This window comes from Molothrus ater, chromosome 1, assembly GCF_012460135.2.
Source record: "Molothrus ater isolate BHLD 08-10-18 breed brown headed cowbird chromosome 1, BPBGC_Mater_1.1, whole genome shotgun sequence".
Lineage (NCBI taxonomy): Eukaryota > Metazoa > Chordata > Aves > Passeriformes > Icteridae > Molothrus > Molothrus ater.
Window position 1 is genome coordinate 4,581,118 of NC_050478.2, and position 129,433 is coordinate 4,710,550.

The 129,433-nt window shown below is 43.1% G+C and overlaps 1 protein-coding gene across 3 annotated transcripts; it reads left to right on the forward strand.

Moving 5' to 3' along the window:
• The first annotated feature begins 34,094 nt into the window (after positions 1-34,094).
• On the forward strand, positions 34,095-120,764 carry CTDSPL (CTD small phosphatase like). Of its 3 annotated transcripts, XM_036378970.2 has the most exons (9): positions 34,095-34,522; positions 83,076-83,230; positions 90,192-90,224; positions 93,745-93,798; positions 96,919-97,020; positions 101,846-101,902; positions 110,143-110,235; positions 111,842-112,027; positions 114,303-120,764. In XM_036378970.2, exons 1-9 carry the CDS (start codon positions 34,447-34,449, stop codon positions 114,426-114,428), a joined length of 882 nt encoding a protein of 293 aa, XP_036234863.1. In that variant the 5' UTR covers positions 34,095-34,446; the 3' UTR covers positions 114,429-120,764. The 3 variants fall into 3 exon arrangements, with proteins under 3 accessions (XP_036234863.1, XP_036234864.1, XP_036234865.1); XM_036378971.2 differs by lacking the exon at positions 93,745-93,798; XM_036378972.2 differs by lacking the exons at positions 90,192-90,224; positions 93,745-93,798.
• Positions 120,765-129,433: the final 8,669 nt, after the last annotated feature.

Below are 129,433 nucleotides of genomic sequence, written 5' to 3' on the forward strand. Positions count from 1 at the left end.
TGTACTAAATGCTTTACTGGCTGCAAAGTGACAGTCCTGACACAGCTAATGCCATGACCCTTTGGCCTCAAAGCAGTGTGAGCAGACCCCTTGGTCCCTTTCCTCTCCTCAGGATTTGCATTTCCTGAGATATACATCACTATCATTTTGTATTTTTCGTTTCAGCAGGATACTTCTTTTTCACATGTTGTAAGAATTTCAAGCTGTGCATGGATCATGTTTTCAAAATCTCTTCCATATTTACAAGGATCAGAAGCCCTTTTTTATGTCTACACTTAATTACTTCATCAAGCATCAGGGTTGGGAGTGGGGAACACAGCACTGGGTATTTCAGGTCTCAAAATAAAATCAGGTGAAAGAAGGTGCAAATCATTTGCAGGGCTGCAGCAAGGACAAGAGACAAAGGCCTTCTCATGCTGTTCTGTAGAGGAGAAAGAGCCCAGTGAGGGCAGGGGTTTGGGGCCCAGTCCTGACTGGACTGAGGGCTGAAAGAGCAAGATACCAGCTGGTCCCAGAAAATATTTAGTAGAATCAGATCTCCTAGTCCTGCCTGTACAGGCACCTTGTGCTGTCACACAGGGTGGTGTTTAATGTCTGGAGAAGCCACCAGAAAAAAACCAAACATTAATCTTAGCCCAGAAGGTGTCTAGTCCTATTCCTAAATCCATGGCACTGCCCAGCAAAGAGATTCTGTTTCCTTGAGCAACGGCAGCCGTTCTCCAAGTGGCACCTCTGGGATGTGACACCGCTGAAGCTCACCTGGCTGATGAACATTTGTGATTAATTAAACCCCCACTGCCCTCCTGTTTTCCCTACAGATGTCCCATTAGGATCCAAGCAGCAGCCACAGTCAAGAAGGCAAAGACAATTATGCACTGGAATTTAAAGAAACCATTAATTACCAAGATGCTCTGGCAGATGATGGCTCCAACAATGCTTATTACAAGAACCTTCATCAAGTTATCAGCTCTTTCATGTGAGCAGAGGTAACGATCCCCACTGAGATGGGAAAAATAATTAAAAACCATACAACAAGATGTTTTATTAATGACATGCACATCCCCATAGCTCTAAGAAAATTGGGCAATCTGTTCCTACACCACAGCTCTCCATCAAGGGTTTGGATTTACCATCACTTTAATAATGGCTTGCTAAAGTGCTATCTAGTTCCCTTGGGTTGGCTTAGAGGAGGAGAGGACAAGAGGAGGATTTATTTATGAGTGGCACCCATTGAAGAGCAGATCTGTGGCACAGAGTGGAATAGAAAAAAAGCCTTGCAAAGAGGGTCTCTGCTTAACTCATTCATTTTTAAAGAAGGGGTTCGGCAATGCAATAACAAAACTCAAAGTGCTTGAAAAAACTATCTTTAGGAAAAATACTTCCTCAAACAAAAAAACAAAAAACCCACCTTGGTTTCTCTCTACAGGTCTAGATCTGATCTCAGCTGATCTGGAGTCAAATGTTTGAATCCCATCGGGGAATTCACAAGGTTTGCTGAACCTGAGTTCAGTGACGGGCCAGCAGAGCACAGCCCTGGGACACGAAACTCCTTTCATTGCCCTTCATGGAAAGCATGAGGCTGCCATGCATGAAAATGGAAGCCCTGTCTTGGTGTCTGACCAAAGCCCCAACAGGACAAGCTTTTCCAGCCTGCTCTGCCAGCTCAGCCCTGCTGCCTGAGGACTGCAGCAGGAGCATCCATCCGCTCCTCCCGCCCTTGGGCTGGCACCAAGGACGTGACTCACCACGGGCCAAGCACCTTCCCTCTTCCCACTGAGCTCTCATTTACTTAATCACCACAGATTAAAGCCTGTCTAATTAAGGACAGGCGTTAGATCTGATGAGGACCCGGCTCTTTCCCTGTTCACACACTACCCAGCGTCCCTCACCTGGTTTCAGGCTTTCAAACGGAAATGTTTTGTTCCTTTCCCAATGGAAGTTCAAAGTGTAGGTTTCACCTAAAAGAAGAGGGTGTAGAAGAACCTATAAAAATACTTTAGATCCTGAAAGTATTTTAGAGGAAACTTTTTTTGTCTGTCACAGGTATTTACATGCATGGGCTGGGTTGCAGCAGGGATGCAGAAGCTTAGAGTGGGATGAAAAGAAATTGTTTTGAGGGCTACGAAATTGTTATGAGGGCTACAGAAGGAAACTCACTGGCCACAGGCTCGCTGCCCAGCATGACCACAGCTCTGCATGGAGACAAGACAGGATCAGGACCTTCTCTGCAAGGGTTGCTTTGCTCTGCTAACCTGATCTTCAGAGCAGGTACAGCCTCAAGGGTTGTGGCACTGAAATCAGTCCTGCCTCATCCACGTATTTCTGGGTAGCTGTGAGTCACTCAGCCTCACTCAGATGCACACTGCACAGCCAGGGGGGCATGGATACTCCTTTGTTCTCCATGGACGTCATTTGGCTGATGGAATTGTCAAGTCTCTGTGGTGGCATCCACTGGCTACAAGGTGTGGGCACATTTCTGACATTGGAATAAATAATAATGGCAGTATTTGGCTTTTCTAAGATACTCAGCATAAGTAGATCTTGAAGTGCCTTCTAAAAGGTGTACAATTTCATTTTTCTTGGTTGGTAAATAGGAACTTAGCCAAGGCAGGAGTTTCTAGAGACTGCCAAAGAGCCTTTCATTCATGTTATTCATGTTGTCTTTGAAATTCAGTCAGCAAGTGAGTTGCCTCACAGGATCACCCACTGGTGGCTCCTGACTCTCATTCATCAGGGCACACTCACAGACGTCTCCCTGACCTCCAGAAGAGCCATGTGCCTGCTTGGGTTACAAACAGCCTTCAGAAGGCATCTGCTGGGCTGTCTCACTGCAGAAGCTCAAGTTTCACTCCCCAAAATGATGAAACACTGAACACTTTTTTTTAGCTGGATGTAGCCATGAAGTTACTCAACTCCACCGAGGTTTCACTGTGAGAAAAGACCAAACAGTTGAGGACTAGGGCTTTTCTTTGATATTTAAATAATTCCAGCAGAAGAAGCGCTTGCCTAAGGCTGAGATGAACCAGGGCATGCCCAGGGGTGTGCAGCACAGTGAGCACCACAGCTGCCCACCCCAGCACTGTCAGCGTGTGGCCAGCACCACGCTGAAGACCTGCAAAGGGTCTCTTGTTGTAATAGACCACAACATGAGGTGCCAAGGGCTTCCCCACGGGTCTGGCAGCTCCCTCCCAGCACAGGTGGGGTTTGTAGGAGGCAGAGCAACCAGCATAGTCATCTTTCTGGTTGGAGAAGAGATGGCTGCAAGGTCAGGCTGGGAAAGAGGGTTCTGTGAGCGCTGTCTGTGCTGCCAATGCCGCGACGCCAAGCGAGGGAGGAACGCTCTGCCAGCCAGGGAGAACACCAGCCCAAGGCCAAGGGAAGGGATATCTGCCCAGGAAAAGCAGGAACTCTCTCCCCCAGCAGACCTTGCAGGCTCACAGGCCTAAGAGCTGGTGACGTGGGCAATGCAGACACCTGCTGCCAGCAGCGCCCTGAGCCGTGCATGCACAGAGGTCACTGCGGGTGCAGTGGGGTCATTTGGGCTCACCCCGGGTGCAGTGGGGACATTCAGACCTCCCCAAAGCCCATCATCCCACCTCCCCATCATGGAGAGGCCCTGGATCTGTGGGCGGGTGCCTCACTGGGATGTCAGGAGCTGCCAGGAGCAGAGATGGGAGCAGCAGGGAGCACACGTCTGCATGTGACCTGAGTGACATGAGGCTGCATGCACAAATTACACACTTTGCAAGTGACATTTGCTGTCATGGGGGGAGGTTAGAATGAGGCTGTTTAAAATTCAACTAAACTCTGTCCAGAAGCAGGGCAGTACGTGGTCCTCTTTTCTTTTCCACCCTCCAGGGTGACACTGTGATGTTTCCAGCAAGGAAGTCCCTCTCCTGCTCACAGATTTGGGAGTGGGTTTTGCCCCAGGGGTGGGATTCACATTGCATGGGAATGTCTGGCTGCTGTGCAAGCAGCAGGCCAGAATCCCTGTCAGTAAGTACCAGAGGAATTGATTTACACCATCAGAGGTCTGAGTTAGACTGGGTAGACCCCTAACAGCTGAGAAGATGCTCAGTAGCATCCTACAGCTCCACTGTGCAGGTGGAGAAACTGAGGCACAGCAGCTCTGTGTTCCATCAGGAGAACTCATAGTAGGATCAAGACCTCTGCAGAGCAATCCTGTTCTTTTTCTTCCTCTAGAAATGATGAAAAAGAACTGAAGGTTGTTTCTGAATTCACAGCTCAAATCCACTTTCCAGCTAACTCAAGGTGTGAAAGTAAAAGGAATTATTGCTCCCCTTCTCTCTTAGCAAATCCTAACAGCATTCCTGTGACTACATCCATTGGATATTCTCCCTCCATTTTTCTGGTCCTTCTGCCTCTCTTTGGACACACACACACACATTCATATATTCTCCCATCCATGAGTTGCTTGCACAAAGCTTTGCTCTGATCTGTCATAGATGGCTGTACCATGATGATGCCATTAGGGCAGTTATCTCATAACACAGAATTACTTAATAATTTGCTCCATTTGTCCTCATTGACGGAAACAATGTGCTCAACAATATCTTATCTCAGTTCTCAAGGATTTTAAGCACTCTGTCAAAGCCTTGAGCAGCTCCAGCTCTTCATTTTATCAATGGGAAGATCAGAATATGTGACTCACTGCAGTGCTGAAGGATCCTTCAATCTGCAGAAGAGAAACAGGACATAAACTGAGCTGGGCAAATTCAGATGAGACAATTACCAGTCACAGAGAATATCTATCAAAGGAATTGGTGGACTGTCTGTGTCCTGAAGGTGCAATTCTTCTGATTAATGCCTGTATCCACAGGGAAAAGCCAACAGTAACTCTGTCTTGATGTGCACATTTAGACCCTGGAGAGTTCTAGTCAATGTGCTCAGGAGAGCCAAGGGGTTGTTCTGATCTCTCTAGAGGTCACTTCTCACTGGGCAGATGAATTCTGCCCTTGGAGTGCACATTTCCTACCACCTATGGCAAAGGAGCTGGGATTGGCCACGTTAGATATGACTGTATTGTAAATGTCTGGTTTGGAGAGGTGAACTCCAATTTTGGTGCTCATCTCCGTTTCCAAACTGCCCAGTGCTCTTTGGATGTGTTGGGTATCTGCACACATCCCTGCTGGCTGACATGATAAAGGAGACCTTCATCTCTCTGGAATTTGGTGTCATGCAGACTTGGGTCTCCTTTAAGTCCTTTGTCATGTCTGCAGATGCCAGAGGAATCCATGGTATGTGCTGGCTGGGACAGGCTGGAGCATCTCACAAATGAAAAAATGCCAGTGCTCAGAAAGCTGAGTCCCTCCTACCACAGCCAACAGCACTGCTCTTCTGGCCAAAGGAATCACTCCCTGGGGTCTGTGGACAGGATGGACAGACTCCATCCTGCAGACACTGTAATTCAGCTGTGCCTCCATCTCTGAGCTCTACCCCTCACACCACGCAGGGAGCTCAGCCCTGCTGACAGCACATCACAATCTCACACCCCTGGAGGGCCTTGGGCCTATCTTGCCCAGCTTTCAGCAGCTGCTCCAAGAGGGAGGGAGCTTGTAGGCCTGCATCATTTCCTGCCAGATGCGTGTGGATGCCTCAGATTCTCACAGCATCCCAAAAAACCCCCGTACACCTCCATTCAGACACGTGAACAGTGCCCTGTGTGTTTTCCAGGAACACACACATTACTCAAGAATGCATTGCTGGATACATTGCACAAACACGGGGGTGAGTTCTTGTGGTGTGTGTACACAAATGCTCAGACTCAAAGACCTTGTCTCTGGCCATAAAATTTCCAAATGATCCTTACCTATCGTCCAGGATGTTTGCTTTGCTCAGTTCATTAGTGCAGGCAAGACACTTTTCCTGTGTTTTATCACAGGATCTCAAAGGGTAAACTATTTATATGAATACCAATGTTTATTCTATCATCAGGAACATTCAGTGAAGTTAAAATACAGTCAAACAAGATGCACTAGGACAGAAAACCACAAGCTATGTTTCATGCATGGCCATAAACAAGCTCAGCTTATCAGAAAAACAGGTCCAAATGTGTCAGGAGCCAGAGAAAGGTTTTGATTACACAGCATTGAGCCCGTGGCCAATGTGGCTGTTGGCCTCTTTTCAGAGGAGCAAGTTATAATCCATGTTGGCATGTGTGAAATAAGGAATTGGTGGCACTCATTAAGAAAGAAAAGGAACGGAAAAGCGTGAAAAGGAAAGTAGCTTTACCAGTATTTCCAGTGCTGAATCACTGGCATTCAGGGCTGTGGCCTGGCTAGGGCAAGAAGGCTTCTAATTTGGGTGCCCAACTCTGACAAATCCTGCTAGGGAAAAATGCTAACCCTCTTCCCCTGGAAGGAGAGAGGGAGGAGGGTTAGGGCTTTGCTGTTGCTGCAAGGGATTATTTTTCTCCACTCCCCCCAGGAAAGCCATCCCCCTTTCAGGCTCCTAACTCCACCCTGGCCAGATCCCAGCATTCTGTTCCCAGCCCCACAGGCTGTCTTCAGCCCTGTCTACAAAGATGTTCAACCCCTCCTTTCCCAACAGAGAGGGAAAGTCCTGGTTCCTTAAAAACCAATGTCAATATTCTCAGAGACTGCAGGGAAAAATCCAGAGGGCTTTAATGTTTTCATCCTCTTCCTGAGTCTGAGCTCTTGCTGGTGCAGACTGGGAGCAAACTCTGGTCCCTCTCACCAGCAGTGCTTTCCCTATAAAAATAGGAGTTTCCAACAGAACAAGTTTTCCCTAATTGTTCCTGGCAGGTGTTTCACTGTCAGCCTCTCCAGTGGCAAACCTGCTACTGGTCCCTCCACTAAAACCACAGCAAACAAGGTCTGGAGAACACAACTCAAGATGACAGGGAGATCCTTAAACACAAAGGAAGGAAGAACAAAACCTACAGCAGGCACATAATCAAGAGAAACCAAAGGGCTTGTCCAAGCCACCAACAGCTGTGTGACAAATCTGCCTGTCTGGCATGCAAGAACAGAGAAAGTGGCTCAGCAAACCATGCAGGGGCTGAAAGTCAGCACCCTGTGATGAGTCACTGGGGCCAGGACTTGAATTTTGGGTGTCTGGGAGTGAGGAGGACAGCCCAGGGCTGCCTGGAGCACTGAGTTCTCCAGGGAGAAGAAGGCTGTCTCCAGCTGGCCCAGCACTAGAGGGTAACAGTGAGTCAGGCTGTGGGCCAGCTGCTGGGATGGGTTGTGCTGGTGGTGATGGAGGGGTTGGAGGTGGTGATTCCAGGGAGGTCAAAACAGGCAAGAGCAAAAGAAGGGGCTGGTTGCACTGCCCTCATTGTCCTTGCTATGGGACCCCAAGGACAGAGCTGTGGGGTGCTGGGACGTAGGGGGATAGACCATAAGTAAATAAAGGTGGTATAGAAAATAATCTTACCCCCTAAAGAGTTGCAGCTGAGCCAATTATTAAGGATGAGGAGCAGGCCTGATGTTAACAGGCTACACCTGTAGCCAATAAGAAAAGTGTTATAAAAGAGTGGATTGGTGAAGTAAAAGAGTGGTTGAGGGGAACTGGGGTCAGTTGGCTGCTGTGGGGACAAGGAAGAGTCAGTGTCTGGAGGTGCTGCCTACAAGAGACATCAAGGAGGTACAAAACTCGAGCAAAATAGAAACTTTGCAATGTAATGACAATAGAACTCTTGCACTATGATGACAACACTGGAGGGGGTCTGTGTGCACTGGTGGAAGAAGAAATGAGGTGACATCAGAAATGGGCCACTGAGCATGGAGGGAGCACAGGCCATGGGGTGGGAGCCCAGGGAAGGGAATGAGGAGCCTGGTGGAAGGTGCTTTCTGCTTTCTTTTCTGTGCTCACAGGATGATTTTAAGCCAGGAGCCAACTCCCTGCTCTGCTCCTGCACCCACTGAACTCCATGTTTTACTCTCGAAGCCCTGGTTGCTCACGTTCAGCAGCTGGAGCACTCTTGAGCACATAACACAACCAAAGCCCAGCGTGAGGGGCAGACACACAGCTTGTGCTGCTGCAGTTCAGGACCTCATCTGCTGGACATGGACAAGCAGAGCCCTGGCAGCCACCTGAGCAGCCTGTGGTGTCAGGAGCCAGATCTGTGCCAGTGTCTGTTGGCATCCAGCCTGGGACCTCATGTGAATGCAGAGCATTGGGCAGAGCAGTGTCCTAAACAGTGTCTGTATTCCCAGGGGGCTCTGCCCAGTCACACATCACTTGGTAAAGTTGTAGTGAATTGTTTTTCCTTTAAAGCTTCAATTTTTTTTTTTTTTTTTGAATATTTAATCAAAACTGTAAAGCCTGAGAGCAGGTTGTCTAGCAATTGAAGTTAGGTATCTAGTGGTTAGGAAGCACCAGCAGTCAGGGCTCCTGGGTCCCATTTTCCAATCTCCCACTGACTCTTTGAGTGACCTTGAAGAAGTCAATTAATTTCTGTGTCATTTTCCAGACAGGTAAAAATGAGGAAATAATTCTTCCCTAGTTCACTGGGGGATTTTGAGTGTTAATTGTTTGCAGGGCACTTTTCTCTCCCCAGATGAGAAGTGAAGGCTGAAGGTTGGCATGGCAGGCCACGAACACTTCAGGACCCCAGTGCAGTGCTCAGAGAGCACATCTGTGTTTGCTGCAAGGAGAGGCAACTGCTTGACCCTCCATCCCATGCCCTGTGCACCTGGATAGAAACCTCCCAGCACTACCTGGGCTCCAGCTCTCCCCACAGCTGCCCCAGCCTCCCAGCAGCTCTGGAGGCTGATGTCTCCTTGCAGTCACTTTAAGGAGGCAGAGGCAGTGAGAAGGAGCCAGCTGTCTCCATCCAGAGCCTCTCACACACGTCCATCTCTCATCCCCCCAGGCTCCCAGCCTTGGCATGTTTGCTGATCCTCACCAATAACATTCTGATACCTCACCAATGGGGATGCATCACCAGCTGGCAGGCTCTCAGCAACCAACCACAGCTATGAATTCCCATCTGGGCTATCAGCTGCTTTGTAGACCCTACCAAAAAATCCCTTGAGGACTTGGCTTTGCTCTAAAATGGAATATTTTCACATCTACTATGAGGTGATCCTTTTTCTGGGGTGCTCTGGTGAGTGGAGCTGTGTCAGGCCACACCAGCCTGCCCTGGGGTGGGAATGACTCCTGTAGGGAAGGATCTCTGAGCTCATAAATGTGGAAGTTTATTTTTGCCTTGAAGGGAGGCTTGTCACTGCCCTGTGTGCAGAGCTGATCACTGCACAGGTTTCCCCAGGCAGGAGGGAGGATGAGGAGCTGCCACCCGGGAACCCCATCCAAATTAACCTACTTACCAGGCTGCTCCAGGAGAGGGCTGTTTGTTTGCTTTAGGCCATTTCTGTGCAAGCACTAACCAGAGATGAGCAAAATTCAGAAAATTTCCACTCCCATGGGAAATTTCAGCCTTTCAGAGGTGGTTTGCATCCCAAATCAGGCCACTTCAGCAAAATGAAATTCTGGTTCAACTCACTTGGAACAGTTGGATTCTCCCTGGTGAAAAAGTGCAATCTGGAGAAAGAAGGGAGGGGAGAAATGGGGGAGAATTTCTTTTACTTACAGGAAACTTCCCTTTATGAAAAATTGTATTTTTTTTTTCACTTGTTCCAGTCCCAAACTGCTCCAAAACTAATGCCAGGAATTCCCTCATCTATTTGTACTGTTTTGCTGTCTGGGTCTTATTGTACCTGGCATTTGCTGTGACATATGACTGTGCTGCAAATAATACCAGGAACATTTACCTTGTGGAAGTATCATGGAGGGAAGGCATCCAAAAGGGCCTTTTATCAACCTGCTGTCAAAAACCTGCAGGGATCACCCCAGGCCCCCCAGCCCTGCCAGCAAGGGTCCAAAGCCCTGTGGATTTTAGAGCACTGCAGCTGCAACAGTGTGGGCGTGTTTTGGGCAGGATAAATGCTTTTTCTGGTGAAAGAAAGCAGCAACACTGTGAATTTCTGTCAGTTTTGCCAAGTGAATTCATTTAGAGTTAAAAACCATAAGTTGCTTGAGATGGATTTCACTATGAAATGTGTCTTTGTTCAGAGATTTCCTTTCACTCTGTTTTTCTTCTTACCGTGAAAAATCCTTAAAGAGTGAACTGAAATGTTTTCTCTGGGATGGAGTGAAGCTTTTTTATTAGATCAGGAACAATATAGACATGTGCAATTATCTCCCAGCATCGCCAGCAAACCAAAACATCTCTTACTCACCTCGTTGTAATTGAAAGCATCGTGGGACACCCTGTTAAAACTGAAGCTGCTCACAATTGGCTTGAATCCAAACAAATAACTCTTAACTGAAACTCTTGTTTTTACAAAGGGAGCCATGAAAACATTACCATAATGAAGATCTGTCAGAGCTTACTTTGGGGGACAACTGCCAAGTGGTGGTTCTGTACCTAATCTCATCAACACTGCTGTAATTACAAGCAAAATCAGGCCCGTGGATTGCTGTTTTCTTGGTATTAAGTTAATGTCAGTGTGAGACAGACCAGATCTGGGATGGAGTTTGGCTGATTGCATGTAAATGTCTACATTTAAGCTCCCTTCACAGTCACAGGAGTCTAGTTATGACAGCCTGTGGTGTTTAGGGAGCAACTCACTGAAGTAGGTGTCTAAATCAGTTTGGCTAAACCCCACCTTGAAAGAGCTCGTGGCACTGCTGCAAGAACAGCCCAGCTCTGATGGAGATACAGGGTGTAGATGTGCAGGAAGGAAGCCAGCTGCCTAAACACAGGCATTTCAGGCCCTTTGGGATGCCCTGGTGTATCTCACCTGGCTTCTGGTTGCTTCTAGAAAAGGACACAGGTGACACAGCCTCATGTCCTGGCTGACATGGGGCATCCAAAGCAGCACTTGGTCACTGATTTAATTCTCCTGAAGCTGCATGAGGTGAAAATCATTCCCAAAGTGCCCAGGTCAGCAGGGCATGGAAATACCCCATTTGGAAGCTCTCCTGATGGGCCTCTGTTTCCAAAGATGGATCATGTAGCAGCAGCCTGCAGCCCAGAATTTCAGGAGGCTGCCCAGCTGAGCAAGTCAGTCTCTCATTACCTTGCATAAAACACACAGCCAGAGGAGGAATTGCTGTGGAGCCTGCATGGGGCTTTCTTGGAAAGCCCTGCATTCACTTCCAACCTTTTGTCACCTCCTGCAGAATGGCTTCCATGATTTTCCTGCTGACAAGTCACACCTCTTGCTTTGTGGGGGCAGGGCCGTGCCAAACTGCCCCCAGTCTTTGCAGAGGCAGAGTTTGTTTGCATCAGCTAGGAAGCAGGAGATTTACACCAGTGGGATTGCACAATCACCCCAGATAAGGGGAATGTAACGTGTCAGCAGTGTCCATGTCCTTATCTCTGTAGGAAAGACATACAGGAACACTCAGATCTCTGTGGCATTGATAGAAAAAATATCCTTCCCCTGCATTTCATCTGAACACGAGCACTGAAGAGTGAGCAGCACTGTTTCACCAACAGCCCCAGTGCTGCTTATCTGCTGCTAAACCAGAGCTGGCACTGCTTTAAATCACACATTTCCCTTTCCCTGTCATTTGTAATCAATAGAGATAGTTTATGTTTGTGCAGTTTCTTTCATCCCAAGGATCTCTCAGTGTGTTATGGGGCATGATCCAGATGTTGCCCTCCTGTTCTGTAAGTGCATTCACTCATGAGGACATCCCAGAATCATGAAATGGTTTGAGTTGGAAGGGACCTTAAAGAAAATCTCATTCCAATCCCCTACCTTATGTAGGGACACTTCCACAATCTCAGGTTGCTCAGAGCCCCATCCAACCTGGCCTTGGACACTTCCAGGGATGGGACATCCACAGCTTCTCTGGGAACCTGTGCAGGGCCTCCCCATCCTCACAGGGAAGAATTTCTTCCTGATACCTCATCTAAACTTGACCTCTGCCCATTTAGGCTCATCCCCTCTTGTCCTAACACTACATGCCCTGGTCAAAAGTCCCTCTTACAGGGTACCTTTAGGGACTGTGGAAGGTTTGTGGAAGTCCCTCTTACAGGGTACCTTTGGGGACTGTGGAAGGTTTGTGGAAGTCCCTCTTACAGGGTACCTTTAGGGACTGTGGAAGGTTTGTGGAAGTCCCTCTTACAGGGTACCTTTGGGGACTGTGGAAGGTTTGGGCTTTCTGCCCTGGTGGCTCCTCTGTTCATAGAGTACTGGTCAGTGGTGGTGTCCCAAGCAATGATGGAAAGAAGCACAACCATCCCATTTATATTCCTCTGTTAAAAGTACATCCTAGAGGATGGTTGGAAGGACAGGTATGCCCCAGTGCAAGAAACCTGTGAATGTATGACTTCTGCAAAGGGCCATAGGTGTAGATTTTAGGGACTGAGTTCACATTATATCTTCAAAAAAGGGGAAATCCATCTCCAAAGGTGACTTACTGAAGGGAAAATAGACTGAACAGAGCTTTGTTTTAAAATCTGAGACCCAGTAAAAACTAGGCTCTGAACCTGAGGCTCTCCAACCAAATGTGAACATTTCAGCTGTAGCTGTCTGTCCCTGAGCTGATTTGATAGACCCCACTGTGGGGGTCCCAGTTGTGGGTTTCTCTGGGTCTGGATTGAAGGCACTTGAGACAGTAGTTCATGTTCACACTCAGGTGTTTATTATTTCTTATCAGTAAAACAGCCTCACTACTGAGAGTTCAGCAGCTTTTCATTAGAAGGCACAAAATGGCCAACAATCTCTTGTTCCAAGGCCTTTTCAGACTAAACTGTCCAATTAAGAACTGACACCTGGATTATTTTCCCTTTGAACCCAATCACTGATCCCACAGAGCTGCAATGGGGACTTTTCTGCCCAATTACAAAATGCCACCCAAACCCATGGAGAAGGAGGAAGAAGAAGCATGGAGCAGAAACCCAGGATGACACCCTGTGCCCTCCATCTTGCTGCCATCCACAACACACTAAAAACCCCAAACCTCAATTTCTCACCAAATGACACACCTGCACTGCTCTCTAGAATCTATTTCACACTTTTGTGGGTTCCAGTCTATGTTGAAGCCTGGGGAACTTTCTCCATGAATGAGGGTCAGAGTCAGTGCTGCCCTGGGGGTCAGGGCACCCCAGAGCAGACAGAGAAACATTCCCAGTGCCCTGGGTTTCCACACCCCACTAGAGTCCAGGAAGACAAACAGGGGTTTTTAGAGCATAACCCAACAGGGCAAGTGTTGAAAATGTCTACTTCAGGATGAGGTACATTGCTGGACTGTAAAGGGAGTCCAGGATGACTATTCAGAAGTAAATGTCCACGCTGCAGATGTCTGAAGTTAGGAGAGATGAATCTTACCATGTAGCAGCACCTGTGAGCCCAAAACTAAACAAGGGATCTAACCAGAAAACAGGAATCCTTCTTTCATCTTGGCCAACACCTCTGTGTTCTCTGTCCTACACCTTCCAGAGAAATGGAGAAAAGGTGGCAAACAGCACTGGGCTCTTTGTTGTTTTGGATGCAGGTGAACAGGCAGTGAAACAGGCCTTACCAGAAAATCCTCTAAAAGTAGCCAAAAGCTTGCTTGGTTTAATTACCAAGGCCAGAAGGGGATATAGAAATCAGCAAGGGCAGAACCAGGATTTCACACCCAGAAATAACAACCTTGATATTTAGTCCACTGAAATAAACAGAGTGTGCTGGAGATGGGATGAGAAACAATAATCTTTGAAACACAACCCATTTTAATGTTTCTTTGGAGATCATAATGAGAACTGTGGAATTACAGGAGGAGATGAAAGTTTCCTATTTAGCAAATTAAAGAGAGGTTTTGAGGTTTTCCAAGAGCTTCAAAACAGAGTGGACCAAAACTAAGCATCACCCAGACTAACCACAGCTCTGGTCAGAAGAACAGATCCAAGAATATTCTCTCTGAGCACCTGAGTCACAGTTGATGGGAGTATTCCCACTGACTTCCCTGAGTTTTGGACACATGTGGAGTTTTTTCCTCTCAGACAGACAATCCTAGACCCCTGCCTAAAGCTGCTACCAGAGGCAGTGTTTGCCTGTCTACATTCCAGAGCTAAAGCACATTCCAGCCCCTGCCAGCAGGACTTTGCCTCACCTCGGATGCACAAGGTCACCTCACCTTTGATCCTCTGCCTCTGTGTCAGGCTGCCCGAGGAGGGCTGGGGAATGACTCAGCAGCTCCCAGCCCGCTCTGCTTCTCCCTTTAACCGGATTTCTTGCTCCAGTGGAGCTGCTCCCAGCCTGGCTGGAGCTCACATGCCCGATCTTGAAGCGCAATTACGCAGCAGGTGTAAAGGCAGCACAGCATGCCCCAGGCACCACGGGCTGGCAAATCCTGCCACGGGGAGAAGAGCATCAGGTAACAACACACTGTCACATGTCACCTTCACCTGCCCCACCAGGAGGAAGGGACAGTGAGCTGGGAATGCTGGGGATCTTTGGGACAAGTTTGGTGAGTTCTGTTTGAGTTGCTGAACCCCAGCAGTGACTGGTGTAGCCATGATATTTTCTGAAAAATCCTTTCCTTAGGATTTTTCCTCCTGAGAAGATGAGAGGCCTCAGGAACAAAATTATCTGCTGCTGTGGAATGCAACAGGTGGATCTGTGATTGGTCTCATGTGGTTGTTTCTAATTAATGGCCAATCACAGTCAGCTGGCTCGGACAGAGAGTCTGAGCCACAAGCCTTTGTTATCATTCTTCTTTTTCTATTCTTAGCTAGCCTTCTGATGAAATCCTATCTTCTATTCTTTTAGTATAGTTTTAATATAATATATATCATAAAATAACAAATCAAGCCTTCTGAAACATGGAGTCAGATCCTCGTCTCTTCCCTCATCCTCGGACCCCTGTGAACACGGCCACAGACTGGTTGTCCTGAGCTCATGGGAGATGTAGCAGAAATTTAGGATGGTCAAAAGCCATAAGATAAGTGACCAGTGGAATGACAGATTGAAGGTAGGGCTTGAGAAGTAGCACATAGAGCAGATTTGTCAACTGCTTCCCCTTGTGGGAAGGGGTCTGGCCATCTGTTTTAGAATCACAGAATGATTTGGGCTAGAAGGGATCTTTAAGACCATCTAATTCCAACATCCCTGACATGGGCAGGGACAGCTTCCATTAAGCCAGATTGCTCAAAGCCCCATCCAACCTGGCCTAAAACACTTCCTGGGATGGGGAATTCACAACTTCTCTGTGCCAGCATCTCACCACCCTCACAGTGAAGATTTTCTTCTGAACATCTTACTTAAATCTGTCCTGTTCCAATTTAAAACAGGTATGGGCCAACACACAAGGTGACAGCCCTAGGTGGTCCATGAGAGTGACTTCAGTAGGAATCTTGCCTGGATTCCTGCCTAGTTTTGCTTCACTCCATGTCACTGGCCTCCCACAATCACGACTCAAAAGTCCCACTGATCACTGCCCCACATCCCACCACACCACACAGCTCAATTTAAAGCCCTTCAGGACCTGGCTCTGAAGACACCACAAGTACCCCCAACACACCTGCTGCTGAAATTCTCCCTGAATTTCAGCCATCATTTATGTACACTAATTAGTACTGGTTGGAGCCCTTGAGAAAAGCATGGATAAATACTAAGAAACTACTTAATGCCCCAAAGCCTAGAACATCTTGGCTTTAGCTAGTTTATGCTGTACCATAGTACCCAACTTGCAGCACAGGGCACAAAAATAGCTTCCAATGATATTATCACTTTGTTCTAATGGGCTACATTCAGCCCTGAGGGGCTGTAAAAATTAACAGAGTTTGGCCCAACATGTAGTTAATGAGGATGGTCTATTTCAAACCCATAAGGTACCACATTCTGCCACTACAGATTGGCTGGGAATAACTCACCTCTTTAGAGACACTGTATTCACTTGCAGCCCTGGCTATGTTTGCTCTAAATAGAGGCAGCAAAAATAGACATCAAAAACAAAAACATTTCTTTCAGCCTCCAAATGCCTCTGGCTCTGATTTTGATCTTGCATGCAGTAGAAGCTCAAGTGAGTGGAGAGGTTTATTTCTCATTTGTGTCAGTAAAAATGAAATGGGCCCACTATGTTTAACACTGCTTTAGGATGCAGAACATTTAAGACAGTATCTAACAACTCAGAAATTGTTAATCTTGGTTCAACAAGGCTAACCTGTACCTCTTCCAATCTCTACCTATGGATAATCTCCTGGCATCTTTTGGTTTCTGTACCCACTTAGTTTCTAACTTCCCCTGCCCATACAGCCAGACTCTCCTTGGCAGAAGTCCCTTCTCAGGAGCTTCAGAATCAAACTCATCCAGCATCAGATTTCTAGCTCTGCACAGCCCTCTCTTCATCTCTACAGAGCTTGTTCATCTAGCCAGACCAATATGTGTTTACCTGTTAGAAGAGGTGCATAAGCATGGAGTTTTCTTGGAGTCTGCCCTGCTGCTCCCTCCTTTTGCATCTCAGTCTTAGCCCCCAGCTTGAACTTGACCTTTAAGCCTTTGCTGCTGTCTGTTTGTTCTGAAACAGGGCACAACCACAGAGGCTCAAAATGTACCCTCAGTTCCTGTACCCCAACTCTCCATCATGCCTTGTATTTTCCACAAACACTCTAATAAAAGCAGAATGATCCAGAAAGTACTAAATTTCAAATCAAGTGGTGCCAGATCTTCCAAACAGTCTTGTAATTTTTCATGTGGATGATTTGTGTTAGAAATTTCCCACCTTCCCTCTCCCTCTTACATCTTATCCCAGCTGTTCTTAGAGAGTAAGCTGAGGAAGGATCTCACCTGAATGTCTCTTTTGGCTTCTTGGAGTGGACTAAATTCAACCAGGGGACATTTTATGGTCCAGAAGCCAACTGCCACAGTCCAGCTGTGTCAGAGTCCTCCAGCCCCCAGAAAAGGGTGACTCCATCCAGACTGCTTATGGGGAAAGATCCCTCAGCCATGCAAACCTCCAAACACCAGCTGGAAACTGTTTGGGACAGGTCCAGGTGGTCTGGGCCAAAAGTTGTGCCAGGGATAATTCTACCAGTAGAAAGAAAATTCTAGGGGCTCAAAACTATTTCACTATTGTAGATGTATACTTTAAAATCTTCCCATCAGTATATCATGGAAAACCATACTGGATCTCTTTTCTTTCCTGGATTACTTACTTTTATCTTAAGAGTTGTTCTCCTTTTCCCAGAAAGAAAGAGAAGTGTTTACTGCTGATGCAGGCTGAGCTGAAGAGGAGCACATCCACCTCTTTCCTTTGGAATAAGCTTCAGATTTAATTCTTACGGCTCATAAACTGAACTTCCCAAACTTGCTGACTTTCAGCACGACAGACAAGGGGGGGACTTGGGACTGTGAGTGTGGGCTCACACAGACTGCAGCTTTGGAGATGAGGACTTTCCAAGCAGGAGAAAGAGCCCACCTCCCTCCCAATCCAATGGTTCTTCCCTGATACAGACAGCACCTCCCAACACCACTCCACGTTCCAGTCAAGATGAATGGGCTGATAACCAGTTTATTATATTTGATCTTTTACCACATCCAAACACAGTCCATTCATTACTTGGATCACAGAAAATAAAGAGCTGATTTGAGATTCTCATCCACTTAGTCATTTGTTAACTTCTGATAAAACTGAGCTTTGTCTTCTTATCTCTCTTTGCCAAACAAAGAGGCCAAGGCCAGCAAGTGAACCTCATCTTTCACACTACCCTCCTGATTCAATCAGTCACATATTGTAGTTGATCATTAAATTTTTTAGATAACTACTTGCCCTCTATTCTAGGATGTAAGAAACATTTGGTGCACTAACCAGCTAATAGGAAGGAGGAGGAAATGCAAAGCTCCACTGATATCACATCTTTGTTATCAATTTATTTGGTGTAAAACTGGCAGTAATTTCACAATTTATTTGGTCCCTAACCAGATGGAATAGCTTATCTGTGTGGAATGAAAAGAGTCTTTATCCTCAATGTACATCCATTATACCTCATTCCCCAGGGACCATTCTAATACAAGTTTCTCAGCAAACAAATGTCACCATCTTATCTTTTATCATTATAAAAAAGCTGCTCTTTCTTCAGGGAGTTGTGACACCACTTACTACATCTCACAACTGAGGTTTAAGGCCTAGCCCTTACTCTGTGAGTATCCAAACTTTCTCTCAAATACCAACATCACCAGGTCCATTCTTCTGGCTAATGTTCACATCTGTCAGGCCTCTCATTTGGAGGATACGGGGACTTTTTTTGGGAACAAGATGACATCTCTAGCCTACACTCTTTGAAGTCACATTCCTAATTTGTCACCACATCTAAGGGAAAATGGAAATCTTGAACATTTTGAAAACCAACTTTAGAAACTTCACAATCAATTCTGAAAATCTCAGTGTTGGGCTGACGCCCTAATGGCTGAAAAGCCTGACTTCATTTGGTGGCAGTTGATAAAATTTTGCTCTCATTTTGAACAGCATAATTTTGCAGCAGATTTAATTATTCCCTGCAAACATTTCCTTTGGCTAAGGGTAGATTTACATGTGTGTAACAGATCATGACCTTTCTGCCACCCACCCCAAAGCTCTGGCACCACGTGTGTTCATGGCATGGTGCACACATCACCCTGCAAGACAGGAAGGCAGCTCTGGAGGGTGAGTTGTTGCCAACAGCAAAGAAGTGGTTGGTTAAAAGGGTGGTTAATGTTCTGACATACTGAGTGGTTAACAACACGTCAAGTGGCTGTGGAGAGAACGCTCATATTTACTCAGAGGTCAATTATTCACTCATAAATTTATTGGTTTAATTTCCTTGTAGTCTATTTCCTCTATTACATATTCATAATCATCTTCTCATAAGTTCTCCTCCTACAGCTACTAATTATTCTCTATGTTCACCACACACCCTTTTGTGCCATATAGATGGGGAATATTAATTTCTGTAGAGCAGAGATTTTTTTCTTAATTAAAGCAACGTTCTTTGGAAATAAATGCAACAACCATCAATTAAATTCAACAAATAAGGAAAAGTCATTACACAAAAATGCCAATCAAGATGCTGAGCTGAAATTCAAATGACATCAATCACACTTCTGTCGTTCCAAAACGCTGATTTAATCAATGCAAAGTCCACAGGGCTTCAGTAAGGGAACCATTCTCACACATTACTTTTTATTTCTCGGGAAGATGCAGTTACAGCTCTGTACCTGGAACAATCAAACATCATCTCATCTACTCTGGGAAAAGGTGTCCAAAAGGTCTGCTCCATGCTCTGGGTGTCTGAGAAATCAACATAGGACACATCTCAGACTCTGCATGGTATCTTCACTCCTCCATGTGAACAAGAGCGGGTACAAATAACTGAGGTATTTGAAATATTTCACTGAAAATAAGGGCTCACATCCTCTAGGGACTCAGAACTATTTACTTCTATGGGAAACAATCAGGTGTCACTCCTTTTTCAATGAGGATCTTCCAAGATCCTTGAGCCTTTTAAGGTCTGCAAGGGAGTCTTTCTGCATCAACACTTCTCTGTTGTATTTAAAAAAAAAAGCAGCAAAGAGGGAAGAACAGTCACCAAGAAACTAGAACTAGATTAAGAAAAGTAATCTGGTGGGTCTTAAAAAATTTAAGGGAACAGGGTAAGAAACTTGCAACTCTGTAACTGGTGATGATGGAGTATTTCTTTCATACAGCTACATGTTACATAGGACAGAGCAGTTTCACACGGTCATTCGTGCTGTAGTTACACAGAACAACAACAAAAAACCCATAATGTGCAACTTGCCAATTGTGTTTGGCCCTGAGCTAGAAAAACTTCTGCAGCAGAGGAGCCTCTTGGTCCAGAGGCTGGATTGTGTCCTGGAGCTATCCCATAGATCTGTTTTCCAGAGTGGTGGCCAGACGCACACAAGGCCCATTAAAGTAATTGATTGCTCTGTGAGCTTAATACTTCAACATCCCGGGATCCACAGATTACAGCACGATGCACTGGGTCATAATATATGGCAAATTGCACTGGAGTCAGCTGGCCCTGGCCAAGCAGAGCCCAGGGAGAAGATGGATATCAGAGTCCAGCAAGAGGCATGAGGGATGTGTTAGAAGCCAGCAGCCAGCTGTGCAGAGTTTAACCTGTCGACGATATTTGTGTGAGGGCTGCACGCAGAAAATCCCATCCCATTATCTCCAGAGAGGAAAGAGGGATCATGAAGAGAGAAGGGTGAATTATTAAAGGATGGGCCGGGTATGACTGAGAGCTTATTAAAAAGGGAGGAGGATGGGTAAGTGGAGAAACAGCTTGCTTGGCTGGTTCTATTAAAATCTAAGGCCAGATCCTCTGTGTAAATTAGCATAGCTCCATTGACTCGGGTCGACTGGTTGACTTCTCTGGCTTTATGGCAGTTTACCAGCTGACATTTTAGCCCATTAACTTGAAGCATTGCATGTTTTCCTGGGAGCTTGGTCTTTGTTCTGTCCCCCACTCTTTTTTTTTTTTTTTCTGCCAGAACCGACAAAATTCTTCAGCTGAAACATCTGAGGAACGACATCTCATCAAAGATGGACGTTTCCATGGAAATATGTTTCGGGTGAAATTTTTTGAGTCTTTCACAGATAAAATATAAATAACCGGTTGGACAAGTTTTCAATAAATCAAAATAGAAACTTTGCTGGAGAAACTGAAATATTGTTTGGGTTGCATTTTTCCTCTGTTTTCTCAAATAAAGAACATACAATGCCTGAAGAAAAAAAAAAAAAGGCCAAAATGAAAATTTGCTGAAAAACTTCCAAGAAGAGACGAAACCTTGTATTGGGTTATTCCCCCACAGATGCCTACATTTATACCCCTGAGGGCAGAAAGAGATGATGAAGAGCTGATGGCAGTGAATGCAAGGCAGAGGAGGGAGAGGGAGAGATAAGCACTCCTGGTTTTTCTCTGGATGAGAGCCTTTTCTTTTTTCTCCCTCTTTTCCCTGCTCCTTCTCTTCCCACTCCTTGCAGCTAGTGCATCAAAATGTAATCTGGTGGAAAAAAAACCCAGAGCAAGCTCTGCCTCCCCTGCACCAGACATTGCTGATAGAGAGATCCTCTGACATGGATCCAGAGGGGTTTTTCTTCCTCATTTTGAACCCTGATTCACCCACACAAAGGGACCAACATTTAATCATATGGGGAAATAGATTCCAGGGGTGAAACTGCTGGGGCTGTTTCCCAAAATATGATCCTCAGGAAGAAGAACTGGTTATGGAAGATTATGCCCTGGAAACCATTTCAAAAATGAATATGTAAAATAAAATAAAGAGCTTTGTTCAAACACATAGAGGAGTCTGACCACAATAGAAGTTGGTAACTACATCCCTGAGGGTCTCATGGGGAGTTTCATCCCAGGAATATTAGAAGAGTAGGAATGCACTGAGGATCCTGGACATATCATTACACCTCCACATGTGCTGGTAGTCCCATACCCCAAACAGCACTGGGGAACCACTCCTGGGGACCTTAACCTGATAAGTTTAGTGACAGCCAAGGCTGTGATTTGCAATGCTAAGAGATTATCAGAGATACAAGACTCAGTTGAATATTTCCATGGCTTTACCTTACATCAACTGCCCAGAAAGTTCTCCATTAATGAAATCACAGAGTTATGGAAATATAGAATGGTTTGGGTGGGAAGGGATCTTAAAGACCATCTCATTCCAACCTCCTGCCATGGATAGGGACACCTTCCACAAGACCAGTCCAACCTGGCCTCAATTGCTTCCTGTGATGGGGAGTCCACAACTTCTCCGGGCAACCTGTGCCAGGGCCTCACCATCCTCACAGGGAAGAATTTCTTCCTAATATTTAATCTAAACCTGTCCTCTTTGAGTTTAAAATCACTTCCCTTTGCCCCATCACTATCTGCCCATGTAAAAAATGTTCCAGCTTAATCAATCCCTGGTTCTGGAAATGAAGTTCCAGCTTCCTTGGCACAGCTCAGAATACCAAAAAAATTAAGACGCCTCCTACGACTGGGGAAGAGAGTTTGAGCTACCAGCTGCTTTGAACATTTGTAGAAGAATACTTGGGGACTGGGTTGCAAATACACTGCTATATTCCACTCTCCAGCAGCCTGAAGTGTGTTTGGCAATATACAAGAGAGAACTGCTGTTGATGTGAAACACCAACCAGAACAGGGCCTAATCCTACACATGGGTGAATATGGCCATGCCATTTTACTGCTGTGCATGAGGTCCCATAAAGAATATGTCACTTGACTTACTTTCCCCACATAAAGAATAAAAGGTATGTTTAAGTCAGTGCTTAGCTTTAGGCAGTGATTAGCTTCTGACCAGCATGGAAATCCCATCTGGAAAAGATGCAGATTCATCATCACTGCCAAAGTGGTATTCTACAGCAAGTGCTAATGCAAAATGAGACAAGAACTACTTACTTTGGTGCAGGCAAACTTCAGCTTTTTCTGTGAGCCTGTTGGGTGAGGTCAGCCTCATTTTAAAAAAAATGGTTTGCTAAACTATAAATACAATTAAAACCAAAGAGGGTAAGAGGGTGCATATTCAGATTGTTTGAGGGGATGCCAGAGTCTGGCTCTGAATAGTTTTGATTAACAAACCTGGGTCTGAATTGCTGGAGAACTGTTCATTTCGTTAAGCCATTATTCATGGCCTGTGACTGGTCATAAGTAATGTTCTGCATCCTGATGAGAGGATTGAAGCTTAGGCTGGCATGATGAATGCCTGACAGCAGATAATGAATAGTGTACTTCCCTCACAATTCACAAGTGCTCCAGGGTTTCTGAATTGTAAACTACCAGGCCAACTCACTGAACAAGTACATTGAAATAACATTCCCAAAAGCAGCAGGATTTCAGCTCTTTCTCTATGGAGCAGAGCTTAATTTCCTTAAATCAAAGCAGTACAGGTCAAGCAGGTGTCCTAAGAGCTGTTTATTGGTTTTGTCTCAGGCCCAAGCACCCTGCAAATAAAACCCAACCCCTGTGACACAAATCCCTCCTCAGGGAGAAAGCTCAGGGTCCCCACCAGGTCAGAACCCAACTTTCCCAAAAAGTACCATCCCTCCATGACTCTACCAGTCCCACTTGTAGCCAGAGCTGTTTAAATACTTGCAAACAGCAAACCACATGGTCACATAAATAGCAGCCAATGGAAGCCCAAGTAATTCATTTATCAGTATATTGGCCAGCGGACTGTTTTAATTATTTAACTATTCTGGTAAAAGCTAATGCATAAAGAACCTAAACAGTGTGTGGATCTTGCACAGGACCTTCAGCCAAGGGGAAAATTCAGGCTGTTCAAAGCCTCCCCTGCATGCAAATGGGTTGGAGAATGTTCCTGCTGCGTGGAGCTGTGGGATGACTGGCCAGGGGCAAAGCCTTGCAAGGGATGCTTGGACCAACACACTGCCATGCTGTTTTCCAGCTTTATCACAGTCTCTAAATACCAGTTTGACTTGTCCCCAAATATATCCCCAGCTGAATATAACACAAGTATGCAAGGAAAGTATTTCATTCACTGACCCAAGGGGAAGTGAACTGTAGGATAGCTGCACTGTGAAGCCTGGAGAAAATCACCTGGGAACATCAAAATGCAGGTGCTGCAGCTGAACACTTGACAGCCAGCCATGTATAGAACACTTTACCCACGGCAGACAAAGAAAAAATTGTTTGGCTTGAGATATTTGTATTTCATAGGCTGATCTCTCAACCACGCTGAAGAAGCAATTAATTGAATTAACAGGGCATATCAGTCTCTGGAGCACTCAACACTGTTGCTGTGACAGGCCTGCCCACACATCTTCATCTGAGCGTGCTGCACCTCTCTGCTTCCACTCCAGCCACGTCCTTGCTGTGCATGACAGCCCTGGCACTCATTAAATTGGTGGCTTGGGACAGGCTTTAGGTTGGGAATGGCTTCTGTGAGAATCCCCGTTCAGCGGGATCCTGCTGGCATGGCAAATCCAAAAATAAACAAGTGGAGGCTTCCCACTGACCCAGTGACCCAGCATGGGTTACGTTTTCACACTTGGCACCTTCCTAACAAACAATTATTGCTCTGGGGCTGCGTGAGGCCATCGTGCACGCTCCGTGAGCCCTTTGTGTCTGCTCAGAGCGCCGAGCTCCCCATCCCACTGACCCACAAGGGCGGGACAGCACCAGGAATTATGGACACTGCCTGTCTTCCAGGAGGGGTACACTATCCAAACAGGACGACCCCCATGGCAGGGAGGAATGATGAGGAGGACTCCATCTGTCACCCTGATTTTTTAAGATTTTCTAAGCCTTCTGATGTTTACATTCTTGTAACGAACTTTCTCACACACTTTCTGTAAATAACTTATTGTTTTGCATTCTTGTATGGAAGAGGAGAAATTTGATGGACTGCTGGTTTGTCCAGTGTCACTGGAGAGGTGGCACTGTCACCCTCCAATCCACTGTCACTTTTGGAAATCTATAAATGTTGGAGTCAGAAAATAAACTTCCCTTTTTTCCCCTTGAGAGCAGCAGTGTGTGTGTCGTGTTGTTTCATGTCCTATAGTGACATCCATCTTATCAGAAGGCTAATTAATTGCTGTATTATACTGTATTATTCTATGTTATATATAATATTATATATTATATAATCTATAATAATCTATATTATATTACACTATATTACATTACCTCTAAACTGAACCTGCCAAGCACTCCACTCTGCTCACACTGCACAGAATCTCGTGACTGTCACCGACAGTCCTGACTCACACACACACACCTGGCCCTGACAGGCCAAGAACCAAAACACCATCACTGTGGGTGAACAATCTCCATATTGCATTCCACTTTTGCACAAACACAGGCACAGCAAATGATAAGAATTGTGTTTTTTCTTTCTCTGATGTTCAGAGAATGTGAAACCCAGAAATATTCTTGGGAAGAACTGTGCCTTGCTTTTCTCTGTGAAGAGAACTGTGGCTACAGTACACACCTTATCACACCACCCTACCTGTGCCCTACCTGCCATTACCAGGTTGGTTTTCAAGCCCTTCAAAGGTAGCTTGAGCCTCAGACAGGAGAGGGAGCACCATGGCTATTCCCAACCCTGCCAGAAATTCCCTGTGTAATTGCAGTCCAATTACTCTTTTTATGCTTCAGTTTTCCACAGGAAATTATATTTCCTTTGACACTTAAAACTATAGATCTTTATGCTGTGGGTCACTTCCTACTACTTTTTGTACAGAACCCAGCACAATGAGACTAGTTTTGACAGGATTACTGAACTATCTTGATCTCACAATCAAATATTTTTATTAAGCTCAATTTCATCCTGGTCGTCCAACATAAGTGCTTCTTCCTGAGGCTTAGACACTTCTGTTATTTGTAGATATTTATCAGGGAACATTTTTCATGGCCTTTTTACTGGAACACAAATTTTACAGTAAAAAGTGGAGGATATTGCTCCAAACTATTGGTGGGTGGCCAGTGCCTCTGGCTTTGGGAATCTCCAGAAACCAGTCAAGCAGCAGCACCTGTGTTGTTTTACATACTCAGAAAAGCAAAGGTATATGGAGCCCTTGCTGCATTCAGACTGGTTCCTTTTTATTACACAGGCAGCAAAAGAGACAATTGGAGAAGACAAAAATACTATTTCCAAGGGCAGCCACAGAACTCCTTTAAATCATCTCTGCTTTTCCAATATAGTGCCTTTTCCCAACAAAGGTCACCAGGTTTCTTTGCAGCTCTCCAGCAGTCAGGTGCTGAAGACTACCCTAGATTTGAAATTCTGAGGGGATAGACACTAGGATTGAATGTCAAGATTCCCTGGGAGTTTTTCTTCAAGGATTTCCTATTTCGTCCTCTTTCTGTAGTCCATTTTCCTTTCCTCTGCCTTACTATTTCCTCCATCTACACTTTCCCCTCATAGCCTGTGTACAGAATTCACAGATGCCTTTCAAAAATCTGTCCTCTTTCCTTCACTCAAAGCTCCCCACTTTCACTCTGATTTCTCTACTAGCCACACAGACCACACCACATCATGAAAAATGCTCTTTCACATTCCTGACACTCTCAGGTTCCACTAGCAGCCACGTGAATGAAATCTCAATTGGAGGAATGGTGTAAGTGGAAGTGTCATAGCTCCAAAGGCTTCAAAGAGTGCCTGTGGTTCCCATGCCAGCATTTTTTGTGGTAGTCACTCACTGCTAGTAAGGTCTGGTATCAGCCTTAACCAACCAAGCCACTTCACTTTCCACAGCCAGCCCATAATTTTAAAAGGCCAATGGACTCTCGGTGATGATGCAATGATGTGTTCTCAGGTGCTTCTCTAGGCATAAGGCCAAAAGCTAAGTTACCATTTATGCAATTTGAAATGAAAAGCACAGAATTAGGCAGTGACTAGAATTTCTCATTGCAATTCTTTAACGTTTTGACTTTATTTTTCCAACAGTCAGCAGGTTTTTCCTGTGAGGAGTTCTTTAAAAAATAAATTAGATGGCTGCTCACCATGACTATCAGTTGACTCAGATGACAGGACATTGCACTTACAAGACCTTTCACGTTCCTCACTCCTCCTTTTCTGTTTCTCAATTAGGCCAGATTCTACTGCCTTTATTCATACTATTGCTTTATTCCATAGCTCACACTAATGATTTCAGCAGTGACTCCTGGAATAAATTACTGCTCCTGTGTGCCAAGATGACCTGAAGTCCTTGCTGAGGGCTGTTTCAGGCCTTTGTCATGACTTTCTTATCCCGTTTCATCCTCCACAAAGCCAGGAGTTTCTCACAGCTCATCAGCTGGTTCCCCCAGAATCAGAAGACAAATACCTTCCCATGTTTGCTGTGCCTCATGGAGAACCACAACTGTGTCACTAACATGGTATGTATCAACCACTGCTCTCATTAACTCAGAAACCCCACCATGGAACTATCAGTAAGAAGGTGTTTGCTGTCCTGTTTTATATGTGACAATGGTCAATGCCTCACTGAATCAGGTATTACACAAACATTTCCCACATTTGGGGAAAAAACACTTTTAAAAATGGGTACTAGCAGTGGGAATGAGAATGCTGAACATTCAGAAGCATTTAAAAATATTAACCTCTAAGACTTACCAAAGCATCATGGACCCATCCTATTTCCCTCCAGTGAAAGTCCAGTCAATCCCTTTTAAATGCTATGAAATCCTCACTGGAGCTGGTGCACAAGGAAGAGCCTAATTATGGAGCCTCCTTTAAATCAGTTGGAATCTTTGTAAGCATAAATCATAGAGCAAAATCAATTGTTTCTGAATCATGTCTCAGAAAGAATTACCAAGAGCATGCACAAAGTCAAATCCCCAAAAGACAGAGAATGCCAGAGTTAAGATGATCATGACCTAGTCTGGAAAGGACAGGCTGCTACACTTGATGCTACATAGCCTCAGGGGAATGTGCAGTAACTGGTTACCCCAGTGCCTTATAAAATCCACTCTCAGGCTTTCCAGAGTTGCTATTAATAGGAGTTATAAACAGCCACGGAACCATAACATGAGATTAGCTGTTGTTATATCTGTTTCACAGATAAACTCTCTGACAACCAGTGAAACTGAAATGGAAACCAAGTCTCTACAGCAGTATTGGCAGGAATGCTGCAGCAGGATTCTGGAGAACAGAGTGGTCACAATGGGTAACCAGATAAGGGCAGAGCCACCTTTTATCCTGCCCCACTCTTGTGCTCAAGTGAAACAGCACAACAATCAAAAGTGAAGCCCTGCTACTGTTGACATGTCCCACCTCTCATCTCTCACCAACATCAAACGGTTGTAGAATCATGGAATGGTTTGGGCTGGAAAAGACCTTTAAAAGTCACCTAGTCCAACCCCCCTGCCATGGGCAGGGGCACCTTCAACCAGATCAGGTTGCTCAGAGCCCCATCCAACCTGACCTTGAATGTTTCCAAGGGATGGGGCATCCACCTCCTCTCTGTAGCATTAATATGGTCTAAGGCAGCAGATAAATAAGTAGTTACACTGATGCCTCCTAAATCGTTGGGTTTTGGCCCTGTGCTATTGCTTCTGGAGTTTGAAAGATTCAGAGTAATCTCTGATCTGATCTAGGACAAATTATTTGGGCTAAAGAACTCAGCCTGCTGCCTTCAGTCACCTGGGTTTGATGGAGGGAGAGCTTTGTTACAAATGTTTCTGCCAGCTGCATCCTGGCAGCAGCACCCCTCCAGCTCTAAAAGGTAGAGGAGCACCTTAGGGCAGCAGGAGACGGTTTAAGCGTGACCAGATGAACTAGGAGATGCAATGAGCACATGAATGGGACTTTTCACCAGCCTCTGACAAGGCTGGAAGATGATTTGGTTGCTTGCCAAAAGAAAAAAAAAAAAAAAAATAGCAGGCTGCCTTGCAAAGGTGTAGCATTTGCAGTTAGGTAGAACTGGATATGTCACTTGTAGGTCACCTGGTGATGAGCCCTCAGAGCCTTCCAGCTCTGGGTCACCAGCTGAATTCAACCCAGAACCAAAATTACAGCCAGGCATTTTAATTATATGTTTGCTTCCCTCTGGGTCGAACACTTTCCAGGCATCGTTTCTCCTGGGGGTGTCTGACATCTGGCACAGTCAGGCTTCATTTTAGCTGCATTCCTTAATCAAAGCTTCTGGATTAGCAGTCTACAGAAATTTGGGATTAAACATAAATTGTTAATGTTAGTAAAAAACCCATTCACCTTGTCTTCAGCACTAATTTAGCCCAAGGTAAGGAACTACATTTTCTATCATGTGCACAGTAAAAATCCCAGGAGAATAAAAAAGTCACAAGAACTCATAATTTTCAGTGTTATTTTTTTCCCTAAAAACCTTTATTTGGGAGAAAGAAGAGAGACAATTTCTGCTACAGTACTTGAAAGCCAGTTTCATGACTCTTTCTCAGATTGACAGTAATACTGATTCCACCCAAACAACTCAGCCTGAAAGAGACAACTCATAATGTTAAAGTTCAGGACAGTTACAGTTGACTGAAAAAGGGACTCAGAATGGAAATTGTTGTACAACTGCTACGTTATGACTTGCTGCCAGATCTGGAGATAAAACTAAAAGCAGCCATTTCTTCTGATTGATTTGGTTCTCTCTTATCCTTCTGTGGAATGACAATAGTAACATCTAAATGACAGCACTGCTTGGAGTTTTCTCATTTTTTTTCCACAGGAATAAATGCATTGTATTCAAAGGCACAAAATCCTCAGAATTCACAGCACTCAGTGAAACCAAAAGTGATCAAACAAGCACTAGTTTAATAAATTCTGATATGCACACATATGTTCCAACAGGGAATATGCTGTGTTTTACTTGGGTAAAAGCAGAGTCCCAGCACACTTAAAGCTCAACTCTTTTCTCATCAGAATCTCTTCTGACATAGCAAATAGGTCACTGTGTGGAAATCACAGCCACATTTTGAGTAGATTGAGTTAACTTTATGAATGCATCATAAAATGGGAACTTCATAACTTCCTATTGACACTGTTTTACTGTTGCAATTTACCATTCTAATGGCACTATTTAGGAAACAATGACTGAGCTGCAATGAGATAATTAAGGAATAATGTCCATTACTTCAAAGTATACAAAGCAGTAAACAGCTGCCAAACGTGATTAATAGCTGAGGTGAAGTTAAGACATTTAATCAATCTAATAAACCATTTATTGCGAGAATATAGCTGCTTACACTAAGTATGAGACATTTATCCTATTGATACAAACTGCAGTATTTTCCTTTCTTTAGGATATAATATCACGAGACCTTGATTGTTCTCCCTTTAAAGTCAAGGATAAAACTCCCATTGTGGGCCCAGGGTCAAGACTTCACAGAACTGATACCAATGAAAATAAATGCTTCCTTTTAATGTAGAATAGTTCTGCTAAAAACATCCCCCCTCCCCCCCATTATAAAACATCCTGTGGCATTGAGAGAGGGACACATTTTAGTAGCAAGGACAAATATCAGAAGTCATGATGAAAACCTGGATCTCCTATAAGCTGGTGCTGCAATTCCTTGCTAAGTATTGCTTTGTCTGTACCTCCACCTCTGATCTGTGACAGGGAGATGAAACCATTCCCTTGTTCCATGGGATTATTTAGGATTTAGCTCATGTAGCACACAAAGAAACATAGACAGAAGATACTGTACACACTTCAGAGTGTTCCTACAGTGAAACCAGAAAGGATACAACACGGATTGCTCTCGATTCTGTAACATCTATCTCATAGCTGGCACGGGACTGGGAGCGGTGGGGGTGGGAGAGGCTGATCCCACGGCCAGGGGAAGGGACCTGTTTCCGAGGTTACAGCCCGGACAGGAACAGCTGCCTTTCCTCAGCTTCCATTCTGCTTCTCACTGCCCTGCAGGAGTATGGACTTTCTACAGCTCCTTGTGTGCTGCCAGTATCTTCCCTGTTTGCTCTCCACCTTAGGCTGGAGGAGTGAGGCAGCTTCATGGCAGCAGCAAAGGGACAAGCACGGGGAGAGACAGCCCCTCTGGCACATCCTCCCACCCTACTTCCCCCTTTTAAATCACCACAAACAGCAGTTCCCCCTCTAAACTGCAGCAAAGACCAAATTCCTGACGAAGATGAGCACACAGGGAGCTGTTGGACTGGAGTTTTACCACATGAGTTGCAGAAACAATCTTACCAGCATTAAAATCACACAGACCACATTGGCTCGAGGTGAACATTGTGTTTGTCAAGTCTTGCAAAACGTGCTTTTCATCAGACAAGATGTTTCTGTCTCTTCATCCCTGCATAGAAAGGAGGCATTGGAAGGCTTGTTCTCCCACCACACGTTACAATTTCCTTTTCCCTGCACAGAAGTGGAAGGTGTTCTTAGTGCTGACTGACTCCTGAACTTGCTCTGAAGCAATTCTTTTGTCTTAATGGTAGCAGGAAGCTGCTTTGGTTTTTACCCAAATATAAATATTGATACAGAAACTCATACCAGATAATAACAGAGGTATGAATTTATTGTTTCAGCAAAAGCTCCTATGCAAATTAACCCTCAGATAATTAAAAATGCCTGCAGTGCCTGGGCGGGTAAAAGATCAAGCACTTGCAGGGTTACAACATAACCAGAGCTGTGATAAAGCTGCATAATAGCTCAGGAGCAGCAGCTCCCAGCCTTCACAGGCAGCAGGGCTAATTCCACCAGCCAACATGTACCAACTCCTGCTCCTCCGTGCCCAATCCAGCCTGTGAGGGACTGTTTGTAACTGCAAGGCTCTTGTCTGGGGGAGCCAGAGCCAAGGAGCAGGTTGGAACTTGCACAGCTGGATGCAATGCAAGCAGTGGCATCACGCTCACTCCCCGTGCAAGTGTTTGTCATAAGAGTAGGACAGGAAAACCTAAAATACGAGTCCCAGAAACCTGCAATACAGGTATCTCTGCCTGTACTGCTCTGTTGGGAGTGTAAGTTTTGGAGACAGAAAGCACAGGTAGATTTGGAATGATTTTTTTCTACAGGGAAAAAAACACAGTGATTTGAAGGCTTGCAGCAAAGTGTTTAAAATCTGTTGACTGCAGGAATGAAACAAGGCCCCCAAGCTGTTAAGTCATTTTCTCCAGAAACTGCATGTGGCACTGCTGCAGAGCAGAAATTCCTCGAGGCTGGGCCCATAGTCTTCTTTCACAGTGAGGAAGAGCTGCAACAAAAACAGCTGCTTAAATTGCTTGAATTAAACAAAATGGTCATTTCTGCAACCCAGCTTGGCAGCTGAAAGGAATCACAGAATCCCAGAATGGCTGGGGTTGGAAGGGACTTTAAAGATCACCCAATTCCAACCTCCTGCCATGGGCAGGGACACCTTCCACTGTCCCAGATGACTCCAAGTCCTGTCCCACCTGGCCTTGGACACGTCCAGGGATGGGGAGTCAATGCCATGACTTTGTTACTGTTAGGGAAAACTGTTCATAGATAAATTTCTAAATATTTTGTTAATGTAAATTGTCACTGGTTTCCCCTTTAGTGCAAAAAGAAGATAATTGTAACCAACATTACTAAAAATTCACGTTGCCTGGGTTTCTGCTGGCTACAGAAGGATTTTCCTCATTTATTTAATTAATTATAAAATTATACCTATCTTTAGTGTAGCAAGGTTACAACAGAGGCTTGAATATACATTAGTTTGTTTTTTTCTAGGAGGCACAGGGGGTTACAATTCTTTATTTACATTAAATACACCACTATGCTTTTTTTTAAAAAGGTTTTCTCTTGGTTTTACACTCTGGCAGCCCCACAAAAGAGCCATAATTTGGGGTGGGCTTTTTCCCCATGTACTTTCCCCAGTATTGGGCCCGAGGCCCTGGGTAATGGCAGGTACCAAGAAGGGTGGGAGCAGGACAGGTACACCATAATTTATATCCTCATGCACCAGCAAACAGCAGCTCTGGGAATTCCTGGAGAGCCAGACATTACTTTTAGGAAAAAGACAGAGGGTATTTGCTGTGAGAGAAGCAGCCAAGCTGCCATCACTACCTCTGCAGTGCAAGAGGGACATGGAGCTCCTGGGGTGGGTCCAGCAGAGGCTACAAGGAAGATTAATGGACTCTTTTGTGAGGAAAAGCTGAGGAAAAGCTGTTCAGCCTTGAGAGGATGCACTGAGAGGACCTCACCAATGTCCGTCAGCATCTGCAGGGAGGGCTTGGAGCAGGAACCAGGCTCAGCAATGGCACAGGAGGAATGGGCAGGAATGATCCCAGGAATTTCCCCCTGGACATGAGGCAGAACTTTTTGTGCAGTGACCAAACCCTGAACAGATTGTCCAGAGAAGGTGTGGGGTCTCCCTCCCTGGGGATATTCCAGAGCCATCCAGACACAATCCTGTGCCATGCCCTGCTGGGGTCCTCTCTGCCGGAGCAGGGACACGGGACCAGGTGACCCACTGTGCTCACTCCCAAATGGAGTGATTCTGTGATTTGAGCTGCACACTTGCTTCTGAAAAAGACACATTCACTGGTAAAAAGACTTCACTCCACACGTCTTCTAATAGAAGGCTTATATCTGTTCATGAATCTGTTAATATTAGGTCCAGATGGCCAACGGAGCTGGGAAGGGTCTGGAGCACCAGGAGCAGCTGAGGGAGCTGGAAAGGGGCTCGGCCTGGAGGAAAGGGGGATCAGAGGGGACCTTGTGGCTCTGCACAGCTCCTGACAGGAGGGGACAGCCGGGGGGATCAGGCACTGCTCCCAGGGAACAGGGACAGGATGAGGGGGAACAGCCTCGCCTTGTACCAGGAAGGTTTAGCTTGGACATTAGCAACAATTCCTTCGCAGAAAAGTTGATTGATTAGACATTAGAAATAGGACGCGCCAGTCCTATTGGTGGTGGAATCACGGTCCCGGGATATGTTTGAGGAAAGCCCGCACGTAGCACACAGTGGCTGACAGAGCAACGCCGATCCCACAGCCCTTTTCCCACCCAAACAATTCCGCCGCCGTGATTTATTTTTTCCCGCGCAGCCCGAGGCGGGAAATGGCGGCCGGGCCGGGCCCGCCCCGCGCCCTCACGGCTGCCCGGCCCCACCCCCGCTGTAAGCCCGGCCCCGGCCCCACCCCCGCGGTGTTGTGCGCGCTGCCCGCCCCGCTCCGCTCCGCCCGGCCCAGCCCGGCCCAGCCCGGCCCGGCCCCGCCCCGTTGTTTACCGCGCACCGCCGGGCGCTGCCGCTCCCGCCCCTCGCTCCGGACCCGGCGCGGGGCGGGCCGGGCGCGCTCACGGGCTCGGGGCGCGGCGGCGGCGGCAGCGGCGGCGGCGGCAGCGGCGGCGGGCGGGTTGTGGCGCAGCGCGGGGAGCGGCTCGGCCCCTTTCCCCTCCCTTCCTCCCCTCGCACCGCGCTTCCCTCCTCGCCCGCGACCCGGGAACGGGGGGAGGAGGAGGAGGAGGAGGAGGTGGAGGGGGCGGCCCGGCGTCGCTCCGCCGAGCGCTGCCCGCGGGAGGAAGGGGGGCGCGGGGATGAGATAAGCGCGGGGGCGGGCGGCGGGGGGGGGAATGTAGGGGCGGCTCAGGTGGATGCGGGGGGCGGCGTGAGGCCGCGGGGGGAGGCGCGGAGCGGAGGGACGGGGGCTCTTCCCCCGCCTCGGGAGGCGGCGGGGGCTCGGGGGGCAGCGCTCGGCGGGCTTCCCGCAAGGGTGAATTGGATTAATTCGCTTTTTTTTAAAGGGGGGGGGAGGTTTGCGCTCCTTTCCCCCCCCCTTCGCCGTGCAGAATTGGCGCCGGCAAGAGGCCGCTGTGGCATCGCGTTTGGCGTCCTTCCCACCCCCTTCCCCTCGGTTTCGCTCCTGGAGGAGTTGCTTGTTGAGGTTTTGGTTGTTTTGGTTTTTTTTTTTTCCCGATAGTTTTTTATTTTTTTTTTTTTAACAAACAAACAAACCCGCTCCCCCCCGTATAACCCCCCTCCGCACACAAGCCTGCCTCTGAGAGGGAAATAGCCAGGTGGAATCTCACTCTGTTTCCATGGACAACCCGTCCATTATCACCCAGGTGACTAACCCCAAAGAGGAGGAGATCCTGTCCTGCACTCAGGATAAAGGTGAGCTGCTTTCTATCTTTCTCCGTGATTTTTTTTCTTCCCCCCCTCTGTTTAAAAATGCACGTAGTAACAACTCGCATTCTTCAGTGGCCGTATAATCCTCTTCAGGCTGCTGGAAATAGAGGAGGGCTTGTTGGGTTTGGGCTGGTTGTTGTTTTTATTTTATTTTTTTTTCGTGGGATGAAGGTATTTGCGTGAAGGGTGTCTGAAACTGCTTGTTGGATACAGCTGAGAAGTTGTTAAAAGTGTTTAAATACCGAATTTCATCAGTCATAAAAAAAAAAAATACTCTTGTTCCTTGATGTTTGGGGAGGTAACTTTATAAGGTGGTCACTGTGCAGTTAGTGCCCTGCTTCAGGGAAGGGATACCTGTGCTGGGTGTGTTGGAAGGTTTTGAAATATCTGCTGGAACGATTTTAAATTATTTTTCCCCCTTCTTCTTTTTTTTTTTTTTTAAACCAGATTTCTTTCATATATTCCTCCCTGCCTCCCCATTTCAGAATCTGTGCAGCTTTTGGGTTTGTTGGAGGTTACTTGTGCCTCTCAGGAAGAGACACAGGCTACTTGTTAAAGCAGGCTCTGTTTGACTCCTTAGATAAATAGTTGTTGCTTGCGTAAGGCATCACACTTGGACCGGGTTTTACTCCCAAATGAGATGAATCCAGCCTGGCTGAAGGAGCTGCTTCCCTCAAAAGTCTGGATGTTGACGAGTGCCTTTAACCTTGTTTGCTTTCAGAAGCTTGGAGCACTCTTGGGGCTGTAAGTGGTTGTGTTCTTGTGCCTGGTGAGTGAGCAGGAGGGTTCAGGTTTTGGGGGCTTGTTCACGGCTTTGGGAAGTTACTTGGATGTCACTTTTATGCTTTGTGACAGGCAGTGCTGGTAAACAGGGGAGAAAGGGCAGAAATCAGAAGTAAAGAGTTATGCCTCCATGTTCCTTAGTAGGTACGGTCAGATCTCTGAGCAGTCGTCTGAAATGGTAGATTGATAGCTCTCCCCCTGAAATTGGTGAATTTAGTGCCCAAAAAGCTTGCATTTTTGTGTGGCTCATCTTGGAGCTAGTGAGGGCTCCTGTATTGTTGGAGAAGTTGCTCCCAGTTACTTTTGACTGTAAGGCCATACATGAAATCTGTGTCTTCTTGCTTCACTAGTGCTGACTGCACAAGTATGGAGGTAGAGAAAAAAAAACAAAAAAAAAGCCCAAACCACCAGGTTTGGGGGGTGTTTGAACAAAAAATTCTTTATTTTTGGCATAGGAGTGTTTATGTAACTCTCTAATTCCTTTTGCTTGTGAGATGGTAGTTCCACCACGAGGCCTGGTTTGGCTCAAGAGATTTTTGATGCTTTCCTCTGTTTTGGCAGTGTGGAGTGTGGGGTATCTACAGTAACTGAGGTGCTGTGCTCTGCCTGCCCCATCTCCTAGGACCTGGTTTAGGGTAGACATGTGTGATACTGAGCTCAGAGCTTGTGGTTTTAATGGCCTAGATGATTGTATGTTATGGAAGGGTTTCGTTGATATCTGTAGCAACTGCTTGAAATTTTAGTGCAAAAAAAAGCCAGTTGAGACAAGCAGAGGAAGATTTGACAGCTGGGAATAAGAGTAGGCATCCACATCAAACAAGTGGCTTCAGAGTCCTCGGCAGAGCGAGTGAAAATATGCATCTAACTTGCATAACTCTGCAGTAACTTGCATAATGTGCATTGTGTTCTTGCTATTGGTTTGTCTTTGGCAGAAAATCGTGATGGTCTTCTTCGCAGAGAAAGAGCTTTTCAGGCTTGGTGTTAGCAGGGCTGGGCTGGGGGAGAGGGGAAGGAGGGGACCTGGAGTTGGAGATGAGGAAACTCCAGCGTCATCTTCAAGCAGGAGGTGAATTACCATTTTTTTCGGCTTTTGGGGTGTGTGTTTTTTTTTTAAACGTGGTTGGATTGACGATGAGCTCTGTGGTAAGACTTTCACATCACTCCAGAGCAACTTTTGCAGCAGGAGAACCGCGGGTCTGTCTGTCCTGGGCTCTGGAAGGAGAGCACTGCCTGCTCCAGCCTCTTCCACTACAGGTTTTCCCGGTGCTGGAGGTAGGCAGCTTGTGGGAACCCGTGGCTCTGCCTGCCTCCCTGGCGTGGCTGCACATCCTCACCCAAATTTCTGTCAGATTTCAGAGCCTTTAGGTCCGGTGAGCTTCGAGAGAAAGAGCCCGGAGCGCAGATAGAGAGCCCAGATAACTCAGCTGTGCTTGAGTCTCTGCTGCTGGTTCAGGGGATGGGTACAAAATGGCTCACAAGTGTGTTAAGGCATAATGAATTAACTCTCTGTTTCATGAAATCCACAATCAGCTGAGGCTGAATTCTGGAATTTTGTGATAAGGTGAAATACAGCAGCACTGTGCTGTGTGAGGCAAAGCTGTTCAGTTTAATGAAAAGCTGTTTTTTTTTTTTCCTCTGAGTTTAGCATTTGGCTGCAGAAGGAAATTCCAGGGTACTAAGTGGCATGTGTTGGCTTTGGGAATCAGGGTTTCCTTAGGGTTGTTGAGACCTTGTGTTGGTGTTTGTCGTGGAAGAAAAATCATTTATTTTCTTGTTGTTCGGCTGGAGAGAGGCAGTTCCAGAGTAACTGAGCAGCTGCTAAATAATGCATGTGGATACCTTCAAGGTTTTGATTTTTTTCCCAAGATTTTTTTTAAGCTTTTAATCAGATGTGAGGCCAGCATTTAGCTTAATTTATTTATTAAAATGTATTTATGTTTTAAAAGGAATTCGATGTGCAGTTTAAGCTTTTGCCAGATTTTTCCTGTGTGAGGGAGCGAGGCTGGCAAGAAACAGAGCTGGTTCTCTGGTCCTGGGGCAGTTGTGTTTTTACTTAAATATTGTGTTTTACAAATGCTCAAGCTTTTTCTTGCTAGTCCAGGTGTATTAAAAATAGCCTTGGAGATGAGTGAAGCTGTGGCAACTTGTTAGGGGGATCTTTTAAACGCTAAGAAGGATTCGTTAACATTTATTTTTTAAGAAATAACAAAAAATTTTGAAGGTGGAAAAAACCAGGTCTTGGTATGTGAACCATTCCCTAATATGTTGCCACATGGTGGTGCACTGGATTTAGTTGTCTGTCAAGATGAAAGCTGAGCATGGAAGGTTTGCTACAATCATATTTTGTTATTATTATTATTGTAATGTTCTCAAATGCCTGTGGTGTTGGTGCTGCTGGAGGATTTTGGTCTCTATTTGTGTTGTTAAATTAGTTCTGGGAAATAGAAACTTAGATTTTTCTCAACTGGAAGTGATTCATAGGTGCCTGGAAATTCTTTTGACTCTAAATTCAGAGAGAATTCAATTCTCTGTTAGTTTTTTAAGTAACAGAAATAGTAGTTCTTTGCAGAATATTTTATGTTGTGGTCATTTGGCACTTCTGGAAATTGGGAACATTAACAAACTTGAAGCTAAAATGGAGACCTAAGTATGTGAAAGGAGTTTTTTTTAATCGGGGTAAATGTGAGCAGAGAAGAAAATAGAAGAAAAATATAAAATGAGAAAAATATAAATAAAAAGTATGAAGAAAAACTGAAAGTCTGGATCTCTATAAATCATCCCAGATAAAATCAACTGGTTATTTTATTTTTAAATTTGTGTTAGTTCATATTACTCATAGACCTCTAATGTAAAATCTGTATGATTAAATGTACAGAAAACTGAGCAGTGCTGACAGAGCTGCTCTGAGTGTCACATTGAGAGAGTGTGGTCATGGATGGGCAACAGGCATTCAGTCCAGAGAAATGAATTTCCTTTTTTTTACCTGCCTGCATTAATTTGATCCTCATAAATGATGCAAATTCTTGGCTGTTTCCAAGTGCCAAGTTCAATAGTAGTAAAAAAAAAACAGTCCAGTCCTTCAGGTACCTCCTTCAGGCTGTGGTGGTTTGTTTTCTGTCTTCAGCTACATCTTTCCTGACTTCTCTAAAATTTTCCTGTCAGCTGAGTGTCTATTTTCAGTTATTTAGAGTAACAGAATGTTTTGGTGTCCCTACAGATGTGAATTGTCTTCTGCAATAAATTGGATGAAAAAGGTTCGCAATGGAACCTGAACCATTAGAGTTTTTTTTAATCACAGTGTGAATGAGTCTCTGGAGATGTTTTCACAAACTTTTTTACCTTCTTTTCTTTCAAATAGAGTTGGAAAAAAACAGCAATGAGAGCAATACTCATTATAATTTTAAATAAAGAGTTCTGAAGATCTCAAGTTAAAAGCCAAAATAAATGTCTTTAATTGTGTCTTCAATAAAAAAAAACATTTTGAATATAGCTGAAAATATTTTGAATGTACTTTTTTGCCATTACATCACCAGGATTCAGAGTATTCAAACACTTGAACATATGTTAATGATCTTGAGACATTGTCTCAACAGATTTTTATAATATTGACTTCAGAATTTTAACACTAAAGTAGCATTTAAAGGGGAGAAGAAAAAAAAAAAGATTTGGAAACCACTCCAGCAATCCACTGGAATGTGAATTGCTTGCAGAGGGCAAAATTTTAAATCATTAACTAATGACATAGTTGTTATATGAAACCAGAGTAGCCATACAGTAGGTTTTATGTTCCAGGGAGGCTGTAGTAACCCAAGATTTGATTTAGGGTCCCAGTTAACAGGCAGAAGTGCACTGGCAGATGGGAATGGTAATTAGTCTGAATATCAAGTATTCAGCCAGTTTGTAACCCCTGCAGTGTGATCATTTCTTCACAGTGCCTGTTGTCACCTGAAATTCCTACTGGTTTCAATGTGGTGATTTCACTAAAGTGTTCAGAAGTTTAACATGCTTTAAAAAAAAAAAAAAAAAGAAGAAACCCAACAAAGTTGACCTACATTTTGTTAATTCAGTATTCAGAAATGCAAATAGCATTTTCTGACATAATCAGTAAAATGCAGTGTGATCGATGCCACGCTTCAGCTCTCAGAGTTTAAGCTGAACATTCCAAATAAGCCTCTGGATAAGGGCTCCATTTGTGTTTCTTTAAAGGGATAAAAACTGAAATGCTGAGAAGGCAAAAGGCCAAGAGAAATGAAACTCCCTGACTTGGGCATTGTTGTGAAGGACTTTCCCGTTGCCCTCGTAGATAGGTTTGACTGTGGGAAGCTTGTTCTCCCTTTGTGGAATGCTTAATTTATGAGCTTGACTGTCCTGTAAAAGTCACCATTCTGACATGAAAATGGTTGCAAAATAGATCTATCTCACCATTTTTATGTATATGTCAAATCTTAGCTGTTCCCTCTGTAAGAAAGTGCACTTTTGGTATCTTTTGAATTTTGAGTTGTTGGCAATGACCACCGTGGTTGGGGCTGAGTATTATATTTTCAATTAAAAATCCAGTTTCAGGCAATCCTGGCTATGGAAATGATAACTTAGGGGGTTAATTTGTCCATTTCTCATGCCCAGCCAACAGAACTGGACAGAAAAAATTTGAAATTTTTCTGTCAACAAGAGCTAACGTTTTCTTAAAAAAAAAAAAAAAAAAAGAGGAGGAAAAGCAAAGACAGTTCTAATTATCTCAATTCTTGCTTAGGTTTTGCCCACTGTGTGAATCAGTGAGGGAAAATGTGGCTCATCCTTCTTTCTCCTCCCTGCCTGGGGGATATATCTTGCTGGGAGGGCAGAGGAATGTGGATGCAGGTAGGACCAGGAAGGAGCAGAGAGGTGCCCGAGTGCTCCAGCCTGTTTGGGGATGGAGCAGGGAATGAAATCCTGCCTGTGCAGCCCAGGCAGAGGCTGCTGGGGGCACAGGGAATAGTTCTGGGGTTTGGCATGGCCTCCCAGCCTGCCCTGAGCACTCCTGACCAGACTTCATCAGTGTCTATTTTCAGTTATTTAGAGTAACAGAATGTTTTGGTGTCCCTACAGATGTGAATTGTCTTCTGCAATAAATTGGATGAAAAAGGTTCGCAATGGAACCTGAACCATTAGAGTTTTTTTTTTAATCACAGTGTGAATGAGTCTCTGGAGATGTTTTCACAAACTTTTTTGCCTTCTTTTCAGACCACTGATGAAGTCTGAGGGTCTCTGCCCACACATTTGGGTGGTTTAGTGTGCCCCCTTATCCCAGCTCAGAATTATTTCCAGAAAGGGATGGAATCTTCCAAGCTGAAACAAGAGAAGGGCTGATACAACTCCAACGGGCCAAGCCTGTTTAGATGTTTATAAAGATCACATCTGGATTGCTGGTGAGGATTGTAAACCATCCCATGCTTCTCAGCAGTGGAAACCTGGCTGGAAGAATCTCCCAGAAACATTCAGCAACATCTCCTAGGTCTCCATGAGTTGGTTCTAGTGGGTTCCTGATCTAAACTCTATTTTCAGTGCTCAGCTCAAACATCTCACTGGGTTCAAGTGATTGTTTGCTGAACTCCCAGAGCGGCAGGCAGGCACAGAGGAAGAGCCTTTTGTGCTTTTATGTCATCACAGACAAATTTCCAAGAGTTTCATGCTGGAAATGTTAATCTTCTCTAAATTCTGCTTTGCTGGAGTTTGAGGGGAGCTTGCTTTATTTTTACTTGGAGAGGTTGAGGCATGAAATGGACGTGGATGGGATGGATATGGAAAGCTTAAGTAGCATCTAAATAGATCTGAGTGAAAATATGTTCCACGTGCTCTGCTGTGGTATAATTTTGTCTTTTTTTTTTTGTATTTTTGCAATGTTTGCTGTAAGACAAGAAAAAAAAAATCTTAAGAGTTTTATACAGTTCAGTCCTTTCAGTGCCAGCTGCTACTGTGTAACACAAATACAAGCAGTAAAAATATCAACTTTAACCAAATGAGCAGAGAAAGTCCTGTTCTAAAGCTTGTAGGCTTTATTCAGCCTGTTATCAAAATGATCACTTGCAAAGTGCCACTTATTGTTTTCTTTGTACAAGATAATAAAGTATGATTTGTAAAAAGAAGAACCCAATTATTAGAAGTGATTGGCTGCACTAGAAATGAGAATTCTATTATCTAGAAAATTTATGGCGAGCTAAAGCTGAATAAATACATGATAGACTTGGATTCTAAGGGTGTTGGGGGGGTTGAAATGAGATTTTTTTTTTCTTTATTTATGTTTTCAAGAAGCTGGTAGTCTCTTCTGAATGTTTATTAATATATTTAAAGCCTGACAGATGGGAAAATAAGACTCTGGAGGACCTATTTTGTACAGAGGAGCAGCCCCAAATAATGGATGCCTGATCAAAATCAAATGTGTATATAACTTCTAAAATGTTTCTAAACTATCAAAACAGGTTTGTAGGAGGCAAATATTTCCTGAACCTCATCCTGCAGTCACAGTTTGCATATTGATGATCTTGTTTAAAGCCAAGTCCTCTCTGCTGAGTGACTGGCCAGTTGTTTGCTTCCACTGTTGCAAACCTTATTTTCCTGGTAGCAAGGGAAGTATTGATTTTTATTCGCTGCCCTGCTCTCCCCACCCCCGCAGCTCTCTGCTTCCTGACTTGTCCTCCAGGATTCCCAGCGGAATTGGCAGTAAAAAGAATCTTGCTGTGTCCTGGCCTGCTGTAATCAGCAGTAGAATTTGAAACTTTCTTGTTTATTTGATGATTTGCAAAGCTTGGCTGTTCCCTTGGTGTGTGGGACTCCTCCCCTGGTCTCTGGGAGCCAGAGGGAGGGATGTGCTTCCAGCTCTTGAGGATGAATTCCTGCCTTTGGGAACACTTTGGGCTAGATAAATCAGTTTCCATCCTCATAATCACCATGAAGAAATTGTGCCACAAAGGTGCTGTTACAGTGGACATGTGTAGAAAAATTCAGGTGTGGTGGTTTCTTTTTGAAGTAATGTTAGTAAAAAGTTTTTTTAAAAGATACAAATCTTAGACAAAGTCATTCTGAGCATGCATTTAACAATTGGCAGACAGTGCTGCTTTATTTCTGTCCACAAAAGCTGTCTTGTATTTTCATGCCTGAATATTTACATACTTGCATTCGTTGCCCATGAGTGCATGTCCATGTGCTTACCAGGGATCTGATTCCAGGAAGGCTTTCACAGGATCACAGAAGGCTTTGGGTTGGAAGGAACCTTAAAAACCCATCCAGTGCCACCCCCTGCCATGGGCAGGGACACCTTCCACTGTCCCAGGGTGCTCCAGGCCCATCCAGCCTGGCCTTGGGCACTCCCAGGGATGCAGGGGCAGCCACAGCTGCTCTGGGCACCCTGTGCCAGGGCATCCCCACCCTCCCAGGGAAAAAATATCTTCCTAATATTCCACCTGACCCTGCCCTCTGGCAGTTCTAAGTCATTCTCCTTTATCCTGTCATTCCAGTCCCTTGTCCCCAGTCCCTGTCCAGCTCTCTTGGAGCACTTCAGGCACTCCTGAGATCTTCCAGAGCCTTCTCTTCTCCATGCCAGAGGTTCTCTCTTCTCTTCTCCATGCCAGAGGTTCTCTTCTCTTCTCTTCTCTTCTCTTCTCTTCTCTTCTCTTCTCTTCTCTTCTCTTCTCTTCTCTTCTCTTCTCTTCTCTTCTCTTCTCTTCTCTTCTCTTCTCTTCTCTTCTCTTCTCTTCTCTTCTCTTCTCTTCTCTTCTCTTCTCTTCTCTTCTCTTCTCTTCTCTTCTCTTCTCTTCTCTTCTCTTCTCTTCTCTTCTCTTCTCTTCTCTTCTCTTCTCTTCTCTTCTCTTCTCTTCTCTTCTCTTCTCTTCTCTTCTCTTCTCTTCTCTTCTCTTCTCTTCTCTTCTCTTCTCTTCTCTTCTCTTCTCTTCTCTTCTCTTCTCTTCTCTTCTCTTCTCTTCTCTTCTCTTCTCTTCTCTTCTCTTCTCTTCTCTTCTCTTCTCTTCTCTTCTCTTCTCTTCTCTTCTCTTCTCTTCTCTTCTCTTCTCTTCTCTTCTCTTCTCTTCTCTTCTCTTCTCTTCTCTTCTCTTCTCTTCTCTTCTCTTCTCTTCTCTTCTCTTCTCTTCTCTTCTCTTCTCTTCTCTTCTCTTCTCTTCTCTTCTCTTCTCTTCTCTTCTCTTCTCTTCTCTTCTCTTCTCTTCTCTTCTCTTCTCTTCTCTTCTCTTCTCTTCTCTTCTCTTCTCTTCTCTTCTCTTCTCTTCTCTTCTCTTCTCTTCTCTTCTCTTCTCTTCTCTTCTCTTCTCTTCTCTTCTCTTCTCTTCTCTTCTCTTCTCTTCTCTTCTCTTCTCTTCTCTTCTCTTCTCTTCTCTTCTCTTCTCTTCTCTTCTCTTCTCTTCTCTTCTCTTCTCTTCTCTTCTCTTCTCTTCTCTTCTCTTCTCCTCTCCTCTCCTCTCCTCTCCTCTCCTCTCCTCTCCTCTCCTCTCCTCTCCTCTCCTCTCCTCTCCTCTCCTCTCCTCTCCTCTCCTCTCCTCTCCTCTCCTCTCCTCTCCTCTCCTCTCCTCTCCTCTCCTCTCCTCTCCTCTCCTCTCCTCTCCTCTCCTCTCCTCTCCTCTCCTCTCCTCTCCTCTCCTCTCCTCTCCTCTCCTCTCCTCTCCTCTCCTCTCCTCTCCTCTCCTCTCCTCTCCTCTCCTCTCCTCTCCTCTCCTCTCCTCTCCTCTCCTCTCCTCTCCTCTCCTCTCCTCTCCTCTCCTCTCCTCTCCTCTCCTCTCCTCTCCTCTCCTCTCCTCTCCTCTCCTCTCCTCTCCTCTCCTCTCCTCTCCTCTCCTCTCCTCTCCTCTCCTCTCCTCTCCTCTCCTCTCCTCTCCTCTCCTCTCCTCTCCTCTCCTCTCCTCTCCTCTCCTCTCCTCTCCTCTCCTCTCCTCTCCTCTCCTCTCCTCTCCTCTCCTCTCCTCTCCTCTCCTCTCCTCTCCTCTCCTCTCCTCTCCTCTCCTCTCCTCTCCTCTCCTCTCCTCTCCTCTCCTCTCCTCTCCTCTCCTCTCCTCTCCTCTCCTCTCCATGCCAGAGGTTTTCTTCCAGAGAACCTCTGGCATGGAGACAAACAGTTGCTGACACCCTCAACCCTGGGTTTGTCTCCATGCCAGAGGTTCTCCAGCTCTCAGAGCTTTTTTTGGTGGCCTCCTGGTGTTTCTGCAGCAGGTCCACCTCAGTGAAGCTCAGAATGGTGGGTGTAGAGTTTGAAGTTGGTTTGCAGTGTGAGGTTTGGCAGTTTTTCTTAGTGATAGTCAGATAGAGGCATTCTGCAGAGGAGAGGTCAATAGTGACACATTCCTAGAAAATATTTAATCATTTATATACTTGCTTCAGCCAAGCACAAAGAAAGGTCTAACATTTACCACCTGGAGAGAAGGGTACAATTGTAAAGTGTCTCATTACGCCTTCACAGAACCCTTAAAAATTTTTACAAATGGGCTTATGGGACTTCTTTCAACAAAAATTGGTTAAAAATACACATTAACAATTTGATGAATGCAGTGTAAAGCGAAGCATTTCAGGGAAAACACTTCAAGTATGTATTTCACAGGGATTTTTGGAATTAATCTTTGACCTTTTGGGGTTTTTGAAAATTCTCTCCCTTGCCTTGTTTTGCTTTCTTGCCTTTTTATCTTCTCATCAGAAGATCTGGGCTGCAGCAGCTGCCTCTGTGCTCTGATGCTGTTGAAGCTCCAGGGGCTGAGGTGTTTGGTGGCAGAATTGTCCAGGGATAATTCTGCTGTGTCAGTGTTGTGGTAAAGGTTGGACTCTACCTCAGAGATCTTTTCCAAGCTTTGTGGTTCTGTGAGAAGTTGATGTTTGGGGCTGAGGAGGAGCCCTGGACAATCCTGTAGGGACAGATTGTCTCCTGGGAAGTTGGTGATGTAGGAGCTGTCTTATAAGGAGAGATGTTCTCTGTGTTGAAATTTAGGAAAATAAAGGTCTTTTGTCACCTCCAGTGGATGTTGTGCTGTATTTAAAGGGAGGAGATGCATGAAGAATAACCAGAATAATAGAGTAGGTGCTCCAGGGCTCTTCCCAGGGTACAGCATGGCTTCAGAGTGAAAGGCAGAAGGTCCCATTTGGGTTGAAGGAAATGTTAGCTCATGCCTCATACAGGTGACCTGCATAACCTGTGAAGAAATGGTTTCCAAAACTGTTTATCTGGGAGTTCCTAAACAGGATTAACTGGCAGCAATTTGCATTTGTTATAACTGATGCAACCTTTTAAAGGTACTGAAAACCAGTATTAGAAAGGTACTGATTGTGTTTCAGCATATGAATTGTGTGTCATCAGTCATAGAATGGTTTGGATTGCAAAGGACATGAAACATCATCCAGTTCCAACCCCTGCCATGGGCAGGGACACCTTCCACTAGATCAGGTTGCTCCAAGCTCCATCCAGCCTGGCCTTGAACATTTCCAGGGATGGAAATGGAGCACTAGAGGAAGGAAGGGTAAAATTTCATTACAACTGAGCACATCAAGTGTTTGTGCTTGTATTTATCCTGAACTCACTGACACTTTTCCTGTGCTGGGTGCTGGAAGATGATTACCTTTGCCAAGTCATTTGTTGGCCAGCTGCCAGTTCTCATTACTTTTTATGATGTGAAGCTGATTTTGTTGAGAATCCACAAGTTGAAAGTGATTTGGAAAGTTTTGCAAGTGGAGAAAGGGGGGAAGGTTATGTTAGTTGGGGAATTAAGAAAAGAAAAGGAAAAGAATACTGAATGCAATCTGCAGAGCAATTCATTTGCTAATTACACATTGACATAAATTGGAAAGTCCCAGAAGGAGGGGGTTTACAGCATAACTGGAAAACAATTTGCATCTGTGTAGAGGTCTGTGCTTATCCACAAAGGAATGAGATTTTAACTGGATTTCTTTAATCGGGTTTATCATGAGTGCATAGTTATGGGCTTCCTTTTTCCTCACATTGCAGCAGCTCCTGTCTTTCTGGAAGATTCCCTCTTGTGTTGAGATTAGATATGTCAAAGAAGGATCTATGGTGAAGTTTAATGGAGATTGAAAGTGAAACCTAAGAAAAACCAGGAAGTGTCCTTCTGAATTTTAGAGTGGATTGAATACATGAATGTTTCTGGCTCCAGATTACCATGATAAAACTGACAGCTTAATGCAAACTTGGCCCTGAAATTCAAATGCCTTTTTTTTTTTTTTTTATCCCTGCCCTCTAAGAAATCTGAAACACTCCAGCAAATTCTTCCTGTCTCTGCTGGGAAGGTTGCTAATGACTAATTGTACACACTAATTACATGCTAACTAGTATTGCTACAAAGAGCATTCAGTGTTACTCTTATGATAGTTTGAGGGTTTTTTTTTCCTGTAAAGCTTTCATATTTGTTGGTGCTCAACATGTTACCCTATAGTTGCCTCCACTCTCCCTTTGGTAAACATGTCATGATGAAGAAAAGACAAAAATTTGAACAAAACTAGAAATCAAACTTGACAGTTTTGAAATAGGAATCTGTTCAGGTTTCATGCCTGTATTTACTTGTGCTGCTGCTGCACATCATTATAAATTACCTGTTTAGCATCATTCTGGCAGGCAGGGGAGCTCTGAGAGCAGAATGTTTTTAAAAATGTCACTTGTAGCAGTGATGGATTCTTTTCAGTACCTTTAAATCAATCAGTTGTTTATCCTAAACATAAGAGCTAAATACTGTTACTAGCTCATGATACAAAACTGTAATATTATTCAAAGGAGAAAAATGAGCTTTCAGAGCAAACCTGGCCCAGATGCAGGGAACAGCCTCAGCAGATTCCTGAGGACCAGGTGTCCCTGGATCCCTCAGCCAGGTGCCATTTCCACAGGATGCAGAGTAGCATTCAGTAACTAAAAACAAGAGATCAGAAGGAGGTTTTCATTTATAATTTTCCTAAGTGTCCTTTCTGGAAAAGTCCTAAATAGAATGAAACTCTGCCATTTCATTTTGTGTGATATGCTGGATTAAGCCCTGAAGTACAGAACTTTTTGTTGACCATGTGCAGCTGTGGTTCTGTTCAAATACAGTTTCCACAGTGGTGAATTTCTGATGTCCCAGATGGTTCTGGTTCTTTCCCTCATCACCCAAAATTATTTGTTTCACCAAACTCCTGAAATAACACTTGCAATCTTCTTAAATTGTAAATCTAAAAATATCGATTGTGACTTTACAACATAAAAAATAATTACCTGTTCTCCCAAATCCAAGAAAACAAAAAAAACCAACCCAAACCCCACCCAAGAATAAAATCAAGCCAACCAGAATAAAGCACAGAAAGAATTCCCAGTAATATTAGCAGGGTTATAAGCTGTGAGTGTGAAACTGCTCCTGGAAATGTGGAAGGTGACCTTGTGGTGGTGACCAGGAGGACACAGCAGGACAATTTTTAGCAAGGTGACGTGGCACTGAGCCTGAGCAAACCACTCTGCAGCCCCTTGAGAAAGGGGATGCTGCTTTACAAGGGTGTGCATTTCTCTGAGTGTTGTTTATACTAAAACATAGAAGTAACTCTGGTTTTATTTTGGAAATGCCTTCAATGGGCACTATAAAAGACAGATAAGAGTAAAATAATTCTGGGCTGACTCATTGTAGAATGTGCTGAGATAATCCTGAGTTCCTGTTAAGGTTAATATCTGTTTAGTTTAGGCTTTGTGTATCCTTGTGCTGTGCATAGAGGGTGTTGGAATTCACTTGAAATAGTTTTAGAAGTTCATAGGTTAAAAAATCATTATTTTTTCAGCAAACAATGCACATAGTAATAAACAACAACAAAAAAAAAACTTGATTTTTTTTTTCTATTGCTGATGGTGAAAGGCTGAAGTAAAATGTTTCCACTGGCTACTTAAAATACCAGGTGGAGTCAGATGGGAAAACAAAACTTTGTGATGCTGTTTTTAAACTGTTTTCCAGTAATTGTCAGCCCAATACATGCTGCTCTTTAAGAAAAAAAACCTGCAATTTTTCTTATGAAGATGATGTCTGAAGTCCCACTGTAGGTGGTCCTTGTCTAAAAGCCTTCAAGTAATAAATGGCTTTATCTTCTCTTCTGCTAATAAGGTCAGTAAAGGTTTCTCTTTTGGATAATAATAACAAGTTTCAAAGGTGTAAAAATCCTGAGTGGAAACACGTTAAAGAGTTACCAGGTGATTGGCAGCTGCTGCTGCTAGGAAGTGTTGTGCAGGAATAAACTCCTTTTCTTGCTTTAATTAGGACCATAAGTGTACAGCAACTGTGGTTGTCTGGGAAGCTGCATCCTGTATTTTCAAATAGCTGCTAAAATGTTGCAGTTGTGGAAATCACTACCAAGTCCAGTGGGCAGATATCTTTGAAAACTTTTGCTTTTGCTTTTTATTTATTCATTCAAAGCAGTCAAACATTGATTGAGGTTTGATGGTCTTGTGCTGGAACAAAATAGATACAGAATATTTCCCTTAGGTGATAAAATAACTGTTTGGGCCCAGTATCCAAAAACATGTTTAAAAACCCACCAAATTCCAAGTTTACTAAGCAACTAAAACACCTTAAATGGTTGTTTTCTTTGCAAAGTCTGCATGAATTAATTTCTTTGTAATCAGTTGTGTTGCATGGTAAATTATAGCAAAAAATAACAAGAAATGGACAAGAGAAATTAATATGAACACGATTTGTGTTCTAGTGATAGGGACCATTAAGTATTGGCTAGAATTTTTTTTTATTCTAGAAAGTTTTAGATTTAATTCTAGAATTAAACCTAGAAGTAATTCTAGAATTAACATTTTAATTCTAGGCTTTTTAATTCCAGAAATAAAACCTGTCAGCTGAAGGAAGGGCTTGGATGCTGGACCTAAAGATACTTCTTTGGCAATGTTTGGGTAAAAGTGACCACTAACGCCCTTCCCTCTGGAAAACATCCCATTTATTTATAGCACTTCCCAGAGGATAAATGCAGCCCTTGGAACACTCACAGGAAATAATAGCAATGTGCCTCTAGCCCATGAGCTGCCTCTTGGTCCAAGTGGCCAAATATGCCACTTTTCTTGATTACTGGAGTGACCACATCTCGTTATTCCTGCCCTGTGTGGAGCCAGGAGGTGCCAGGAGATGTCCCAGGGCACTCCCTGCCCATCACTGACTCCCCTCTCTGCTGGGGAGAGTTTTTTGTTGGTTTGGTTTGGTTTTTTTCTGTGTTTACTCACAAGCACCACTGTGTTTCCACCATCCATTTCAGCCTTTTTCAGGAGAAGCTGAGGCAGATGTTCTGTTGTCTCTCAGCTGTGGGTGTGGGACTGAAAGAGGCAGTGTCCTGCTCATCTCAGATCATCCTAATTTGGCAATAATTGTCTTCCAGACAAAGCTTTCTGCCATCATTGGTGCTTTCAGTTCAGTCATTTGGTTTGCTTGGAGGGGTCCTAAATAATGCAGCACTTAAAAATCTGGTTGGACTTTTTCAAGAATGATCAGGTATTCAAACTGTTGCTGGAACCATTTCCATATCTGAAAAAAGGAAATATTGCTGTGCCTGTTCCTTACCAGGTGCTGAGGAACAGGAGAGTTTTCCTTTTTTTGGTGGATAAAGTTTGAGGTGAGGGCATCTTGTGTTTGAATAGTTTTTGGGTTTGGTGGGGTATTTTTGGATAAAATAATACTTGATAATAAAAATTTTAAGCATGGCTTTGTCCTGTGTGCATATAAATAAAATGGATTTGAAATCCTAAAAGTTGGTGGAGGAATCACGGGTGCTGTAGGATGACATGAATTTAGGGACTCCATTAAGAGTGAAGAAGCCTGTACAGATTTTCACTGACTTTTGTGCAGAGATAAGTTAAATAGAGTTTAAAATCCTAATTTGTCAGCTTTGCCACTAGCTTTGTCACCCTGTGTGTCAGCGCTGGGGTTTGGCTCCATCACAGTGGAACTGGGGATAGGGACCTGCAGAGTGCCACCAGTCTGCTCCTCTTCACAGGAGAAAGGAGGAGAAGAAGAGGGGAAAACTTGGCAGAAGAAATTCAGTGCTTGGTGGTGGTGTTCTGCCTCTCTAAGTTTAGCAGCCTTGGGGGTGGTTGTTAAAACGAATTTTCAGATTTTTGAAACCCAGCGTTGGGAGCAGCATTAGGTAACGTGCTGGAAGCCCATCAGTGCTGCCAAACCCCCAACACCTGGGTGAATTTACAGGAACTCAGTAAAAATGGAAGAGATTTAAAAGCTCTCCCTGTTGCAGGCAAGAATTGTGTGCTTTGGTCACGGGTGAGCTGGAGGCAGAGTATTTAAATTGGGATTTGTGGAAGTTTGATGTCACAGCCGAGTCCTGTCGCTCTGCTCCATAAAGCAAACCTGAGCCCAGCATCAGCAGGGGCTCGTTGTTTTGCCACTGTAGAGAAATTTCTTGTGTCTGGTACACAGCCAGGAGAACAATATAGAGGCTTATGGAAAGGCTGCATTATCCCAGGGGCCTTTTGGATGGATGTCACTGTTTCTATAGGATGGTAGCAAATCACCCATTGCAAAAAGCTGCGAGTGAATCAGATAAAATATCACCAGTATCACCTCTCCTCATTCTTTCTCTGATGGATTTTGTCAGCTGCCTTCCTGAGTGAGTACCACCAACTTTTTTTTTTATGTTTATCCTTCAGCATTGCCATGAAATCTTGTCTTAATTGCCTGTTTCTGAATGAAATTAGTTTTGCAAGATCTGGATGCTTTGCGTGATTATTCAGGAAAAGTCTTTGTAAGAAATTTTTCATTTCCTGCTTTTTTGAAGGAAGAGCATTTCCTGCTCTTTTTCCCATGCATCTAAGGGAAATCAATACTCAGGTCTGGAAAGGGAGGGGGATTCATCTGAGATAATGACTTAACACTGGCTGGAGAGAGAAGTGGGATGCTGTTGTGGAGTGAGGGAAGAGATCACATGAACCCTGCATTCTGACTGGATTTATCTTCTATAAATGTTGATAGTCCAGGGAACTGCTAATGGGAAAAAAAAAAAGTCCAAAGCCTGCATCCCACTAGAAGAATTCCATACTGTCCTGTATTTCTCTTTTAATGTATTCAGGAAGTATAAATTTGCTGCACTCACAGTAAAATAAAATTTTCATAGCTGTTTAGAACTTTGATTTTATATTATTTTTAATGAATTTCATTGGATTTTCAGTGATTTTGGTCTTTGAGGTGCTCTTGTCAGTGGAGAGAGAGATGCAGGAATGGGGAATCCTTGGCAGAGCTGTTCCCATGGCTTCTGCCTCCCTCATAGCCACCCTTCTCCTCTTGTGAACTTAGAGCTGGGATATTTTGGAATCTTTTCTCATCCTGCAGGTATTTGTGCCTGGCCTCTGTACAGGAGCTTAACTCTGGTTCAAGGGGAGGCATTAACACAGGTATTTGTGTTTGGGCTTGGGAGGGGGTTGAATTTACAGCCAACTTTAAACTCCTGCCCTGAAATCCTCCCTTAGGACCAGATAAAATCATTCTGCAGACTCAGCTGTGAGCTCAGGGTGTGATTTTGGTGGGGCTGGTGCATGGCACTAGGGATAAAATTCAGCTCACTGCTGGAGCTTGGCAGGGTGGGATTCATGATCAAAGTTGGCAATTTAGGAAATATTCGCAGGGCATTTAGCAGACAGTGAAACTCTTAACACTGTTCACCCTTTTTCTGTGATCACTGATCAGCAAGGTGGTGTTTTATTTCCACTGGCAGACTGTGAGATTGCTTGCTCTACCTCTACTGTTAATGTCTCAGGAAATAATTTAAGGGAATGAGGATGCTTGAAAAGTTAGGATCTAGAAAAAGAAGATATTTCTACAGTAAATAGAAAACTGAGAAAAAGGAGAGCAAGGTAACTAAGAGAAAACTGGAGGAAAGCTTTTAAGGAGTTCAGTGTGATGTAAATGTCAGTTTAAAAAAAAAGTCACCTTTCAGGTGTCTCACAAGCCCTTTCAAGGTTTTCTTCCTTGGCAGTATAGGTTTCCAAGATAAAAATACTAAGCTTTAATTTTTTTGCTGCAGAAAAGAATTTAAAAGAAAAGGCTTATTGTTCATACAAGACTGGCAGACTAATGTTAGAGAGGGATTTTTTTTTTTAAAGCAGTGGGGTTTTTAACCCATTAATGTTACTTCAGCCATTGTAAATAATTCTTTGAGTAGCTGAGGGTTAGTTTGTGCTCCTGTAATCACATGGAACAAGTGGAGATAAACACCTGTTGCCTGCTTTTGGGGTAGTTACTGTGACAGGGGCTTCCAGGCTCATGGCGCTGCCCAGGAATTCTGGAGATCCTTGTTCAGAGCAGGGCTGAGGATGCTCTGAGCATCCTCCTGTCAAATTTGGATTTTACAGCCTGCCTGGAGCCCTATTTGAGTGTTTAACCACAGTAATTATTAATATTTAGGGGAAATGTATCCTGCTGCAAATAGGATCTGTTGCCTCTTGTACTGCTCCTGTGTCTGTAGCTCCACAAATCTCAGTCCACGTTCTCCATAACCTCCTCAGAATTTGTATCTGCTTAAAATGTTAACCTAGGTGTGCAAAGGACTAATAAAATGATTCTTTATCAAGTTATTCTCTCTTACTCAGGCAGTTTTGCGTTTACTTAAATACAATTTATCTGCAGAGATCCTTCTCTTCCACAGTGTTTGAGGTGATTTTCAGTTTTGAGACAGTGCTTCATTCTGTCCTCACACTTGCCTTGGCTGTATTTTATTTCCTGAAGATACTGTGGCTATGGATTCCTCCTTAAAAAATAATAACAATTTTGTCATGCTCTCATCTAAGCCATTTTCTGGTATAGTATAATTATCTGTTGGGAGTAGCTGTGCATGCACAGCTTTTCAGGTTTTCTAGAGTAAATCAAAATTCCACTTTCAGCTAAGTCATACTACATGTCAAAACCCCCTCAGAATTGTGAAGTCACTTCTTTTGGAAGGGATGTTCCTCTTTTCCAGCCCTCTTTTGATAAAGATTTAAGGTGCTGGTTCCTGAGATGCTCTACCCAAATTACTGAGTGTTCCAGAAAAATACAAATTGTTCAACCGCCACCTTTTTTAATTTGCCCAATGATGTATCCAGAAAAATGAGTAGTATACATTCATCCTCATTCTTGAATTCAGCTGAAGTTTGGATTCAAAATTTAGATGACATTCTTTACCTCTGAAATGCTACATTTTCTGCTTTAAAATTCAGCAGTTTTTAATATCCCACAGCAATTTTGTGTGGCACTTTGATAGATTTTCTGTAAAGCACACAGAATCTGGGTGTTTATAATTTCAGTGAGGATGAGAATGGCTCTTGCATAGTGTAGAGTGAATGTGAGGAGGCTTTGGGCAGAAGGGTTCCTGCTCTACAGAAAATTGGAGTGAGGACTTCAATGGCACAGGGTGATTGTGGCCTCCTCCAGAAATGAGATGATGATCCATAAACAGCTCTGTGAAGAAGCTGAAATGATGGGTTACTTCTAAATAAATTTATATCTGACGACTTTTCCCCTTTTTTTTTTATGGTGTTTGTGGTTTTTTTCCCTAAATGTATAACAGCTCAAAATAGAATTTGAGGTTATGCTGTAAGGTGGTGTCTGTGGGGGCTTCATGTACAGAAGGTTGGGTTTTGAGGGAATGGCAGCAGAGGAGACCTTGGTGCTTTGGGTTTGGGGGCATTTTCAACCCTTCTTCCCTTCTGTCTGTTCCTATTTGCTGAAGCTGCCAATCTTCCTTCTGAGATTACAGAAAATAACTGTTGAGAATAAGAAGGGGATTTTTTCTGGCATTAGTTCTGGGAACTCTTTGTATTTTTTTTTTAATATCAATTTTTTCCTCTTTTTTTTTAGTTTTTGTGGGTAGGCTAATTTTCCTGCTGCTTGACATTCCTAGGACATGTAGGAAAACCATGTTCTAGGTACTGCTTTTCACCTGTAAGACTCTGTGGTCTTATTTCACCACAGGACCTTCAGAGGTGAAATAACATCATGCTTCATACAGCCTGCTGTTCTCACAGCCTCAAGAATTTAAATAATAATAATAATAATTAGTATTATTATAATTTACTCAGAATATGTTGAATGTTATTTTTCAGTGCAGAATATTCAGAAAAATCAAGGACTAGATATCCCTGTAGAAAATCTGTACCTCATTTTACAAATCCTTGTGCATCCTGTCTTCAAAGAAAAAAAAATATAAATAATTATATATATATATATAAATGTATATATTTAATATATATATTAATATATATAAAATTATAAAATTCCCTTTGTATCTCCCAGTAAGATTCTGACATCTCCTTTTTTTTAACCTTCAGCTTTACATTTTGCAGTGCCCTTTGTTTTATTGCTGTAACACCAGCTAGTCCATAAGAAGCCAAGTCCAAACTGCATCATGAAGGCAGGTTGCTTATATTCTGTTAATTCTCACAAATAAAACAATTTGTGTTAATTACTGCCTGGGTTTCTCACATTATTTGGGCAAAGAGCTCTGTTACACTCAACAGCACATTTTCTGATTGTTTGTTTGTTTGGGGAGAGTATTAGTGTTTCCCTTCAGTGTTTTGCTTTAAGATTAACATATCATTAAGCTGCATAATAAGGCAGAGTCTTTATTCCCGTGCAGTGAAATGGCAAGGGAAGGCAGGGCATAGTCTTGCAGTTTAGTCAAGAGAAATGGAAAAAAAAACCCAACAAACAACAACAAAAAAACCTCAGAAAGTGGATTAGGGGCTTTCTGTTATGGGATAGCAATGCCCAAATTGAAGCATCTGCAGTAAAATTCATGTTTGTGGAGGTGGTTATTTGTCCATTTTTGCCAAGTGTTTCAAAACGTGGACTTCTAGTACCAAATGAATCCATGCAGGCAGGTTTTGCACAAGGGGAAAGGTATTCTCTGATTCATCAGCACTATTTAGTATATTTTATATTATATATTTAGTATATTTTATATTACTTAGTATATTTTATATATATATATTAGATTATGCTCTCTGTCTCTGGTATGGATGAATTGAGTTCCCTCTAATAACTGCAGTTTGGGAGATTACCAGTTAGAGGAGTCTTTGCTTTTGGAGGCAAGAAGTCAATCTTTGACAGTGTATTTTTGACATGTTACTGGAAATTATTCTCTGCTGCTATTTCCACCATTTGTTGTGGGGCTCATTTCAGCAAAAACTGAAATGTTTTCAGCAAAACTGAACTGTCAGAGCCTCATGAAGCAAAAAAAAAACCAGCTGATCCACATGTGTTGTATTCAGGAGTTAAGCACTTCACCTAAATGGAACAGAGACTTGCATGTCCAAAACCCCTCTTTTTAATGGGGTGCTCCCCCTCAAATCCTGTCTTCAGTTTTGGGTTCCTTGATTGATCCAAGAAGGACTTTGAGGGGCTGGAGTATGTCCAGAAAAGGGAATGGCTCTGGAGCAGCTGGGGGAGCTCAGCCTGGAGAAAAGGAGGTTCAGAGGGGACCTTCTTCTCCTCTATGACTACCTGAAAGGAGGGTGTAGCAAGGTGGGGCTCAGCCTGTTCTCCCAGGGATCAAGTGACAGAACCAAAAGAAATGACCTCAAGCTGCACCAGGGAAGGTTGAAATTGGATATTAGGAAAAATTTCTTCACCATAAGGGTTATCAGGGCTTGGAACAGGCTGCCCAGGGCAGTCACCACCCCTGGAGGGATTTAAAAGAGGTGTAGATGTGGCCCTTGGGGACAGGGTTTAGTGGTGGGTTAATGGTTGAACTCCTTGATCTTGGAGGTCTTTTCCGAACGAAATGAGTCTGTGCTGCACTGATGTGACAGCCTGCTGCAGCCTCATCTGTTCCTTCATGAGTTTGGCTCCCTTTATAACCTAAGTTTAAACAGGAGTTGTATTAGGCAGAAGAAAGACAAACTTAAACCACACAACCTTTCTTTTATTCTTTATGCTTCATAGGACTTTGCCTTTAAAACATGATTCCACGTGGAACAGATGACGGCTGTTCCTCTCCTGGCTTTTCTCTTCAGCTCCTTTTTTGACTAGTACCCAAAAATGTAGGACACTGGGCTGTCTACTAGCAGTGCTCCACTTAAAGTTCAGTGAGTAAAAGCTTTTGGCAATCCTGTGCTCTGAAAAGCTGCTTCAGAAGTTCTTGAAACACGTGGGCTTCTTTTCTCAGCATGGAGCCTGGTGGTGCAGTCCTGGTAGTTGTCCATCCTTGTCTGCCATTGATAGTTGGTGGCTTCTCATTTCCTAAAGCAAATGGTGTGTTTGGAGTGAGATTAATATTTATTTTTACGCTTTTGTCCACAAAAAAATGGATTATTAATATGCACTTACATCTTCTTAAAAGGGGTTACACACACACAGCCCTATTACTGTAAAAAGGGATAATCAGGCTGAGGGTTTCTTGTGGGAACCCAGGAAATTCCTCTGGCTGCCCTGGAGGGCTCCAGCCCCTGCCCAGGGGACTCAGAGACCTTGACACAGAGCCCAAGACCCCTGTGCCTTTGATTTTAGCCCTTGGAAAAAACAACTCCCAACCTTTTTTGAAGAATTATAAGTCAAGAAAGTTTAAGTAGAATGATAGGGAATTTATCACAGGGTGAAAAATAGATTTTTGGGGTTTTTAGAATGGGGGCTCAGAGTCTCAAGATGGAGGAATTTGGGTGTGCCTTGTCCTTTTTCCTTCTTCTTCCTAGCCTCCATCTTCTGAGTGATGTTGGCACTTTTAGGTTGGTTTTTTAGATTGGTTTAGAGTAGAAGCTCACTGTCTAACATAGGTGATGGGTATTAAGAAGTTATTGTAAATGTTGTACATGTGGTTTTTAGTATAAAAGATAACACTGCCTCTGAGGTGGTCACAGTGCCTCTGTCTGTCCTGCTGAGTGGACCTTGGCAGGCCAGGAGAAAGAATTTTATAGATAAGATACAATAAACAACCTTGAGACAGAGACCTGAAGAGCTCTGACTCCTTTGACTGCTGGGCTGGGCAAAGAGACTTTGTGACACATCTTGGGGTCACTGTGACCAGCAGAGATCCCCAGAGTTTCTCAAATCTGACCTCCTACCATCACCTTCACAAGTGCCACTCGTTTTCCTTAGGATTTATCCTTTTCTCCCCACTCTTTTTGACTTCATGACCCACTTGTAGAGACAAATGTGCCAAACAGGCTGTTAATTGTTGTGGTTGCTTTAGCTGGGGTCTATAATAAGACATCTCATGATGGAAAGGTGGTTGCTTCTGTTGAAAACCTGATAGATGAACATGTCACCAGCGACACAGAACACGACAAATGTGCCTCCAGTCATTTCATTCATCACTACAAATGTGATTCTCTTCATCTGCTTGGCATGAATATATATACAGAACAGATTTGAGCATTCCTGTGTCAAGTGATAGTGTAGATTGAGTGTGGTGGTAGAAACATTTGTAGTTACAAGAGCTCTCTTAAGTTTGGGGACCTCCTCTGTCAGCTCTGCAGTGTGGTGACAGTGGTTATTGCTTGACACATGATGGGAACCCCTTGATGTCCCTCTGAGTTGTCATTTGGCCTGGAACATTCTGTTTCTTCTTTTTTTTGCACTCATTGAACTCTTCAGGTCTTCATTTTTTAGTGTTATAAACAGTTGAGCATACAAAGTGATGTTCAGAAATAGTGTGTAAAAAAAATCAGCTTGGGAAAACCACAAAATAAATTTGATCTTTTCTTCTAAGGGTGTTTAATACTGATTAAAATATTGGTGACCAGTTTAAATCCTACCTGTAAGGAAATGCATAGGTGTTGTACAGACCCATGTGTTTTACCAATGCACCACACTGGCCTCAAAAGTTCACTTAAGAACACTACAAAATTGCACAAAGGTTGGTTTTTTGGGTTTTTTTTTTATCCTCTCTCAAAGACAGTTAAGAATTAATTTTTAAAAATGCTTAAACAACAAAAAAAATTAAAAAACACCCACCAAACAATAATAATTATAATAATAATAATAATTTTATTTATATATATATATATATATATATATATATAATAGTTGGATTTGGTGTGGTGAAGGGGAGCCTTGGTCCCATTGACAACTTTCTTAAAAGCAGCTGGGCAGAGCTGGTCCATGTTGGATCAGAGGGGAAATATAGATCAAGAGGTGAGTGTAAACCTGAGCTGAATTCCAGATCACTTCTGTGTGCTACTCTGCCTCTCTGGCAAATCTTAAACTCTGAAAAATACAACCTAAAATTGTCTTGGTAGGAAAGTAAGATTCATCCCTTAAGAATTAATAGGCCCCTCTCAAAATATGACTTTCATATTTCATCTGGACATGAAGATTTGTTACAGCCCTCAGGTTTTTAAATATCTCAGTTGTGCATTGGTGAGGAAGGATCAGTGTGAGCCTCATGATGTGGTTGGTAAAAGTGTGGTTGTGAAAGGAAGGGATCAGGAAGATGCAGGGTCTGTCACAGGAGGGGATTTTGGTGGGGACAGCCCTTCACCTGTGACAGGGACACCTCTTCAGTCACAGCCTCACAGAATGCTTTGGGTTGGGAAGGACCTTGGAGCCCATCCAGTGCCACCCCCTGCCATGGCAGGGACACTTCCACCATCCCAGGCTGCTCCAAGCCCCATCCAGCCTGGCCTTGGGCACTGCCAGGGATCCAGGGCAGCCACAGCTGCTCTGGGCACCCTGTGCCAGGGCATCCCCCCCATCCCAGGGAAGAATTCCTTCCCAAAATCCCATCCATCCCTGCCCTCTGGCACTTAAAGCCATTCCCTGTGTCCTGTCCCTCCATCCCTTGTCCCCAGTCCCTCTCCAGCTCTCCTGGAGCTCCTTCAGGCCCTGGAAGGGGCTTAGAGCTCTCCTTGGAGCCTTCTCCTCTCCAGGTGAGCACTCCCAGCTCTCCCAGCCTGGCTCCATCCTTTGGAGCACCTTTCTGCCTCTTCTGGACTCATTCCAGCAGCTCCTTGCCCTTCTTATGCTGTGGCTGTTGTTTAAGCCACATGAGGACTCTGGAGATGCTGGAAGGGACCGTCCATGGTCTGTGTGCAGACTCAGCACCTGCTGAAGGGCACTGAGATGTGCTTGGTGTGGAGAGGAGCAGTGCTGAGGACCCAGGGCACATCAGTGCCACCTGTATTTGCTGTTTGAAGGCTGCTGTGGGACATCACAGCAATGTACCCTCATTGTGTCCTTGCTCACCTTCAGATTCATGCTGCTGTGGAGTGCTGGGGCACCAGCAGCCCTGGGAAGGGTCTCTGTGACACAGTAATTAATAGCTGAGTTTCATTTATGGGGCTATCAAGAAAGGAAGATTGAGATGAAATGTTAACAATAAAAAGAACTGACAAATAAATGGTAGCACCAGAAAGCTGCAGCAGTGGGCAAGTTTCATTAAAGCTCATGTGTCCCAGCAGAGCAGGCTGTAAAATGAGCACTGCTGGTGTCACTACAGCCACATTGCAGTGGAGAGTTTTCCTTGGAAAACCTTACAAACCTTCACAGGGCCTTCCCTCATCAAGTACCTGCCCTTAGTGGGTGCCCTGTGGTGGGTCAGAGTTTACATTTTTTTGGGGACAGGGCAACCTTACAGAAATACCACTGCTGTGATAGAATGGTGCCAAAGGGCAAAAAGGCCTCTGCTCTCTGCTGCAGCTTTTTAGATATTCAAAGCACTTAGTGTAAGTTTCTACTAAAAGCTAAAAATCTATATTCTAAATCTATGTTTCTATTTCACTTAGTGGCTTCATATATCTCAGTTTCTCCAGGGGTTTCAGTTCAATCCCTGTGCCCTGAGGGAAGCCCCTCACTCATTCCAACAGGTGAGTGCTGCAGAGATTCCAACCACAGAGGGTGCTGGTAAAGTGATTTTTTTTTGGCAGTAGAAATTTGGGGAAGGAGTACAGCAGGGCATGATGTCCAGCACATCTTGTATTCCAGCAGGCTTTGATGCAGGAAGGGCAGCTGACAGAGATCCCTAAAGGCACCACAGGACAAGAGTGGGAGGTGGCTCAGAAAGGGTGGCTGAAATGGTGACATTTACCTGAGGTTCAGAGGAAGAAAGAGCAAAATCATGAAAATCAGTGAGAAAATCAGTGAGAAAACCAGTGAGCTGCAGGGTGGCAAACTTCACTAAGCTCTGAGAAGCTGAAGACATGACTCAGTTCCTTCAGATGCAAACCTGAAAGGAAAACAGGATTTAAGCTGATGATGATGTAGCAGTTTAACAGGTTTTTTATTGTGGAGATGGGCACAGGCTGTGCCAGTTCAAATGAAGCATAGGAAATATTGTAGTTCACTAACTTGATAAGTTTTTCCAGTGCAAGGGGAAGGAAGGAAGCCTGCAAAAAGTCTGCCCTAGTTTCCAATAGGGATGGTTTGAGCAAGAATATTTTTGCTTCCCTGATATTTTTGGATGTTGTTTTTAATTTTTCCTTAATAACTTTTTTATGTTCTCTGTCTTGTGCTTGCCAGAACATGCACCTGGCAATGGCTGTGGAGAAGGCAAAGGATTGGCAAAATATTGTAGTAATGAAAGGAAGACAAAGGATTTGGTTTGGTGCTCAGCAGGAAAGGGAAGTCACCAACTTCTGACACTAAAATATTGTATTAAACTGGGGGAGGGAAGCTTGTATCAGTCTTTGGCTATGACTTTAATTGGGAGCAGATGGTAAATTAAATCACTGGGTGCCTAGTGGCTGGTGTGAAACTGTACAACTTCAGAACTGTGAGCTGTTACCTTTGACACCTTGGGAAGAGTAAATAAGCTTCTAAAAAAAACCTATAAGAACTAAAATAGTGCTTAGGCTGCCTTATTCATAATTTCCAATTTCAGTTTTCAGAGAGGAACACAGAAACTTGAGAAATATTGCAAGAAACCAGGGAAGCCAATAATACCCAGCAGATTTTTCTTCTCAAAAATAAACCACGCCACAGAGACTGAACTTAATTCTGTAACATGCTAACATGGGGAGCAAAAAGGAGTAGATTGCCAGGAGCTGAAAAGAAGCTTTTAAAGAATAAACTAGAAAAATGTTGCTCTGCATATAAGCTGCTGTAAAATGGGTGCAGAAATGTTTGCTGATGTAGCAGCAGCCGCCTTTAGAGGGATGTGGCAGGTTGGAGTGTCCAGGTCTGGTCACTCATTGATGTCCTGGCTGGTGCAGTGGAGCAGACTCTGACTCTGCAGCTACTGAAATCTGAGGCACACTGGGTGTTTCCACTAAAAATAGAAAGGGACTGGAGGAGCAAAACATAAATCATGTGTTTTTCATATTACTCAATCAGATTATTTCAGGTTTTTGTGGAATAAATCACTGCAAACACCGAGAACGAGAAGACAGCTGGTAGTGTTGGTGGACCTTAGAAAATCCTGAGGTATTTGTAGTAGTCAGATCTGACATGCAGCAGTAAGAAAAAAAGAGATATATGTCTGTTTACACATTCCAGTGTGACAGCTGATTTGCGGGAATGGTGAAGTTGTTCTGCTGTACCCTGTTTTGGAAGGACTTCTCCTTCTCTGAGCTGCTGTGTAAAGCTTTGTCCTCTGGATTTAGAGTTGAGAGCTTTCCAAGGAGCTGGGAGAAAGCAGAGTAGAAAATCTGACCTGCAATAAAAGGCTGAACAAATTGAGAATTTCTTCTTTTTGTCCTGTGAAGGGGTATCCTGATTTTTATTTCCATATCTGCCCCTGGTTTCTGTGACTGCTGTGACCACAGCATTTCACCAGTGAGTTTGGCAGTAGAAATCACAGTAGTGTGACACTGGCACACAGGTTTTCATGCAGAGAGGGTGTGTTGGTGTGGTTAACTCTGCACAAAGTTAATCCAGGTATAGTCACTTCTTTTCCTTTCTTCCCACCTCTCGTTGCTATTCCATTATTAACCATTACATCTGTAGCTGACCACAAAATAAAGAGTGAGGGTTTAAAAGCATCAAGTTCATTCATACCATGGGAAGCATCTTGAATCAGCACTTCAGACAAATAAATCACTGGAATAAATTACTTCAGCTGGTGCTTTAAGCAGTGCCTGTTCTTCCCTCCCTTTTCAGAAAGCACCTTTTCTCTTACTCATCATATTAAATGCTTTTTGCAGAATACCTCCACTTCAAGGAGGATGCTTTAAGGCACCCTTGATTTGAAGGAGCCCTTTGCACATCCCCTGGTATTTCCATGAGTAGCTGCTGTTCCTCAGCCAACCACAGGCATCAAAGAGGCATCAGCTCCTTTGGCTGAGGCTCTTGCTACAACAGTAAACAGCATTTTGCTGCTGTACATCTTAAATGGCATAAAATTATTTAGTGTAAAGCCTGGAAAAGTTGTGCTGATCCCAGCTGAAGGAAGGGTGAGTCTGGGATCCAGGCAATCCTGCCCTTCCAAAGTGCCATGGATGCATTTAAGCAAATTGCAGATGTCTTCATGTGTGGTGTAGGAGTTTTACCCACAGCCAGTAATTGAGGAAGCACCAGAATAATTGGAAAGGATGACAGGAAGGCTTTTTTACTCTATTTTAGGCTATGAGGTTCAGGAAGAAGGAATTGAGGAAGCTGCTGGGAGGGGACACACACACAAATAGCATTACAAAACACTGTGCTTGAATTTATGATGCTCGCTTGGTTTTTCCCCCCTGGAACATACTGGGATGAACCTGGCAATGCTGTAATGGCCAAGAGACAGGAGAAGGAGGTTCACCCTTCCAGGCTGAGAAGGAAACTGTTCTGAGGATGGAAGGGGCTGGTGGTGCAGTCCAGAGGCCGGCTTGGAGCGAGCAGGCAGAGAAACTCAGCAGCTTTCAGAGAAAAAGGAGATGAATTAGAACTGTACATGACTCCTTCCTCATTTTACTTCCTTGATCTGATGTTTTGGGTTCCCAGACTGCTGTGGCCAAGCTCAATCTTCTTTCAACCACATCTTCTCCATCTTTCTCCCCATCTCCCACAAGTGCTGCTGCTGCTGCCTCCCCAACCCCACAGGAGGGAAAGTGCTTGCTGAGTGACACTGAAACCTGTGAATAAAGACCTTGGGACCTTCCAGATTTTCTGGCCATAGCGGTGTTGCAAAGTTTGTTTGTACCTTTTAGATTTGGATTATCTGCTTTCTGTCTTGATGAATAATGTTCAGCGTGTTTGTTCAGCTGCAGGAATTTGTTAATCTTTCCTTCAGTTTTCTCCCAGTAAAACAAAAAAAAAAAAAGAAGAAAAGAAAAAAAAAGAGAAATAATCTCACTGTGGAGAATTTTAGCAAAGATTGGATTGCGAGAGCTTTCTGTGCCTTTTTTTTTCTTTTTTTCTTTTTTTTTTTTTTTTTTTCTGAGAGAGTACATTTGTAGTGGTAGCTGGAAGAGCAGAGAACTGAATGTGCAGGATTAAGTTTGAGAGGCCCCAGCTTCCTGTATAAGGGGAGAGGAGCTCACGAAGCTGAGGCAGCAGCCAAAAGGAAAAGGGTAATGGACAAACATGGGCTGTGTGGATCAGGGCACTGCTTGCCAGCTGCTTCTGGGGGGACATCCTGCTCTGGGACACCAGGAACCCTGGGGACAGTCACTGTCACTGCAAAGCTGAGCACAGGAGAGCTGGCTCAGGGAGCTCCTCGTGGGTTTAACAGCTCAGAACGCAACAGCAGTTCATTTCTGAGAGGTGCAGGAGCTCCTTATGGATTCAAGATGATGGCAGAGAAGGAGGAAAACAAGTTAGTGGGGTAAAAAGTAACAGAGGAAATCCACAGGTCTTTAGTGGAAGAGACACAGGTTTGTAGAGCTTTTTCGTGGATGCTGCAAAACCAAGCAACTTCTCAGTGCAGATTCAATGCCTTGCTTGGAATCCACTTCCCTTTGAAAGCTGGGTTAGAAATGTGTGTGTGACAGGGTTTACAGCTCAGTGCCACAATCTGTGATCTGGGAACAGATTAACAAACTGTGTTTGTAGATAATTGTGTGCAGAAGAGGCATGAGAGAGTCTCTGGTTCCCACGTCTTGCACCTTAAATCTGCTTTTTTGGGGGAATGTGAAGAGAAGTCCAACCCAGAGTGAAATCTTTGAATGCCAGTCACTAATGATAATTTTTATAATTGTGATAAATTAGGTGAAGAAGTAAACTTTGTTTCCTACTGTTTTGCTGTAGTAATGAGCAGAGTATCCCAACTCATGTGGAACAGGATACCTTAAAGAGAAATTAGAAGTTATTTTGAAAGTGTGTTGGGGGGTGATGGTTGGCTGAAATCTGTAGTTGCAGCCACACAGTCAAGTTTGTAACATTTCTTTCAGTCACTTTAATAAAAATAACTCTTTTGCCATTTCTTCTCTCCCATTTGACTCATCCTTCCACCAGGCAATGCATGGAAATCCTAGAATCATTTAGGCTGGAACAAACCTTTAAAACATTGAATCCAGCCCTTAGTCCTGCTCCGTGCTGAGGCTGCCCTGCTGGCCCAGCCCTAAACAGTGAAAGCAAAGTTTCTGCTGCTTAAATTTGTCCTTTGTGCTGCAGATTGCAGTGTGTGCTCTTTCTCAGAGGACACCTTGTCCAGTTCCTCAGAGTGTCATGAACTTGCTGCTGGCTTCCTGGAGAAGATGCTTGAAGCCTCCAGGGAGCTGAGCTCCGACGGTGCCGCCTCCCGCGAACGCTTAAAAATACTTCTCCCGTAGCAGCACGATGGGACTCCTGCTTTCTGAGCCCTGAAACATCTGGGTTCCTGCTCCACAGTCTGTTTATTTTTGTTTATTTTTGTGCAAGCCTGAGAAGGGCTGGGAGCCTGGGGCTGTGGCAGAGCCCTCAGCCTGCGGAGTCAGGGCTGCAGCAAGTGGCACGGGATCGATGCGGTTGCTGTTCTTAGAAGGACTCTCCTCTTCCTAGAAGTTTTCATCCTTTCACCAGGCACTTGTTTCCCTCCCTCTCCTGCCTTACATCATTTTTGCAGCTGTTTTTTCTTGTGGGTTTGGGTTTTATTTACATCTGCTCTTAGTAACGTGGTCTGGAGATGCCTCCTTGAAATCAGGATTCTCCTCCGTGTAAAAAACCTGGGTTTTGTGAATGGCTGAAAAAAATCTGTTCCACTTCAGATTGTAACACTGGGTTATGGAACAAAATGTCTTACACTCCTTATTGTGGATATGGTAAGGAATTATCTTTTTTAATGACAGTTACAAAGCTTTACAGAATTGTTACAGAATTGGGCTGATAAATGGTGAAATATTGTGTTGCAGCTTAATTATGGAGAACAACAGGAGCTTATGGTTTACCCTTATTTAAATATGTACATGAATCTTTTCAAAGTAATAGGGCAAATATAGTACTGTTTCTGGAGGCTTAAAAAGAAGATTTGTGCTCTAATATTAAATTTTTAATGCATTATTCATGAGGAGAGCCAAGCTGAAAGCTTTTTTTCTTCCCCTCGGTGGAAATGAGCTTGAAGAATACATTATCTGTATAGAAAAAAAGAAAAAATGTAAAGGATTCTAGCTTTTGCTAATATTGGTGTGGTGCATGCAATTTCCAATGCTGGAATTTCCTCAGGGAAACAGAATTTGGTTGAAAATAAGCTGATACAATCATTGAATAATTCATACAACATTACTGGAATTCAATTCCTAAAATAAGTCAGGGTAATTCCAGTTAGAATGTGCTTTTTAGAATGATGGAGTGATTGTTTATTGAAGTTGCTTTAAACTCCATGTCTAAGAGTTATTGCCTCTGGTTTGGATACAGGGCTTGGCTGCATATTTTTGTTACTTGTGCCACTTTCAAGCTGGCTTTTGCAGATGTGTGTATGTGCACACCATGTATTCCTGCAGATCTCTGTGTACTTTTGGGTTGTTAAGGCTGGAAAAATGTGTGTGAGCTTTGGAATTTGGAGAAACTCTAAAGTATTATGTAATACATTGCATCTTTTCAATATGGAATATTTTATACCCGGTGCAGACTGATGTTTGTAATTATATTTCCTGCTGTGGTATAACTATAAACAAGAAGTATAAGCCAAGTGACATAATTTTTGGTGTTCTTTTTCCTTTGTACTTTCTCATTGCTAGATCATGCTTAGTTCAGTTGCCTGAGATGACTCCAGGAAAAAAAACCCAACAAGTTGCATGTTTAAGCAGCTCTAGAGATATTTTTTCCATTGCCTTAATAGAATCTTAAACAACAATTAGTTTATGAATAAGAAAAAGATCAGTAATTAGTAATATCCAAACACCACAATTATATCTTATTTTAAGGCCTAACTTGAAATGTTACTTAAATGCTAAGATTCATCTAGCAGGATTTCCTAGATATGGTTAATGTCATTTCTAGACATTGGATAAAGCAGTAATATTTGCTCTGTGTGATAAGGGAATAAAGTTAGGATGTTACAAGCTAAATGCTCCTCTAGAACCTACTATTAAATTATATGAGCACCTCTCAATTTTTAATATATATTCTGCCCCAAGGTCCTACTCAAAGGCTGTGTGTCTGTGTGTGTGTGTGTGTGTCTTGCCTAAGAATAAAACTGAGTCAGAAAATGTTCTGTAGTTGGTTTTTACGCTGGGTTTAAAAAATTAGGAGCAAGGAACTGTTGCACAAAGACTTGGAAGCCGCTTGTCGAAAAAATGGAAATTTGGAGTGGAGCAGAAAAGTGGATCAGGGTTCTCTTTGGACTTGAACTGGTTTTCATGGGTGGGGCTGACTTATTCTCTGTGCTTTGCAGGACATACATCCTATTAAGAAGTACAAAAAGTACGTTTTTGTCACTTGATCCAGGGTTTAAGAAGCCTCAATTCTACGTGCCCAGCTGTCATTTGGTACAGTTAATACCTTCTGGCATTACTTGGAACTTTTGAATTGTCTTTCCTTTTGATGGGAGTGTCCAGAACTTGGGGTTGCAAGAGAAAATACCTGTCTGATACATACTGGGAGCCACATTCCTTGAATATTTGCTGTGAAACTTTCAGTGATGTAAATTACAAACTGATACAGGAGTACCCTAAGCAGAAGAACAGGAGGATGGTCCCAGATTTATAGAAATTGCCATTTTTTAATATTAACCCTGGGTACAATAATCTTGGGGATTGAAGAGAAGATGCAAGGTGCTGATGGGAAACTTAAACCCAGAGAGCAGATACAAACATCCCAGGAGTGTTGTAATCACCCCATGGTGCTGTCAGGTGGTGCTGGAAGCATGTTTTGACATGTGGCTTGTCACAGGTGTTTGGAAATTGTGCTCATCCTTCATTAAAGGCTGGGCTGAAACAGCTTCCCCAGTGCTTGGGCTCAGCTGTAGGTGTGCACCAGCTGATTAAATAAGGCTTTTGAACAATTGAATTTCCTAAAATGAGAGAGGGGAAAAAAACCCCAAGTTTTGTGGATAATGTGTTTGCTTAAGTGCTCAGTGGCCAAGGCATCCTCTGCCTGAGAAAACTTTCCACTTTCACCTCTGGGCGAAAGGAGGAAGGAAGAGAGTTTAAAAAAAAACCAAAAAAACTCCTGTGAAAGCCCATCCAGAAGCTTTGCCCTGTTTGTGTAATCTCTCCCCCTTGGGAATTGTGTTGTGGTCTTTCAGCTGGTACAAAAAATACTTGGAGCAAACAGTCCTCCACTAAATGTTCTGCCATCAGAATTTTCTGTATGGTGGCATTTTTTTCACAGCACTTCATGGAGAATTCCCAGGGTTCCTCAGAAATCCTGGAGGCAGCACCTGAGAGGTGCAAGAAAATGTGCTGAGTGTCCAGAGCTCCCAGGTCAGCCTTGCTGAGGAACCTCATGTCAAGCCTTAGTCCTGTGTTTTGTTTTCCTTATGAACAACATTTTCCATTTTGCATGTGCAGATCAGTAGCGTGGAGTGGTCAGGAAATAGCAGCACTGGGCACAGAAGCAGGAGGATTAAATGAAGGGGTTATTTTGCAGCATTTTTAGGATAAGCAAGTTTTGCTGGACTGTTCCTGGTCTTGGCCAACTGCAGTGACTTACAGGAAGGACTGAAGCAGTGATGTGGGGGATGGTGATCTTTCCCTTAACTGTAAATGTTTGCAGTATAAACAGCTGAGCTGTTCATCAGGGCTTCCCAGGGGAGAGAAGAAAAACAATATTGGCATTTTTAGGGTGGGTTCTGGTGTAGACAAATGAGATGCATTGTGCCCTACAAGTGCTTATCAGCTTGGCTTTGTGAGCTCTGCTGTGGTCAGCTGGGCTTGGTGGCTGGGCTGCCTGGAGGGTGAGGAGAAAATTCACAGAAACTACTTGGGAGCTATAATGATGTAGTTAAAAGAAGAAAATAATTTTTTTTTTTTTTTTTTTTCAGTGTCAAGACCCATTACTACCCAGAGATGTCCCCCCTCCAGCTGGCTGGGTCTTGGCAGGAGGTTTTTGGCACTGTCTCAAACACACTGGACCTTATTTTGTTGGGGTTTTTTTTTGGTAGGGCTGGAATTCCTTGTGTGTGTTGGGACCCGTGGGAGGGGACTCAGGCCTTGATTTCTGCTCCTGTGTCACTGGAGTACAATTCTTCAGCAAAAAGGAGAATGTCCCTGCAGCACTGCAGGAGTTGTATCAAGAGTACAAATCTGGGTGTTTGTTAGGTTTTGATCTGGGAAAATCCTGTTGGGTTATGGATTTTACAGAATCCCAGAATGGTTTGGGTTGGAATGGGCATTAAAGATCATCCAGTTCCACCTCCCATGCCATGCAGGGACACCTTCCCCTGGACCAGGTTGCTCCAGGCCCCATCCAACACTTCCAGGGCCTTGGGCCCTTCCAGAGATGGGGCATTCACTGCTTCCTTGGGCAACCTTTTCCAGTGTTTCCCTTGTCATGTTTTTCTATGTCACCAGGAGGAATAAGATCTAAGACAGGCCCTAATGAAGCCAATAATGCAGCTATTTGTCCTCATTCTGGTTATGTAGGAGTGGGAGAAGTGCCAGATATTTATCTTGCTTTGCAGCAGGCATGCCAGAGCATACAGAGCTTTCCTGCTGCAGCTCTGTAGAGCTTTGGGAGAGCAATTGAAATGCAGAATCTGTTTTGATTTGAGTAATTCATTGAATGTGCTGGGGCTGGCCAGAAGGAGCCAAGTGAGCTCTGCCCAAACTGATAGAGCTCAGCCAGTAGCCAGAAAAAAGCTTTTCAAATTGCTTGTGCCATGGTATGGTACAGAACATAATACTTACTGTTGGTGCCAAAAGGGATTTTTAAAGCTCTCAGGATAAACAACACACCCAGCTGTGCAGGTGTGACTGTGCTAGGCACTGCTTTTCTCAGTGCAGCTTTGCTGCACACAGCTGGGGGGTCCTGGAGGCACCCCGAGGGTTTTCAGTTAGAAATTGTTGGTTTTGTAGCCCTGTTTCCCTCAGTCAGAGTTACAGCCCACGTGGCAGGGGGTTGTTGTGTGAACACCTGTGTGTGTGGGGTCAGTGCAGCCACTTGAACTGCAGAGGGGCATGGGTGAAGCAGCTGAAGAGGAGTGGTGCTGGTGGCAGCCCTGCCTGGGCTCCCTGGACTTGGAGCTTGTTACCTGCTGGGAGAGGAGGAGCAGCAAGAGCTCAGCCTGGCTCTCTGAGTGCTTGGGTATTTCTGTAAGTATAGACTTGATGGGATCCAGCATTTATGGGTCCTCATGCCTGGGGTTTCCCATATGAGCTGAGTGCAGGAAATGTGTTGGGTCCATCATCTGCTCAGGGCTCCTGCCTCAGCTCATGGAGAATCCCTCATCTGCTTCTCTGCCCTGAGCCCAAGTGGCACCTTTGAGAAGCCTCATCTGCTTCTCTGCCCTGAGCCAAAGTGGCACCTTTGAGAAGCCTCATCTGCTTCTCTGCCCTGAGCCCAAGTGGCACCTTTGAGAATCCCTCATCTGCTTCTCTGCCCTGAGCCAAAGTGGCACCTTTGAGAATCCCTCATCTGCTTCTCTGCCCTGAGCCCAAGTGGGACCTTTGAGAAGCCTCATCTGCTTCTCTGCCCTGAGCCAAAGTGGGACCTTTGAGCAGCCCTCATCTGCTTCTCTGCCCTGAGCCAAAGTGGGACCTTTGAGAATCCCTCATCTGCTTCTCTGCCCTGAGCCCAAGTGGGACCTTTGAGAATCCCTCATCTGCTTCTCTGCCCTGAGCCAAAGTGGGACCTTTGCTATTGAAAGTGCTGGAGGTGAGGCAAGGCTCCTGCTTCCCTAGGAGATGAAATGTGCTTCCTTCACCTCTGAGAACAACAGGGCTGTAAGATCTCTCACCCCATCCCTGGAAGTGTCCAGGGCCAGTTTTGACAGGGCTTGGAGCAGCCTGAGGTAGTGGAAAGTGTCCCATGGCAGGGTGTGGAACCAGCTGATTTTTAAAGCCCCTTCCAACCCAAACCATTCTATGCTGCTGTGACATGTTTGATGTAAATGGTGAAAATCTGGCTCTTCCATGCCAAGAAAGAAGGATGCAAAGCAGTGGGGGTAGCATTGCATCATTATGTACTAAACACACAGCTCACCCTTGCCTCTGCATCAGTGCTGGAGGAAAGCAGCAGGGATTTTTTGCCAGATTGGGCAGAGACCAGCTGATCTGGAGTGTTCTGCATAAACAGCTTGGGCAGGAATGTAGGCTAAGAGAGGCTGCTTGGACAAGATGCAGAATTAGAATAATTTCTCTTGCCTCATGCCTGGATTCTCTCTTAAAATTAGCACAAAGGCACATGCTGAAGAAGTAAGCTAAGGAAGAGTTTCTGCTTTGTTAATGGGGTCAGTTACAATTTTTTTACCTCCTTTTAGTCTACCTTTGATAAGGTCAATATGTGGCCTTTGTTATGAATCAACATAGTTAACAATTATCATCATTTTTCCTCCAGTAAGCAGCAAAAAATCACTGTACTGGTTTTGTTGTTTTTTTTTTCCTCTAATATAATTAAGGAAACAGTTTATTTATAAAGTTTCTAAACTTGTAGTCCTGAAGACACTGGTTATTTAATATCCTCAGTTATTCATACTTTCTCATGCCTCCTCTGTGAAACAGCAAGTGGGCTGCTCTCAGTGCTGCAGGATTGTCAGGAGTTCAAGCATGGGCATTAAATCTTGTGCATTCCTTCAGTACAAAGTTTAGGATCTTTCAAATAGGTCAGAGGAGAGGCAGTTAAACATGTCTGCAGCTGTTCCAACCTGCAGCTGAATTGTCAGCATGGTGGAGGCATCTGGGTGCTTGTTCAAGACACCAAAATGCTTTTTTAAAAATCCCCTCCTCTTAAAACTTTTTATAAAAAATAATTTTTCTTATTAACTGAACTTCTCAACAGGCAGTAAACTGGTGGCTTTGTTCTAGAAAGGAATTGCTGGAAGTTCATCAAGTTTCACTGCTTTTATTTTTTGTCAAAACTGTAGTCACTTTATCATACAAAGCTTGCTGTTTCCTGTATCTTTTGTTTCATTCTTAATCTAGTTTTAGCTTTCTAAATATCATATTTCCAGGTGGGAATGTGCTGCTTTTAATGGTCTGGGAATGCTGAACGGATAAAATACTCATGACTCCAAAGTACAAGGTCAGAAGATCTAGGGTTGAATATTTTCCAGCTTATTTCTTGGAATCAGTTGAAAACACAGTTAATATGAAAAAAAAAAAAAAAAAAAAGAGTTTGAAAAGTGAGGGAGAGATGCAGCACCAGGGCAATGTGAGATATTTTAGCAAATTATTAATGAGCCTTTGGAATGTGCTTCTGTGGGGGATTTTTCCTTACTTCTTTCCTTAGTGTGTAATAATAGATGCTCTGTTACAGCTTCAATTTTTTGTCAGAGATACCTGGCAGAGCTGCTGTTCTGCAGGTGACACTTCAATTGAAGTGAAAACCCACAGTGGTTGATATTGTAATTACTTTAGATCTAAAATAGTTACAGAAGATGTGTAGGTTTTACTGAAAACGTAAATTGATCAAAATCCTTTCCAGCTTAACTGGTGAGGGTGGATTCAACAGGTTGAAGAAGAAGGCAGCAAATAAAATTACATTTTTCTCTCTGTAATAGGCATTTGTATTACATGTCTATAAATATTGTAATTATCTTTAAAAAAGAATTTATGAAGAGTAATCCAAGATAGGGTAAAATCTGCTCCATGAAAGCTAAAGCTGGAGAAGAAATGACCTTGGCAACAATTTCTCCAAGTGAGATTCTGTCCCAGCAGATACACTCCAGTGTAACCCAGACCTCTTATTGAGAAATCCCTGCAACAAATAAGTTTATAATCAAAACCTGATGTTTTTATTTTGCTCCCAGAAGGGCTGGATTCAAGTAACATGCTAAGTTATACTTGCTGTATGATGCCTGTAAATTGATTTTAAGAGCATTTTTAGTTGTTAGAAACAGCTGTTACTTTCAGATTCTATTAATGACTGAAGCACAGATAATACAGTGATTCAGAGAAAGTTTCCTCTTCCAAGTGAGTGGGATTCCTCTTTATTCCTTTGTATCTGGGTTTCATAATACAGAGAAATTTGAGCAGGGGCATGGAGGAATGGGGAAAACCAGTAAGGACACCAAATAAATCTACATCTCTGTTTAATTCAGTGTCTTTTTGAAGCTAAGGCACCTCTATTTTTCTTCCAAAACACAAGGTAAATATTTCATACATGGTCACACGTTGTTCCCTGCTCCATTAAGAATCTTTTCCAGAATTTACATGATATAAATGGCTTTGGTTCTGTAGAACATGTCACCAGAAGCAGAATCATTTTAGATGTATATTTTCTCACAGGGTGAATGTTTTATGAGACCTGCACTCAATATCTACAAAATACCAGTGGGCTGAGAGAAATAAATGGGGCTTAGAAAGAGAAGTCAAAGGAACTTCAGAAAAGATGTCCCAGTTTGATTTTTTGCTATTAGGGATGTGTCTTTTGGGGAGCAAACTGTGGATGAGTGAATTTCCCTGGCAGGAATTAGACTTGTAGCCTGGCCCAAAAATATCCCCAGGAGAGAATGAAAAATTCATAAAGCAAAATGGAGAAACAAAACTTTTCTTTGCAGAGACCCTTTAACATACTTTTGCAAGATGAATTTGTTAGAGAAGAGCTGTTCCTAGGAAAGAGAGGAGAAAGCTTGCAAAAATAGACTAATGCTTTGGATTTGATGTCTTGCTAAAGTGTTTGCTGCAAAAAGTACCATATAGAATGTTGCTGTCTCTATGGGAACATCTTTGGGCTATATTTAGGAAAATTAAATTAAGCTTATTCTCCTCAGATGAGCAAGGTTTTGATAAGGCTTTGGTTGGAGGTGTAATGGTATTTTTTGGGGGGAGAGGGTAGAGGAATTTCTTTGACCTTTGTGTTTAGTGAACCACTTGTCTTACACTTTTCAAGTCAAATAAAAGAACTAAAGCTGTCACTTCAATTTGAGTCAACCTGCGTGTGGCAGGAGGCAGGAGGAAGCTCTGCTTAATTTCACAATCCCAGGCTCTGAATTTGGTCACTGGGAGGAAAGAAAACCCCATTAAAACCTTTATAAAGACCAATTTATGAAACTGAACTGATCTGATCAGGAAACGAGCTGATTATAGGTCCCATGTCCAGCAATATTCTTCAGGTTTGGATCTCTCTTTGTCTTGCAAAGTCAATGCTTGGGTAAAAGCTGTGTGGCTAGGTGGGGAGCACAGAAAAAAAGAGGTTTTTGCAGCTCTTCAGTAACTTCTCACTGATTTCATGGCATAAATTCTTCAGGAAAATGTGGCCTGGGGCTGCAGAGGCTGTGTGTGTGTCCGTCCTTCTGTCTGTTCGTACCCGGTGCAATAAGAAAATACTCTTCCAAACAAGCTAAAGAAAAATTTGTTTATCCCTCTTTCTTCTATCAGCATTGGTTCCAAGACTTTTTTAAATATGATGATGATGATGATGATGATGATGATGATGATGATGCCAGCTGTGAGTTACATCAATGTGTGGGGTAGCAGTGACTGCCTGGGCTGTGTGACGGCTCCAGGTGCCGCCTGTTTCTCGCCTGTTCCTGCTTTTCCCCTGGGTTTGAGCTGCTGGGGATGGAGCAAATTGTTCTTCCCTGCCTTTCCCAGCGTGTCCCACGTCAGCAGAGGCTGGAGCAGAGCGGATGCTGGACATATTTCTGCTCTATAAACACGTGCTTGTTTACATTCACTTCCCTGCATTCCCACTCGGATCCTCTCCCCATGCCAGAGGGGCTCAGCCCTGCCTGACAAACGCTGAGATCTGGCCATTTTGACCCCGTGTGCTGCTCCTGTTCCCATTTGTTTGTTTCTCCTTTGTCTTCCTTCCCAAGTATTTAACAAATCATTATTAAATATTTTCCAGAATATTTTTTTCAATCAGGCCAACCTAGGAGTGATTGGAGTTGAGATATGCAAACATCTGATCTGGTTGCTTTGTGTGGTTGATGGTGGAAAACAAACTTTAAATGCTGAATAAAATGGAAATAAAACAATCCTTTTTATTGTAAGCTTCTACTAATATTTGGCAAACCCTCCTCAAGAGAAAGCCTCTGCTGTGGGTGCAGCAGCTCAGGGAACCTCAGCAGTGCAGATTTTGCAGCTTTAAGCTGCCAGGTCTTTGCTGATCCAGCTCCACCAAACCGTGACGTGACACCAACATTGCAAATACATCGAATTCTTTTTATCAGCAGAAAAGGCTGGGTTGGATTCACAGGCCACATCTGCTGGTGAACTTTGTGCAGTGTATTTTTTCCCTCTCTCTCTCTTTTACTAGAAGAAAGGTTTGTTTGTTGGCGGCTGCTCGGGGCGGGACAGGAATGTAATGCATGCACAGACTGCGCAGTATTTCCTGTTCAACTGCCGCTCCAAACCCCAGCACTGGGAAAACATCCAGATCCAGCAGCTCCAACCTTGCTCCAACTGCAGAGAAACACCACAGAGGCCCAAATGCTTTGTTTTTCAGAAAAACTACCATTTTTAAAGGGAACAGTCATGGTGTGCCGGTGCTGTAAATGGATCAGTGTGTGGCTGTTGCTCTGTAATGTTTATAAATTATTGGGCTGAGACAAAACACTTGAAGTGCTACAGGGACAGGGAAATGGCTCCATAATGGCACTGCAGAAAGTTCTGTTTATTTTGTATCATAATACATCTCCCTAACATTGCTTGCATGCTTCAGTTAGCTTGGTTTACCACCCAGTTACAAACCATGGCAATCTCGTGGCACTGCAGCTACTTTCTCATTATTTGCTGTGTTTTACTTGGCCCTTAAACTGGTTTAAGGCATCACTTTTACAGTACATGAGTTTTGTTCCAGGAGTGAAAGATTTCAAGGCAAAAAGCTTGGAGTCAAATCACTTTTGCCAGCTAGTACTGAACTCCAGTGCTGCAAACCTGGCCTTGAGTGTAGTGTGAAATGAGTGTAGTGTAGTGTCAGATGAGTGCATTATTTCTTTAAATTTTTCATCTTTTTCTTTTCCTTAAGTAGTTCTGGTCCTTTGTGTTTCAGACTATCAGCTGATAGAAGGGTGATTGTGGGGTGTGGCTACTTACTTATTTACTTACTTAATCATTTACCTCTTTAAGCACATGTGTGTTTTGAGCATGTGTGTTCACAGGCTGCTCTGGAAGCTATGAAGTGCTATCACTCTTCTCTAAAAGAAGCAAATACTAGGAAAAAGATTTTACTGTGAACTGTGTGTGTGTGCGTTAAAAATTGTTGTATATCCTTGTAGCACCTTCCTTAGTGTGTTCAGTAGTTTTTCAGCCCTGTGTAAAAAGGAAGTGTGCACAGGTAATCCTTGAAGGATGGGGCACGTCCCTCCTGGCTGCTCCAAGGAGAGCACAGGCAAGGCTGGAGGGGCGCATTCAGCTCCTCTTTAAAAACTGTCCAGGTATTTATGTCAAAGGCAAAGGTACAAGCACCTCCTTGGTTCTTCTTGCTGGGGGAGTTACTGGAGCTGAGCATCTCCTGACTTCTCCTTTGTATTCTCATCCATCTTCTGATCCCAGTGGCTGTTTCAGTGGCAAGCAATACAGGCACAAGAATGAAAGTGCTGCTTGTTAATTAGTTCCTTCCTGGATTACAGGAGCCCTACTTTTCAGTCCTTTGGAGATACAGATCTACATGTGCTACTTCTCAGAATTGGAAGTGGTCTCAGTGTAGCCCTGTCAGCTTGTCAGGCACTGGAGCAGGGGAGGAGGCAGCCAAAATCTGCCCTGTTTAATTTGAGTTTGAAGGTATTTTGCTCAGAACATGGTTCAGCAGGTTAATTGGTTTCTTAAAGCAGTATTTAACTTTTGAGCTTCTCTCTGAAATGTGGATACCCCTGAAGCTGTGGATCTGCCTTCAGTCTTAGGGCTGAATAAATGCCAGAGTTGGGCTGTGACAGATGAATTTATTTTTACATGATCTTGCCTAGTAGCAGATCTCCTCACTTGTGGAATACTGCAAAAGATGTTTAAATCATGGCTTATATGAGAAGCTGACACATACATGGAGGTTATACCATCATATACATGTCCAGCCAAACCACAGTGTGAAGGCTGAAGTGCAGCAACAGCTTTAAAAGGTTTTGGAATTTGCCTTGAGATCCATCAGGTTCTTGTGCTGTTTTGAGCCTTTTCATGGTTTTTTTATCCCTTCTTGTCATTTAAGAGGCTTCTGTGTGCAGTTGGTGTTCTGAACATTTACTGGCTACATTTCATGAAGCATCACAGCCCTTACAGAGACAGCAGCGCTGAGTTCTCAGTCGTGTCTTTTAAAAGTGACTTCAGAATTTCACTACCTTTGATCCTTAAAATATGAGCATCCAATAACCAATAGCAGATATTTAATCTAGCCAGATTTGAGGGCTGTAATAAATAATTTATGTAGGGCAAAATAAGGGAGTTTTTTTAGCTTTAAGCTGCTGCAACAGAAACCTTTCCAAAGCTTTGTTTGGTTAGGTAGAGTTCTTTTTTCTTCATATAGCTTTAGCTGATTTGATGGATGAATTAACATCCATCCTGATGATTTTTGTCCTAGGTATTATGTGAAATTGTATTTTAGAGGACTTTGGGAGGTGTGGAAGTGAAACTGTAGTTTTCTGATATCCACTGGATAGCTTCTGTTAGAGTAAGTAATAGAAGGATAAGTTGGAGGAAAAGCAGTTCTTGTGTAGCTATTTCATCCTAGCATGCAGGTGCAGCTCATCAGCTTGTTTTCCAAAGCATCATGGAATCATTTACTAAGAGTCATGTTCAGTTTTTTCCTAAAATTCCCTAAAAGCTCCTAAATCATGTTGACTTTTTTTTTTTCAGATCCAAGGGCACTGACCTAAAGAAATTCTCTCAAAAATAAAAATAAGTGACTTGGTTATTTTTCCCTCCTGTCCCCACCTACCTTATGTATTCAAGTTTTTTTCCTTGCCCATCAACTCCATCCAGAGCAAACTACTCATGGAATGCCTGGGAAACAGGTTGGTGGAGAGGGAGAGTCAAATGTTTTGGAAAGATTTTTTGTTTCACTAAACTAGTCTGGGATCTCTCCCTTCAAAGTAATAATTTCAGTGGAAAACCCAAAACCTTATTTTTAATTAATTGTCCTGCTGGGGGGAAAAGATTGCCAGTTTCAGTTGAAATGAATGTAATTCTGGGGTATCACATGCTGAATTTAAGCAGAGCAATTTGCTTGGGCTTTACATGCTTGAAGGTTAAACCAGTTGTGGGTGGTTGTTTCAGGTATGTGACAGTGCTTTTATTGCTGTTTTTGCTGCAATAAAAGGAGATGAAACCTTTCAATGATAAACTGTAAATGGCATTTTGAAACCAAAGTTATGAGAGCATCACATGCAGATTTGGCACCAGGTGTTGTAAAACAATTCCTGTCCTGGTCACATCACAGAAAGAGGAGCTGTGTCAGCAAGTTGATGATTTTCTATTTAACTGTTTCTGAGGCATGCAGGATATAAAATTTCTTACTTCTGAGAAGATCAGATACAGCCTCTTAAGAAGTTGGAGAAATTGGGCATTTCTAATCATGTATAGATTTTAAAACTGCTTCCTTTGAAGAAAGGCTTTGTTTAATATCACTTAATTCTGACTCTCCTCTTTCCATCCTGTGTTATAAACAAACTGATGGTGAGAGCTCACCACACCCAGATGTTCATTTCATTGCATTTATTGAGTTCATCTGTAAGCAGAGAAGTCTCCTCATTACCCAGTTGATATTATTTGAAGAACTGGATATTGCATTCATTTAATCAGGACAAATCCAGCAGTAATTAGCTGACTCCTGGCTGCAGAGGGGTGGCCTCAGAGCCTTCCAGTCACCCTGAGGTGGCTTCTTTTGGTGCTGTGGCTGCACAAGAATCTGCTTTTGTCATTTCACACCACCACAGCAAAATCTGATGGGGGAAGCCCTCAACTAAACTTTTTTAGAGTACAGTGCATGAGAGGAAAATCTTTTCCTTGGCTGTGTAAGTTGTGCTGCTGCTGGAGGTGTCCTGGTGGGAGAGCACCACAGCCCTTCTGCCTCCTCTTTCCTGTGTGTGAAAGGAGCTTGGAGAATGTGCTGTAAATTGCTTCTATTAGCACCTCTTGTATTAATTTCTGGTTTAACATTTGAGTTAGTATACTGTGTGTATTAATACCTGGGGTTTGTTATGGCCTTTTTCTCCCTGTTCTCTTGGAAACCACCCAGTATGGCTCCATACCTCCCATTTAAGCTTATGTGCTTGCAGTAATTTATTTTAAAAATTGCTTTTATCTTTCCTTGGGCTCCTCCCCAGCCTTAGCAGTGCTATGGGTTTGTTAAGACTTGCCAGAAGACTTCCATAAGCACAGTTCTGGGACTGTCTCTGAATTCCAGACAATTCAGGGATTAACATGCCCTCAGCCCCTGGGTGGCACAGGGGTCCTGGGCAGTGAGCCTTGTCCCTAGAAATGAGACCCTAAATTGGGGCCAGTCTGCACCAGAGTTACTTCCCTTCTAAGACTGTGCTGTTTGTGACCCTGGCTGCAAATAATATTTTACAAATTCAGGTAATTTGGCCAAGTGTTTCACTAAAGGCTCTTGCAGACCCCCAGGAGTGAAGCAGTTCTGGATCTGTGCACTCTGCTCTGCAGGGTGGCCTTAAACCACATGGAAAAGGAAAGAAAGTGCTCAAAATTAGTGAGGGAGAAGGCTATGTATTGGTTGGTGTATGTAAATAGATGTGTGTGTTTATATGGGCATCTGTATATAGATTTAAAATTTAACTGTGAAAAGTTGTAGGAAGGCAGCATGACTTTGAATGACTGGCCTTTAAAATAGCAGATGGAATTCAGTGTAGATACATGTGACATCTTCTGCATGGAAAGATATGAGAATTCCTGATTTTTATTTGCAGTGATGCCTGAAATCCCTTCTAATGAAGAGATCTTGGTGTTATAATCAGATCTGAAAAATCACATTAGCCCAATGCTCACTTGTTGTAACCCTCAAGTAAGATATTAAGAATTATTAGAAAAGCAAGAGAACAAAGCATTGTGTGGGTGTATAAATTCAAGGTGGAATTCCTTCCTTTCATCCTGGATATTGTGTGTGCTTCCAGTCCTCTCTTCCTGCTTCAAAAATACCAATTAGGGCCTGCAGAAAGGTAAGAAACAAGGATGCTCAGAGTTCTGAAGCAGCTGAACTCTTGGCTGAGCTGTGGACTTTCCTGCCATGTGATACTTTGGGCTCTAAAAGTTGGTGTAGGTGCAAAAAGTGATGGGGCAAGGCTGTGAAAGGGGAATTTGTTGAGGATTTTTGCACACACACATTTGGTGTGTTCAGATCCTTAAGCTGCACTTGGAGTGAACCTGGGCTGGTGGGAGGGGAGAGCAGCTCCAGCTCATCCTGAGCCTTCCTCAGCCCTCCTGCAGGCACCTGCTGCTCTCAGCCTTCTCTGCTTTCACAGATAACATATTTTCATGTTGTGGGGTTGCTCTGCCTGGGTTTTTTTGGGCCCTGGTGTTGACGTGTTCCGTGTGCAGGGTTTGAGATGGGAAACGTCGCTGAGGTGTCCTCGGTGCTCAGAGTGCTGGGGTAATGATGCTTCACAGTGTCTGGGGAGGAAATCAGCTCCAGAAACTGAGCTTGTAACTTCTAGCAGATGGAGGGGGGAGAAAAGAAAATCTTCTTTATTTTTTTTTAAATTCCATATGCTGGATGCTGCTCAGACCTGCAGTCTGGATAACTCGGTTTACCCTTCTATTGTTAGTACCTGCTCTCACCTATGAACTTTTTAAGGAATGCCAAACCTTTTTAAGGTTTTGTCCTCAGCATTTCTTTCTCCTTAAAATTTGCTGCCATCCAGAATGCCTAAATTAATGATGGTAATTCAACATCAGTGCTTCTTTGCACTTTTCTAGTTGTTATATTTGTGCTGTCACTGCTTCAAGGAGAAGAAATCCAGTAAACAGCACACAGATTGCAGGTGGCCCAGGGTAACTGAGGAGGGAGGAACTATTTTCCATGATGCACAACACTGTCAGAGTTACTAAAAATGAGATATGGGTGCAAACATCTTCTGTGTGTGCAGTACTTGTATTTTAATGTAACACAGCACATAAAACCTGAAAACTTCTGTTCCTTGCTGCATCCAAAATTATCATTTAAGTCACTGTGAAGCCTCTATAATAGCTTATTAAAGAAAATCCTGTTAAAATAACATTTAAATTAGTGCAAAGACCTGTTTGAAACAGCACTGTGTATGAATGGCAGAATTGTCAAGACTAAAAACCAACATGAAGGATTTTTTTCCTAGTAAAATGTTTCACTAAGTGAAGGGAGTGGCCAGATTTCAAATGTATGATTCAGTCCAAGTATTCTTAGAAGGTTTGAATCAATCAGCATTTTTTTGTCTAGAGATTTTTGAATGATTATTTAGACAATTTATTGTCTTTTTCTATGGTCAGTAGAGATGATACAACTATCAGTTGTGGAGTGGTTTTTGTGTTCCCATTGATCTGTTGTGCAGCTGATGCTGTGAGTTAGGAATTTAAGCACCCTGCTGTAATTGATACCTGCATTTAAATGAGATAATTTGCCCTCATATTTTTAAGCAGGGGCAGAAAATAAACCAGAAATTATTAGCAAGGTTTCTGTGGCAGTAGCTGTAGGCAGCAGGACACAGAGCATTGTTCCTCCTGTTCTAATTTCAGCATATTTCAATTTTTAATGTCGGAAAGGAGTTCTCCTTGCCAGGATTATATTGCACCAACCTTGCTTGTGCTGCAATACCATTTTCTCTGAGTGCTTTGAAAATGTCCTTCCCAACTGCCCAGGTATCCTTTGGGGATTTCTAAAACTGTGTTGTTGCAAACAGAATATGACATTTTGAGAATTAGCCTTTGACTGTAACTTGTAGCACTGGTGGCCAGAGTTCTTCCTGTGTTTTCTGTTTAACTGGAATATTGATAAGTGATGCTGGGTTGGTTTCAGTTTACAGGTGTTTTTTAAAGTAATGAAACACTTCCTTGAGAACACAAATCTCTGCACAGTTCTGACTTCATCCTGTTATCTGAGCACTTTTTAAAATAGTGAAAGTCTATAAAACCCATTTAGTTTTTGATACTGGTACTTTGCTCTTAATAGCAATTAATAACTGAACCTGAGCAGTGCTCACTGCCTTAAAGTGGAAAAGTATTTTGGCAGATATGGAAATGTTGGGACTTACTAAGAATTTCATGTACCCTCTAATTTTGGGATTGGGGGGGGTGATTTCCTACCCAAAGCAGGAAAGAAATACTTCTAAATAAGCATTATCTACAAGCCTGATAATAGATCATTAAAATATTTGGTGAATAAATCAAGTATTACTTAAAACATTCTAAAACTCTTCTCCAACTCTTTATTTTATTATTTTTTACTTTAATGTGTATTCAGGAGTGTTTTTTTCTTAGGGGAATCCCTAGATGTCTTAGGTGCATTTCTTTTCTCTAAACTATTGCTTTCAATTTTGTTTTCATTCCTTAAAAATGCTACCCTTGCTTTCATTCAGCTGTAAGTAATTTTTTACCACTTTAGGGTTATTTTTATCCTGGTAGACCAGTGAGCAAGTTGAAAGTCAAGGCCAGGGCTCCTGTTTCTTGAGAACCACCCTTGTTGCAGCCTCTGTGTTGTGTCTTCTGTCCTCCAGCAATGCTGTCAAACAGAGGAAACTCAGCAACCTCTCAGAGATTTTCCTGACCCTTGCAGGACTTGTAAATGTTCCACACACGATTGTGTAGTTGTGTAGAAACACTACAGGAAGCATTTAGTGCATCTCTGGTTTTAGATCTCTTTGCTTCCTCTGTCCAGAGATGAATTTTAGCACTGAGTTATTTTGTGTAATTACAGTATCCACCTTGGATGTTACTGGGAAAACTCTCTGTGTTGTCTCAGTGTGATTATGCAGAGTTCCAGGATGTCACTGTACGAGTCTGGCAAGGGAAAAAATGTGTTAAAAAAGAAGAAGAGCAGTCTCAATCTGCTGGAAAATCTCTGTAATCTTAAGACTTGATAAAAATTTCTGGGTATAGCAACCCTACATCTTCAATTCAGTTGTTGTAATCTAGAAAAACAGATCTGTACCACATGAATTTATTTTTCTGCTGTGTGTTTTTTTCCCCCAGTGTCCCAATGTAATACCTGGAAAATCTCAGTAATCTTAAGACTTGATGATAAAGATTTCTGTGTACAGAAACCCTACATCTTCAATTCAGTTGTTGTAATCTAGAAAAACAGATCTGTACCACGTGAATTTATTATTCTGCTGTGTGCTTTTTTCCCCCCAGTGTCCCAATGTAATACCTGGAAAATCTCAGTAATCTTAAGACTTGATGATAAAGATTTCTGTGTACAGAAACCCTACATCTTCAATTCAGTTGTTGTAATCCAGAAAAACAGATCTGTACCACATGAATTTATTATTCTGCTGTGTGTTTTTTCCCCAGTGTCCCAATGTAATATCAGCTTGAAGAAGCAGAGGAGTCGAAGTATCTTTAGCACCTTATTCTGCTGCTTTCGTGACTACAATGTCGAGCCACCATCCACCAACAGCACCAGTGCTCTGCCTCCTTTGGTGGAGGAGAATGGAGGACTTCAGAAGGTCAGGATTTTGCCTTATTTTGCTGTCATGTGGGTGTTTTGTAAGCAAGGATTAATTCTGCTTCCAAAGGTTTGTCCTGACAGATTTCCCTCGTGGGGAACAGCTGTGAGGTACAGGAAAAAAAAATGCTGGCTTGATGGTGGATTGCTAATACTGACTATTTATCTGGAATATAAAACTGATTTTTCTCTTGTGGGTGTTGGCACTTTACATTCTGTAAACCAGCATTTAAAAACTGACTAAGACACTAAAAAAATGTAGACTCCTTGTAAAATTTCAGCTGCTGAGTTGTCCCCAGCTTTGGTTCCCTTTCCTGGTTACAGGAAAGTTAAATTGTGCCCCACTGGAGCATAGTGGAACCTTCTGAACATCATTTTAAAGGGTTCTCAGTGACATAAAAACAAATCAAAAGAACCATTATTATTTAGACTTTTTTTTTCTAAGCAGTCCACTTATATTCAAGACATACTGAGTCCAGGGATAGCAGCTTTTGGCCATTATTTTTCCAAGTTACTGAGTTTTGTTTAATGAGTTAAATGAATGGATGGAGATTTTAGATGCAAATACAGATAGAATACAAACAGTGCAGCACAAATTTCTTCTTTATAAATCTGGTAACACTGAGAGCATTTGCGTTATGGACTGAAGAATTTCAGATCAATATGGCAAATAATGCCAAAGTTTTCCATGCAGTTCCAGGACTCTGAGGTTGTGAATCCATGGTGGAGAATAATGGCAGAAATGGAGATGTCTCTGAGTTTTTTACCCTTCTGCTTTTCACACAATTTTTCATGTCTGATGCAGCTGATTCCTTCCTTCCCTTGTCAGGTCCATTTTATTCTGGTTTGATTTCTGCTGGTTGTGCTTTGAATTCTGAAAAGCTCAGGAGAAAGAGCAAGGAAGTGTTTGGTGGGAGAGAGGGAAGGAGAGCAGATGAAAGTGATGGAGATTTTGGTGTGGAGGTAAAGTCTGAACTGTAACAGTTCCTGCTGAAACTGCTCTCACAGAGGTAAAATGCCCTGAAAATCCTGCCAAGAGGAGGGATTGTCCATGTATTTTTAGACCTCTTCTGCTAGCCAAGGTACATTTTGAGTGAAAGGAGGGAAATCTAGCCTGGATGTGCTGAAGGGAAACTGAGGAGTGTGTAACATGGATGCACACATTCATCTGAGGAAAAAAAAGGGATGGGAAGCTACTTTAATTTTCTTTTCCACTATGCTGGGGAATGGAAAGCAAAAAGAAGTGAGGCTACTGGCAAAACTACAGCTGAGAGAAAATGGGACTTCAGTAGAAACAAAAACATAAAACCAAGTTTGTTTTCTCTGTAGAAAAACGTGAGTGAAAACGGTCTGGAGTCAGTAGTGTCCAGATTGCATTTTGCAAAACAATTCTTTTCAAAATGTATCTTGTGCCTTGAGAGGTTGCATGGGTGTCCACACAAGTTTTCATCCTCACTCTGTGCTGCCTCACTGAGCAGTTCTGGAGTTTTACAGTACTTGTACACAAGACCAGGGCACAAATCACAGCATTCCTAAAATGACCAGATCAAAATGTACAAGATTAAAAAAAATTCAAAGAATATGTTGAAGAGAATTTAATTAAAGAGTGTTTTCTTCAACTGAATGAAAGGCACTCAGATTATTAATCTTATTAGAAGAAATCAATATAGCTGAACTTTCAGGTGGTTCTTGAGGTAAAATAAGTCTGTGACATTGCTATTTTAAATGCTGTCTTAAAGATTAATAAACTCTATATGTGTTTATGCTGTTTTTATTTTGAGTGCTAACACAGTGTAAGTAGGAAACTCTTCTAAAGAAATCAAAAGAGCACTGAAGACTTTTGAATATGTTTGACTATTGTTCCACTGTTGGACTGGTGATTTTGACCAGGAGAGCTGTTTCAGAGCTGTGCAGGCTGCTTGAATTTGGTGGGGTTACACTGAGCATCTTGTCTGGATTCAGAAATAAGTAAGGTGGGGGAAGCACCAGTGTGCCTTGCATTCTAAATTGGTGAAATGAAATGTCCAGGAATGACAAAATTGCCTCTCAGGAAAGAAAATGAAACCTGACAACCCACTGCTTAAATTCCTCTGCTGTTTCATTAAAGCTCTTTTTTTGCATTAGTTTCACTGCCAGGTAGGAATTGTTGAAATTCTGTTAAGCTGCTGCTCAGATGGTCACTTGGTTAAATCTGCTCTCTCTTCTGTGTTTTATTAATTATTTATCCCATCACTGTTCACTTCTGGCTGGGCCCAGTCAGTTCATATGTTGTGACCCTTTCTTTAAAAAATGGACAAAGAAAATTGCACAATAATGTCAAGCAGTTACCACCAGAAATGAGTATAAAATGGCTTGGAGGTACTTCCCTCATGTCTTTGCTGTTCAGTGGAGTTGGTACATGAAAACTGATGATAAAGACTTCAGAGGAAGGGAAGGAATGGGGGAAGCTTCTGCTGATTTCACTGGAATTCCGAGTTCTGTGTTGCTTCTGGCACATTCTGAAGCTGATGTGATAAGCCCACTTCCTTCTAATTAGGAATCTTGATTTTTGTAAATGCTGCCCTGTTCAAAAGGAGAGAAAGTGGGGGAAGGGTATTTTCTGAAGTAGTTGAAAACACAGCACTGAAATTTTGTTCAGAATAATTGGGATGTGTGAGACAATTCTTATTGTTGTTATTATTTGGCTCTAGTAGAAAAAATGAAATCAGTGCTTCAGATTAATCAGTGCTTCATGAGGTGACTTGATGGTGCTTGACATGTCGAGTGTTCTGTCACTTTTCATGGGGTTGGAAGAAACACCAAATTGAGCATGGTTTTGATTTAAGATTTACTTTCAGTGCTGAATTCTGTTCTGTAAGTGGGGGAAAAAAAAAGCCCAAAAACTTCTTTAAAGTATTAAGGTCTCTTTTAAACCTTCTACTCACAGAGCAGCTGCTTGTCCAAGTGTGACTCTAATACTGGTAATGAATGGTCCATTCTGTCTCTAAAGTTTCAATACAACATTTTTTTCAATAATAACTTGTATTTACTGAAACTGTGGCATATTTGTTTTCCTTCAAATGCAGCAGCTATTCAGCAGAGCAGAAGATGCACTGTAAGATGTAACATTTGTGGGTATATCAGCCTGCCTGCAGCTCAGATGCTGAGCCAGATGTGTCACTTGGGAGCACAAAATACTGAGCCTCATTAACTCCTTTATAATATTTTCCTGCCTCTTCTGCAGCAGGCAGCTCCCCAACACCTTCCAGCCACTGTTTTGTTGTTTTTTTTTTTTCTTTAGAGTGTTGGGAAAGAGAATTGTGTTTTGTTTTCTTTGGGATAAATTCAAATTTCAGTTTCCATTCTTCAGTTAGCAACTTGAATCAATTTTTGTATTTTCTGCTTGTAAGTTCTTTCTTCTGGGTAAGTTTGTTACCTGACTTCTAAGGTGTTTGTAGGTACAGATTTCATTCATTCAGACTTGAAGGAGGAGTCCAGATAGAAAAAGGTGAGAAAAGCAAGATACAAACTCTTTTTTCCCTTTGCTTTCAGTCGTGGTGGGTGAGGGAGCCCTGACAAGTCTGTGGGCACTTTGCCATTTCACTCCCAACCCACTTCCACTGGAGTCATCCTTGCTTTTGTTTCACAGCAAGATCCAGATCAGGCTGATGGCTCCAGTTAATGAGGTGAAGCATGAATGAGGAAAGGGATTTTTATAGTTGCTGGGTTAGAGGAGAAGCTCTTGATCCACACACAGCAGGGAAGAAGACAGAGGAGGATTTTTCTGGGGGCTACAGCTGCTCCCTCTGCTTTTCCTGTCACTGAATTTCCACCTCACTCCAAAAGTTGCGGTTCCTCCTCCCCACTGCATGATGCCATCATCTCCCAGAGGAATTCCTGTCACTGAATTTCCACCTCACTCCAAAAGCTGTGGTTCCTCCTCCCCACTGCATGATGCCATCATCTCCCAGGTGGTGTTGGGAAGCAGTGTAGATGCTCTGTGGTTGTGTCCCCAACACTCTCTTCTGCTTCAGGGGTCTCTGTTTATAACATAGTACAGGGAAAAGGATCTTCTCTCAGTCCCACATGAATGTGGCCCAGCAAAATGAGAAAACAGCTTGGAGGGAGCACGTTCTTGAGGTCAAAGTAGCACCTGCTTCGTGCTGGAGACCTTGAGGAGCAGCAGGAGTGTGGGCTCTGTGATGGGGACATCATTAATGACAGGCTTGCTGAGCAGAGGTGGGAATCCATCTCCATGTGAGGCAGATAGATGAGATTGATGTAAATCATTGTGCTTTGTCTCCTGCTTAACCTTGGCTGATCAGAGCAGGAAAATTGCACGTGTTTGGTTCTGTTGGTCACCATTGAGATGTGGTGTGGAAGGTGTGTTTAGAAAACAAGATCTCCTCTCCATACCTGTTCACAGAATTCCCAGAATGACCAGGTTGGAAGAGACCTTCAAGGTCACAGAGTCCAGCCCAGCCCCAACAGCTCAACCGAACCCTGGCACCCAGTGCCACATCCAGGCTTTGTTAAACACACCCAGGCATGGGGACTCCACCACCTCCCTGGGCAGCCATTCCAGAACTTTCTCACTCTTTCTGTGAAAAACTTTTCCCTGCTATCCAGCCTGTATTTCCCCTGGTGCAGCTTGAGGCTGTGTGCTCTGGTTGTGTCAGTGCTGCTGGAGAAAGAGCCCAGGGCCAGCTGAGCACAGGCCCCTTTCAGGAGCTGCAGAGAGTGATGGGGTTCCTCTCTTTGCCCACTTGTTCTGACCTTCTTGGCTTCCCAAAAAGTCTTCTTTATTAAGAGACAGCTTGAGAGTTTGTCAGATCATTTAAGTGTCAAATAATAACTATACTGCTGTTTTAAAAGAGCCTGTCGTGGTCTAGAGCAAGCCTTGTGCTAAGGAAACTAATAGGATAAATCTGTTATTTTGGTCAGCTTCTTCTCTAAAGTGCAATAGCTCCTTATCTTTCAATACAGACTGCTCTGAAAAAAAGCAAAATATTGTGGCCTGTCACTTGGTGCTCATTGAGGCAGTGTAAGTGAGGAACACCGTGCTGGAAATTGTTGTTTCAAACTAAAAATTATGCAGCTAAAGGAAAAGATAGGATTTATCATTCCATCTGTATATAGCATGGAAAAAATAAAACCCATTAAAAAAACCCCTGTATTCAATGGCTAGGGACAAATCAGTTCCTGGGTTGTCTTAGGGATACAATAGGGAAATTTTGGCATTCTAGGAACAGCTTTGTTCTGTTACCAACATCAGGAGCTCGTGGAAAGCCTTCAACAAATGCAGTCATCTGTCATCTCTTTCAACCTCTGCTGCTGTGACCCATTTCCCTTCCTGTTCCAAGGCATTAGGAAATGAGGCAGGACCTTGTAAGAAGTTTCCCAGAGCAGGCTTGTTTTTAAGAAACATTTGCCTGTTCATGAACACTTTTGCTTTCCCAGCAGACTCTTGCACTTCTTTCTTCTTGTTTTTCCTGTTCTCATTTCTCTTACTACTGTTTTGATTTTTGCATAGGTATTTCCAGGGTTCCTCTTAAGAAATTTGCTTGTTTCCCCTTTTTTTTTTAAATTTAATTTAAGAAATTCTTTGAGAGAAATTAAGCAAACAGTAATGCAACTTTGGTTTTGGGTTCCCATGAAAGTCAGTTCCACTAACAGGACATTAATATATTGAATTATATTTTTTTTTGTATTCTTATTGCTGTTACCCTGAGTAAAACCTGTATTCTTACCAACTTCGTGTGTGTGTTTTTCTAGAAATCAGGTACTTTTTACTAGTGCCAAGTTTTTGATAGTTCATGGTAGTTGCTCCTTCAGGTTCTCAGGATTTTGGGCAAACTTCAGTAAAAAAATTTCTGCTGAGCAGCACTAAAAAAGAGCACTTTAAAAATAATACAGAATTATTTCTGTTTGTCAGTGATGTGTCAACACTGGTAGACTTGAAAACAAATAAGCATGAGGCTTCTTCAGCTGGAAGAGGCTGTTCTAGAATTGAAAACAGCCCTTTCAATAATTTCTCTGCTGGAGATCACAGCCTGTGTTGCCCAAATATTAAAGAATAAAATCATCTACCCAAGCAACATCTATGCTAGAAGGATCAGCTTCCTTTTTTTTTTTTTTTAATGTGCTGTGCCCACCAGAAAATAAAGTTGTTTTTGAAGTATTAGATCAGAAAACAGAATTCTAGCTTCAAAAATCTCTTACAAATTTGAGTGAGAGTTTGAGAAAATAGAATTCTAGCTTCAAAAATCTCTTAGATATTTGAGTGAGAGTTTGAGTTGAATGAGAGTTGCCCATTTGAGCTGGGCTTTGTCCATTTTGGGGCTGTCCTTGTTTCTGGATGTCCAAGGATGAGAAGGAAGGATCAGGCTTGGCCAAGAATTTCCTGCCTTCTCCCAAGGGTAGTGCAAAAGTTGAGACCATTGGGAGCAGCACTGGCAATGCTGGATGGAGCAAGTGGAATTCCTTGGATTAGTTGAACATCACTGTTGACCATCCTCATGTCCTTCTCAGACATTCTGCTGTTGCCTGAATAAAAATGCTGTTTTTTCAAGTCAGTTGTCTCAAATGAAGGTGGGCTCAAGGAGTGGGGTCCTGCCAGGCTCTGGCTCAGCCTCTTGCTGCTGCAGTGCAAATTGACAAATATACCCATTAGTAGATCTGAAAGCTGAAAAAGTTCCAGTAAATACAGGTACTTTCTTATTGTCATCTCTTATTAATCATAGCATGGGTTTTATCAGTCCAGTCTCTTAAAAATCATAAATGGCAGTGTACTAACAGATCATTTCAGCAACTAAAATGCAAAATCCTCTTTGTTTTGGTTTTTTTTTTTTACCCTAGTTTCTTGACTACTTGGAACTTTTGGTTTAAGATGTTTGAGTGCTACATTTACTGCTCCAGACCTTTGTTCTACCCTTTAAAAGCCATTACCCTTACAGTGATTTTTTTTTTTTCTTTTTCCCCAGGGTGACCAGATGCAGGTCATGCCTATACCAAGTGTATGTATTTTTATCCCTTTTTCTTTTAATAATTTTCATGACTTTTGCTTTGATTCATTTTATGTTGCAGTCTAACAGGTCTGTTTTGTGTTGCATGTTAACAAAAGGGTTTTATGTTCTGTCTGTAATGTTGTATCCCCAGAGGTGGATTGAACTGCATGTCTTCTACAGGGACTGAAAGAAGAGTTTGGGTTTTATCTGGGTTTCTTCTGAATTTTTAGCCTTTTGAAAACACATGACATAGTCTGAAAATTATAACAAGAGGCAAAAGGTGATTCATCATCATTATGTGAGACACAATTACAAAAACCTTTTCCTCTCATTTTCCTCTATATACCAGTTGAAAAGAAGAGTTGGAAACTGCATAATTTATTTGAAATAAGTCACATTTAGAAAGCAGAGCACACTGACTGTTGCTCATCCCTGCACTTGTTTGAGATGATGCTCTTGGTATCAGCTGCTGCTTTATGAGCCTCAGTATTTCTGTTTATCTTTCCTTGATTAAACTTGGAATGCTGTTTGGCATCTGAATTATTTTTCAAAGCTAAATAAAAGGAAGAAAAAAACCAAGTCCTTCAAACTGAAGCTTTTAATTTAATTAGTTTTAACCTTTTTTGGTCAAAAAGCTGCTCTTTCCTTTACAAAGATGAAGGCTTAGGCTTTGTAAAGCTGAAAATACTTTTTTTTTTGAGCTCCTTTGCTGTTTACAAGACTTCATCATTGCAGAGTTTCCCAGCAAACAGCAGTGCTGATGTGTGGAGATAATGACCCAGCCCTCTTGTTTGAGATATTTGGTAGCTTTTAAAGACCTGGATATTCCCCAAGATGCCATTCTTTATCTTCTTTCCCTTCCTTCTCACGTAGCCCAGCATTCCAAATCCTGCTGTAAGAATCCCCCTGTCTGTGCTGCAGTGCACCAGTGCCAGGAGATCCCTGGGACTGGGCACATCTTCCCTCTTCCAACAGCTTTTCTTGGGTTTGAGAACTGTTGGAAATTCCTCTTTACTGCTTACCTGTTATTTCTGGTGTGGCTCATGCATGGTGTGTATGCAGGCAGGCATGGGCATGCATGTGATTTGTATTTCTGCAAGTCTAGGAATAGAAAAACCTCAAATGTAAATCAGAAAATACTGATTTCCAAACTACTTTTCTTTTTTACATACCTGCCAAATTCTGTTAGGTGACTGCAGTTGCTCCACCAGGAATTATTTGAACATGAAACATGTTCTGGCTGTGCTCTGACCTGGAATAAAACCTTTCCCAAGAGTGACTGTAGGTACTAACAGAATAAGAATTCAAACAGAACAGAATTTTGGAAGGATAAATGAGTAGAGCTCTGACAGGTACAGAAATTAAATCAGATGCTTTGTTAGAACACTGTCTTTGCAATGTTAAAGCAGTGCTCTGTTAGATTTGGGCAGTGGTAGGAAAATGAATGATTCAAGAAGGGCCATCTTATTTTTCCTCCTTTTTTTTATTATTTTCTTTAAGCTCAGCTGTGATTTTGCAGACACATTCCCAGCACTAACAAGGCAGTAAAATCAACTTCTCCCTGCAGTCATGATGTAGAGTTCTGAGCAAGCAGGTGACTTTAAACACTCCTTCCCCTTCTCCAGTGCCATTTGATGCTTCTCCTTGCAGCAGGACAGGGCAGTGTTGTCAGGCAACCATGGCCCTTGGGCACTGCTGTGACATTTACTCCCAGGATCAAAGAGCTGCTGCCTCTCAGGAGCCAGCCAGCAGCACTGTGTCATCAGCTAAATAAAGCTGCAAGGGAGCTGCACATGCAGGGAGTGCTAGGAAGGAAAATGCAGGCTTGTCTTAGGAAAAACACCTAAAATTGAAGTGTTGCTCTGCTGGTCTTAGGAGGGGTGTTGGTCCAAGACAGCTCTAATTTTGTGTTTCAGACCCATTAAGGCAGAAATTCTTGATTTTCTGCTACCTAGGGATGAGAAGTGGGGCTGTGTGAGCTGCAGTGTCTTGTACAAACCAGGAGAAAAATCTTCTGAACAGACCCAGAGCTTGGTCACAATTCAGTGGACATTTACATTTTACAGGGCTGGTTGCAAATGTCATCAGTTCAAGTGTTCAGAGATTTCCTGAGTGGCTCTAAAAAGAGCTCTGCCCACTCCCCACTTTCAAATTGAAGCCTCCAGTCAAAATATGAGGATTTCTGGAGCTTTTTTGTGCTTTTTATTGTGTATTAAACCTGGCATTGTGCTGAGGTCACCTGTTTGAAAGCTTCCATTGCTTCATGTGCAGTTTGCATTGCTTTTATTTGCATTTATGTGTGCAGTTCAGTGAAGTGGATCTTCTGCTCAACCAGATTTGTCCTGTATTAATTGAACTGGATTGAAAAGTTTGACTTAATGTGAATTTTTGCTTGGTTATTGATAAAGGTGACTGCTAAACAAGAAATATTCCAGCTTCAAGTTAGTTGCTTCAGAAAATAGAAACACCATTACTTTGGAGGGTTTTTTTAAAATATGAACTTTACTGTGTTTGTAACTCATATTTTGAAACTGTTTCCAGTTAAGGCATAGGTTAAAGAGCAGCATAATTGATTATTTCCTTATACTGCAAAATTAATTATTTTTAGGGCTGAAATAAACACAGAATTTTTAAAAAGGCAAGCCCAAAACATCCCCAGCTGACACATTTTGATAGACCTGATGACAAATGTAAATGTAGCTCAGGATGCCTGTGTTTTCATGGATTTTATTCAGCTTTGTATGGAAAGGATAAGGTAGAGAAATCATACAGTGGTTTGGGTTGGAAGGAACTTTAAAAGATTATCTCCTTCCAACCCTCAAATCAAAGCAGACCCATAGCAGCTTCACTATTGTATATTCTTTTGAATGAAGATGGAATTCTTTTGAATGTAGATGGAAATAAAAAGCCATGCTTGTGCAACAAATTAAATGAGATATTGTCAAACTTCAACTCTTAAATGAGTTGGAGTGTCCACTTTTGTTCAGCTTAAAATTCCACTGCTAAGGAGTGCTATCAAAATTATCCCTCAGAATCCCTGCAGGAGTTAAATCTTAGCACAGGGATATTGGGGCTTTTTTCCACTTGTCCTCACCTACATTAGCTAAATCCTTATTATAAATTTTTGTAGAAGAAATTTTGGGAGCTGCCTGCTCCACAAGAGGAGCTGGCATCTTCTGGCAGCTGTGTTTTAAGTAGGAATGATTTATCTTCTGTAAGAATATTTCTGCACATAGCTGCTGGGAGAAGCTGTTAGCCCTGCAAGTGCAGCCCAGAGTGTGAGCAGAGGACACAAACAGTAAATTAATGTGCTGCACTTGAGCTTAACAGCACTGCCAGGACAGAGAGAATAAAAAAAGGCTTATTAATTCTGATACCTGTGGGAAATACAGGCCTACAGGGAGTAGAGCTGATGGTTGTTCTGTACAGTGAATTTCTGCAAGATTTGTGTTGACCAGCTGTTGATGCTTCAACCAAAAGTCCTGTTCTCTTGCCGCCACCATCCCCTTTTTTTTTGTTTTTTTCTTAGGGAATTTACTATTTCCACGGGACTGAAGCAGTGCAGCAGTCGTTCCACTACAAGGTCTGTTGAGCTGATCAGCCCTGAGACCTGGCTGGAATGCATAAATCCCAACCAGTGACTAGTTGAATTTGTGTACAGTTTGTGTCTTGTTGGAATTGAAGAGCAAACCAGTGGGATAGCACGTGTCATTTTTCTGCTGAGTTCTGTGGAGGGCTTTGTGCAGCCTTTTGGGGGAGTGTTGCATAGTAAATATGAGTTGCTGTTAGCCACAATGAAATATTTTTAATCATCTCAGATGTCTTGAAGTGATGTGTGTAAAAAAATAAAAGACATTGTCAAACTTCCATAACTATTCACTGTTAACTGTGATGGAAATCTGGTATTTAGAACTCTTCTTGGGTATGTCTCCATTAGTGAGAAAATTAAAATACAGTGTTGAGTAATGCTTGTTTCTGACTAAAAGCTTTGCTGCCCTTGACAGGTGGAAATTGCTTTAGATCAGAACGCTTGAACAGCAAAACAAATGGGCTGATACTTTGCATACAAATCCTTTCAAGTTCCTAAAAGCCTCAAAAATGCCACCCTTGCTCCCAAGTCCTTCACCAGCTATTTAGCAGCCTCACAACTTGCAGTGGCTTCAGCTTCAGAATAATTTCCTTCTCCCTATTATCAAAAGGTGATTGTTTTCACAGTTGAGGGCAACAGAATTGCAATTTGTCAAATGGAAAATTCATTCTTCAAAAGTGTGAACTTAAGGACACAAGATCAGGTTGAACTCAAGATGCCAAAGCTTGTGGGAGAGTTGGTTTTGCCCTTGTTAGATGAAGTTAGGTCAGAAACTGCACATGATCTCCTAAAGCAGTACTGAAGAGGGAGAGGAGCTCCAGCAGTGACCAGAATCTCTGTGTGGGTACCACAGGGGAATTGTGCCTCTCCCAGCCACTGCTTTTGGGAAAGCAGAGGTGCAGGTGGGTGAAAAAAACAGTTGCAGGTCACCTCACTGTGTACATTCAGGGAATTTGGGCTCTCAGAGATGAAAGTTCTTGCATTTTGTAGACCTTGGTGTGTGTCCATCCTTTTCTTGATGACAAATGCAACAGTTTGCAGCTAAAAAAATAAAGATATCTGTAAGACAGTGCTCATATTTTTCCTACATGCATTGTTATGTGGAAAAATGTATAGTTCCATTTATTTTCCATAGATACAGATATTTTCAGATATTCCTTGGATAAGGAATTCACATAGCAGAAGGAATTTCTGGCTTTGAACTGCCTGTGCAAATTAATGTAGTCAAAAATTCAAAGGAGATAAGAGTTTTGAGTACAATAAACTGAGCTATTATTTTTTTAAGAAGTATGTTTAAGGTTTCCTGGGACGTTCCTACCTTTTTACCATCCTCAAAGACAAGAACTATTGGAACATGGGTTCTGAAGATTACTGTTTTTAAATGGGTCAAATTTTTCTTTCTATAAGCTTTTACTTTATTTAGGTTGCAAGTTTGGATCCTTCTTAATATGAAAAACTGAGGTGGGGTGCTAAATACCTTTTAGGCTTTGAATAGAAGGAAAAAACCAAAATTCTTTAGGTCTGGTTCTAGCTGCCCACAAGCAGAGGTGGAACTGAAGCAGCTGTGGGGCTGTCCATAACCTAGCCCAGGGTGTTGTATAAATTCCAGCCTGCTTGGGTGGCTGTGGAGCCTTTGCAGGCATTAGGCAGAAGCTGTTTTAATTGGAAGGTCCTTGTCAGATGTGTGCTGAGAGGAAATGCACTGAGAAAAGTGGTTTTAGGCAGGGCAGCTTCCAGTTTGGTGGCTGAGGGAACTGTTGTCAATGTTAATTGTAAGGAACTTAATCAATTGCAGTGAATGCTCCTAAAAATCCCCCAAGAACTCCTGCTTTAGCTAAAACCACTTAAATTAAGTCCAGAATCTGATTTGTTAGGTGCTTCATTTAAGAGTTTATTAGGCATCACTGGCCAGTATCTATCAAGGTGATAGATTGAATTGAATCTATCTAACCACTTGAATTCAGCCAGTGGTTGATGATCTGTCCTGGCTGCTGGAGGGTGGCCCTGCCTCACCTGTGTCACCCCTGCCTGCACAGGGGTGGCCTCAGATCTCTGCCAGCACCCCTGCAAAGAGCAAACCCATAAATAAATATAAATGATAAATGATGAATCCTCACCAGAGCCACAGTAAACAGATAAAATATAGGAAAAGAATGGAGTTAGAGTTGTGTATCCAAGACTAAATTAATTTAATTTCCTCTCTGTCTTAAGCTTCTCCCTACTGATGCTTTTCTCTAAAGCTAATCCTTTTCTTTCATCAAAAAAAACCCCAAGTGGCAGCAGTGTTTCAGCTCCAAATGGAAGCATTCTCTCCCATTTCTGTGATTTCAGAAAATATGCAGTACCAAAATCTAAAGCAACGTATTTCTATTGCAAACTGGGGTGTTGAAATGGGAAATGATCCAAAGAATATGAGACTCTGCATTGCTTTCAGAAAAATTATCAATTCATGGGATTGGTGCCATTTTTAGTAAGGGCAGTGTGCTGTAGAAGAGCCCAGTTCAGGTTCTTCACTGCAGGTTTAATACCTTGACTGGGAGCATAATTCACATGGAAGTTGATCTCCACACTCCTAAGTGGTAAAAACAAGAGTGAAGACATGTCCTGGAAGATAAAATTAGTAATGCTGTCTTCCATCAGGATGGATTCCTCAGTTTCAGCATTTTTCATGGCAAACAGAAATAATGATTTGTGTAAATGTCCATCAGCCTGATATGGCTGCAAATGACATTGGCTGGAAATAGGATAACAACAGCAACCAAACCAGGCATTGGGAAAAGAGCCACTGGAAAAAGATGTTGTATCAAATATCCTGGTTTTATGATTTTTTTTTTTTGATAGTGGTGATGTTTTACCATTTTCATTTCCAGTGCTTTGGAGGTCGTGCTAAACAAGGCTCTAATTTAAAAAAGAAAAGTTTGTATGGGTATTGCAATTGCATGAGCCATTAATATCCATACATAAACTTGGGATGAGCCCAGAAAATCATTTGATTTCAAGTCATGTATTCCAGCTGCCAGTAATTACTAGAATAGTAATGTTGACAGAAGGGTGCCTCTTCCATAGATGTTTTACTTTCTTTTTGTTGTCTTCCTCTTTTCTTTTTATTTATAGCCACCAGCTAAATACCTCCTGCCAGAACTGACAGCATCAGACTATGGGAAGAAGTGTGTGGTCATTGATTTAGATGAAACTTTAGTGCACAGTTCATTTAAGGTAAGTAAATTCAAAAGGGATCTCTTGCAGCTTGAATCTGTCAGTGAATGCTGCAGGAGCTGTTAAGCCTCTTAACACTTGAACTCCTCTTACATCCTCTGCCTGGGAGTCCTCATTGCCTCTCCTGTGATTATTCATCCTAATTTAGCTCTCAGGGGAGTAACAACAGAGATTGCTTTCTTAATTTAATTTTATTTTTTTGAGAAAATCACACTGACTGCAACAAGGCCTGGAATAGGCATTGACTGCAGGGCTTTAAGTATTCCACCACAGACCTGTGTTTTGGACAGGTCCAAAAATTTGTTGCTTTGAAAATAGGGGTTTGTTTTTGCAGTTTAAATAATGCCATAGTTAGTGTAGGAGAATGGAGAATCAGCACAGCTTTCTGCTGGGTTAGATGTACCTTAAACCAGGAGATTTTGGGCACCAGGGGTGGCTCTTCTCTCTTGCTGGAGGATGTTGTTTTCCTGATCCCAGCAATTGTTTTTAGGTAGTTAGTTTTCAGAGCAGGAAAGCAAATACCATTTAGCTGTTGGTGGTGAGTCAGTCATCTTCAAGAAGCAGCTTCTGTAACCCTTCAGAGTTCAGCATGTGCTGAAGGTACTGGTATTTTTTCTGTTGTTTAAGTAGGGCTGAAATTAGGAGACTTCAGAAATACAGAGTCTAAATTGGCTTAGGGCACTGATAGCATTTCTGGTTAGTACAGCTAATACTGATAAAGCATCTGCTGGTTTTATACATTGATTGGAGAATTTATAAAAATTGATACTGTTATTTTACTACTCCCAAACCAGATTAACCACCCTTACAGTCTTCTAGCTGCTTGCACTGCATTTTTCACTGGAAGCATCAACTCCACTTTTTAATCCTTCACTTGTTCATTGCCAATATTTAAAATGCAAACTTGTAATTCATGTTGTGGTTAGAATTTGGCAGCAGCGTCTCTTTATTGACTTAAAGAAAACCTTATATGGAAATATTAGAACAAATATTCCTGTGCCTCAGACTGAAATGAAGATTTTTTTTTTCCTCTGTCTTTGTTGTGCCTGATGGTACAAAATAATTTCTTGTACAGGAACCTCCATGCCATATATGTCTTGTGTAGCCAGACTGAGCTTGCTCTAGAGAACTTTTCAGGGAGATAAAATCCACAGCTGGATTGGGAAGGGAGGAGCCATACCTTCCTATTTAAACAAGAGTCAAAAACAAGAAGGGAAAGCTCAATGTAAAAGTCTAATTGTGTATAATAAAATTGAAGTGTTAGGCTTATTGTTACCTGAAAGGTAAAAATACAATTTTGCTTTCTGAGTGCTGTGGGTAATTTTGTGCTGTGATTTTTTTTTTCTGGTTTTGAAACAAAATGAGATTCAGTTTAAGTGGTTATTAGTTATTTTTTAAACCATTTTAAAGAAATGCATGTTTAATGGTTGACACAGTTGCAAATCTCTCTTGTAGGACTGAGATTTGCAGAGTGTTTCTTAGAGGCCTCCTTTTAATCCTCCCACATTCAAGTGATATTTAATGGGTATTTAAATGATGTTGAGTAGATATATAAGAAAAACCAAAAGATTTTTCTGCTTGATGATGAGCACTGAATAATGTTTTGTGTGAGGGAAAGAAAACTGGTCCTTTTTTGTGTGAGGTCAGTAGAGTTGGGCAGATGTTGGAGTTTCTGCAGAATTGGAGTTTTAGGGTGACAGTGGTGTTATTTCAATATGAAACCCTGTGATTGAGGGTGTATAGGAGAAAACCAAGTGCTGGAGGAAATTAATTCAGTTGTTCAGAGGCTGGCCCTGTCCAGTGGTGCTGTCTGGGGTTTGTTTCATGAAGGGAAATTCTTCAGCTGAATTCAGACCATTAATTGCCATCATTCCAGTAGAGCAGGGCTTTGAGCACCTGGGTGCACCCTACTCTGCCTGGATAGTCAAGTTACTTTTGTAGTTTTTTATTTTGTAGGAGTTTGGGGGGTATTTGGGGGATTTTTCTTCCAATAAAACATATCTGCTCTAACCAGGTAGGTCCCCACTTAAAAGCTTGAAAAGCATACATAAATTTGAGAATTTTAGTACAAAAGGCTTTATTTAAAGCACCTGACACTTTAGAATTTGTAATTCTGTTATGAAATAGGCTTCATATTTCAAATGCAGATTACATGTTTTTTTGACACCACCAGAGAGGCAGAATATTTAAAGTGCTCTTTATGAAAGCAGCAACATCTGAGGGAGGGTAATTCTCATCTTTTTATGCCCCTGCATATTTGTGAAGCTTTAAGGAGGTACTGGTCTTTCATGTTAGGTGCATATTAAAGGAATAAAGTTTGGGGTTCTTTGGCAAGAGTAAAAAAGGAATAGATAGACAGGGTAGTTATCATTCCCATCATAAAACAATAATAGAAGCAAAAAATAATAAATTATTCAATAGAGGAGATGTAAACACGGTTTTGTGTAAAATGTATTAAACCACATGCAAGCCTGGAATGTAGTCCTATTCAAAACTGGCAGTGAAACACCTTTAGAACATTTAAAATGCTGAAAGTTTGGGGTTTTTTTAATACAAAAGTTCTAACTGAGCTGAAGATTTTCAGTGGAAATGCATTCCCTTCTTCCAGGCTCTGTGCTTCCCATTGGAGGCAGGGATGTGCTTCATGTGCCCAAAAACCTTTGCCCAGCAAATTGCTGCAGACTTTTCTCCTCTTTTCCCTCCCTGAGGAGCACAGAACTCCAGGTTGTGCTCCTTTCCTTACCACCAGTGCCAACAAGAAAGCAACAAAATACCTGAAGTAGAAGTGGGGGAAGCAAATTGGGAGTAGTTTGGTGACAAAGTCTGAGGCTGAGTTTTATTTGTTCGCAAAAACCAAAGTTGCTCACACCGAATGTGGTTTTCTCTGGCATCTGGTTGATGTTGCTCCTGATAGGATTAAATTCTGTAAAAGCTGTAGTTTTATCAGTGGATTTCAAAACCTCTGCAGCTTGCAGTGACCTATTCTTTTTCTGCTGTTGCTGCTGCAGAGTGTTTCTCTTGCTGAAGGGAGTCATGCATATATAAATCCTTCAAGTGTGTGCAAGCCTCTTCAAAGTCTGCAGGCAGCTGGCACCCACTGGAAAACTGGTGGCTGAGGCTTCTTGACAATTCGTTTGAGGTTTGGTTTTTTTTTTAAGGTGAAGCATCAGAACTTTGGTGTAGCTGTTCTGTGGCTGTTGGAGCTGCACAGTATCTTCTTTATCTGAAGGGCTTCATGCAGGGAGCAGATGGGAGCTTCCCCTCTGTCTTTTTCCACAGCAGAAAGGGGAAATTGCTCAGTGTTAGATAAGAAAAATATAGATTGATCTGTGTGTATTTGAGGAATTATTCAGATCACATCAGCATAGGGGTCAGTAAGAGGTCTGTTGCCAATCCTGGCTGGTCAGGATGAGAGGTTTCTGTGTATCCTCTCCTGTGCCCTCAGACCCAGCACTTGCAGGTGTCAGATCAAACCATCTTCTTTATTTCTTTTCTCCTGAGAAAGGGTGTTTCCCTCCACAGAAATTCTTTGTGGTCACTTTTCTCTCCTGGCAGGGAGGTTGTCTGACAGAGGAATTAGCATCTGGTTTATCCAGGGAGTGGGATCAAAGTGCTGCTGGCAGGTTAATACTGCAGGATCCTCTTTTCCCACCATTTTTTCACAGAGCACCTGTTTAGACTCCCCAGTTTGTGATCTGCTTCTTAAATCACTTTACCTCAGCTGCTTCTCTGCTTTCTTGGCACACCTTTGCCCCCCCCAAACGAGTCTAAAGTCTGTTTCCAGTCCCACAAATACTTCAGGGGCATCTTTTTGCTGGTTCCTGAGATCAGCCTGCTGACTGATCCAGAGGAGAGGTGGGACCATCTGTACAGATCTCCCAGAGCTGAGTGAAGATGTTCTCCAGCCTGGGCAGTATCCATGCAAGATACTGGCTGTGAATCAGTCATGTTAAAACTGTCTTTGGCAGCTCTGTCTTAGCCATTTCCAGGCTGCAGGTGATGGAATGAGCTCCAGGCAGGTTTACATGACTGTTTTTTTAGCATGGGCACAGTGCATGAGCTGTACCTAAGTGTGGTGTCCACTTGAAGCAGTAAACACTGGCAGCAGCCTGTTCCCAACTGCCCCTGCTGTGTAGCCAAGATTAGATTATGAACTCCTGAACTGTCTACAAGGCCACTCTGCTGCTTTCCAAGGCAATTTTACTTGACTGGCAGTTTTTCACAGTAAGTCTTGAGAATTAAGTTGTGTTCAACAGGCTGGAAAAATGGATTCAAGGACTCGGGTAGAGTGTGCCTGCTCTTCCTTTTGGAATTAAAATGCAATTTTACATGATTAGCTTGATTGAATTGGCATGTTTACAATCCTTTAGTCTTGTTGCAGCTGCTGATTCAAATATGACCATTAGGTATTTTACCACTGTCTTATTTTTAATTTAGTACCAGTTGATACCCTCGAGTAGATGGTGTGCAGTACACAGTTGATTTTCTTGATGGTCATTTATCCATAAAGACTGGATGGAAGAGTTTATCCAAAGAGATGTTTTCCTGATGAACACACTCAGTGGTAGTGAGGGTTATTCAAGCAGTGAAGCATGCTAGGTTTTATGAGGCTTAAAAATAGGAGAGAAAAGGGAAGGGCAGCATCTGAAATTACAGCTGGGAGCTTCTGACTCGTGTAGGAGCACACACAGAGTGGATATGTGTGCTCAATAATGGTTATTAACTTGTTTCTTAGAAGTTGGTACTCTTCCCTTTCATGCCCCTGAAATTTTCCCTCTAACCATTTTATTTTTAATGCTGATTATTTCCTTGTCATTCTTTCTAGCCAATTAGCAATGCTGATTTCATCGTTCCTGTTGAAATTGATGGAACCATACATCAGGTAAGTGCTGGTTTTTCCTTCAGCATTGTGTCCTGAGTCCCAGAATGTTCTCTTCCTCTATTTGCTGCTTTTTGTCCAATAATTTCTCTTGCAAAGCATGGAAGCTGTGTATTCTGGAATGCAGACAGGCATCCCTGTGTGCTCAGGTGGAGTCTCTCTCTCAGGATTTCAATACTCAACTCTTTGTCAATTTTAAAACATATTCCAGCAGGAAATGATGTAAGATGGGGTTTCAAACGTTGCTGGGTCCATAAAAAGTTGTTTGAACACTGCATTTTTCATTCCTTCCAACATAAATAGGACATATGTTTGCTTTAATATATGTTGGTAGCTCATATGCTAAAGGTTATTTATATTTTATAAAAGTATAAAAGAAGAATAGGCATTTATTCAGTTTTTGTGGCAATCTGTGTTCAATTTCTGTCCCCTTTTATTCCTGTAAGTAATTCAAGTTCCTCTGATAGGAGTTATTATATACTTCAGCATATTTGAAAGGTCTGGACAAAATCATGAGGAGACTGATTTCTGTGTCTTACTCTTTAAGAACTTCACTTAAGGCTCTAAGAAATGGTTTTGAGTAAATGCAAAACACCCATAATTTGAAAATCTGTCCCCTCCATGTATCTTGGATTGGTGTCTTCAATCAGTGATCATTTCTGAAGGATTGAGTCAAATAAATTACAGTGCTGTTACTTTCTCTCTTCAGGCAGACATTGAAGTTCTTGCTGGAGATGAATTAAACAGGTTAATGTCAAGTTGAGCCTTTCTCATCCATGAACTCTGTAAATTGCTTGAAACATCTTCTGTTGGGTGTTACAGTTAGCAAACCTTCCCTCCAGGTGATTTAACAGAAATTTTAAGTACTTTAAATTCTGAGATGTTGTTTACATATTATCTTTATGGATTATTTCTACTTGGACAAAGAGGTTTGTATATTTTAAGAGGTTTTATATTTTATTTGTATATTATTTCTCGTACTAATTGGTGGGTCATAAAGATATTTCATAATTTTGTCTGATTTCCTGTGATGGAAGCTCTCCATGTATTTATCACTCTTAAAATGATGACTGAATATCAGTCAGTGGACTGAAACGTGCTTTAAAGTAATAGTTGTTTTTATAATTGTTACACTGTGCCTGTTTTATGTAGGAAAAAATCAATATCTGGGGTACCTCTACCTGTAATGTTCCCCAGAGCTGATGCTTACAACATTTAAATGATGTTTTGGAGATTTTTTTTAATCCTGATTTGATGTGGACTTTATCTCTGTTTGGTGCTGTAGAACAGACAAATTCTCTCTCCTAAAATGTTACACAAAGCTTTTGAAAGTGAATTTTTGAGTGGCTTAGAGTTGTGATCACTTAGCTTGTCAGGATGACATATTTACATTTGGAGACAAATCCCAATAAAAGTCTTGGGCTTTATAGTCAAACATTTCAAAAGCCTGTTGTTTTTCCATTCCCTGCTGCAAACTCTGAGATTCTTCACCAAAAATGATGCAGTTTGGCACTTGGACATGACTCCATGTGGAGAAAAGAGAAAATAGCAAGAAAAAACCCCTGAAAACAAACAAAAACCCATAGCTGGGGCCAAAGGGAGTGGATTTCTGCATCTCCTTCTCCTCTGACAGAGGTGGTCTGGTGAAATTGGTCTCTGTGCTTTGCTAGAAAGTCCCTGCATGATTTTCAAGGAAATTGCTTCACTCTTTGAATTTCAAGTTCTTAGCCTCTAAAGTAGATAAAGACTTGGGGCACATTTGGATGGCAAAAATGAAGGTAATTGTAAGGAATTTTGTGATTCTTGAAATAAAGGTAATCTGTGTGGCACACAGGATAGGCAAAGCCTGGGTGTGGAATACCTCTTGTGATATTGCTGACATGCAGGAATCTTCTCTTTTTTGTTTTGCACTGTGATAAAGGGCAAAAATGGATATTCTGGCTGAGTGTGATGTGCATTAACACAGCCTGTAGAGCTCTGACAACCTGTTCCCACTTCAAACCTGTAATTCTGTAGTCACTTAGAGCATAAATTAACTGATCTGAGCAATTTCTGTCATTTATCAGGATTTGTCATCTGTGTAATGCGTGTCCATTTTCTTAAGCAGTTCATAAACTCCAGGATTAATCACTGACATTGAGAAATGTTTCCACCTGTGCAAAATATCCCAGGAGATGGGAAATATTGTGGAACCACACTTTCCATAGTGCATATCCCTGTTTTACCAGTGAGCCTGGTACCTTATCAGGCAGGAGGTTGACAGATTTTTATTGTCCTTGACCTCTGCCTTAGGCAGAACCCCAGTGGAAAGGAAGTTTCCTTGCTGAGAAACACCATTTCAGAGGTGCTCATTCATATAGAAACTTGGAATTATATGAGATTGTTCAGCTCTCATATACCAAAAAATACAAGTTGTGGCAAACGGAATTGCTGTACTCCTGAAAGAGTTTTGAGATTGACTTATCTAGCAAGTTTTTCATGGTAAATGCTGGTTGGGTTTGGTTGGTGGTTTTTTTTGCAGTTCAACAGAAGTCTTAAAAAAATCATGTCTTTAGTTTGGGGAATTTGCTTTCCCTTATATAATTTATAATCCAAAGGTCAGAAACACTCTTGGGGTTTTTTTTATAGGGAGGACAATTCATCATCCTAAAGGGTGCTTGGGTAAACGAGCTTCCCTAGATTAAAAACCAGCTTTTCTTAACATCCCTTCTCCCTTTCCCATCTTTCTTTCTCCAGCCTAAATTACCTCATCTTTTGAAAGGATTTGTCATTTTATTTTAAGAAGGAAATAAATCAAGTGTGAAGGAACCTTCCTTTGTTTCTCCTGTGGGTCTCTGGATGCCTCCAGAGCTGCCCATCCTGGGGCAGCTGAAGTTCCAGGGATGAATCCCAAATTTCCACAGAATTCCCAGAGTGATCAGGTTGGAGAGACCTTCAAGGTCATCGAGTCCAACCCAGCCCCAACAGCTCAACCAAACCCTGGCCCCCAGTGCCACATCCAGGCTTTGTTAAACACACCCAGGGATGGGGACTCCACCACCTCCCCGGGCAGCCATTCCAGAACTTTCTCACTCTTTCTGTGAAAAACTTTTTCCTGCTATCCAACCTGTGGTGGTTCCAGTTGTTGGTTTCTCTGGGTCTGGATTGAAGGCACTTGAGACAGTAGTTCATGTTCAGACTCAGGTGTTTATAATTTCTTATCAGTAAAACAGTCTCACTGCTGTGAGCTTTTCATTAGAAGGCACAAAATGGCCAACAATCTCTTGTTCCAAGGTCTTTCAAGACTAAACTATCCAATGCAGAGCTGACACCTGGATTATTTTCCCTTTTAACCCAATCTCTGATGCCACAGAGCTGCAATGGGGACTTTTCTGCCCAATTACAAAATGCCACCCAAACCATGGAGAAGGAAGAAGAAGAAGCATGGAGCAGAAACCCAGGATGACACCCTGTGCCCTCCATCTTGCTTCCATCCACAACACACTAAAAACCCCAAAACCTCAATTTCTCACCAAGTGACACACCTGCACTGCTCTCTATAATCTATTTCACACTTTTGTGGATTCCAGTCTATGTTGAAGTCTGGGAACTTTCTCCATGAATGAGGGTCAGAGTCAGTGCTGCCCTGGGGGTCAGGGCAGCCCAGAGCAGACAGAGAAACATTCCCAGTGCCCTGGGTTTCCACACCAACCTGTATTTCCCCTGGTGCAGCTCGAGGCTGTGTGCTCTGGTTGTGTCAGTGCTGCTGCAGAAAGAGCCCAGGGCCAGCTGAGCACAGGCACCTTTCAGGAGCTGCAGAGAGTGATGGGGGCAGCCCTGAGTCTCCTTTGCTCCAGGCTGAGCACCCCCAGCTCCCTCAGGGCTTCCTCACAGGGTTTGTGTTCCCAGCCCCTCTCCAGCCTCCTTGTCCCCTCTGGATGTGCTCAGTGTCCCAAGGTCCTTCCCAAGCTGAGGGGCCAGAGCTGGGCACAGCACTCCAGGTGTGACCCCAGCAGTGCCCAGGGCAGGGCCAGAGTGACCTCCCTGCTCCTGCTGGCCACACCATTCCTGAGCCAGGCCAGGAGCCATTGGCCTTCTTGGCCACCAGGGCACTCTGCTTTGTGCTGGCCCAGATACACAAGGGAGGTTCTGCTGCAAGCTGCCCCTTCTGGCCACTCCTCTCATTCCACTCTGGTTCTCTGGATGAAAGGAGATCAGAGCTGGACCTTCTCTCCCAAATGACAAGTGGGGAGTCCAGTGGAGTGTGTTGGAGATAGAGGAGGCTCGTTGGGGGTGGAAGTGGTGGCTGGAGATGTTCCACCTGTTGGGCACCTTGGTTTAACTCTGCAGAACACACCCTCTCCTTTGGACCCACCGACCAAGAGCAGAGTGACCACAGCCCCCAGACCAGAACTGCATCAAATACAGCTTTAATCCCCAAAGGGTGAAGCTTTTTAGGGAATGCTTGTCCTTCATCTTTCATCCAAATTGAATTCCAGTGCCTTGTGCCTTGCTTTTGGTGTCAAGAGTAAAGAGGGCAGCCAGGAAGAGTTTGATTTGGTGTTATTTTGAATTTTATTTTTAAATACAATTGGTTTATGGAGTAAAACTAATTTTTAAGTATTTGATTGAGGTGAGGTGGGAGTTAATTCAATTAATTGCTTATTTTTAATTGTTGAAAGCTGAAGGAACACTTGGCATGTATACTTTGAATATAATACCCAAATTTCTTTTCTTTTTTTTTGATGATGGGGGAAAAAGGCTGTTTGAATAATAAATTTCCTTCCTGTAAAGCACAGAATTCATGGATTTTCTTGCAGGAGGCTGTGGCCTGGTTCAAGTAATCCAGGATAGGCTGTATCCATTCTAACTGGCCTATTCTTGGTTACTTGCACTGGGACACAGCCACAGCTGTGTGACCCAGGACTACGAGGGACACCTGGGATTTTCTGCTCAGAAGAGACATGAAACAGGATTACAGGAGTTGGAGTTGTCATGGGCAGAATTTTTGGCCATTACTTGCAGATTTCCTCATTGTAGAGCTGGTTTGGAAAGGCAATTTTATGTGTCCTGTTCAATTGGTTGAAAATGAACTGGGTTTGTCTTTGGGTTTCACAAATACTGAGTCTCTGTAGGTTGAGGCTGCTTTGAGGTAGAGAAAATTCATGTGGAAGTATGAAATGCTTGAAAACAATTAAAGATAATTGCTTGTGTTCTGCCATTAGCAGCTGTAAGAATCCTGTGGAAACATGCCTAGTGCCTGATTTGTGCTTAAAATGTTGAGTAGGGTTCATTTTCAATAATAAAAAAAAATACTGTATTCCTCTAAATTCTTGCTATGATAAGGAAAAAAATTAGTGAGCATGAAAGGATGGATTTTTTTTTTTTTTAAATGCCCTGAAGACAGTATATAAATCTCAGGAAAATGCCAGGAGCCAGTTAGTCTAGAGATTTCAACTGAAGACATCAGGCAATGGAGGAGAAAGCCAAGCCACAAACAACCATGCAGCATTGAGATTCAAGTCCAGCCACTAACAAAGTAAAGGGGAAAAAATTCCAAATGAGAAGGAAGAGGAGAAAAGAGCTGCACTGTCAGCTGAAGAAAGCTTTCTATGTGGAGTAAACCAAAGAGATTTTGTAGCCCAGGATACCAATACATTTTGGAGTTGCTTCCAGGCTCTAAGTAGGACTTCTCAAAGAAAACTTCAACTCTGGAGAATAACTATCCAGAGTATTAAGATATTTTCTTTCTGCCAAAAAAAAAAAAAAAGAAAAAAAAAAGTGAAGGAATTGGGGCTTTGTACAGAGGGAAATAATTAAGGGAAAAAATTGGTGAGACTTCATCTGAAGAGATGACATTTATTATTAATTAGGCATTTAACATGAGAAGCAAATCTGTTGGCCAGATCCCAGTAGGAGGAAAAGATTTAAGGCAAAGCAGCAGGAGAAACTCAAGTAGAGGAGGCTGTGAGTGCTCTGTGGTGGATCAGGAGCCCTAAACTGCAGAATGGAGACCATCCAGCTAAAAATGCTGTGTATCCACAGCTAATCCTGAATTAGGGGCAGAATTAGGGACCCTAAAAAGAGCCAGAGGAGTGTTTATTGCCAAGGCTGCCAGTGCAGCTCAGGGCTCTGGGGCTGATTTACAGAGTGCTCCTGATGGAGGAGGTGGCTTGTGTTGCAAGCAGCAAAGTTCAGATCCTTGGCAGGGAGTTTGTAATTACATTCCAAGTGGAAATACTTCAGTGACAGGGGCAGAGATAGGGATGGAGAGCAAAGAGGAGACTTCTTCTGCTGAAGCTGGAAGCACTGGGCTTTAAAAGGGAAATTAATATTAAATTCCAGCACTTACTCTCCAAGAATGATGTTAAGACTCTGGGGTGCCCCTCAAAAATAAGTGTAGGAATAAAATTAAGGCTAAAGAATCAAGAACTTAATAATTAACTTGGATCCTGCTGTCTTTCCTGTCACATCTGGGAAGTTGGAAACTCTCAGGATACCCAAAAGCAGAGGGACTGCAGCTGTCTTTCTGTCTTTAAAAAAAAAAAAATTCAAAGGTAGTATCTGGAGAGGAAATACTACAGCAGAACTTTGTGTAGAAAGAATTAAATGAAAAATTAATTGCCTTGTTATAGGAGAGGAAATTACTTGGTTTATGCCTGGTGAAATACAGGAAACATTGCTTTAATTATCTGGAAAGAGAGTGGTGGTGAAGTACATCTGTTAACTGTCTTTAATCCATAAAATGTTACCATTATTTGATGTGTTAGGTGCTGCTGTGGTTGTTTTAAAAAAAAAACAGGGTTATAAATTGTTATCTGTATCAAAGTTTGAATGTAATGTTTATGGGGTCAGAAATAGTTTAGATAAATTTAGTAGAAATAACTTAAAAGAGATAAAGACTCCATGGTATGATCTGTATGCTGCATAAAGGGGAAAATTAACATTTCTGCTTTAGTCATTAAGGTACAGCTCCTCATATGTGTTTTTAAAAAAACTTTACTTTCAATTTTAGGTTTTCAATTTCAATTACACAGTTTCTTTTTTTCTTCTTTTGCTGAAGGCTTTAATTGTTACAGTTGAGTTCAAGCTGCTGTTTCCATATTTTTCTCCTTCAGGCTTTTTCTCTGAGTACCTTGATTTTTATTTTTTTAATCTCTTATTAATAGGAATCTAGTAAAATACATACAATTAATCTAGTTTTACATATCAAAGAATGAAATTCCTGAAATAGCATCAGTCTTGCAATTCTTCCTGAATTCAGCTCTATGCCAGACTTCTCCTCTTGAAATTTCCAGCATTAGGGATTATTTGCCAAACAAAAGAAGATAAAATGCTGCCAATATTTTCTCTCAAACTTTTAATCTAACTGCAAACAAGACAGATAAATATTTTTCAAGCAGACTCCCCTCTCCAGCTTCCCAGTATATTGTGAGCTGTTTCCAAGCTTTCTGAGCAGCACTTTCCTTGTTCTGGTATCTTCTGTGAGCACAAAATCATCTTGTGTGCTCTGCAAGGAGAAGCAGGGAGGCTTTAATAATCTGCTAATCAGGTTGTTGACAGCAGGCAGCCAAGGCAGTGCTAAAAGGCAGCAGAGCACTGCTGAAGAGGACAGAAATCCTGGGAATCTGCCATCTTTTGGCAAGGTCCTCTTTAGAAGATGCTGTAGACTTTGTCAGATTTCAAACCCAGCACTTTTAGGCTTTCTGCATGGTGCTGTGAAGATTTTTGGTGAAAAAGGTTCCCTGTAGAGCTGGAGGGCTTGATCACTCTCCATAGTGAGTTATGGTACTTAGCACCTGGAATTTCAGAAATGAGAGAATCAGCCACAGAAAGAAAACAGGTCCCTATTGAGCAATTCCTGCTGTCAGAGAGGTTTAATCAGATTTATTCCTTCTGTGGAGCTCCTCAGCTTTCCAGCACCAGAATGGGTTTGGTGGAAAGATCCAGATCCTCACTTCTTGAGAAGCCCTCCTGTCTCCCCTTGCCTTTAATGAGATTTTTTGAGGAGCACCCTCCTGATGATGCTCAGTGTTTGCAGTTCCATAACCAGCAGGGGCTTGGCAGCCTGTGTGTGCCAATCTCTCATTATTGGAGCTCTACTTTTATCTTGCATACTTTCCTTTTTCCCCAGCATTTCATTTGAACTGCTTCCCTGTTAACTTTTGTTTCAAGTGCTGGCATTGCAGGAGTGGTTTTGTTTTTTTGGTTTTTTTTTCCTTTTCCTTGAGCAGCATCTGACCTAAATGCTGTTATCATTCCAGGTTTATGTATTGAAACGACCACATGTGGACGAGTTTCTTCAGAGGATGGGAGAGCTCTTTGAATGTGTACTCTTCACAGCCAGTCTAGCCAAGGTTTGTTCCTCCCTTCATCTCTTTAACCCTTATGATGCTGGTCAGTGGACTTTTGGTTGGGTTTTCTATGGATAATTATTTCCACAGTTGGTACTATCTTAATTTTTCCCCTTCTTTTCTGCTTCTTTGTCTGACAGTGTGTACTTTGTCTGCTAGTGTGTGGGTAAGTGTTTCCATGGTAACACCATCACATATGGGCTTGTCTCATAATGTAGCCTCCATGCATTGCTCATGATGCCAATATGAAAGGCTCCCAAGTTACCATGGTTATAGTGAGAAATTAGAACAAATAGAGTGCCAGTGAAGGGGGAATGAAATAAAACACCGAATTAAACCCTGTCTACACCATCAACCAGTGACTCAGAAACTCACTGGAAATTGGGAACCAAGCTTCTTGCTCTCTTGAGGTGCAATTTCAACCTGGAGTTAGAAAATGAAGCCTTTTTTGCAAAGCTTGAAACGTCCCCAGGAATATTTTGTGCCCTCTGGTCCCGCAGTAGCAGTAGTGGCTTGTAGGTAGTTTTTGTGGTAGATGTTCCAGTAGTAGAGTGATCTGGAATTCTTCACTTCCTTCAGTGTATTGTATTTGTGGTGTCTTGTTTGTAAAATGACATTGGTTATTTCTAAGTAGTGCTCTAGCATGGCAAGCTTTTGCTCCAGCCTAGTGTAGAGATGGTGGCAGGGGACAGGACCCTGATCTTCTGCAAAGCCTTTTTCCCTGCATTCTCTTTACCACATACTGTTCAGTCATGTTGAAAAAATCCTAAATACTGCCCCAGTTTCATACTGAAATTATGTGCCTTATTTCATAATCAAAAGATGATTGATTTTAACATCAGGTTTTATTCTTGGTTTAAAATATAGGAAAATGGTGACTCCTGTTGTGCAATAATAAGATGTAACTACCATTTTCAACTATGTGGTTATTCATGTTTAAGTTTATTTGGATACTTCTTCTTGGTCACTTTATATAAACTGTTGGATTCTAAGCTGTGCCTCACTTAAAATACCAGCTTATGTATAAAATGAGAATTTCCCTGGTATTGTACATGAGTATTTTTATTAATAACTTCTTTGGCTGATCCTTTTTGGCCTAATTATGCAGTTTGGTAATATTAATGAGTCTTGCTGACCCAGTTGCTCCAAGGGCATCATTTGGCAGAGCCACATCAGGCTCAGATTGGTTCACTGCAGTTTATCTTCAGAGGCACATGGAAACAAATCAGCTGGGGAAAAGCTTCATATTGATTTTCTATTAGCATTGGCTGGTTTTATGGTAATGGCAGGTGAGATCTCTGGATCCATCAACCTCTAGAAAACTCTCAGGTTAACTCTTAAGCTGGCCCTGAGAATAAAACCTAATTAATAAATCACAGAATAAATATTTAGAGTGCAAGTTAGCCTTCTCTATCTAGAAAGAGAATTGTCCTACTTTTGCTTTATCTCTTTATTAATCACTTCAGGTTTGCAGGCAATTGAGTTAATTAACAAGGAACAGGGACGAAAATGGAGAAAAGAGATATTTTATCTGAAATTGTTTCCCTTCTCTGTGAATCAGCCTTTTCTGCATGTTGCTAACTTGATGTTTCTGACTTGTATTTTTAAGTATGCAGACCCAGTAGCTGACTTACTGGATCGCTGGGGTGTGTTCAGGGCAAGGCTCTTTAGAGAATCCTGTGTTTTCCACCGAGGCAATTACGTGAAGGATCTGAGTCGACTGGGCCGTGAGCTGAGTAAAGTTATTATAGTAGATAATTCTCCTGCATCTTACATCTTCCATCCTGAAAATGCAGTAAGTATTCTGAGTACTCCAGCCTAACTTCATCTCTCTGGCCCTTGCCCAGGTTTTGTGATTCAGAAAATTGACTTTTCAGAGCACTGTGTCAGATTTTGTGGGTTTTTTTAGGCTGCGGTGGGTTTTGGGGTTCGCTGTCAAGTGGTGAAGGACATGGGCAAAGTGATCTTGACAGAGTGTCACAGCCATGACTGCTCCTGTGCTCTGAGCTTTGGCTGCTGCCTTGAGCTCCAGCAGTTTTGAGAAATACCAAGTGGTGTGGAACCTGAAAAACCAACCCAGCTCTAAGAAACAAAGCTGCCCTGCAGCACAGATTTTGTTCTTTGGAGTAGTGGTTGCAGAAAGAATGGTTTGCTTGTGTTGTATTTCCAGGCACCCCTGACAAAGGCAGGAATGATGAATCTGACTCCATGTTCTCAGAAGGCTAATTTATTACGTTATAATACTATATTATATTAAAGAATACTATACTATACTATACTACTAAGAATACAGAAAGGATACTTACAGAAGGCTAAAAAGATAATAATGAAAACTCCTGACTCTCTCCAGAGTCCCAACACAGCTTGGCTCTGATTGGCCAATGAGTGAAAACAACTCACAGCAGAATCCAATGAAACAATCACCTGTGGGTGAACAATCTCCAAACACATTCCACATGTGAGCACAACACAGGAGAAGCAAATGAGATAAGAATTGTTTTCCTTTTCTCTGAGGCTTCTCAGCTTCCCAGGAGAAAAATCAGAGAATGTGAGTCCCACATGCTTGAACTTCATTTTGGGTACTCCTATCTTTTTTCATTGTGTGAACAATATTTTATTAGGCAAGATAATAAATGATTTACTGGTTGCTACTGAGATCTGCATTTGTTGTAAGGGAAAGAAGGGAAAAAAAAAAACAACAAGATCCTGTTGTGTTGTTATGCTCCTCCCTCAATTATTTTTGTCATAGCTCCATAATTAGAACTGTTAGTCAACAAGTTAATCAAGGTTTAGGAATAAGGATAAAGGGCAGGCAGCAGTTCTGTAGGGCAGAACAATGAGGAGCAATGTGCATTTTCAGTGTGTTTGTACTGGCTCTAGGAGCTCTGAAGGAGAGGTCTGGGGTGCTCCATCCATGGCTGCAGCCAGCACAGCTGCTCACATCTGCTTTAGCTGCCAGGGGAGAAGCTGGAACTCTTAGATCTGCTGACTTTTAGACAACCAGGCTGTGCACTGTTTGCTTTGATGTTTTTAGGCTGCCTTCTTTGTGAACTGTTAAAAATCAATGTAGGAAATCTTTTATTAAGAACACTGCTTTGCACAGTCCTGCCTCTCCAGAATCTTTTTTTTTTTCTTTTTTCTTTTTATATCAAGAGCTATTTATCTTCCAGCAGTCAGCTTTCAAGTTCAGATCCTAATATTGTGATGCCCTAAGTGATAGGGTGAAAACATTTTTCTGGTTGGTGCCACACATGGTTTAAAGCTGCCATTTATAATAACCAGGACCTGTAGCTCTAATTTATGTCATGGTTAAAATTAAGAACCTGATCCAAGATCATCATTTGGTATCTTGGAAATCAGTGCCAAGGAAATAATGAGCTGTAGAAATTTGGGAGATGAAATTAAGGGCCTTGTCAGAGTGGTTTAATCATGTATAGAAAAGTGCTGCTGGCTGACTGATACTGGAGTCTCTGCAGAAACCAGAGCTTGTAACAAGATCCAAGATAGTCTTGGAAAGACCTCAGTGTGCTGAAGATACACAGAACACCTTCCCCAAATCCAGCCTGCATATTTAAGAAGGGTTATTATCTGTGTTGTTCTCTGAATGCACTCACTAGATCTAACATTTTTACCTGAACAATGTTCTGCCCTTGCAGTTAAACATTTCCTCCAAACCCCATGCTGGAAGGGGTTGTTGCTGCCTGCCTGTGCCTGGTGACTCACTCTGATAATTCTTACAGGGGAAAAAATAAACTTGCCTGCAAATAAAGTGTCAGTGCAGCTTCATAAGCTGTGCCTGCCTTCCAGTCTGTTCTGGATACCAAGGAGGCAAAGCAAGGAGAGCTGCCCAGTGTGGGGTCATGTGGGTCACCTGGACATGCAGGTGAAGCTCAGCTGTCCTGGTTGGGCTTGGGGTTGACCCTGCTGCTCCACCTGCATGCTAATGAGTAGCTAATTGCCATGATGATTACAGCATGGTGGTGATGGTTACAGAACACCTACACAGACAAAACTCACGTGTCTTTTACATCATGAAACCCTCTCAGTGTTTGTTGGTTGCTTTGTTTCAGGTGCCTGTGCAGTCCTGGTTTGATGACATGACAGACACAGAGCTGCTAGATCTTATTCCTTTCTTTGAAGGACTAAGCAAAGAGGAAGAAGTTTACAGTATGCTTCATAAACTCTGCAACAGGTAGCCCTTAACTCTGACTGACTCCTGCTCCTAGATTGCAGTTGCTAGAGGCTGTCTCCATCTCTTTCAGCTCTTTCAAATGTAAGCTTGGGGAGGTCACCCCAGTCAGAAGTGCTACTCTTGATCTTCCTGTTACATTGGACACGAAGGACAATCATGAGTGATGCTATTAAGCCTTCAGAAGCCTGACTCCTAAGGTCATGTGTTCAGACTACTTTTTTAAAGGAAAAAAAAAAAAGCTATTTTAAATGGGACTCTTTTAATTAATTTCATAAATGGACATCTTTTACTGGATCAGCTTTTCTTAAAACATGCCAAAAAAAAAGAAGCTTGTATTTCAGCAGTTGAATTTCTCTCCCTTTCTTCCCCTCCCACTATGCAGACAATTTTACCCCCCTGCTTAGAGCAGTTGACCTGACTCTGAATTTTTTCTTACAGAATGAAGTGCCTTTTTGAATGTTATTTTAAGAAAAAAATTCATTTTTGTATAAGACGTATTTCCAGACATCTTTTAGTCTTGTATTGTCTAAATGCTTTAAAAGGAAAAAGGAAAAAAAAAAATTTATAGAGCACTGTAATATATAACAAAGGAAAAAGTTGAAACCAAGATGCTGGGTTCCTGTCTCCACGATGACAATGAGTTGTGTTACACTTTGTCATGCTCAGAAGGTTCAGGCGGTCGTGGGAGGGGTGAACTGGGGTCATTAACATGGTTGTTTCACTGATGAGGATTTTGGGCACAGTTTTAAAACATATCTGCAGTTGTTTTGAGTATTTAGGGAGTGATGGAGTTGAGGAGATGAGGTGGCTGATAGACCTAAAGCACCTTTAATTGCAGGCAGATGAAGTTCTGCTGTCTCTGCTCACGCACAACTGCCATGCCTCTTCTTTTTTGGAAAACCATTATCTTGGGAGAACAGCAAGGAGATCTATTTATTAGCTTAAGAGTCTTTTCTCAAAACAACCCATCTGGGGAAGCTGGATCTACATTGAGCTGTTTGGAGTACTTTTTTCTTTTCATTGCTGCTACTGTATACTCACCAAATGGAGTTGACCATCGGCTGTTATACTGTTTTTGCCACTGTGCCTGTGCTATGAGACATTTTCTGTAAGCTGCAAACTTGGGCAATAAATAAAATGCAGGCTTCATAACCCACCCCCATGGATTAATCCATTGGTATCTGATATACCAGTTAAAGGTGACCTGTAAGGGATTTTTTTTTTCAATTTTTTTTTCACTTAAGATGAAGCTCTCTCCTTTTTTTGATACATGAAAATGCAGGAAGTTTGCTGCCCACACCTTTGATTTCTATTTCTTTTTCCCCAAGGTGGAAGGTGCAGATTATGAGCTGTATCAAGTCTTGCTGGAAGGGCAGAAGCTACTAGCCTAGACTAAAATTGATCCTCTGGCTTTGGAGTTGAGTTAGACTCATCTCTGAATCTGAGAGCCTGCTTAACATCTTCTGCAGTGCCATAGGTATTTCAGATGAATGATTTTTAAATTTTTTATGCCTTTGAAGAACAAGGCACACCTTTTTTTCCCTCCCCCTTTCCAGTGTCACCTTTCAGTTATTGTCCACAGCAGAAATCTGCAAACATAAAAAGTGCAGCTGTGTTTGGCTGTCATCAGAGAAGACTAAATGGATTATTTGGTGCTTCTAATTAGCCTTGTGCTAAATTCTGAATTGTAGACCCCCTTTGCCTTTTCTCTTTTCCTTGAAAAGTCCCAGTGACTTGGGAAAAAACCAAATTCCTTTGTGATGGACCTGGGGCTTGTGATCCTCGTCTCAAAACCATTGGTGAAGCAGCTTAACAAATCCATCTGAGAGGGGCAGGCCAGTCTGCACAGGCAGTGAGTGGGTGCTGGTGGGTGCAGTATCAAACTGAGCCCCCCTTGCAGTGCAGCTGTGCTCCAGCTGTGGCTGGGCCCAGGGGTGCTGGAGGCAGTCCCATCACACCCATGAGTCTCTAGGGCATCACCCTTTTGTTTCTTAACCAGCTGGCATCACCTTAGTACTGTATAAATCTGTGCCACAACAAAAAGACAAAGTGTCGAGTTTAAAAATGAAAAATCTGAAAAAAAAAAAGAAAAAAAGCCTACTTTGTTTAAAATATAACAAAAAGAAATCAAACAAGAAAAAGGACGTGTGGATTCTGGTTAGTCCATTAACGTTTACTTTCAGTTTAAGATGGTTTAATTTTCTATTTGACTCCAGAGTAATGAAACTATAAGCTGCCAAAAAAAAAAAAAAAAAAAAAAGTTGTTCTCTGAGCAGTATTTTCAACTGTGCCTGTGGCTCCAGGGCCCCAGTGCAGTTTGCAGGGAAGTATTCAGGTTGTAGTTAGTCGTGCAGGTATGAGAGGAATGGCTGAAGAAATTCAAAGACTTGTTCTCGTTAGCGTTAGACCAAACAATCAGACCAAGAGTAAATAACCCACGAGCCAGGGCCGTGTGACAGTTGTGACCTGTGGGACGTGAGACAAACCGTGTCACCCGTCTGCATCTCTGCAAGCAGCGATTTCATGAACCAGTTGCCTTAAGTCTGTGAATGAATGTTGATTATATTATTAAAGTGTCTTGTATTGTTTTCCAATCCACATAGAATGGGCAACTGAACTTCTGCACCAGCCTCTGGAGGAACAGTTCTGATGATGTTCTGTACAGCCATACTTGTACTGTATCATCTTGGCTCTTAAAACCCCCCCAAATTTTAAAAAACCCAACTTACTGTAACTTAGTACAGCATTAAAATGACACTTAGTGACAATACAAAGACAAAAAACGTAGCACAGCTTTGATCTCTGTTAGCATTAAGAGTATTTTCTATAAGTTCTCATCAGTTCTATTTTTTTTTAACCCACCCAACTTGTATGGGAATAAAACTCAGAGTGCTCTGCAATCAGGTTTGGACTCCCCTGGGTATTCAGATTTGGCCAACAACTGTCACAGTTGTTTATTTTGACACTATCATCATACTTGAAATTTCAAGTGTTGAGTTTGCGTGGATATACATACGCTATATATTTAGAGTTTCTAGATTCTGAAAAAAGCAATAGAGTTCTGTCCATAAAGCCAGAGAACGAGTGGAATGTTTGTAAAATTTGCAATACGGGTATTTGATTGTATTTTAAATACAAGATTTAAAAAAAAAAATCAAATAGGAAAAAAAAAAACAACCCTTGTTTCCTAAATCTCTTGCATATTTTGAAGTGCAGTTACTGCATGCAGGTCACCAGGGCTGTTCTAAACCCTGGGTTTCAATTCTAGTTCTGGATATTATAGAAATATTAAAAACTCTTTTCCCAGTTGGTCATTCTAAAGACATGCTGCCTGGCCTGAAGTTCTGTTGTCCTTTTTATGTTGGGTTAAAAAAACGGTTTTTTTGCCTGTATGGGTATTTTTAAATGAAGCTGTAAGGCAGAATGCCTTAGACCCTTGAAACCCAACAGAAGTGTTCACAAAGAAATTGCCATTTGTAACCTTAGGGCTGTGCACAGAATCTTTGGTCACACCACGAGGCGTGGCAGGCTGGGCATGGGGAGGTGGTGGCAAATGTACAATATTGCTGTGTTCATTTAGGTAGCTTTGGAAGAATAATTTTGTCTCTTTGTTTCGCCCTTTTGATCTTTATTAAAACAGCAAAAGTTGTACGTGGAAGAAACTCAACACCTGGAGGCGTTTTTGGTTGTCAGTGTACGCAATCACTTTTCTTACAGCATGATTTTGATTAGACTGGTTGGGGACAATAAAGTATCTAAATGACACTGGTGTGTGCTGATGTTGCAGCTTTTGAAATTTCAATGTAAAAAAGAAAAAAGAAAAAAAAACCAAAAAAAAACAAGAAAAAGAATCTGTAGCTGTGTGACTTCCGAAGGCGTAACCCTCTGTTGGACAGATTGTTTTTAACCTAATAAACCACAGTTCTGCACAGCCCTATTTGTAAAACAAAAACAAGTTTGTGCCTCTGATTCCAAGGTGCTGTGATGTTTTTTGCCTTTGTGGGGTGAGGAGGGGCAGGTGAGGCTGGCGTGGGGCAATTGCTTCAAAATCTCTGGGCTAACTATGCAAAACCAGCTGTCAGTTCTCTGTTTCACATGATGTTGTAAAATCCCAGCTGACTCTCTCTTATTTCTTGTTAAAGATCTATTGGGAGCTCCTCAACAGAGGAGTAAGCAATGGAAATGTTTCTTTTTTTCTTTCTTTTTTTCCTTTTTTTTTTTCCTTATGATGGAGCTGTTTACACTTTGATGCAATGAACAATCCAGCAATACTTGAGAAACACTACAGATACCATATGAGTGTTTGCAGGAGAGAGAAGTGTTGTCAATCAGGTATTGAATGGTTTCTTTACTGTCACAAATAAAAACTTTTAACAATATAGTTACTTGTGCATGTAATACTTCTCTGGGAAAAAGCATTTCTGCACTTCTCCTTCAGTAACAGGCACTGATTCAGCAGGGGCTTCACTCCTGCCAATGCACATCCATGTCAGAGGGTAAAGCCACCCATCCCTGTCCCAGCCTCGTCCCCCTGTCCTCTCTCAGTCACGTGCAGGACTCCTCAGTGGCTGCCCTGGCACCTGCTTGTGCAAACAGAGCTGATGAACTGCTGATGAACTCTGCTGAATAAATTGGTGGCGACTCTTGCAGATGTTCCAGCTATTTAGATCTCTTGGATGAGATCATACAATAATTTGTTCAAGTCTCAAAGCTGTGTGACTTCTTTTGAAGGGCTTACTTCAGCTACTTGAATAGCTGTTCTTAACATCACTGCCATATCCACATGAATATCTGAATAAAACACTTTATTTGGTTGGAAAAATCTATTTTGGGACTTTTTATCTGACACAGTAAGACTTAGGCAGAGCCTTCCTTTCTAGGAAAGGCACATATTATTGATGCTTTATGAGCACAAAACCTCAGGCCTGTTGGAATTAGCAGCTGGCTCAAGATAGCACATTAGTTGCAATTTAAAATATTTTTTAGTTAGTCCTATAATTGGTTGGAATGACCTGGCCTGCCTTTACTTTGTACTGGTTGGTCAGGTTTTTGATTATTTAGGTTTGGCTTGGTTTTGGTTTTGTTTTTAATTTTACCAATCTCCTTAGCTGCTACTTAGGATAAAGATGAGGATAAAGATGCCTTTCTCTTATTTTCCACTTGGTAAAACAAGTGTTTCAAAATTGATAAAACAGCTCATTTATAGTGGTGAGAAAGCTCCTGTTGTTCTGTGCTGACAGAAACCAAGTGTCTGCACAACCGAATACACAATAGTCTGTACACCTAAAGGCTTTCCAGTGGGTTTTCCCCCTTTTTGTTGTCTTTTTGACTCAGAAGGAAATCCAACTGCTCTGCAATTCCCTGCAGGGTGGGGTGGGGCTGCTCCAGGTGGGATGCAGCCTCCAGCAGTTTTCCTGGCAAGCAGCCTTTGCCATCCAGACTATCCAGACTTCCACCAGCCCAGCCACGCTGGCAGGAGCCCAGGACTGTTCTGGAAAGTTCTGGACTTCTCTGGCTCTGCTGGCTCTGCTGGAGAAGCAGGGATCAGTGGGTAACCCAGTGTTTTGGACAGTTGTCAGCCTTGGACAGCTGCAGGAGTTGTGTGGGGAAGGAGCTGTGCTGGGAGCAGGGTGTCCGTGGTTGAAGCCGTCCGTGTTCAGGGCGTTTCTGAGCGACACTCAGGGGTCAGTGTGGCTCCACAGGGCAGGGTTTCCTCTGCACTGCACCCCAGTGTCAAAAGGGGAGGTTTGGCCATGGCTAAAAGGGGCTCACAAGGAGTTTGGGAGGTGGTGGCTGTGGCTGTGTCCCCCTGTGGTGCCTCCCAGCTCTCCCCCCAAACCAGCATCGCTCGGTTTTGCACCCAGGCTTTGGTTTCATGGCATGGACACACCTGGGGATGGAAAAGGCAGGAAAAGCTGGACACCAGCACAGCTGGCACCCATCACCCTCCTCACCTCGGGCTGCACCCCAGCAAGGACCAGGCTGCTGCTGCTCAGAGGGAACAGAGGAGTCACCACTCAGCCAGACACGTGTCACCCCCTCAGAGAACCTGTGTCACCCCCCTGGAGAACCTCTGTCCCTCCAGATAAAGAGGGGCTGATCCTTTTGTCCCTACAAACGTGATGTCACCGGCCTCTGAATTCCCAGCCTTGCAATAAATGTTGCACTCAGAAGCTCAGGGGGGTTGTTGGGGAGTTGCTGGCTTGACAATGGGTTGTTTTCTTTGATTTTAATGAGCTTTTGTGATGAAAACCAAATTTCTTTACAGTGTAACCTTGTAATTTTTTTTTTCATGCTTTGATTCAGTTTGACAATAAACTATCTGTGTTATTTTTTTTCATTCTCTTCATGTCTGATAATGCAAATAGTTTAGGTCTGTTCCCAGAAATCCCCTTTTCTCTGTCCACATGCCATTCTCTGTGAGGAAAGCATTGGGAGGGGGAAGCAAAGACTTCAAGAGAATCAGGCCAGAAAGTTCTCATTCCATTCTTCTCAACTCTTGGGAGCTGCTGGGCTTTACTAAAGATGAAAGCCTTGACTGCTGAGCACCAAGGCCTTCTTCCTGTGCCAGCAGATTTGGCAGAAAGGCTCAGCTCCTGTTCCTTTTGGTTAACCTGCTGAGGTGTGGATAAATCCATCTGGCTGCTTTCCAAAGCCACTGAAGCCTGTAAGATGGAGCTGAGAAAAGCAAGATCCTGGATTGTGGGAGAGGGTGAGGGGACAGGAGGAAACCTGATGGTGGCTGGGGTGGGTTCTGTACAAACCCCTTCCAGTCCCGGCAGGCAGCACCCCCTGTATGATGCCATTCCCAGCATCCCTGAGACAGTTTGGTTCCTCACCTGCCTGTGCTGGCTTTTTAGGGGTAGATGGGGCTGAGAGTGGATCAGGATCACTGCCTTCCTCCCAGGCTGTGGTGTCACCTCTCTGTGGCAGTGTCTGCTGTGAGTGCTGCTGGTGGGCAGCTGAGCTGGCACAGGTCTGGGGTCACCCGGTGTGCAGCAAACATTCATCCCCTGAGGGAAAGGAGAAGCTGGGGGAGCTGCTGGAGCTGGATGGGGTCAAGGTGCCCACGGGAACACCACGTGTTTCTCACCTGGCTCATGTCTCTCTCGGGTTTTGTGTTGCTGAAATGGCTCCTGAGGTATTGAAAGTCTTTTTTCCCAGCCCCACGACCGAAGAAGAAGTCGCGGTTCCTCAGCTCTGGTTTTCAAGGCTGTTTATTTTCTCTTATCTATGACATTCTTTCTCTGACCTGCTGAGATCTGTCCAGCAGGTCTGGTTGTGGCACACTGACTGCCCTTGGGGCTGTGTTAGTTTTTTATACTAAAAATTACCTGTACTTTATTTACAATAATTTTCCAGTACCTATCACCTATGTTAGACAGTCTGTCTCTATCCTAAACCAATCCAGAAGTGTCACCATCCCAGCAGAAGATGGAGGACAAAAAGAAGAAAAAGAAGAAAGGACACACCGAGATTCCTCCATCTTGCCTCTTGAACCCCCATTCTAAATCCCCAAAATTCTACCTTTTCACCCCATGAAAAATTCCCTATCATTCTACTCAAACTCTTGTGGCTTGTAAATCCTCACACAAAGCTGGTAATTGTTTCCATGGGCTAAAATCAAAGGCACAGGTGGTTTGTGACTCTGTGCCAAGGTCTCTGAGCCCCCTGCCAGGGTCTGGAGTCCTCCAGGGCAGCCAGAGGAATGTCCTGGGTTCCGACATGTCTCGAGTTAGGTCTGCATGGAAGGATCAGGCTGAAGAAGGTGGTTGCAAGTGAAGCATTTGCTGCAAGACAAACCCACAGAAAGGTGAAAGTCTGGCATTTTCATGTGTGTTTTTAATAGGAAAATTATTTTATAAATGCTGTTAGGTTTCTTTCTTTCTAATCTCTACCTGATCCCCTGGTTAATCCCTGCTGTACCCTCAGAGACTGAGAACCAGAGATCTGTGTAAAATTCATCTGTGGGGTTTTTAGTGCATCTTTCTCCTTCACAAGCAAATGCATCTAGAAGAAGAGAGGGAAATTTTTGTCAGAAGAACCTAAAGAACCCGTTTAATGACAGAATTACAGAATCATTTTGGTTGGAAAAGAGTCTCAGCTGCGAGGGCCCGGGTGCTGTGTGGGAGTAGGGCTGAGGCTGAGCACGTACAGGTCCTGCCCTTGGCTCTGCACCACAGGGCTGGAGCTCTGTGACTCTTAACTTTCCTTCTGATTTTTCCTCTCAGTACTGGAGCCTGGTCTCACTGGAATCCTCTGTACCAGGTCTCAGTCACCCTCAGCAGGCTGAGATGAGTAACCAGCCCTGACCTGCTGGATAGATCTTGGAATAACAACCAGAGGGATCAGGCAAATGCTCAGGGTGATGATGATGCTTGGAAAACAATCGGATTGTTGCATCCCAAAGAGGAGCATGAGGGAGGAAAGTCTGGATGGCTTTTGTGGTGGGGATTGTGGTGCTCCAAGCCGTGCCATGGTCTGGCTTTGACGTGTCAGTGATGGAAGTCTTGGAAAAAGGCAGGTTTGAAAGGCTCTGGCCGTGCAGGGCTCGGTCACACCACGAGATGGTGCAGCCGGGCAGCGCTGCCCTTTAAAGGCGCCCTAGAGGAAATTTAAATGACTTTATTATCTCATGGAGCATCACCACAGCTTTGGATGTCTGAGTGCCCTGAGGGCCAGGACTGTGCTCCACAGGTCATGGATAACGCCTCCCTTCAGGTAAAAAAATCCCTGTTGGTACTTCAAAATCCCTTTTAGTACTTCAAAAGCAATTTCTTCATTGCCCACTTATTCCTGAGTTTCTTTTGACAAAGGAACTGGTGGCTCCACACCTGAACACAGGATAAGCATTCGTGATAATTCTACTCACTGGTTATTTTTTCTTCCATGAAAATGCAGATGACAGAGCAGAAAATAAAAGAGGGAAATCAGTGTTTCTCAACTAGTTGAGCTCTAAATCATGTCCTTACACCTCCCCTAGTGTGCTAAACCATTTTTTCCTCCAAAAGCTTCGCTGCTCACCTTTTTTTTTTTTCAAGCAACATCATTTTAAATTGAGCTTTGGCTGAAGTTCACAAGGAGAACTGTGGACAAATGTTGAATCTCCAGGAGGGGGAGGGAAAAAAAAAGAAGGAACAGAAGTGGTGCCAAGCTGGCAGGTGTGTGACAAGGCACATTCCCTGTGCCAGTTCCGCTCCCTGCCAGTGTCCTGGGAGCGGGGGCGAGGGGACAGGGCAGCCAGGGGCACAGGGACAGGGGACAGCCTGCACCCAAGGGTGGGACCTTTCCAGTGAATGGAAATGGAATCCTTGTTAGTGACTGCAGCATCTGCTTCTTGGGTTTTTTGGGAGAAAGGTGGGTTTGCCAGCATTAGCCACCCCTTTCAGCCCATCTCCTTGGCTTTCTGCTCTCCTGGTAGGCTCCTTCCCACCTGGAAGCACCTGAGGAAAAGCCAGAGGAGTTGGGTCCCTGCTGCCTGGGGATGAGAAGGATCAGGGGGCTCCTCATCACAACAGCCCAGGGCTGAAAGGTGCCACAAAAAGGATGGAGGCTCTCTCCTCCCCTCTCTCTTCCCACAGAGCCATGGAGAAGACAACAAGGAATGGCTACAGAGCCATGGAGACACAAGGAAGTTGCCCCAGAAGAGGTTTTATCTTGACACAAGAAATCTTTACAGTCAGGGAAAATCATGAAAATCATTTTCATGAATCATGGAAACAACTTCCCCAGGGATGTGGTGGAGCCCCCAAGGCTGGAGGGTTTCCAGGTGGGACTGGACATTGATGGAAAGCCTCACCCAGGCTCCCTTTCCATTCCATGAGAGGCTGGAGCAGAAGATCAGGATCTCTTTCAGCCTGGGCTCTCCTTTGATTCTGTGACTCCCATTCCTCACCCTGCCCCTCCTGGCAGGCTGTGCCCAGGAATGGGGTGACCATGGTGAAGCAGGGGGGGCTCTGCAGCCCCAGCAGCTGAGGAGGAGCCACCCAACCTTGGCTGTTTCCCTCTGGCTTGGATGATGCCAGAGCATCGGGGGTAGGACGGCCGGATGGATGGATGAGAGATCTCTGAAGCCAGGGCTTGGAACTCGGGGTTTATTGCAAAGGGCCTGGGTGCAGGGCCCTGCTGGGAGCTGCCAGACACAGCTCAGAGCAGGACTGAGAGAAGAGAGGGGGAGAGAGGATGAGAGAGTAAGAAAGTAAAAAGGGGTAAGAGTGCGAAGTTCCCATTACAATACCATAAATCTTCTTCTGTGTTGAATATTCTAATTCTCACTAACCAATCTAGTACAATATACAAATCCTATAGCATTTACATACAGCCTATAAGAATCATTACATTACCATTCTGTGTTACATTTTAAACCCTAAAAACTCCTCTTTGGGCCCCTTCTGCCAAGCTGGCAGGGTCTGCTCTGACCCTTGGGCCTGTCTGCAAGCAGAGGGTGTTGTTTCATCAAAAGGGGATCACCTTCAGCTGGCCACACCATTGTTTTCCAGTTGTTCAGTAACTGAGGTATCTCAAAGCTTGATTTCATTTCAATCTCACTTATAGTTTCTATATTCTCAAAATCTTTTGCCAGGCAATCATATTTATAAGGCTTTCCTGTTTCATCTTCCCCAACAGATGGCTCCTCCTCTTTTGCCTCAATTCATGAGAGCGAGACTGCCCTAAAAGTTAAATCCCATCTGGGATCCCTGCCTGGGCCCAGTTCCTGGCTTTTCCAAGAGACACCTTTGGTCCAGCCACATGGGACCCTGGGGCTGTTGGAGCTGAGGGGAAGCTGCTGCAGGGAACTCTGCATCTCTGTTAGCAAAACAAAGACATTCTTGGCTGCTAAAATCAGATTATCTGCAAATCCATGTTCCCCATGGCATGCAGGATGAAGGGGTGTAACTTGATGAATGTTACCCAGCCAATATGAAAAATTTAAATTAAAAGGAGAAAAATTCCTTGACAGGCATTTCTGAACCTTTGCAGTGTGCCAGGGAAAAGGTCAGGCCCCAGTTAATGATTTGATGGTAAATCTGGGTCTCTCCAAGATCCAGTTTCTCCTCAAATTCTTTCAGTTCCTTGGATGCTGTTGGGGCACAGGCACTTCTCACTTTCACTTGAATGAAAGGGAAGGAAATTATCTATACCTCATTGTCTTGGTTTGGAAAGACAGGAGTCAGCTAAGAAGGCAGGAGCCTCCCCTGAAATGGAGAATGTAAACCCTCCCCACCCCTCTGAATTGCTATGAATTTTAAATTAAGGGGCTCTCAGGCAAAAAATATGGGAGCAGGAAATAACAGTTCTGTAATAGGGAAGAAAAAAAAAATAAAAGGATAAAATAAACAATGCAATACACTAGAACAACTCTGACAGAGTCAGAACCCAACCTGACACCCTGTGGGTCAGGGTGCTGGCAGCAGTCCCATTGGAATTGTGGCTCAGCCCTCCTGCAGTGTCAGGGGCGGCTCTGCTGGAGCAGGGATCCTGTAGAAAGGTGCAGTCTCTGCCTCTGAAGATCCAGTGGAAGAAGAGGCAGCTGCTGTTCCTCTGGGAAATCCAGTGGAGAAGCTGTGCTGGTGTTCCAGAATCTCCAGATTATATCCAGGTAGGAATGCTTGGCTCCTCCCTCTGGGCTCACATCTGCCAATGGGATGCTGTAGTTCTTATCAGCCATGCAGGGACATTCCATGGCTGTTATCAGCAGGTGTCCCCTCCTGAGGGAGGAGTGATTGTGATCACTCAGAGAGAGATAAGACAAACTGCTCACTAAAGATAATCTGCCATACAGATGGTAATAAAATACATCTTGCCTTGCAGCCTGGAACACTCATTGTCCAAGGGGTAAAAACATTCCACAAATAACAGATTTTCTTTTCTAATCTGTAAAGGTTGTGGCCTCATGTCATTTAATTCCACATCACTCTTGTTCTCCTGAAAGTCTTTGGCTCCTGGGGGATGTTTTTTATCTGCCTGCAATGAGTCAGCTACAAGGCAGCAAAGGGAGCCAGATTTTCTAAATTTCAGCTTTATAGAAAAATCAAGTTCTTCTTTTAACTTTTTCATAACCAGGTTGTCAGCTGTGACACTTTGTTGTGATGTTTTTTAAAATAATGAATTTGATGTGCTTGCTGACAGGCTGGATCACACAGGCACTGGGTTTGTGTGCTGTCACCCATTTTTAGGGATCTCACTACCAAAATAGGTCTCAGCTCCATCCTGGAGACAGCCAGAAATGCTGAAGCAGAGCCACTAATTAGTCATAATGGTGGGTTCTTTTCCCTGATATCATCTTGAGCTTTAGAGCAGGTACCTCCTGAGAACTGATGTGTGATTATCAGTGAAGCAGAAATGGGATCATGAAGAACCTGGGCAAATGAAGAGAGCAGCAGCTCATCCTCCAGCAAGTGGAGCCCATCCTGGGCTGCATCACAAGGATTGGCACCAGCAGGTGGAGGGAGGTGATTCCCTCCCTGCTTTGCCCTGGTGAGACCCCTCCTGCAGGGCTGGGAGCAGCTCTGGGGCTCCCAACACAACAAAAACCTGGAGCTGCTGGAGCAACTCCAGAGGAGGCCATGGGGATGTTCCAAGGGATGGACCCAGGCTGGGAGGGCTGGGGGTGCTCACCTGGAGAGAAGAAGGCTCCAGGGAGAGCTCAGAGCCCTTGAAGGGCCTGAAGGGGCTCCAGGAGAGCTGGACAAGACAAGGGATGGAGGGACAGGACACAGGGAATGGCTTTAAACTGAAAGAGAGAAGATTTGGGTTGGATATTAGGAATAAATTCTTCCCAGTGAGGGTGGGCAGGCCCTGGAAGACGTTCCCAGAGCAGCTGTGGCTGCCCCTGGATCCCTGGAAGTGCCCAAGGCCAGGCTGGATGGGGCTTGGAGCAGCCTGGGACAGTGGAAGGTGGAACTGGATGAGTTTTAATGTCCCTTCCAACCCAAACCATTCTGGGATTCTAAGAGATCCCCCCTGCCATGGCCCTGCTGAGAATGACAGCAATTAGAGATGGGTCAAAGAGCTCTGAGCTGCCTCTTTAAATGCCAATATTTTATCCAAACAAACCTCAACATTGATTGCAAACTACAAACTTTCTGCTCCCCTCTCCTATTCTTAGGAAGCTCTGGAACAATGAAAAAAAAAAGTCAGTTTTTCAACAGCATTTTCAAGGTTCATAACAATTCTGTGATTATTATTTTATTTCTTTTTCTTTAAACAAGCAGCAACTGCAGCTTTACTGCTTTATCAACCAACAGCCTTGAGGCTGTTATAAAAAAGCTGCACTGATGTAATGAAAGAAACACAGAGATGGGAAAACTAAGCCTGCTGCTGTACCAGGGAGCTGTATGTGGCCTCTGAACATTCAATTTTAGCTTGCAGGTAGCCTAAACCACTATTCAAGGGAGAGAAGGGGAGACAGAGGCTGAATTCTAAATGATCCCAGTCCAGCTCTGTAAATTATGTGAAAGCACAGCCCTATTTTCCTAAATGCTCAGAGCTTATCCTGATGCTCTATTTAAAATTGCACAGTGCAAGGTGGGAGGGGAGGATGACTGTGTCAGGCAGGAGGGAGGATGGGGAGCACAAGCTGTCAGGAGCTGGAGCTGCCCTCAGATCTCCAGCAGCAGCTTCAAAGCATCAAACCTGAGCTGGGAAACATGCAGGAGTGGGGAAAATAACATCAGGTGCCTGTTTCACAGAATTCCCAGAATTACCAGGTTGGAAGAGACCTTCAAGGTCATCGAGTCCAACCCAGCCCCAACAGCTCAACCGAACCCTGGCACCCAGTGCCACATCCAGGATTTGTTAAACACACCCTGGAATGGGGACTCCACCACCTCCCTGGGCAGCCATTCCAGAACTTTATCACTCTTTCTGTGAAAAACTTTTCCCTGCTATCCAGCCTGTATTTCCCCTGGTGCAGCTCGAGGCTGTGTGCTCTGGTTGTGTCAGTGCTGCTGGAGAAAGAGCCCAGGGCCAGCTGAGCACAGGCACCTTTCAGGAGCTGCAGAGAGTGATGGGGGCAGCCCCGAGTCTCCTTTGCTCCAGGCTGAGCACCCCCAGCTCCCTCAGGGCTTCCTCACAGGGCTTGTGTTCCCAGCCCCTCTCCAGCCTCCTTGTCCCCTCTGGATGTGCTCAGTGTCCCCAGGTCCTTCCCAAGCTGAGGGGCCAGAGCTGGGCACAGAACTCCAGGTGTGACCCCAGCAGTGCCCAGGGCAGGGCCAGAGTGACCTCCCTGGGAAAAACAGTGCTGGGAAAATCCTCTCTCATCTCAGGCCAGCCCAAGGTGGGAATGGCCAAAAAGTCATTCACAGAATCATGGAATGGTTTGGGCTGGAAGGGACCTTAAAGCTCATCCAGTCTCATGGGCAGGGACACCTCCCACCAGGCAGGTGAGGTCAGTGTTTCCCTTGTGTCCCAGATTGCCAAGCAATGTGTGCTCTATCACCATCTGTCAGAGCTGGGGCAGTTCTCTGCTGTTCTTGGGGCAGTTTTTTCTTTATCTCTCCCCCAGCCAATCCTCCCTCCAGGAGATCTCTGCTGTCCATGGCCACTGAGTGTCCCTGCAGGGCTGATCCAATCCCATCATCCCATGGGGAGATGCTCCGCCCAGGGGAGGAGCCAAGCATTCCTACCTGGATATAATCTGGAGATTCTGGAACACCAGCACAGCTTCTCCACTGGATTTCCCAGAGGAGCAGCAGCTGCCTCTTCTTCCACTGGATCTTCAGAGGAAGAGACTGCACCTTTCTACAGGATCCCTGCTCCAGCAGAGCCACCCCTGACACTGCAGGAGGGCTGAGCCACAATTCCAATGGTTCTGCTGCCAGCACCCTGACCCACAGGGTGTCAGGTTGGGTTCTGACTCTGTCAGTGTTGTTTTTATTTACTGCATTGTTTATTTTTTTATTTTCATCCCTAATAAAAGAACTGTTATTTCTGCTCCCATATTTTTTGCCTGAGAGCCCCTTAATTTCAAATTCATAACAATTCAGAGGGAGGGGGTTTACATTCTCC

Bases quoted from the DNA above. Each gene is read 5' to 3' on its own strand.
- CTDSPL (XM_036378970.2), top strand. From the start codon at position 34,447: ATGGACAACCCGTCCATTATCACCCAGGTGACTAACCCCAAAGAGGAG. The intron at 83,231-90,191 runs GTCAGGATTTTG...CTTTTTCCCCAG, and splicing joins AGAATGGAGGACTTCAGAAG to GGTGACCAGATGCAGGTCAT. The intron at 101,903-110,142 runs GTAAGTGCTGGT...TTATCATTCCAG, and splicing joins TTGATGGAACCATACATCAG to GTTTATGTATTGAAACGACC.